At 38.8% G+C, this 144,179-nt stretch overlaps 2 protein-coding genes across 2 annotated transcripts in view; one reads left to right on the forward strand and one right to left on the reverse strand.

Moving 5' to 3' along the window:
- RGMB (repulsive guidance molecule BMP co-receptor b) overlaps positions 1-2,838 on the forward strand; it is a 14,671-nt gene extending 11,833 nt beyond the window's left edge. Inside the window, exon 3 of the mRNA XM_074166397.1 lies at positions 2,170-2,838. Within this exon, the coding sequence (XP_074022498.1) occupies positions 2,170-2,838 (669 nt within the window). The remainder of the gene's footprint in view (positions 1-2,169) is intronic.
- A 22,344-nt stretch (positions 2,839-25,182) lies between these two features.
- Positions 25,183-79,981, reverse strand: CHD1 (chromodomain helicase DNA binding protein 1). Its single transcript, XM_074166142.1, has 37 exons — positions 79,821-79,981; positions 77,693-77,898; positions 61,538-61,742; positions 60,397-60,501; positions 59,029-59,096; positions 56,952-57,101; positions 56,374-56,657; positions 54,773-54,998; positions 53,861-53,961; positions 53,427-53,605; positions 52,253-52,380; positions 51,477-51,693; positions 50,796-50,885; positions 49,752-49,942; positions 48,189-48,377; positions 47,713-47,875; positions 45,287-45,439; positions 44,721-44,792; positions 43,151-43,300; positions 42,423-42,571; positions 42,096-42,192; positions 41,905-42,000; positions 40,765-40,941; positions 40,415-40,575; positions 39,084-39,125; positions 38,262-38,392; positions 37,707-37,845; positions 36,800-36,950; positions 35,681-35,803; positions 35,176-35,313; positions 32,756-33,019; positions 32,197-32,337; positions 29,708-29,886; positions 27,769-27,865; positions 27,496-27,553; positions 26,369-26,579; positions 25,183-25,698 (listed from the first exon to the last, which is right to left on the reverse strand). Exons 2-37 carry the CDS (start codon positions 77,743-77,745, stop codon positions 25,335-25,337), a joined length of 5,442 nt encoding a protein of 1,813 aa, XP_074022243.1. The 5' UTR covers positions 77,746-77,898; positions 79,821-79,981; the 3' UTR covers positions 25,183-25,334.
- Between the last annotated feature and the right edge of the window lie 64,198 nt (positions 79,982-144,179).

The raw sequence follows: 144,179 nt of genomic DNA on the forward strand, positions 1-144,179 counted from the left end.
TGCAATGGTAACAGGCTTGGGGAACAGTGGCTGGAGAGCTGCCCGGCAGAAAAGGCACTTCAAGAAAGATATTGAGGTGCTGGAGCGTGTCCAAAGAAGATCACTGAAGCTGGTGAAGCTGGTCTAGAGCAGTTATGGGAACTGAGGTGTTTAGCCTGGAAAAAGGAGACTCAGGCGAGACCTTCCCACCTTCTACAACTTTTCCCAAGTAATAAATGATAGGACAAGAGGAATCAGCCTCAAGTTGCACCAGGAGAGGTTTAGATTAGATATTGGGAAAAATTTCTTCAACTTTCATGGCTGTCAGTCATTGGAACAGACTGCTCAGGGAAGCAAAGTGTTGCTTTTGTTTAAGCCACACACAGCAGGCACCTTAAATACATGAAGGTCTTCCAGAAACTTCACTTTGGCAGGTTAGTAGCACCATCTTTGAAAGGATTTGCATATGCAGTGGGATTTAAGCCATCTTTGTGATCAGTACACTCAGTGAGACTGTTGTTACTGGCATTAGTAGGAGTGGAACGATGAAGTCCAAAATAAAATATTTCAAGTGCACATTGAATGTGTCTGGTTTTTTGCTTGTTTTTAGTACTCTCAGTGTAGCTGATGTTTGTATATTGTATTTTCAGACAAGGCCCTGGAACAACCTTATTTTCATCTTTTAAGGTTCCTTACTGCAGTAGCTTAAGAGCTCTGTATGTGCCCAGAGAACAGGGCTCAAATACCGATACTTCCAAAAAAACTTTCTTAGTCTGAAGATTCTGCCATTTGGATTTTTCTGTCCTAGGTATAGAAAGGGTAGCTTGTTTCTAGTGCATAAATAGTGATGCGTGAGCAGCTTTGTGAGGATGTTCCTAGAACCCAGCTAGAGTGTAGAAAATATTGCAAGTACATGTGCACAAATAATGTGTTAAATTTGTTTGAAATAACCTTTTTCACTATTTAATGTTTTCTACTACCCTGAGAACTTAAACAGAGAAAGCTTTGCAGTGAAATTTGCTTCATCTCCCTTTGCAATAAGCTCCTGAGTATCTCTCAGTACTAGGACATGAGATTGAGGTAGGAGTGGGTAATAAGGGAAGGACCTTACAGAACTCTGCTTTTACTGATTTGGCCTATGGGTTAGAGAGATGTCACATGGCAGAAAACACAATATCCAAACCTAATCTTTTAAGCTGCAGTGTTTAAATACGAGTATGTTCTTGGAAAGTCTTAATGGTATCTGTTGATTCTCTTTTGGAGCCTCCTTGCATGGTATGTGGAGGCCTTCATTGACTTAATAGTTGTTCAGCCCTCATTCAGCATGCAGTGTTACTGTTAATCTTGCCTTAGGGTGAAGGCTTCTGCTCTCCCTCTCTGTCTCTGAAATGGCATGCATTTCATTCTTGCAGAGGAGGGAGCTTTGGAGAGAACAATTTGGTGGCTGTTTCGTGATAAATTTTGCCAGGTGCCTTGCTTAACTGTTTCATCACACAGTTCTGTGTCTCATTAAAACCATTAACTCTTTGACTCTAGACTTGTTCAGGTGCTGAGCACACTTAAAGCATTACTTCTGTTGAAATGTAAATCATTCTTTCCTTGCGGAACAGTGCAAATGTGCTGGAGGAAATAGGAATGCTGCTTTGAGCAGACCGAGATAGAAGTCTGTTTCATCAAAACTGTGTTACATAAAATGTAAGACCTGATTTAGTGCATGAAGCTCTGGATTATATGCAGAAATACTGATCACTTGAGAGATCTTGGGTTTCTCTTCTCTGAGTTGCTGAGCTTACTTCACTAAGCATAAAGTTTTGAGGTGGACTTTACAGCAACAAGGGCACTTGTGGATTTTGGACACAGGCATTCAAGCTTTGAATGTCTGTGGTCCACAGACATCATTTTACCAAATTGCTTGACTACAGATGGTCTCAGGGTGGCTGTATAACTGATAAACACAAAGAAAAGTCATTGGAAATTTCCCGTCAGACAGCATCAGTGGGAATGTATGAAATCAAAATAGCAAGTATTGTCTGTTTCTGTGAGACAGGAAGACTGAGAGAGTGTTAACCAACTGGGACAAGCCAAACACTGGAAACTCATGTAATACTGTTTAGGGTATGTGTGCATACTCCAAAGGAGATTTTTTACACTAACTTTGCTTATTTTTTTTTTCCTCCTCCCCACCACCAGATAACTATTATCTTTAAATCATACCAAGACTGTACAGATCAGAAAGTATATCAAGCAGTGACTGATGACTTGCCTGCAGCTTTTGTTGATGGTACAACAAGTGGAGGTGATGGGAACACCAAGAGCTTGCGAATTGTGGAGAAAGTCAGTGGTAAATACGTCGAAATGCATGCCAGGTACATTGGGACTACAGTGTATATACGTCAGCTTGGGCACTACTTAACATTGGCCATTCGCATGCCTCAAGAGTTGGTCATGGCCTATGAGGAGAGCCAGGATCTGCAGCTGTGTGTGAACGGTTGCCCTTCAAGTGAACGTATTGATGATAGTGGCCACTTACCATTGCCTGTGATGGGACAGTTGGTCCCTCAGAGTGGTGCTGCTCATCCCCGGTCAGTGTACACACTGGAAACTGCCACCACCAAGTGCCATGAGAAGATGCTGGTGAAGGACATCTATTTTTACTCATGTGTATTTGACCTACTCACCACTGGTGATGCTAACTTCACGGCTGCTGCTCACAGTGCCTTGCAGGATGTGGAGGCACTGCACCCCAGAAAAGAGCACTGGCATATCTTTCCCAGCGGTGAAGGTGGTGGTGTGGGAAGGGGTAGCAAATTCTCTGTCTCTCTTGGACTTGTGTGCTTGATCCTTGTTGTGTTTTTGTAGAGTTTTTTTGTCTATAACAAAGTTTTGAAATATATATTGTCATAATATATTGAGTAAAGATGAGTATATATGTATATACCATGTATATGAGGGGATGCTTTGTCTTGGGACACCCACCAGACTGTACATACTGTGTTCATGTTTTCATGTATGTTTGATGTAGTATTCTTTGTATCTTATTTGTTTTGCAGTTTGTGAAATATTTTATAATGTCCCTGCATTGGGACCTGATAGAAAGCACTTTATTTTTTATATATTAAATATTTATGTGTGTATTTGAGTAACTATGTATTATACATAAAACATGTGCATACAATACACAGTGCTCCCTCTAGGTACTGCTCGGTTTAAAACACTTTTTTTAACTGCCTTAATTTGTGGGTTTTTTTCTATCTTACACTTACTCTAGGGACAGCATGTCTCTTGTCCTGTAGTGACATCGGTGATTTCATCAGTTCACTAGTTAAAATTACAGAATCACAGAATGATGTGGGGTTGGAAAGGACCTCTGGAGATCATCTAGTCCAACCCCCCTGCCAAAGCAGGTCCAGCTAGAGCAGGTTGCACAGGAACATGTCCAGGCGGGTTTTGAACGTCTCCAGAGACAGAGACTCCACCACATCTCTTGGCAGCCTGTTCCAGTGTTCTGCCACCCTCAAAGTAAAGAAGTTCCAGTTCAGATGGAACTTCTTATGTTCAAGTTTGTCCCCATTACCTCTTGTCCTGTCACGGGGCACCACTGAAAAAAAGATGCCCCATCCTCTTCGCACCCGCCCTTTAAGTATTTATAGGCCTTGATCAGATTCCCCCTCAGTCTTCTCTTCCCCAGACTAAAAAGACCAAAGTCCCTCAGCCTTTCCTCATAAGAGAGATGTTCTAGGCCCTTCATCATCTTTGTAGCCCTTTGTTGTACCCTCTCCAGCAGTTGCCTGTCTTTCTGGAGCTGGGGAGCTCAGAACTGGACACAGTACTCCAGATGCAGCCTCACCAGGGCAGAGTAGAGGGGCAGGATGCACCCCAGGATGCCATTGGCCTTCTTGGCCATAAGGGCACATTGCTGGCTTATGGTCAACTTATTGTCCACCAGGACTCCCACGTCTTTTTCCACAGAGCTGCTCTCTAGCAGGTCAGCCCCCAACCTGTACAGGTGCATGGGATTATTCCTCCCCAGGTGCAGCACCCTACACTTGCACTTGTTGAATTTCATCAGGTTCCTCTCTGCCCAACTCTCCAGCTGTAAGGTGGGCTTATTTCACTCTTAAAACTGTTCATCTGAAACTGGACAGGAATGTTGGAAGTACTCTCTGAATAACATGGAAATAGCACTTGCCTTTGTTAAGCAAACTTGAGCTAGTGATTGCCGTGATGAAGAGAGATGTTTATTCATAGAGTGAAAGCTCCTAGTTCTTACGAAGACTCTTTTGGCTTGGTTTGGGGACTATTGACTGATAAGGACAGCATTAGTCTTCTCAAATAAACTAGTTAATTCCCTGTGTGGATGGGTAACTGCATACAGGTGTTACTCTAGGAATACTTGAGATGAAAGTCATCAGAACTGACATAAGGCTGAAGGTAAAACTATTTTAGGTTAGGCTATTGACAGCTTGTTCTGTCTGTGCTGTCTGATGGTGCTGTTTCAGATGAGTTAGATTTATGGATTTATATGTCTGATAATGTGGCTCCTGTGGTTTCACCTGATGGTGATGGGCTTCTCCCTATTTCGTGTGGCTGTCCTTCCTCATCAGTGCTCTGAATTTGAAGTACTCATGGCTGAAAGCTGACGGATGAACCTAGCGTTGCTTGCAGCGGTGCACATACTTATTCAGCAGGCACCATATACTAGTTAATTTCATCTATCCTGGATTCCGTATGTATATACATATATATGCTATATATATATGTATACTAGCATTGAGTTGTGAGCCTCTCAGATAAATAGTATTTCATAATATTCCTAAATAATATTCTGAAAGAGTACCTGAAGAATTTTGCATTTCCTTGTTCCTGCTGTGGGATTTCTTGAGAAAATGTTATTTGCACATGTTCATTCTTGAAGTCTGCCATCACCAAGAGAGCTTTAGATTAATGCCAGACGTGGATATTTTGAAGCTAGTGAATAGTCTCTGGAGACAACTTAAGCTTAGAGGGAATGCTTTTTTTCACAGGCCCTCCAAATGGCTGTCTCTTAGAAGGCTACAGATTATTTTTTTTCATGCTTGGAAACCCCACAATGTGTTAGTCTTTGCAAAACATTTTAGATGTGGTTCATGAATATACCAGTAAGTATATGTTTGTGTAAAAGAGTGGCTGTGCAGTGTGTAAATAAATTATGATAAAAGAATAAAGTTGCCTACCCTGCTGAGGAATGTCTGTAATGTGTTAGGGACCCCTGGTGGGGTGCAGAGAAACTGGGGATATGGGCCACGTACTGGGCAGGCAATCCAAATAAAGGCCCAATTTGTCTCCTAGCCATCGCTTGTTGGATAGGAATGTGCTGAGTACAGTCGTCATACTTCCTTGCAGATGCTTGTTTCCCCTCAGCTAAATAAGCTGTGTAGTGAAATTTATGACCAGCAGCTGCAAACCAGGCCAGTTTGTTGAAGAGACAGCGTGTGGGAAACCAACGGCAGGAACCATCCCCTCAGGATCCCGCTTGCACGGTTCCCTCACAGTGTTTGCTGAGATACTTAGCGGAGCTTTAATACAGTGATCCGATACTGCTGCGTTTGAGAGGCGCTACGAAAATCCTTTTTTAAAGTTACCGGAGAATTCTCAGACCGGAAGAACCTTGGAAGAGAAAATTACTTGCTGTAAAACAAGAAGAGATGAGACACTGAAAGAATAAATGGTATAGAGTAGTCCATAAGATTACAGAACTTTGTGTATCAAGATGGTCTGCTAAGTTATACGTGAGAGCTGTAATATTTCAGCTGCAGGGCTAATCACTCAGTATGAAGGTAAACTGAAAGTGCCAAAACTGAAAGGAATTTTTGTCAGATACATACCGGGAAAGGTAGACCTAATAAACACAACTTTGAATGTTGTTTTGCTGAGCTTGTCTTACAGCTGGAATTTGAGGTGTGTGTGAGGGGAACAATCTTACGTGGTAGATAACATCATTGAAATGCTTTGTGGAAACGACTGTAGGAAACAAAAGGAGCTTTAAATATATATATATATATGTTTAGCATACACAGAAGGCGGCCATTGTGTCTGTTAGAGCTTACTTTCAAAGGTGTTGATCTACCACCACAAGCTTTGCAGAAGGCATGATCATCAGTATTTTAATGCAACATCTAGTGAGCTATTACTGACGCTGTCTGTTGTTGGCCTTTGTCTGAAAAAAGTTAGCTGGTGCCTTGGATATTAGTTGCTTATTCAAAAGGTTATTTTAAGTATCTTCTAGAGCGTTTCTAACTGGAGTATTTCCTAATCCTATGCTAACAGAGCTCTTAAAAGCAGTTCAGGATAGTTCTCTGTAGATGTGGAGTCTTAACTTCCCTAGGAAGCATGTCGCAGAACTGAGCAGAGAACGACATGCTTAAGCCTTCTTTTTGTTCGTATGTATGGCTCCTAAACAAGGATATTATAAAAGGAAATAGTGTGCCTAACTGACTGTCAAACCAAAAATTCTTTTTTCTCTCTTCCTGGAAAACCTGGCTGGAAGAGTAATCTGCATAGAGCGCCTGTTAAGTGGAATGCAACTTGAGAGAATGCGGGGTCTGAGAACAACCTGGCTTTTGTTCTTACGGCCCTTCGGTACTGTATTTCCTTTCAAACTGCTGCTGTACTGCCAGAAAATAGATCACTGACTATTTACGTTCTCTTACCTTAGCATTATCAATACCATGCATTTGTTTTATGGGTTTTGAGGACGTGCAAGTGGCTATTTACTTGCACCCCAAAGTGAAGCCAAGCAATGTTGCAAACTTTGCACTGCCTAATGAGAGACTCATTAGTGGACACCTTTCGAAAAAAAGCCCAAGTGATTTGCAGCTTTCTTTTCCTTTGACAGACTCATAGTACAGTTTCAAATCTTGCATTCATTTTCTTCACGTAAGTACAGCTGCGGTGTTTTACACTGACATTTTCATGCTCTGGGTTATTTTAATTCCCATCTGTGTCTTGACTGATACAAACTGTATTCCTTTCTGTTTTTCCCTGTTCCAGCTATTAAAGACTGCTATCTGTACCGTACCTAGACACGAGTAGTAATGACTCCCTTTTTTTTTAGAAAGTATTCTTTGTTGTTTACAAGGTAAATGTTCTCTGTGTTGTGCTGCTGGTTGTCTCCATCTATATTGAAAACAAACAGGGGTTGTGTGGGTCAGTGTTGTTTGTTTATGAGATTTTATCGTTCTTATTAATTGGCTTGGCTTGGAGAGCAACATAGCCACAGATCAAGTACAAGTATGCAGGTAAATTCATTGTGATGTTGATGTAAAACAATTGCATCTGATCTGATTCCGAATTCATTTAATCTGACTATGTAAATTTCACTGCATTGAAATTAAAAGCTGCTAATAGTAAATCAACTGTGAGCAGTAAGATTGATTACAGACTTTGGATACATGCAGGAGTATGTCACAGAACTGGTAACTAAATATAAGAAGGACTTAATGTGTCATGTGTGGAGTGCCAATAACTTATTTATAGGAATTATTTTCATGATTACTGCAGTTTTAAAGCTTAATTTCCACTTTTTTTCTACATGGTAACAGTAGAAGAATAATCCATTATATACACAAAGCATGTATGCGTCAATGATTTCAGTATGTGCTGAGGGCTGACTGTACAAAAGGTTTTATATGTCTAGTTGGTGTCCAAAATTGAGATACACAGTAAAACCGTCTCAGCTTGAACCCAGGTGTTTCTTTGGGATCTCTACTCCTCTCTTCTTTACCCATTAAAGTCCCTCAAGGAACCTATTTTTGCTGCTGAGCAGAGAAAATACACAGTCCTGCAGGTTGCTCCTGCACCCTAACCAGATTGACATGGTGTTCGTCTGTCTGATTTACTTGTAGGGCTTTTTTTGGTAGATACCCGACCCTGCTCACTCGAGTTTGGCAGATGGTGGTAAGAGTTGTTTACAGTGTAGTGGTGGTAAGTATTCTGCCGGAGTTTGGGAGACAAGTTAAAATTCCTCCTCTGCCTTGATCCTTTGAGGGAGTGCCAGCGCCCTAGCACTGGGAGCCATTGCCATATAAAAGCCCTGATGGGTACATTTTTGAAATTCCAGCCTAGGTTCCTACTCAGGGACTACCTATGTGTGCTAGAGACAAGCCGGCTGACCCAGCATTTCCTGCACAGCACCACGTCTGTCTCCCAGGCCTGACTGATGGATACACCTTGGCTTCTGAAAGCCCCACACCTGACCTTGATGCAGTGCCAGTGGTTTGGCATGACCTGCCTTCATCTAGTCCTTGCTTCTTCAGGTGCTGCCAGTCGTCTCTCCCCAGCTTGCCTAAAACACAATGAACTAATTCTCTGTAAAATAAGTAAGTTGATACTAATCTATGAAAGACAGGTGGTACCAGAATAGACTTTTTGAAAAAAAAAAAATTGGGGTTTTTTTTCATTTATTAATTTTACAATACTTAGGCAACTAGAAATCCTGTAAAAAGGCCTTAATAATTAAACTGTGGCTGTCACAAGTAGTGTTTGTGATTCTTCAGAATGCTACCATTTCAGAATATATTATTTTTTTCAATGCATATAAAAAAGTCACAAGTCTCACCTCATCTTGCAAACGAGATGGCCTTTATGTATGCCAAAGAGATCAATAAATAGTCCCATTTGGAAGTCAGATATAGATATTCCTCTATAATAAGAATAATGGATGAAAAGCAATTTCAGATGTACCGATGTCAATGGCAATCACAGTCTTCTGCCCTCTCCCCACAATTAGTTAAGTCTTTTCAGTCAAAAAATATCAAGTCCTTCAGGGATGACCCTCTGTGTTTGAGTCCTTGAAAGTTTTCTGCAAGTAGACATGAGTATTCCTTGACACAAATGCTAAGACTTTCTTCTTTGTCAGCAGAGCTTGCAGCTAACCCTTGTAAGATTGTGGATTGCTTTTCAGCTTTCTCTAGGTGCATTATTTTTTATTGTTGACCTGTTCACAAAACCTGGAAATCCTGATGTGGCTGTTCCACTGACTGAAATAGAGGACCTTGAGAAATGTAAACACTTTCTACTTCTGGGTTTAGGCTCTGGTAAAAAGCCTAACTTCACAGTTCGGAAAAAAAAGCCAAATAGAACTTTGTTCAAAAAAGTGTTAGAATATTTCTCCTATATTGTTTAATGGGAGCAGAAGTATATAGTGAAATCTCTAGTTCTGCACGTTTCAGAGGATTTTGCTTTGGCTTAGTTCTACACTGGCTCAAACAGAGCAAACAGCTGTTAGCAGCTGGAGCTCATTACATGATCTGGAACACTTCTTCCCATTTCCCAGGAAAGATCAATTTCATCCTGTCAGAGATGTGAACCAAAGCATGGTAAGAGGGAGGAGGAAATAAGGAGGTCTACTTTAAAAATGAAAATCTTACCGGGTCTTCCAATGTTAAGGAAAGGTCACTTGCCTGATAGAGCTAACAGTTATAATGGAAATCATTAAAATCAACATGCTATGTAAGATCTCTCTGGATAAAAAACAACACCCAAAACTTGCAACCCTGCTATCTAAAGCAGTTCATTTATAAGTGAACAAGTCTAATGGCAAGAAGCAAAAAACCTCCAGATTTCAGCTTTGCTCAGACAATATTTTTACTGGACGTTTAAACTGCCAGTAGTTAAGTGGCAGTGTATTAGCCTCTGGTGGAGTACTTGCCTTAAACATAGAGCTACTAACTGCATTTTAATCGTGGACAATAAAGGTTATCTGGCAGTCATTAATGAAACTTCCCCAGATAACAATTTAAGTGGGTTTTTTTCCCCGTAATTTCCCCTCAGTGGGGTTCTTGGAGATTGTGTGTGTATGGATCATACACAGAGAGTCTGCTTGGTTTTCGCTCTCAGGATATAATTTTCTAATGTGCCGAAGTGACTTTATTTGGTGATTTAGACCCGCTAAGACAATTAGGCATTTCTCCATCTTGAATAAAGAGCATATCCACTGCCATCCCTTTTCACCTCTGCTCCTTATCCACACAGTAAGCATTCAGCCTGTCCTGCTCGTCAAGGGGGAATACAATTCTTCCTTTCTTTATTTATTTCACCCTTACACATACTTTGAATATAGGGATTAGAGCATCATGTATCAGCTCTGGTTGGATCACTGCATCCCTGAATCTCGCGGAAGCTCTTTCCCCTACTTGTGCTCCCCAAAGCTTTGTTACAAGCTCATAGCACTCACTAGCAACTGCTTTTTTCTAAAAAGCATCAAAACACTTCTCGTAACTTCCTCACACTGAGTGCCTTATGCTATCAAGGAAGCAGTGGAGCTGAAGTTACCATTTCATATCTAGGTTTTCAGCAATGCCACCCCACTCCGACACCCAAAAATCTAATTCAAGCAAGCAGATACGCAGCCCAGAAGAAAAATGTCATTTCATTGTGAAGTTAACTGAGCTTTGTGTTCTCACTCTCTTATACTTCGACACTTTCTACCTAGACCAAAGAAACCACAACTATGTGAAAGGAGGGTGTAGAGAGGCAGGGGTTGGTCTCTTCTCCCAAGTCACGGGCGACAGGACTAGAGGAAACGGCCTCAAGTTGCGCCAGGGGAGGTTCTGGCTGGATATTAGGAAAAATTTTTTCACTGAAAGGGTTATCAGACATTGGAATGGGCTGCCCAGGGAGGTGGTTGAGGCACCATCTCTGGAAGTGTTCAAAAGACAGGTTGACGTGGTGCTGGGAGACATGGTTTAGTGATGATGTTGCATTTTGTTGTTTTGTGGGTGTTTATTTTTGTCAGTTAGGTTGATGGTTGGACAAGATGATCTTGAAGGTCCCTTCCAACCTAGAAGATTCTGTGATTCTGTGAAATTCACAACACAGCTTTCTACACATGGATAATACCTATCCCATTTCTGGGATTGTGTCAAGAAAAGTCTTGCCAAAGCCACAAGGGAAAACAAAAACATCAGCCTTGAGACCTGGCAATCCAGAGGCAAATGAAAATGCCTACTGGATTGAACTCTGAAGGACGACAAGTATAGAAACATGTCCTCTTGGATGCAGGCAGGAGATAGCACTGAGCTGCTCAGACCTTTGAAGCCAGGGGGTAGTGTTGGCGTGTGATCAGAAGCACAAAATTTAGAAAGGCAGTAAATTTTAATGTAGGAAATTGAGACCCTTCAGCTACTACCCGATTATGCAACAGCTGTGGGCAGGCTCTCATGACTGCAGTATTGAGTCTAGGTGTCTAAATTCTTCAGAGATTAAAGGCTGTAATCCCTGTAAATTAACAAACTCCTGTTTTTGCAGGTGAGCCTGGATTTTGACCATCCACAAATCCATGGGACCTGACGAGATGCATCCCAAATTCCTGAAGGATATGGCAGCCATAGTGACTAAGCCGCTCTCTGTTGTATTTGAAAAGTCATGGCGGTCAGGTGAAGTCCCTCATGACTACATGCTACGTGCATGTAGAGAGGCACCCAGTCATGATGATTTTCCAGAAAGAGCGTAAGCATTTTCCCCATCACTGAATTTCACTGAACTTTTTAGAGTTGGAAGGGACCATAAAGATCATCTAGTCCAATTCCCCTGCCGAAGCAGGATTGCCCAGAGCATGTCAGAGCATGTTACTCAGGACTGCATCCAGGTGGGTCTTGAAAATCTCCAAAGAAGGGGACTCCACAACCTCCCTGGGCAGCCTGTTCCAGGGCTCTGTCACCCTCACCGTAAAGAAGTTTCTTCTCATATTTGAGTGGAACCTCCTATGTTCCAGCTTGTGCCCGTTGCCCCTCATCCTCTCACTGGCAACCACTGAAAAGAGTCTGGCTCCCTCCTCCTTCAACCCACCCTTTAGATACTTATAAGCATTGATAAGGTCTCCCCTCAGCCTTCTCTTCTCCAGGCTAAAGAGTCCCAGCTCTCTCAGCCTTTCTTCATAAGGGAGACGCTCCAATCCTTGAATCATCCTCGTTACCCTCATCATGCAGTCCTCTCTGCACATCCTTATTAGTGTGCCTACACTTGGGGTGGCCCCACTTCCGCCAAATATGACTGGCTTCAAGGTCTCCCCTGTCCACGTTACCGTGTGCCCTTTGCCTGTCAATCTCTTGATTGTGCATCATCCTCTCCCTCCCTTGCTGTTTCTAATTTAAAGCTCTTCTCACCAGGTTGGCCAGACTTGAAAAACCTGACAAGATGTTTTGCCACACTCAGTCAGGTGAGACCAATTAAGAGTCCTTGATCCTCAAAATGCCCTGGTAGTCATAAAAGCTGAAACCCTATAATTGATACCAGCTGCAAAAGTGGTTTTTGACCCCCAGGTTCTATCCGCTCCTCCTCGAGCTCCTCCTTTCATTGGCATGTGACACCACGGGGCCCTGGTGCCCTTCGCCCTTGCCTCCAGAGCCTCATAGCCGTTCTTGCTCTGCTCCAGGTCTGCCCTGGCTTCGTTGCTGGTGCTCATGGGGAGGAGCACGGGGGGAATAAAGAGGGGAAGGGAGGAGAAGAGCCCTACAGCAGGCAGTTTTGCACCGCTGCCACTTCCCCTGGCTGCTGTGGGGCTCAGCTGCAGCCAGCTGGGGCACTTCACCAGATGCAGCTCCCAGTCCCTCATCTGCTATCAGAGCGCTGTAGCTCTTCTCTAGGTGCAGACTTGCAGGTGCGGCAGAATGCTGTCCCAGGACTGAAAGCCACCAGTTTCCAGCCTTTGCCCTCCTGGGAGTCTTCATTTCCCACACCTGTACTCACAGACTCTGCCTGCTTCCTCAAGTGCAGCAAGGCTTCAGGCTTTTGAAGCCACAAGCGTCTCAGAGAAGCTGACATATCCCTTACTGCTATCAGGAGACATGATTAAGTGAGGTCAGGCATAGGTTAACAAGGCTGCAATGCACTGCCCTCGACTTTAAGAACAGTGGGTTGCTGGAAAAACTCTCCTTTGCCCTTTGTCTGCTTGCTTTGTGGTTTTTTTTTTCCATGAACCCTAAGGGTTGCACAATGCTGTCATGATATCATCCTAAGCCATGATGAAAGTTTCACTTTCTTTATCCACCAGCTGAGACGTTGAATTTAAAGGTCTTCTCTGAGATTCTGTGATGCTTTGCTCCCCTGTTCTCATTGTTCTCTCTGCTGCTATTTCTGACATTCATTTCAAACAATAAATTGCATCAGGCTGGAACATGATGCCCAGGGCAGTGGTTGAGTCACCATCCCTAGAGGTATTTAAAAGACGGGTAGACGTAGTGCTTAGCGACATGGTTTAGTGATGTCTTTTTGTCAGTGTTAGGTTGATGCTTGGACTAGGTGATCTGAAAGGTTCCTTCCAACCCAGGCAATACTATGATTCTGTGATCAGAAAGAGCCACGATGACCTGATATTTGTGCCATGTGGTCATTTTAGAATCTGATGGTTCTTTCAGTGGGAAAATAAAACAGGGCTCACTTCACAGTCTAGAAAGATCTGAAACTAATTGTACCAGCCATCTAGTTCTCAAATTTTCTGTTTTGGAATTCATTGCAAGAAGATTGCTCCATTCTGGAACTCAAAAAGTACAGCTAACTTGTTTTACATAAGAATTAGGTTTGAGAGAAATACACAGACCATAAGAAGTGTGAAAATCTCACCTGTCAAATTGAACTACTCACAAAGCTGAAAATAAATACAAAGAATCTTATGGTTAATCATCAAATATTTAACATCTAATTAACATTCGAGCATTCCCAATGCTTCAGGAAAAAATCATCCATATTACAAGCATTCGAGGTACTGTATTCTTTGAAATTACTAAATCCTGTTACAAAGAGTACATCATTTAAAGTGAATTTACAAAACAAAATGAATCTCAGTTTAGTAAATAAACATCTTGCACTTCAGGCAGTACTTTCCGATTAGCAAATAGTGCAATGCTTTCTGCTCACTCATAAAAACCCCTCTCCGTATGTTCACTTTCTAAAATCATGTTAAAACGCAAAACCAAGAGCAGTTAGTATCTAAAAAAATGTGCATAGAAATGATAAAGCACTTGAGAGATTTGAAATGTATGAGCACGCATTTACAGTAGCTGCCAGAGGGCTGTTTCTTGATGATACATATGAAAGGAAAAAATAAGCATAATCCATCAGAACTTGTCTTTTTCAGGCACGTTCCACTATGTCAATCAACTGGACTCAGTAAGTACAGCAAGTTGATCTGTCTAATCATTTTTACTAAAGTAACAGAACAAAGCCATTATTTTTAATATAATACAAATTGTTTGGTGCAAGTGGAGAGTACCTCACTATCTCATTGAAATTCTTAATTGATAAGCTAAAAGCTAACAATGCCTAAAACAGCTGGAACTGTGGCAGACCGCTGCTAATTTGTACCCCTGCGTGGGAGACCTGGAGTAACCATGAAAGCAACAGACTTGGCACGAAAACAGGACAGACGTGACGTCCCTGCATCTGCTGGGAAGCACCAATCTGACGGGACCTACCCAGGGTGGGATGTGTTCAGTTTTTCTGCTCTCTTTCACTGCTTTCCTTAGGGGGAAGGAAAGCTACGTCTACATTAGCAAGTTACAGTTGGAGTGGGTTTGCAGAGGAACTAAAACTGCATCCACACCCTGGCTTCACCTGAAATTAACCAGCCCAGTGCAGAGGGAGATTGCTCTACAGTGCCAATCAAAGTGCAGAGGGTGGAAGGGATCAGGAAATGCACTTCTAAAATCCACTCCTCACTCTGTCTAAAATCCCATTGTAGATGCATGGAGTGTTTTCCATGTAGTTCACGTTGTCTGGAAGCTTCTGTACATCCCCAATGTACACCCATCAGGCACCTGACTCAAAAGAGTCCGAGAACAGTGAGGATATCAAACCTTTTAAGCCAATGTTATAAAAGTTCTGAGTTACTGAAAGTAATAAGCCAGAAATGCCAACAGATATTTTGGGACAAGAGGATCTGAAAAAAAACAAAACCCACCACCACCAAAAAAATAAAACATCAAGGCATTTCTTCCTTACCAGGCTTCCTAAAAGAATATTTCCACTAATACTACAGGATTTTCTTTTACGTATGACTAAATGGATATCCTGTTATCCAAAACCTCAGATGCTGTAGAATCTGAGAAGTGTCCAAATCTAGGTGGTCGAATGGTTATTAAATAAACATTATAATTACTGACTTGTGAATGCGATAGCTATTTATTCCCCTCCTCCCCCCATAGTAATTATGATTCTTAAAGAAGTTACAGTTGAAGAATCACAGTTATGACAGAGTGAATAACTTCCTGTAGCATCCACTGCTATTTGGGTGGCAAAGTGAGGGCATTGGCAGAGGATGGTTTGTGTTTATTTTAAATAGCTGCAACCACTCAACTCTGTCTAAATTCACTGTTTCTGGGAAACACCTGGCCGTGAGACCCTGGTGGTGCTGTTGACTGCCACAGGGCACACATGTGCTCTTTCATCTGCAGCTGTGAGCTAGCATTCCCGTGGATGACTACAGAGCAGCTTCTTTTGCAGTGGGCTGAAATTCAGATTTTTTTCACTGTCTCTGTGGAACAGTTGTTTCAGGGCCAGTCTTCCAAACCTGGTATCTGCTTTGCAGCTAGGTTCAGTGTTCGGCAAAGATCAAAAGATTTGATGCTTTACAGATTTACTTTGCTGTCACACTCCTAAAGCAGATGGACAATATGTTGGAGCAGTCAACCGCGACATTTGGTGAGACAATTTTGAGACAATGCTTTCCACAGATGATGCGAACTACATAGGCCAAAGGTTCTTATTCTCTCATTCTGTGTAATTTTGGCATCTGGGTGTTTATATATGGGACACCAACAAGGCCAATAACATTAATGTGTTTAGTTTTAAGATTGCATTCAACCACTCAACATCTTTACAACAGATGAGAAGAGAGAACCAAGGGAAGGTTGTAGCTGTCCCACATTTGCCCCCTCACAGGGGTGCCGGCAGGAGTCTGAGTCTCATGCATGACCCTGACTGGTGCTTCTGTGCAAAAAAATTCCAGAAGGAGCAATTTTGTCAGAAAAACTCTGGTCTCTGGTGCGCTGGAACTCTGAAACTGAACTTTAAAATTTTCATTCAACTTAGCACTCAGGTTTTGAAGTGTGAAAAAGAGAGGAAGAGAATTATGTATGAGTTCCTACCATAGAGAAACAAGACCTCATCTGCACTCAGTTCATTTCCAACATTTGTGAAGTGATGAATAATTTGGAACAAGTTTCCCTCACTATGCCTGTTTTCAGCTTCCTTGTTTTGTTTCCCACATCTGCCGAGTATTTTAAAGTCAAGAGCCAATGAAAAGACTTGGTTTAGTAATCAGAATTCCCACATGCTGTATTTCAGACGAGTCTCATCTCCCAGCTTGCCCCAGCAGGAACAGCTGGCACTGGCCATGCTTGCCTTCCTGCTGCAATCAGAGATCCTTCCTGGAGGGTGCAGGAACAAGCTAGGAGAAAAAATCCTAGGCCGAGAGAGCTGAGTCAATCCTGATGGCTGAAAGAAGATATGAAGGGGTAAAGAAATATTGAATAAATTGTAGTATTTGGAAGCACTGGGTGATGATAAAATAAAATACTCACACTACAGTATTTTGGTGTTCAAAAGACATTGCTACTAACTGACGTGTGTCTCATGTCCCCCTTGTTAAGCTGCAATAACACCAATTCATCTCACAAAACATGTTTTAAAGCATTTGCAGTACTAAACTGAGTGCATCGCTACACCTGAGAAGAAATTATTAGTTTTCTGTTCCGTTATCATACACTGAATAGTGACAAAACAAAAGAAATACAGGCTTTAATTCATGTACCCTATAGTGTACTCTCATCATCTACTCTCTGCAGTGGATGAAGCGGGCTTGCTAGAAAAAGTACCTGGGGGCTCTCTCATTAAAGTTGCATCATATGAATTGAATAGAGGGGTCTGAATTAAGATTCTGCAAGCAAGCTTAGTTCTGGAATCTCCTAACTTTTAAGTGATTTGTTTTGCAATTATGTAAAAGTCAAGTCACTCTTACATTTATGGAAAAAAAATCAAAAATACCGTCAAGTAAAAATATTCTTACCTCAGTTTTGAATGTTTACAATGTATTTATTGAAAACATTTATTTTGTAAAGAAACAGTAGGTTGTCAGTCCATCTGTTTATTCTGTGTGTTATTATACTACAAACCCATATAGTAAGCCTGTAAGTTATGAATGGAAAAATATCTTGACTCACAGTTAATGTAAGCAAATTTCAAATTAATAATGACAATGTCTTTTTTGTAATTATGGAAACAGAGGTTGTGGTTCTAATAATAAGGTCTAGTTTGAGTTTTATGCTTAAATAACATTGTGTTCTCCCTGTTAAGAATAATTTTTGACCAAATCACAAGAGTGACCCTTAAGTACAGATGGAATAGTCAAAAATTTAAAAACAAATTGGATAATTTACAAGTAAATTGATGATATAAGATACATCACACTTCCATGTTCTCAGTACTGTAATTGAAATAATACAAACTTTTCAAACTTCACTCATTTTCCCACTGTGTCCCTATCACAGAGCAAGCAGGGTTGGGTTTTCTCCCACTTGCAGTCATGGTTGTGCAGTTGCTCTAGAATTTTGAAACTGCAGAAGGGCAGTCATCTATGATTGTCAGAAGCTATGTCCTTGAACTTCACAAAGGTAACTATTTCAAGTGATAAAGATACTTGCAGATGGTAATAATTGGGCATACCTCAGCTTTCAGATAGTTTCATATTCATTTGTTTTAGTATTCTGGCTGTATTCTTGTGTTTTCTTACAATGAATTCACTTATTTAAAACAGAGTGGGGAAGGCTGCACTATCAAAGGTCATATACGAGATAGAATGGGAGTTTATACTTTAAAAACTTCACCAGAATGTGCTGGAATATGGAGGACCTACGGAGTGATCCGTCTTGTCAGCTCATGGACATATACTCCAAACATCTCTCCAGAGACTGTCCCAGTACCATATATTTGAAGGAAAGAAGATAGTTTTAAAGCACCAAATGAGAGAATGCAGTGTTTTGTGTGCATTTTCTTTTTCGTTAAAGCTCATGGAGTATCTCTTTCCTGCGCGTTTCCATCCAGCGCTGTGTTTAATGAAAATCTGGATCCTGACTCTTCAGGTGTATTTATTTGGAATTTGACGTGATTTAAGAGGGTCATTGACATGAACCCTTAAGATCTTGGGAAGGTAAGGGTAATTTTCCAGCCCAGTTTACTTTCATGCCAGGAAAAAGACCAGATTAGACCTTACCCTTCTAGATTTGATAGTTTTGACAGACTTCAGTGAGGTAGAATTAAAATTTTCTGTCCAAGATCTTTTAAAACTGATCTCCTGCCTGTTCTGTTCTGGATAGAGACTCCATCTGCAGATTTCATTACAGGAAGAAAATCATCAGCTCCCCCCATATCTAATTTAATTTAAAAAAAAATAAAACCAGAAACCTCTCTCTCATATTATCAACTCCTTTGAAAACAGGACCAAAAAGAGATGGAGCAGCTGGTTCCAGACAAAAGAACTGAAAGGCCTTTAAGGCTGTGGACTTCCGACAGATTTATTGTGGAAGTTCAGTGCCATCGTTGTGCGTGTTACTCAGTCGTCGACTACATTTCACAATTTCAAGATTCACAAGACATAGCACTTAATTATGATACTGATAGGCATAGATAGTTTCACAGAATATATTCTTAAGTATCTCAGAAACTCGTAACAAGATTAAATTGAGCTTCACTTAAAGGAATGATGATTTGGTATGCTCACAAAAATCAGAGTTCTGAAGTTCTTTTTGCTCCTATGTGATTAAGAAAAAATTAAAGAAACATTTGTTAATTTCAGTTTGTCTGTACACTACAGGGAGTGTCCTGGTTTGAGGACAGGTAGTTACTTAACAATGCTAAGATTACTGCAAACCACAGTAGTTGATTTTAACCGATGATTGAGAATATTATTTTCAAAATGCTCCAGTTACTTCTGCAAAGACTAACTCTATTGCGGTTAAAACTCAGTTGGGGGGCTCAAAGTAATAAAAGGTCTCAGATTAATTTCTCATGTGTGATCAGTGGTACGTGATTTTCTGACATGATTTCTGGATGTTTATTTTTGAGAAAACAGGCTTAAAACTGAGCTTGCTGAAAACCTGTGACAAATAATATATTTACTTTTAGCAAATTAATAATAATAATGTCCAAGTATGTTCTTTGGGATTCAGCCTTAGTGCATGAATTCAATCTAGATTTAAATTTAAGCCTTCTAACAGAACCAAAAGTTTATATTTTAAAACCTCTCAAAGTCTTGCATCAGTGATTTTTGTGTCTTCAAAAATTATGTATTTTTCAGCTCACTTCCAATAAAGCTCATGAAATGTACTTTGACAGTAGCTGCTCTTCGGATGACAACTTTTTGATTGTAGTATTTCATCTGCCATTAAACTACTCTGATGGTCTGCAGAACTGTCAAGAACAGGGCTATTGCAACGTTAAGCACCACCTGTATTGAACCTCTGTGCTCTGGAGCACTCTGGTTTTACCCGTTCTAGCAGCTTTGCCAGCTCCTTGTTAACAGCTTAAGAACCCACTTGCACCATATCTCACCTTCGCTTTCTCACCTTCATTCCTCTACATGATTTTTAGCCCAGCAGTTATCACACTAAGCGCCCATCTTCGCTGTATGAACTCAAGTCAGATAAGAACTCTTCATTAAGCATTTCCCAAGATCATAACGTACTTCACCGAATCCTAGATATATCACACGAGTAACTTCCACCTTGGGAGGTGTGTGTGTGTGTCTTCCTTTTCTAGTCTCTGAAAACACCCTTGGCTGATTTAAGGGAAGAGCAATCTGCCTGGGTTTCCAAAATCCTTACCAAAATGAGAATTCAAGCTTCGGTTTTACAGGAATGTACAAGCTTCGCTAACTGCAACAGCCAGCGGAGAGCAGTAGCTAGCAACAGAAACAGCACACCTCTAAACAGATTCAGCTGCTGAGGGGCTGGAGGCTGCCTGCATGAGTGCACTGAGCTGGAGGCCCTGGAGAAAACAAATTGATTGGAGGGTGCAGTTAAGGGCATTGGTAGAAAGTCGTCGGAGTAGGCTTGGGAAGATGGAAGCTTGGGAAGCTGAGCAATGGTGAGAGGGAGAGGAAGGCTGAAAGAAAGGGTTTCCTGGCTCGCTGCTGGGGTAGGTTAGCAAAAAAGCACACTGAGGAACACTGAGGGTGAAGCCGTGGGGAGGGAGTTTGGGCTGGGAAAATCAGGGGCATTCAGTAGCAAGCTGGGCTGAGATACTTCAGGTTTGAATAGCAGGGGTCAGAGGGACTGGCAGTACCCTGGGGCACCATCTTCCCAGTGACCACTTGGCTGGCACCCAAGAAATACACACTCACCTGATTCCTCTTTCCCACCCCCTAGACAGCTGTAAGACTGCCATCCTTCCAGCAATGCCCTCCTGTTGTCGGTGCAAACATGACACCTCTTAAACTATACAGGATCAACTGCGGTAATGCCCAGCCCCCCCAAATAGTTCCACCAATTTGCTCAAGTTTAGGATTAATATTTTTGGCAGGAAATCCTAAACAGGAAAATATTTCATATGGCTTTAGTGAGTAGTGTGTATTTTCACTGGCTTTCATTTACAACCTTCACACAAAAAAAGGCACTATGTTGTATTAAAAGTTTGCAAATCAGTTCCCCAAAAGAGCTGGTGCAGCCGGATTCATTTTTTCAGTGAGAAACTGGACTGCAGAGAAAAATGAAAAGGATAAGAAACAAATCCCATGAATATCCTCTTCTTTCTGCTCCGTGCCCATGCTGCGGTTTGCCAACAAGCTCTGGCCCATGGCACTTCCTTACCAGAGGCCCTTCAAATGCTGCCCGAGATGGACCCGTCCAATGTACGAATCGTTCTGGCAGTCTGTGTTCTGCTGCCCTTTTCTCAAGGTGCTGCAGGGTCCTTGGTGGCCATGCGGTGGGAGGCAGATTGATCAGTATCATCTTTATATTCAGTCATGTAAGAGAAAGCATATGCTGCCAAGGAAACACTTCAGGAGGGCAAGGGGAAATGGAGCACTGCTGCCTGAATATTGATACATCCATGATACACGCGAGAGATGTCTTCCATGTGAGTTCTATAATGGAAGAGAGGTCCAGGCATGCAGGAACTTCCATAAGAGGCCACGGTAGTTGCTGTGGCCAAAGGCTGTGGGTCACTTGTTACAGAAAGGAAAAGCAGTTCGCCAAGGTTCAGAGGGCAGCTACCTCACCTATAATTCATATATGTTACTGCAGACCATTACAGGACTACATTCTTCCTTATAGCTAGAATAAAAGAAGTATTGTAATGAATCAAGCTTGGACTAAATAGTTTGGGGGTTACAGCCAGATCCCAGGCGTTGACTAAACACAGAACTGTAATTAATCGCTTTTAAGTTTCTTCAAAAAAATGCAGTTAGCACTTATGTATCTCAAAGGACTATTGCTCAGTTTACTTCCTGTATATGATTAAGATTCATGAGGATAAGTCATATTATACAATGGTAGAAAACAAATTTGAAATACAGTCCTGATCACCCACAATAAATGCACACAAATTTTCTATATTTATCAGAATGTTTATGTAAATAATGAAGTTTTGGAGTAAACTGGAAATTACGCACTTGACCAAGACTTGCCACTTTTCTGTAAAACAACATCCCCTCTCACTTTTTTTTCTATAATATATATCATACAAAATATCAACAAATATCTAAGATATAAAAAAAATATTTAACTGGGAATTATATTGATATAATATAAATTAAAAGCCTAATGCTGAGTTTTAAAGTGTAAAACAAAGTAAGCAGCTGCCACAATAGGTTTATTAAGAAGCTACAAATAATTAAAAAAAGTACAATTATTTTCTTTGTTATGTTAGGTCTAGAAATAGTTATTTTCAACATGACAACGGCAATTCTTACTTCTTTATGCAAATTAACCATCATGATTAAATGTCATTATTTATCCCAAAGGAATTTTTCATTTGTTAAAGAGTTTTGCAAATAAAACCCAAAAAGATAATTACCAATAAAATGGCAGGGCTAAGAGGTTGGAAAATACATTATAGAAACATTCTTTCTTTTCGTACTGGCCGTATCTAAAGAGAGATCCTTCACACTGTATGCAGTGTGAGAATATAAGGATGGGTGGACCAGAACGTGCTCCCCATTACTCAGTTGTTCTCAACTTTTGTCTTAAGAATAATAATTGGAGTACAAAGAAAAATGAAAAGGATAAAAAACAAATAACAAATTCCATGAAAAGTCCTCCTTTCTGCTCCTAGCAGCGTCTCATACAATTGTATTTCTCAGCTACTGCTTCTGGAACATTTCACAAATAAAAGCTTCAGCATAAAGTTTTAAGAACAAAGCTTAGATTTCAGGTTTAACCATACTGGCTTGTTGGAAGAATGAAGAGATACAAGTGACAGCACTACGTATGTGTCCCAACGTACTTCAGTAAAACAAACCTTCATCAGTACAAGTGGATGACTGTTACCTATTTTAATAGTCTTTACTCCTCCCTCACAGAAGCAAGAGATTGTCTATATTTATTTCTGTAAAGGTAAAAATGAGACAACCTCATTTCAGCCATAGTACACACAAAGAAGCTAGGATTTAATTAGTTTGCTGTTCAAATAAAACTTGATCACAGGGAAACTTCCACTAAAAGGTTTAATCAGGAAGAAAAGCTGTGTCAGGATGATCTCCTTTAGTGTGCCTTCAGTCTTGCCCGTCTTCTTAAGTAATGGTGAGGTAACTTCCTACCAAAAAAAGCTGTTGTTGCTGAACACAACACTAAGTGTAACACTGGGGATCGAAACAGCTCCTGACCAACAATCTACTCTTTTCAGGCAGTACTAGGAATGGTAGACTAGAAATACCTCACAGGATTAAGATGGAAATCTTAGACCTCCATGCATGGTAGATGAAACACCTGAATCTTTATCAACAGCCATATGAGGAGTTCTCTTGCAGTCACCAGAATTTTTACTTTCCCAAATCTCTTATAGATAGGCCACATTAGTATCTGATGGATGCTTTGGAACTGGACACACTCCTTGAAGACTTTTCATTACAAATGAACAAAAGAAGGATCAAATCTGCGTGCATGGAAAACGAATTATAAATAGCTTATTTGCAGAGGACATGGGATTCTCCTAAATAGTAAAACACACTGTTAGCCTCCATTGCTTATGGTGCTGACTGTTATCTCCACCATCACACGTTATACTTAAGAAATAGTTGAAACCAGAGAGGAAAAATTTAAACAGTTGCAAATGTGATTTGTAAATCTGTGAATATGATTGAATAAAAGTTAACACAGCAGCCTAAGCAGACCAACTGCCAAAGATCCTAATCATCAACGCCACCAAGTATTTTGTCTTATTTCAGAGACACCTGAGATGCCTGTAACAAAAATGGATGCAGACTAGCCATGTTGTATTTGACATGCTCAGCCACCATGCCGTAATACAGCAACACTGAGGGTGAACCAGGCACCATGGGACTGCTTTATCTATGCTCTATTAATGGATTTATGCAATACCTAAGCAGTAATGATCAGTGAATGTCTGGAGATGCTCCAACCTCTTGGTTGTCACCACTGGAAGGACAAGACACATGGCACATGTGCGCAACCTTATCAGACACCGCTCCACTGCCTAAACACTGCTTCAGCAATTAAACTCAAAAGCAGAACAACTCAAAACCCTCCAGATTCTGGGAAGATGAAGAGTTAAGAAATAAAGCAGCATTAATTAACTGAGTCCCAGCCTACATTAAACAAGCTTAAAACTTAACGTGCAGCAACTGTGCTTATAGTAAGATCCTAACAGATGCTCTGTGGATAGATTTTGGTGCTATAGAAATGCTTTCATATAAAGCTGTTTAATTGGAAAAAATGCTCAACATTGCAAGAGCAGAGAAAAATTGGAGCAACAGATGCAGCTCCAACCACATGATGCCAGGTTAGATCTCCCCTAATTATCAGATTAAGTATTAAAATTTAGTACTTAAGAGTTTAATGCTTTTAAGGGTAAACTTCAGAATAAATAATGCTGTAGAGAAAAACACAGCAGAAAACTACAAGAGCCCATATGTCCTTTTAGTTTAAATTTAATTTGTCAGATAGAAGTTATCTATGTACAATCAGTGTGCATTGTAACAATTCTGTCAATAAAGTCATTCAAATCTTCTAAAATATTAACTGGCTGCATAGCACGTTTGACATTATTGCCCATGTTGAAGAGGGAACACAAATGGATTTACAATAAATTTTGGCTGATTTGGATTCTGAAGTGTTCAGATACTTAACACTCCCTCTTAAAACCAATGCACCTGAAAAGCTTTCCAGAGCACAGTTTAGTTGGATATTTCTTACCATTTCATTACAAACAATCACAACACTGACAGTCTAATAAGAAAAAAAAAAAAAAACCAAACAAAAAAAATAAAAAAGCCGAAACATGTATCTAAAGTATCCATAAAAAAGGAGCACTAAATGGAATTAAATGTTCCCTTTCCCCATTTTTACATTCTGAACAGTGATTCCATCAAGATATTTTATTAAAACATGTAAGTACATTGATTCTGTTTCATACTTGTGACAAGAAGGCCTGAGTTGGTGGGGAAAGGAACAGTCAAAAAAAGCCTGAGAGGGGAAAAAAGCTCATTTAATTAATTTACAATAATTTACAGCCATTCGTTTGTGGGTTTTTTTTATTATTATTATTATTTTTTGTTTGTTTTGTAAAAAGGCATTATAACTGATCACAAACAGGAAAAATCCTGGCTATTTTACAGTTATAGGTACAGAATTTAAATATTCAAGCTTGTGATGAAAAGCGGCAAGGTGGTCGCAGTGTACAATGTAAACAAGTAGCTTTGGAAAGTGAACAAAGTCCTTGAGAGTTCTTTACTAAGAAACAAAAGAAAATAAACTCCTCATTCCTTCCTGAAATATGAGCACAGGTCAGTGTTTAAAAGTTCATTTACAAACATAATTTAAAACGTGTTCAGCCTAAAACCACTTTGACATGAAGAGCTTTATAGTAAGATCCAGTCTGAAAGGGGCAGTGTTGAGGTCCCTGTAAAAGTAAACATCTTACATTTCTTAAAAAAAGAGTGCCACAGCATTTGCAGCACAGTGCAGCATAAACTTTAAATACAAAAATATTTTTCTTCTGTTGGGATAATAGACCTTGCATCCTGGAAAGAAGTAACAATACTGCTACTGATAGAATATCCAGTCTGTATCTTTCAAGTCATGTAAGGCAATTACTGTGTTAGTTTACTGTATATGGCTAAAAGAAGGTCCAGAAAATGTCAGTCTTTGTTATGTTTTCCGGCTACTCCATGTATGTTCAGGTGTACTTTTGTGATCTGATGAGTGTTCAAATGGAGATCTGTGTCCTAGGGGAGATCTTGAACCATAAGGAGACCTCTGATCTAATGGTGACCTTGGGCCACTACCCGAAGCTCTGTGGTCCATTTGCCAGTCTGAGTGGTACCTATAATCCCTAGAAGATTTATGATGGCTGTACTCTGAAGTGGAACGATGATCTGAATGTATCCTGTGGTCTGAATGGGAACGGTGATCTGAATGAGCCCGGCTGTCTTTTAAGCTTCCTTCCAGGTTTGACCTGTGGTCTCTGCTCCTGTAGTCATCTAACTTCCTATGTTTACTGTCACTGTAGTATCTAAAAAACAGATATTATTTGTATTAGTGTTAGTGAACACACATTAAGAGCCGCAATTATGTCAAAAGCAGGTCCAGAGGAAGGCTACGAAGACATTCAGATGGCTGGAGCACCTCTCCTACGAAGACAGGCTGAGAGAGTTGGGGATATTCAGCCTGGAGAACAGAAGGCTCTGGGGAGACCTTATAGCAGCTTTCTAGTATGTCAAGGGGTCCTACAAGAAACCTGGAAGGGGACTTTTTACAAGGACATGTAGTGATAGGAGGAGGGGTAATGGCTTCAAACTGGAAGAGGGTAGATTTAGGTTAGATATCAGGAATAGTTATTTGCTGTGAGGGTGGTGAGGCACTGGAACAGGTTGCCCAGGGAAGCTGTGAATGCCCCATCCCTGGAAGTGTTCAAGGCCAGGCTGGATGGGGCTTTGAGCAACCTGCTCTAGTGGGAGGTGTCCCTGCCCATGGCAGGGAGTTGGAACTAGGTGATTTTTAAGGTTCTTTCCAACCTAAACCATTCTATGGTTCTATAAAAACAACAGAACTGTATTAGAAAAATACAGTAGTTGCAATTTTGCATTACTGAGAAAAGGTATTTCGGTGGTTGCTACAAGCATACTACAGAAAAACAGAAGGGAAATTCTGAACGGATTTTTAAAATTACTGAAGAAACTCACCTGCTGTCTTGTTTGTAGTGATCCCAGTCTCTGTGATCTTTTCCATTGCTGAAGGCCGAATAGGGCCTTTTCCTAGAGTCACTTTTCTTGTAAGCATCTCCCTGATGCCTGTCTTTATGATGATCATGGTATTGTGACAAATGTCTATCAGAGGAATAACTGTCCCTGCTACTGTCATCATGGTTTGTATTCTCCTTCAGCCTTTCCACATCTATTTAATAAAACAAAGGTTAAAAGGAAGTCTCATAAAGTCTTTTCTTCACCCAAACAGCACTTCTACCTGTCAGACATAAAGCTGTACGAAAGCAACTTATAATTTCACAGAAAAAAAGACCTGAACAGTTGAAAGACAAATGCACCAACACGAGTGAAGTGAAAGAAACCTCAGAAGTAAGAGGGAATCAAGCTAGAATGTAGACTTAGAAACTGAACTTTTTGACTTTTCCATTCAGTCTATGAACTAAGTGTGGTCCAAATGATAAGTAAGCAGATGTGCCTTTAGTACAGCAATCTCAGGCAGAATGGTAGCAACTTCCTCTCTAAGAAGGGATGGCCTTAGCATGAGTAAGTTTTCAAGGTACACCTTGTTAATAGAAGACTTCCAGTGGTATTCCTAAAATACATTATGCTGACTTTAAGTCCAAGAAAATACACTCTAAGTGTTACATAACACAGTATAAAAGCAAGTATTACAAGAAGCAGGTGTGGCAGCATAGAAAAATCGGTGTTATTGTCAACAATAAAAGGCAGCCCATGTAACTGATTATAAACTATGACTTGAAGGAGTAACTTGCTTTCTTAATGGTAGTGACATTAAAATAGCTATAAGCAAGCACAGAATTTTCAATCATTTTACAGGTTTTGTGTAGACCTCTCTTCGTCCCCAAAATTAAATACAAAAAATGTTTCCAGATTTTTTTTAAAGGATGGTGAAATAACTTGCTACTAAAACCAGTAAGTACCACCCTCTGTCTGCACTCAGCTGGATTTCATTAGCAAACCAGAACTTTTGCTAATCAGCCCATCTCTGTGGTACATAGCAGCGTGGGAGACAGATGTAGGAGACGTGAAATGAAATAAACACAAAACCTAAGATATCTAACAGGAATATACTTAAGGTTGCTTACCTGGATTTCTAATTACATGTGTATTCACATTGCTGCTAATATTCTGGTCATTTTGTTGCTAAAAGAGACAAGTACAAAAACTCATTGCTGAATTCATCTGAATTAATTAGAAAAATATCCTAACAAAAGAGACTACTACAAACAGAAATGCTACTTGAAGTGTATTTCTGTGTTCTTTATAATCCTTTAAAACTAATAAAAGAGTTACAATACTTAAAACATTACTTAAACATACACGTGTGTGTATGTTTAGAAAGGATCTGAAAATACTACCTGAGATTCTTGGCGTTTTTTGATTGCATGTTTATATAGTTTGTGCAGCTTTCTGGCATCAAATTCTGTAAACTTAGAGACAAAAATCCACAAGTTTCTGAGGAAGAAGGAAAGAGAAGTTATAGTTCTTCTATACATTTTTTTTCCTTGTGTTATGCAACAGGATATGGATTTAACTGAAATTATTTTAATAGTACTTCAGTAAACCAGAAACACTATAAGAATTACACAGTATTGCCTAGCTGCACAGCAAACGTTACCCAGCTGTATTTCAAACACTGGAAAGATTAATTCTTTCAACAATTTGTCACTTTGTAATACTTATAAGTACTTCCACGTTCAAAGTGCATGTAAAGTAGTACTAATAACAATTGTGTTAACAGAACGATTTGTGAAACTGCCTAAGAACGTACTATCAGTTTATGTATGTCTTCTGAAAGTTTGCTGAATTTTGAGTATTTACCACTCAGCCAATAAAAATTTAAGTAAGTAAAGTAAGTAAAAATTCTTCCAAACTTGAAATCTCTTACAGCGTAAGACATTTGACCTACAAGCCTTACTTCATGAAAATATCAGTGAGACAATTTTTCCAGAGAATTCCAAAGCCTGGTAAAAGATTTTGAAATCAAATGAGAACTGTGTAAGAGGATGGAAGTGACATGGCAATAAATTTCTACCTAATCTGTACTCAAAGGAATGAAGGAACAAATCAAGTCTTTTGTCATCAAGATGCCAAAACCCTGAAGAAAGAATTTGCTTCTATTATCACAGGTAACAGATCAGAGGTCTGGAATTCTTTTTGTCAAATTTACAGGTGGAATGCTTAAAAGAGATTACAGAATACTAGTGTTCAGAAGTATCTGAAGCGTGTAGGCTCAGAAAGCACCAGTCTCCTTCTTCACTGTGATTATTTAAACATTGTAATTTTGGTCTAGAAGTTTGCAAAAGTAGACAATCAGTCAATGGTGTCCCTAATGACACCTCTATAACTTTATATAAACTAAGTCACTTAATTACACTTCTTATCAAAGATAGCTGAAATATGTATTTTATTAATCTACATATAATACTGTAGATTATGAACAATAGCTCTATTACAAGTTTGCACTTAAAGAAATACAACTTTTACCAAAATGTAAGACACGGATCTTGGCTTTGTATCTCAGATCACCTCAATATTCTGAAGTAAAGCAAGTAAAAACATCAGAAGCATTCTACACTAACAGATATCTACAAGAAAATGAAGAACGTCTGTATATGGAATTTCAGGATGTATTTTCAACCATAAAAGATTAAAATGCACATTCCGATAAAAGTAACTCAAACTGCATTAAGACCTTAACAATGAAATCTAAGAAGTTAACAAACCAACATATTTTATTTTTTTAAATTGTGACCACATAAGGATGCACTCTTCTTTCATTTTTGAAATATATCTGAGTACATTATGATAAATACATTTATCAAGTCATAGTTAATATGTAATTTAATTTTAGAGTATATTTTAAAAAGAATAAAGAACTCTGCAACTCAAAATCATACAAAATTCATCACAAATTTAGAATTGCCTATTTTTAGCATGAAATAAAAAAAAAAAACTCCAACACCTCAAAGTTGAGAAAAACAGATCCTTAAAGGCAAGAATGCTTTTCCACTAAACACAGTCTAAGTAACAAGTTATCTAGTGTTTGCTTTCTGTTGTAAGAAGTGAGATGACTCCACCTACTGGACAAAATGCATTGCTATGCAGTATGAAAAAATGACTCTATTGAAAGTCAGAATAATCTACAATCATCTTTTTATAGATTCCTATTTGAAACTGCAGAAAGATACAAGAAAGGGAGAGTAAGAAACAAGGGAAATAATTAAAAACTATTCTGCTTAATAGAAGCAATTATAGATTTTCGTTTTTCAAGAGAAAACACAGATAATAACTTACTTTCTCCACTGTTTAATTTGTTCTGGATTTGTGTACTCCTTTAGACATTCAGTAATGTGATCCCCAATTTTGATTAGACACTGTCTAGTGTGTTCCAGCTGCTCTCTTTCAGAAAGGCCCTTCTCTGGTCGGTCCAGCTGTTTCAATGCTGCTTTGACAGGCCTCATTCTTTCTTTGCACTATAAAATGGAAAAAAAAAAAGAAGGTATTAATTCAAATTTAAAAAAAAAAAAGAAGTATCCTAAGACGTCCTTTATTGTTTTTTATATATATATATAGGCAAAGACCGTATTGTTACAAGCCAAATGAAACACAAGAGTTTCTCATAGTTTTTAAAAATGTTTAAAAATGTTTTACATGTTTCCTTTGGAAAGAGAGTTGTATTTTCAACTCAGTTGGAAATTTACTCCTTTATGAAAGCATTAGATTGTATAAAATACTGATATCAAGGATTTAAGAAAGCACTAGCTTAATAGAAGGGATTTTCTGAGGAAAAGGACTCATTACAACTCGGGTTTACGATTTATGACTTTCAGCACAAGTTTAGGGGACAAGACATACTTTTTAGCACCTTGAAAGCTATACAAACTCAATGCCAAAATTAAATATGAGAGTGTTCAGTACATTTCATAGAATCATAGAATGGTTAGAGTTGGAAGGGACCTTAAAGATCATCGAGTTCCAACCCCCCTGCCATGGGCAGGGACACCTTCCACTAGAGCAGGTTGCTCAAAGCCCCATCTAGCCTGGCCTTAAACACTTCCAGGGATGGGGCATCCACAGCTTCCCTGGGCAACCTGTTCCAGTGCTTCAGTACCCTCACAGTACAGATACGCATACAGATTCAAACATACTTTCTGCAACAGTTAAACATGGCATTCAGCAGAAGATTAACACTGGTTCTCTGAGGAGTTTTTAAACTTCAGTCCTTGCAGATAGTAGCAGAACTTGTGGTATCTAGACTAAAGCTAGTTTGGGTATGCCTAGATTAGGAACAACAGCAATAGCAACACAAACATATGTCATATATGCATTCTTGACTTTTCACACTTTGAGTCAAATGTTTTAGTAATAAATCCAGATAAAGCCAGTTAGCACGATTGAAATTACAGACACTTGCTTGGGAATACCATTTAACTACAATGGCATAGTAAACAGATTAAATACATACTTTCCTTGTCACAAAGAGCCAAATTAGTTAAGCCTGAACAACCCAGAGTAGTAGTTTCCATTTGCAAGTGTAGTTACATATGCTAATTAGACTGCATCTAACCATGGCATAAGATAAACATACATTCCAGAACAAAAAACCCAGACAAAAAAAATTCTATACACAAACACAACCTAGAATTATTCCCAGTAAGAATCAAAGGAGGTAAATGTTTGGAATGGAATGAAATGGAATATTGCTATTACCATGTCAGCATCTAGGGACAACTCAAAAATCAGGGAAGCTGTTCCATTGCCAGCTCATTCCACTAAGTAATTAAGCAGCTATATTACACATTAAACTAGCCACAGCTCAAGGTAGCCTTTAAAAAACAGCTTAGAAAGTGCACTACTTAACTGTAGAAGTGATCAGAAAAATAAAACTGTAAATGAAGTCAAGTGATTTTCTGTCACTTAGCCACACAAACATATCCATCTGAATCACTTGAAGCTCATCCTGGAAATCACAGGTATGTGATTGTTTAAAATAAAACCATACATAGACCAGTCACTGCCATACTCAAGAGAATCTTACTTGCATGTTGCAGCCAGCACCCACAACAGCCCCAACAAACCTGGCTGGCAGAAACAAACAACTGTTGAAATCTGAATGATGAAACATTCACAGGAGAGTACTTGAGTAATTTCCTTGATTCCTTTCCAAAGGCCCCAGCCAACCTATAGAACTTAATATCACTTGTGTGTATGTACCTTTTTTCCTCTATTATTGATTCTGTTCTTAGAAGTAGTGATTAAACAAAATTCTTCTGGTGTCAAAAGGCAGTACTCCAGCAAGGTATTTCTAAGGGCTTTAGCATTTGTTCCGTCCCTAGTCTACTAATTTAAGTCTGCAATACTTCAGGAGGGAAGTGCTGAAACTTGATTTATCTTACAGAAAAGTAAGGCATATATGATAAAATAAAGCCACAGACTCCAGCAATTGCACTGAAGTTCATTCATGTCTGCTCTTTAAGAAGCAAGATACACGAGTTATTCTTGAGGATATATCTTTACAGTCTATATACTAAATCTATTCAGCACACAGACCACTGCATAAGTTTTCCTGCAATCCTGCATAAATACAGTAAAAAACAAAATAAAACTTCTGAAATTAAGACAAAAATTACCTTAGTACAGTGTTAATAACATTCATTGATCTGAAGCTTTACTAGCAGAAGATCACCAGTGTTACTGTGCCCAATAACAGAATTAAGAACATCAGAAATTGTCCTCATTTAGACTATCAAGTACAAACACTAACTTATCAAAAAGGGACTTACCACACTAAAAGTTTTCTGATCCAGTTCTTCAGATTCTTCCAATATAGGAACAGGTTCACTAGTTGCAGTAATATGAACTGGAGTATCCAACAATGGAGTTTTTTTAGTTTTTTCTTTATTTTCAGATTTTATTTCATTTACCTAAGAACAAGGTATAAAATTTTTAAGTAAATTTATTTTGGCTCTGGAATTGTCCTATAATATATGACAGTCCCCATAACTACTGCATTCTCTTCAGTAATAATAAAAAATATGCTGATATTCAATGACAGTATATTTTACTTTCTCTGTGGGATGGAAAAGAAGAATGGAAAAGGAATAAAAGAATTTTAAACTTGTACTCTCATTCCAACTAAGATACATATAATTGAAGATGTAATTTCCCATTGCAACTGCTTGACCTCATGGTTTCGGGTAGTAAAAATAAAACTCCAAATGATGTAAAAGACTTCAATGAAATGACAACTGATTAGATCCAAAATACCTTTTAATCTCAAAATCATTCATGTAAACCTAGTAGCCTTTTCTAGTGCTATGTAAGATAAGTAAACCTAGTTACCTTCTCTTCCTTTACTTCTTTTTCTTTCTGTGTGGATTCTTTTACTTTGTTTTCTCTCTTTTCTTTAATATCTTTTTCTTTTAATTCTTTCTTATCCTCTTTTTCTTTTTTCTCCCTTTTCAAATCCCTCTTATTTTCCTTTTCTTTTGTCTCTCTTTTTTCTTCAGCTTCCTTCTTTATACCAATATCTGGCTCAGGCTTTTCTTCATTTTCTTTTTCTGCTTTAATTTTTTTATGTGGTTGTTTCACTGAAACAATCTCATCCTGCAATACGCAAGCATATACGTCACATCAGACTGAGTTCCTATCTATGCAAGTTTCGTAACTACAGATTAAAACATACTTTTTATCTGTGCATTTTTTTCTTTTTGGACATAGATTTAACAGCTATCAAGTAGAACTGAATGCAGTTGTAAAGAAAGATGAGAACTACTCACTTCCTTGATGTGACAAAACAAGGACTGATCTGGCAGTGGTAGTTGGGGGGTAAGAAATTATGTCCATTTAACTTAGAATTAACATAGAATTCTGTTCCTCTAAAAGGTAGTTAGGCTCTGAAAAGCCAAAAACTTTAAAGAAATAGTCAAGCAAAACTGAACTGATTGGTCAGGACACTCAAATGAAGGAGTTATGAACGAACACTCGAATGTTAGAAGACCTCTTTCTAGTTAGCTTTGTCCAAGTAACTTTTTACCAATCCCATTTTAAACATTCACAGGAGAAGGTAACAGAGTCCCAACTTTCTCTTTTCCAGAGGTGTTCTTTTTTACTAGGCTTAAAAAAGTCTTGATTACAGCTGTCTGATAGGCACCCATTTAATTATTTGAAGGTGAAAAAAATACCACTCTCCACTGCTCTTTACAATGTTCACTTATAAAACTTGAGATGGAAACTCAAATTCTTTCAGACACAGAAAAATACCACAATATGTAACAAAAGTATTACGTACAGGTGCAAGAATTATTGTAATCTTTGAATCCATCTGAATATACCCAAGGAAGGCATATATAGAATCAGAAAAACAGATGAAAGAATGCATAATACATGAATCTGAACAAGTTACTTAGATAAGGTATCAAGTCATCAGTCCAACCAGGACTTCAGTATTTAGGTATCATGGAAACTTCCTAGCAAAAATCCAATGACTTCAAGAGCTTCCTGAATGTTTTAACAGTTAAACAGGTAAGTTTTAAATATTGTACACAGTATGGCAGCTAAGTAGCTAAAGCCAACCATTCAGGTGGTTAAAGCCCATCCTTGTGTATGGTCCAGTTTTCAGAAGTGTAATTGTCAGTCTGTGTCCAAAAGTATTGAAGTGATGAATAACTGTTATTACATATACAAAAAGTGACAGCATTCTAGGCTCTTTCCCAAAACATAACAAGCCAATCAACTGACAGCGTCTTCTGTTTTGTATCTATAAACATAAGCCAGTCTACATTCAAATTTTTAATTTTTTTTTCTGGCTTTACGTTTTATTCCTCATAGTACAATATAAATACATATAGGAATGCTTAGTTAAAAATGATTACTTTTTATAGATGTATCATGGTTCTTCTAAGTCTGACTCAGTTTTAACCGTGTATAGTGAAAAATCCTCTAGAGTGAGTTGACAATTACAATGGTTTTTACTAGTTTAAAATGGTTATGCAAGACACTTCAATTTAGTTTATTTTAAACCAAGTAGAAAGTATTTTAATAATACATATAGATTTGTACTGATTTATTTAAACTACTTTCAATGTCATAAAATTAACTGTGATATGACCCTAAACTTCACCTAAATTTTTACCTCTAGTGGTTTCTGCTGTGTAAATGTTAGAAATAAAAAGACTCAACAAAAGCAGAGGCCTGAATGAACACATCAGAAGTAACAGAACACAACAAGGTTAAATAGCTGGTTAGTTTTGGATTATAAAAGCCATGACTTATACATGAGACTTCCCATGCAAGTCTTGAAATATCATTTATTCATGATGCTCATTCTAATTGACCTTGATTTTTTTTCCTGAATAAAAAAAAACTTTAACTGAATAATGTCTGTCAGTAGTTATAACGCATTAGCCAGAAACATTAGTTTTATAATTGTGTGTTACATTAGGTTTGCATTTCTAGCAGACACAATGCTGAAGTCTTTAAAGTGCTAAAACTGAGCAATGCCACTTGTAATTAGACCACAACATTTTTTTGTAATATAATTTGGAAAACTACTCATAATTCCTCAGCTACTGGCTTATCATTAAATTAAAACAGATACAGTCTTCCATGTACTTGTACTGATGCAACATCAACTGTAGTGGCCACAGGAAAGGATGACATTCAGGTGCTTCAATTTTACTAAGCCAAGCAGAAGATAAAATAGAAATTGATACTATTAGAAAGAACTGAATAGCCATCTTTATCATATGAAAGATACTTACCTTATTATCCTCATCATCATCTTCATCAGATTTTTCTGAGGGTTGTGGTGAAGAATCACTTTTTATTTCTTCTTTTATTTTTGCAGCCTTTATCACCTTATTCTTCTTAGTTCTTGTTTTCCTCCTCTTTGAATTGCCCTGAATGCAAATTGGTCTCTTTAGTATGTCAACTGACAAGCATCTTTGCACAACAGTTGCAAAAAAAAGATTTGTTTTCACATCAAATAAAGGGTTCATTTTATTTTATTTATTACCATTAATGACCACCGCTTTTCTCAGGGCTGGAGACATAGCATGGTGCAACAGTAGAGAATACATACAAATAATGAGAAAATAATACAATATGAAACTCGCATGGAGTGAGTCTTATGTAATACGATTAGCAACACAGAGCAATACTACACCAAGAAAAAGAGTAGAACTGAGTAAGAACAAGAAAAGGATCAGCTACCATGCCGGTAAGTGTATTGTTTTATCTCGCTAATGAATGCCAAATTTTACTTACTGCACCAGCAAGCCTTTGTGCTTCCTTCCTTGCAAGGTCTTTATTCAGTAATTTAATGAGGTAGTCTGCACGAGTCTGTAACTGCTTCGCCTGGGGTTTCTTATCTGGATCATCAGGCAAAATCTGAGGAGAACAACGGTAGTATCACAGCTATGAGTACATACTATCAAGTTTGGAAGATGCTAGCCTGGAGCACACAGAACAGAAAAAGCTGAGTAAAAGAAGATGGAAAACAATCAATTTCAACTATACCTAGCAGGTATGCCAGCATGCTTGAAGCAATGGAGAATTTCTTAAATGTTTTCACTTCTCTCCAATCTTACAGCCAATGGAAATTGCCCCACAGTTTAAAACAAACTCAAGAAATAAGCCTCAGATTTCTGTTTCCACTCTGATATTAAGATATTCCACTCTGAATTTAAGAAATTCTGGAACACAACTGCTGGCTCTGTCTCATTCATCTTCTAAATGCAGAACTCTCTACAGGGTATTGTAAAAGCAAAGAAGTATAAATGGGCGGTTCCAAAAAACAGGCAAATTAATGGAAGGCAGGAGTAGAAATCATTATTAAATGAACTGGACACAACCCTTTGCTCCTCAAATGCCAAAGCTGTTAAGTTGTTGGCACCGCCACAAAGTTTACTTCATCCCAGTGTTTCCCTTAATACCTGTTGCTCATTAATGCTAAGAAGCTACTGCACTAATTCTAGTACAGCTATTCTCATGTTCCGAGTGAAAGACAGCTTCAAGTGAAGAACCTGGGGATTAGTAAGGATGGGGAAACCTAATCAAATGTCTAGAAAAATCTCCCTTCCAAAAGTTCAAGAACACAAAAAAAACAAAACTAGAAAATCTCAAATTGAGAAGCAAAATACTGAAAAGAAAATATTCAAATCACAGATGTCCAACTACATGGAAATACAGCAACATAATTGACTGCAAGAAGGCATACTTCAACTGAATACGCAAGACCTTAAAATCTAATAATATAGCATAAGAAGGATACTAATGTCTCTGCAAATTCCAGTTTTCATAAAATAAGCTCTTTCAGTACCTGTTCTTAGTAGCATTATCACCTAAACAAAGAGAGTCCTTCATGAAATGCTGTAGATGACATACCTTCTGTGTCAAACTGAGATCAGGATCCATTTTTATCATTTCCCAGCTGCCATAACCATATTCATAGATGCCTATTAACAGATTGGAATCATCTTCCTTACCCCAATCTATATCAAAATGAGCAGCCTTGGTGTGGCATGGGATAACATATCTAGCAGAAATAAATTAGAAAGACAAGTAAGGGATTTTTACTTCTGAAGCTTAGCAAGGCAGACGGAGCATATTAAAAGCGATGTAACTAGATTTATTTTCTCTGCTAAGATGCTGGTAACCTTAAGAAATTAATTCAAGTATTTATTATGTTTCCTTAACATTTCTATAAAATATTTATTGAAAGCTGCACTGAAAGGTATTTTAAAGCTGATTAAGACTGAAATATGAAGAACAGACATCTGTCTATGGCCATAAGCTCCAGAGAGCTGGCTAACCATGAATGAAAGCATAAATCATCATCCAAATGTAACGGCTAACTAAGTGGATAATTTAGGGATTGTGATAGACAAGGTGGCAAGGGAAGAAGTTCAGATGGTAGAAATAACTGCTGCTGCACTTTGACAGATAGTGCTTTCCCCTCAGGCAGAGATGACACATAAAGCAGCTCCTCAGCAACAACGAATTCTAGCCCTGAGTATTATTAGTAACTGAAGAGAGTCCTCAGTGAATACAACTGAGAAGCCAAAACTAGTACTGGCTTCTACTACATGGGAAGAAAGAATGAAAAACAGATGTAGAGCAGGTTATTGCTGCCAGTCCTTACAGGGAATTGAGGGACAATGCTGTCACAGTGTGCTTCGAGTCAATATTGTCTGAAAAAAAGCCAATAAAACTTGAAAATTTTTCTAAGTTACTACTTCCTTTTTTTAAAAAAAAAAAAACAAAAAAACCCCAAAAAACCAAAAATCAATACCTTTTTCTTTCTTCTGGATCTGAAGGAATGGATTTGTGCAATGGTTCCAACTCTTCTTCATGAGAGATAACTAGCTTTGCATTCACCTGCACTCCTGAGATCCGGAATGTTGGGCCTTTAACTTTCCCAAGTCTACCTCCTTAAAATAAATGACAAAGCTATTAAAATATCTACCTTTATGCATATCATGCAGAAAAAAGTAAAGAAAACAAATAAGACTGATGCTATAGCAGCAAACTTTCAATTATACCAAACAACATTTTCTTAACCAAATGTTTGAATTAAGCTCCAGAATCAAGAGGTCTTCCAAATAATAACAGGAAATAAGACAACAATAAAACAAAACCATACTGCATTCTCCAGTGAGAATTCACACACAGAAAGGGGAAAAACCAGTAATCTTCCTATAACCGTTTTTAAAAATCACCCAGCATGTCAACATTTTTGTTTATATTTTCCCCAACAGAACTGTTTTCTGTTATGATCAGAATGCAAGAATAATTCAGACTTCTTGACATTTTTTTATTGCCCCTAAGTCCCTTGAACACATTTTACCTGCTCTTTCTTGTCCAGATGAATTGTCCTTTAAAGCTTTAATGCATCCGTTATGTACAAGCTCTCCCAAACGTCTCAGATCTGTCTCTGATTTATCAACTAGCTCAGCATCTCTAGCTACAGCATCTAACCTGTAATAAAAAAATACACGTTTTTATAGCTCTGAAACTTTAGTAGTTGTGAATGACTCCTTCAGACTTTGAAACTAGAGAAATGATCATGTAAGATATCAGTCATCTGCACTTGCTATACTGTGAACAATTTTGATCCAAGAAAGAAAAATAAGTCACTCAGGTATCAGAGGACAATATACCAAAAACTGTAAAGGACCCTAACCCTACAGTGTTAGTTAAATTACTGCACATTTCTTCAAAAAAAGAAAAGGAATCATCATGTATCATATGTTCATTGGACTACAAATATTTATAAGGAAAATAAGGATGGCAAGTTTTTCTTAAAATATGGAATAATAAAAAAAGCTTAATAGTAAGAAATGACAATAAGGAAAATGCAAAACTAACTTTGACAGTCACAGTGGATAAACTGATAGGCTTTCGACAGGCTGTCAAACAAGACAACTGAATGATTATCACCAACGAACGATCAGACAAGACAAAGAGTAAGTCCTGCAAATTGAAAGGTTTGTTGTGTGGCTGTTTGCACACATACCATATGAAGAAAGGGAAGACCATTAAGCTAGTCATGTTATATTGGAGGCAAATGTGTTTTCTCTTTAGACTAACGTTTCTTGGTGTATTGTTCTTAATTTTTATGAAAACAAGGTTCCGAGTTGCTACACAAATAATAATCAAACAACTTTACCTTTCAAGAGGGCCACCAAATTTCTTGTAACTCTTGATAAACCTAGTAACAGAAAAAAAATTCCCATTTAAATATATGCTTAACTAACTTCATTGGTTTTAAAATTGTATTAATACAACTATTAATCTTTGTATAATGACATATGGACAATGGAAGAAAAACCAAAAAGTAGAGTGAGTAGGGCAGCTTAGCACACCCAGATAACTCAAACTAAGTCAGAGTTTTATTGGCTTAAAAAACTGATGTAAATAAAACAATAGAAAGTAGAATTTATTTCAGAAAATGCTTTATTAATTTCACAAGACAGAAGATTCAGCAGCTGGATGTGCCTAATCATAAAAATTTAATGCAGATTTACAGTAAATAGAGATTTCAGACATTATGCCTAATATAGTAAAAGGAGCGATCAGCAAAAGGTGATTTGAAGAATTGGATAATATGACATGAAAGATATTCTCTGTAGGAATGTGTAAGTGTTTGAAAGAAACAAGATGCCTGGGATAGAAAGGAAATGAAATAAAAATAAAATAAAAAAAAAAATTTAAAAAAGAAAGTTTCTTCAACAATCAAGGTCTCAAATTGCTAGTGCAAGCACAAGAACAGCCTTGAAAAAAATACCAATTCACTGCGTTGTTAGGTGAAATGGAAAGGCAAAAAATTCTTTGAAGTCACTTCTCTGACCAAAAATATTTTGAAAGCTTTACAGCATTTAGACAAACATGCATACTTGAATTTCAGAAGCAAAGTAGCATTTCACAAAACCAAAAGTTCCTTCTCCCTCTACCAAAAAACTATTTTAGCACTGAATCTTGAAGGCTCCTGCTGTACAATATTCAAATAGTATTTTATATTTTTTTTTAATTTAAAAAAGCATCATATTAACATTAATTCAATAACCGTGTCAAGAAGTTTAAAAAGAAAACAAAATCCAGTCAAATTTCTGTAGTTGTCACCAAAAAATTTTTACATATTCTTTCAGTGCTGCAGTTTTTAGATAAAATGATGGGAAGCACATTATTTCGCTTGCATATCGAAAGAAAAGCTCATTGTAACATCTGGTTTTTGAAATCACTGTCTTCATGTTAATTCATGCAGGAATTAACAAATTTAAAACACTCTAGAATACTTTTGAAACTTAATTTTAGCCCTCATTAAAATGTATTCAAATTCTTGCCATAACAGTTCACTACGTTAGAACCACAAGGTACAACATTAAATGCCTATAATAAAAAAAAAATAAATCAAAAAATTCAGGAAAAACATACTGAATTCTGTACTGTCAATGAAAATTGTCTTGTCCTTTTAAATGTGCATGTCCCCCCATATCTTACCGCCTGATCTCTGCATCACTGAATCCTTTAATATTTTCTCGAGGAATAGTTCGTGGCCTTCCACGTTTTTTCGGCCGTTTTCTTTCTGAGATGGAGTCACTATCAGATCCAGAGTATCTTCTGCTCCTACTGCGCCTCCCTTCGCTTCCATTAAAGCTGATCTGGAATTTCAGAATAAATAGTTCAAAGCTATGTGATTAATGAGCACAAGTAAAGTTTTACCTAGCCTGTCAAAAATATGTGTTCAGAAAAGGAAAAAAACAACCCCAAAACCAAACCCTAACAACAACTCCCAACAAAGTAAACCAACAGCAACATAAAGGTACAAGTCAATCAGAATCAAGAGACACCTGTTTTGCACAGTTTCTCATCCTTGGAAGCATATATATTTCTTCAAGTTCTTTTTGTCTTTCCTCCTCTTCTATTCTTCGTCGCTGGACTTCCGGAATGATTTCTTCCCAATTTCTTGAATTTCTTTCTGGTTCCAACTCAATATCATCTTCATCCATATTGGAAAAGTTGGCCACCTTGTTTATCAGAATATAAGTATTTTCATCAACTCAATACATGACTTTATTTGAAAAAAAAAAAAATGAGCAACTAATATATTTTAGGAAAACAAATTTCTTGATGGCATATTTTATGCATTTATATATTTTCTGTATTTTACATGTTATTGTTTTATAATATATATATAAAGTTTATACATGCAAAATGCTTCTTGAAAAACTGTTCCTAATAAAAGTATTTTTATTCATTTACGAAACAGACAGACTCCATACAACATGGGCTAAGATGAGAAAAGATGAGAATGTTTTTTTTCTTTTAAAAGTTGACTAATACAGATGCAAAATGAAACATCTCCCCAATAGCTGTATAATTGTTGTTTGACTTCCTTCAAAAAAGGGCTAACAACATTTGAATGCCCCAGTTAATGTGAAGCTATAATAAAACTAACTAAAAAGCATTAATACACTGTAGAAAACAAAATATGTTGCAAATGAACAATCAGTAGGAAAGCTATTTAAGAATCTGCTGGTCTAAACAAATACATCATGTTCTGCATTTTTTTTTGCACCCAAATTGTAATATGTGTAACTGATAACGCTTTGCATTCAAATTTACGTTAAGACTATTTCTAGAAGTCATTGACTAAGAAATGCAAACTTTCTATTTTGCGTTCAACAATACTGCAGCTGTTTATCAAAGGCAGTAAATAAAAAACAAAACTACCTAGAATTCTAATCATTAATACATTCATAAATATCTCTTATTTTATTAGCAAAATACATCATGTATTTTCCAATGTTTATACTGATGGTAGGTATTTTGCATAGGTGAAAATGCGTTTTAGTAAAAAGAGATATGGAGTTGACTTACTATGACATCTATTTCTTAAGAATGAAGAGACTGATAGGTACACAAAAGAAAATAGTGCCATTTATAAAGGAAAGTGTAATTATGGCATGAGGGAGGGAACAGAGCAATACCTTGAACTGTGAAAGCAACTCATCTCCTACAGTTAATGGACCTGGCTCATTCTCCCGAGTTTCTGCCCTCTTCAAGATTTCATCTATATCCATTTCCTAAAAAAAAAAAGTAGTTCCTTTTTACAAAAAAAAAAAATCATTCAAACATACTTTTGGTTGTTTTATTTATCTAGATGAGAAATACTTCTTACCTGAGGCTCCTGTTCTTCCCCTTCAGGTTCTTTAAAAAGTTCCTCAGCACCAAACTTCAAAATTGCTGATAACTCCTCCTTATTAAAAGGTGTTGAGCTGAAATAAAGGATGTTTCAGGAAAAACATTTTATCTTAGTAACATGAAAAAGTTCTCTCTAATCATGAGCCCATTAAGCTTTATTACTTAAAATCTACAAAGACAATATACTTTGTATCTTTATTTATTTAATCTTATTTTTCATTAACCAAGGGAAATAACTTAAGTATATTTGATAAGTAAGTGAAAACGTAAGGGAAAATTAGTATGGAAATAAATTCAAATATACCTTGAAGGAGTAGAGCCTGTATGTAGTACGGTTTTCCCTGTAGTGTCCATTCTCTGAATTACTAAGTGATCTAACACCATCTTTTTCTTGGCTCTTTCAAGAATATCTTCTTCTACTGATCCTTTCGTGACTAGTCGATAAATATTAACCTATGAATATTTTTTAAAAAGTAAACAACAAGGAGAAATCTCAGTCTTCACTACGTATCTTCTGAATTTATTGACTGTGTTCCAATATGAAATACTAGTTCAATCATGCTACCACAGTCTTTACTTAAGCATTTAAAAAAAAAACCTCAGAGAAATAAACTCTTAGACTTGTCTTTTTTAAAACTCAGTGATTTGGCACAAGCATTGGCACAGGCAAAACTTCCGTATTTCCTATTATTACTGTATGTCTTCTACTAGAAAGTAAGTTGAAGAATTAAGAAATATTTAAGCAAGACGGATGTGCCTGGTGTAGCAGTTACTTTCTGGAATGACATGATGCCAATAAATGTGGGAAAGACAAGCCCGTAACTCTTCTTCTCCCATCCACATACCACAGCTTCATATAGGGAGATTTAAAAAAAACAGAGAAGGTTAAATGAGCTTTACTAACGTTTTGGGGCATAGGCAGCAAGTATTAGCTATTCCCAAAAACACATGAAGACTGAATGGTGCAGACAGTGGACAGCTATTGTATGGAACCTCTCCTCAGGTTTGGAGCTTAAAGCTGAATGCACATACCTGTTTCTTCTGTCCAATCCTATGCGCTCTAGCCTGTGCTTGCAGATCATTCTGTGGATTCCAGTCAGAGTCAAATATAACTACAGTGTCAGCAGATGCCAAGTTGATACCTAACCCTCCAGCTCTGGTAGACAGTAAAAAGCAGAAGTCCTGAAATCATAAAATAAGAAAACACATGACACTTATTTATGCAGTCTGTGGTGCAGACTACAAAATCATATACTACCAATTCTGTAACTGTTCTACAGTTAAAGCTTCTTTAAGCATAAGGCAAACATTGATACCAGTTTCTTTCAGAAATAGTTACTGACTTCTCAACAGTTTTATGGAAGCAGCATCCTAGAAGATGGCCACTAACTAAAAAATCCCAACCAAAGACTGGCCAAAAAAGTACAAAACCTGGACTGTTAAAGCCTCATATGCTACAAAGTCCCTCTCCCACGCCTCCTGCCCCAAGCCCTGGAAGACTAAGCAGCCATGCCAGAGGGGAAGATGCTTGAGCCTACAGGCAATGCTCAGTAATGGCCAAAATCCATGCAGAATGTTCTGAATTTTTAAGAAACATAAAAAATAAAACTGAGAACATTTTTTTTGCTGCAGAAATGCATACTTTGCCTCCATTTTTGAAATGCATGAAGTTTAAATACCTCTCCAACTCAAAAAATGTACAGTGTTACCCCAAAGACTTCAGAAAAAGGCAACAATGTCCGTGCTAGAAATTTGAAACACAATTAAGTTTTGTATTTAACAAATATCTGAAGTTTACATTATGGAGTTAAGTCCTTCTCCCTCCATCATCGAAGAAACAAGCTCAGCAGCAACTGACAAACGCTATCCTTCAATTACTGACATTTTAAAAAAAACAAAACAATCCAACAAAAACAACTCCTTCTCTCCTAAACCTGCCAGTGTGGGACAAAAGATTTAAGCTTATCAAGGGTATGGAATGGCTTGCATATTACGAATGCTAAATAAACTACAAATCTTCCAACTCCGAAAAGAAATAATCTGTAAGAGACACCTATATATTCACGGGTTGCTCACAAGAATGGCTAGAAATCAGTTCTTCACCATTTCTTCCAGGGCAAGTAAGTAGGTGTAACAAATGAAGATAACAGAGAACAGATTTGAAACAATTAAAGACAGTTGTTCATGCAAGGCTATACACATTAGTTCTGCTCATTGCCAGAGGATGTTTTTGATGCTAACTGCTTGTGTAAATTCAATGTTCTTGTAAACATTGCTGGATTAAGTTCTACACAGCAACAAAACTGAACACTTATATAGTAATTAAAATTACTTTGATAAAGAGCTTTAGAAAAAAAAAAATGATAGCTACATAACTGATTAAATACCATATTCATAAGGTATGTGTTTTCTACTTAATTGATTCTTAGAGAAAAAACCCCAAACCAGATGTAAACCTTGTAGTATAGGCAATAGCAATGAATTTTCAGCCTTACTGATAGATTCCTCACTTTTCTCAGCCTTCGCTTTTATGCAGTGGTTTTTTTTTTTTTATTTCTTGGGAAAAAAATAAATCAGATTCCTTAGGAAAAAAATAGCATACCTCTGATCCTTCTGCATTAAAATGATCCAGTGCTTGTTTCCTCAACTCCCCTTTTATTGATCCATCAAGTCTCTAAAGAGATTGAGTATTATAGTTAAAGAGTAACTCTTATACTATATTCAAAATGAAAGCAACTTGAATTCTCTGCCAAAACTGTTACGGGAAGTAAAACAATAAAAGTGATGCAACACCTCACATTATTTTTTAATTCATCTGTTTCTTTCGGAATACTATTTAGCATATGGCAATTGCCAGTCTTTCTAGAAAAAGATGACATTTTCTTATATCTTTTCTTAAGCAAAGTGGTGAAGATCTCATAATGACAAAACAGTTGAGGTTGGAAGGGACCTTTGGAGCTCACCTTGTCTAACTCCTCTACTCAGGCAGGGACAGCTAAAGCAGGTTGCCCGAGGTCAGGTGCAGGTGGCTTTTGAATGTCACAGAGGATGGAGATTCCAAAACCTCTGGACAACTTGTTCAAGTGCTCTCTCACTTGCAAAGCAAAGCAAAGATTTTTCTTGTACTGAGGATCAAAGCTTCTTGGCTACTACCACAAAGATTCTTACCTGAAAGGGAAACTGACGATACTTCAGATATTCTGCTAGGATGTCCAGCATCCTCACCATCTGTGAGAAAATCAGAACTCTGTTGCCACGTTCTCGCAGACGAATCAGTAGCTTGTCAAGAAGGATTAGTTTCCCGCTGCTACGTATTAAATGCTACAAAAACCAAGAAATACATATTAAAAAATAAGCTCAACACTATAAACACTGCAGTTGGTTAAACATTCATTTGAGGTTTGCTCTTCTTTCTATTGATGTCGGAAAGGAAAAAGAAAAGGCAAATTCTGACATTCCTTCAGAATTTTATAGTTTAAAACATGCATACAATATATAGTCTCCTAGAATTAAATAAACAAACCACCAAATTCATGTGACAACACTGCTATGTAAGTTTACTAGTATGCAGCATTAACTGAACATGAAAGCTTACTCTGATTTTAGTTTAGTTGATTCTAACTGAAATCAACAGGATTACCAACTCATATATTTTTAAAGGAAATGCATTGTTCAGTTCCCTCTTTTACAGTCACATCTTAACATCTCATCAAAACATCAAGTAAATACATCGGCTCAAAAATTCAAGAAGTTATAATGTAGGCCCAAGTTCTTTTCTCCCAAGTAAAAAATAAAAATAAGTAACCAATAAAATAGAAAATTGAGAAAAAATTACTTTAGTACTACTTTCTCTTCCCATCTTTTAAAAAGGAACAGGTATTGCTGCTTCACCCTCTTAAGTATTTTTAAACAAAGCCTATCAATCAAGTTTCTCAGGAAAGATAAAGTGAGAGGAATACTGTTTGTGGTGCTTAACACTGTAACCCACTCTCATTTGGAGAAGAGGAGACTGAGAGGGGACCTCATTGCCCTCTATAACTATCTGAAAGGAGGGTGTAGAGAGGTGGGTGTTGGCCTCTTCTCCCAAGTGAATAATGACAGGCCCAGAGGAAATGGTGTAAAGTTGCGGCAGGGGAGGTTTAGATTAGATATTAGGAAGAATTACTTTACTGAGAGAGTGGTCAGGCACTGGAACAGCCTGCCCAGGGAGGCGGTGGAGTCGCCATCCCTGGAGGTATTTAAGAAACGTGTAGACATGGCACTTCAGGGCATGCCCTAGTGCCTGAGATTGTTGGTTTGTGTCTGTTTGTGGGTAGGTGTGGTATGTGGTTGTGGGTGGTTTTTTTGTGTGGTTTTGTTTTTTGTTTTGTTTTTGGTGTTTGGTTTTGTTTTCGTTTGGGTTTTTTTTTTTTGGTTGTTGTTATTGGTTTTTGGGTTTTTTTTGTGGTTGGACTTGATGATCTCAAAGGTCCCTTCCAACCAAGAAGATTCTGTTATTCTGTGATTCTGTAAAAGCCTGTTAATCTTTCTCAGCTCCATTGGGAATAACTAGAAGAGAAACTTGAGCGAATGTGAAATCTAATGTTGAAAACATTAGGCCTCTTTAGGTGAAGAGGCTTGGGACAGAATTTGGGGAATGCTAATTTTTGAGCTAGGTGCTTTTATTCTTTATGCCAGAAAGGAGGAAGATACTTGTCACAGTACAAACTAGTAGCTTTGGGAAGGTATTTAAATCATCTACTTGAAAGCTTACAGAAAAGAAAAATCAACTTTTGAAACATTTATTTCGGTATAAACTGCATCAACAAAACCAGTGTTCTTATCTGTTGCTGGGCTTCTCAACAGTTTTGGTAGAAATATTTGTTAAACTTAATAAAAAATAAAGGAACACCACACCATCTTTGGTAGTGGTGATAATTGTTTTCATCTGTTACAATAATGATAGCAAAATCAGATTGAGCTTTGGATGCTTGTTACTTTCACTTTCTTTCACTTTGGTTGTGTGCAGGCCCACAAAGAACAGTATTTGATTATAGGAAAAAAAAAAGCTTAAAAGGATTCTGCACATCACTTTCTGCTATCACATAGATTGCTCTTATCACTGCCAGTCACATGCATTTCCACTCACATTACATTTAGCCTGCCTAGCTGCTTTATTTTACTTAGGTTTAAAATAGGTCTCAAGTTTATTGTGCATGAAAATACACAGCCTGTTTCAAACTATTTATTTTTTTTTACTTTGATTGTAAGTAAAATCAAGGATATTTTATTTAATCAGTCAGAGAATCACAGAATCATAGAATGGTTTGGGGTGGAAGGGGCCATAAAGATCATCTAGTTCCAACCCCTTGCCATGGGCAGGAACACCTCTCACTAGCTCAGGTCTCTCAAAGCTCCATTATTCAGTTCCAATTTAGAAACAAAAATCAATTCACTTACCTGTAAAACCCAGGATGCCCATTTTCCAGAGAACCTGTTTTTTCTTAATGTACTTCAATAAGAATTAATAAACTGCCAGAGCACTATAAAATTGTGTGAATATCACAGATGTAAAACAGAACTCTTTTTTTTTTTTTATTAAAAAGTGACATTACCTGTAAGGCCTCCTGTTTATTATAGAATTCATTATCATCTGGTGGTTTAATGAGGTAGCAATGGTTACAACACTTCTTGAGTTCCATCATGATGTTCAAAAAGCCTGAGGTACTGCCTTTTGAACCTTTACTGAGGGCTTTGTAATTCCTGGTTAAAATCCACCTATGATATAAGATGTACAATATAAGTAATTTCTAACCATATGTGGAAGCAAGATAGATGTAAGCTCTCAAAATATAAACAAGCTGAAGAAACAAAGCACCTCCCAAAAGAATGTACAAGCATGCCTAACAAAAGAAATTACATGAATAGACAAGATCAGTGTAGTTCTTGATCCCTTGCTTCACAGAACTGTAGTGTTGTGAAGCCCTAGAAGCCTCAAGTTCAAATTGCATTATAAAAACTATCATACTCCAGTAAATTGCATATAGACATATCACTAAACCAGCACAATTTACAAAGAGTTGTTACTTACTTATAATATTGCTTTTGCAACGCACTCATTTCCATCCTCAGAATTTGCTCAACTTTAGCAGGTAAAGACTTTTCTACATCTTTTTTAACTCTTCTCAACAGAAATGGTTCAAGTTCTTTGTGAAGACTTGCATAACCATACTCTCTCCCTTTGCCATGCTCCTCTTCAAAATCTTCCCAGGAGGAAAACCTTCAACATAATAAAGAATGAGTGCAAAATAGTGACATAGTGTGAATGACCTGAAGAAGCAAAATTCAAGAAGAAAGATAACACAAACACAGAAAATGTATGAATTGTAGAATGGTTTAGGTTCTAAAGGACCTTAAAGATCATCAAGTTCCAACCCCCCGGCCATAGACAGGGACACCTCCCACTAGAGCAGGTTGCTCAAAGCCCCATCCAGCCTGGCCTTGAACACTTCCAGGGATGGGGCATCCATGACTGATCTGGGCAACCTGTTCCAGTGCCTCACCACCCTCACAGTAAAGAATTTCTTTCTGGTATCTAAGCTAAATCTCCCCTCTTCCAATTTAAAACCGTTACCCCTTGGTCCTGTCCATATATACATCCCTCTGTCCTGTCATATATACCACAAGGGTGCACACACACATTTGGATTTCTTCCCCATTCCCTTCTGTTTAATTTATACAACTTCTGAATTTTCATCTCACAAGAAATTCCAAATACTTTGCCTGTAAATAGAAGAATGGAATTTTCCAAAAACACTTAACAGAATGAAAACTACTGAATTTTAACTTCCCTGGTGGAAATTCAACATTTTTCTTTTTCTGCAAGGATACTCACCTAGATGGTTGCAGAAATTCCATTATTACATTTATCAAGAACAGCATGAAAAGCCATGCTTAATGTATGCTTTGCAGCTTGTGTGGTCTAGCTGAAGCCTAAGTGTCCTCTGCAAACAGTCTACGAGAATAGACGTGATGATCAAATGAAGAATGGGTACTAGACCATAGCGACTATGCTTGTAAGGTTCTGAGGAAGTCAGTACAATCCATAGCTCAAATTAAATGGAGCTATGGTGCTTGGCATTTACAAGGTGTCTGACAGGAACACGTGCTCTCACACATGAGCTCTCATTTATCTTAGGTATAAACAGAGGTCAGTACAAAATAAGGTCAATACAGTAAGCTTACTGGATGCGAACTGTAAGGGAAAACCAGCCATCTGACTGAACTACAGGATATTGGGCATCTTGGTACAAGTTAGTTTTCATTAGTAGTACTAACACAGAAAAGATTCCATTCTATTTCTCCAGAGCAAATCCATATGGTTTTCCTCCTACGCTAAGATGCAGGCTTTTTTCCAGGTTCTGACCTATCCATCAATCCATCATCTTTTTGGACTGCTAAAATGGAAAAAGGTGACAACTGCTACCAGTGCTACCTACCAGGAGCAGCATGAAAAGAATACATGCATAGAATATTTAAATAATCTTTCAGTATGATTCTCTACCTCTAGTGATTCTCAAATCACTTTACTACTTCACAATAACAAACTTGACAAAAAAAATGTTAGAAAGAAACATGTAAAACTCTTCCTTACTTTTCTGGCATGATGAAGTGCAACAAAGACCAAAGCTCTTTGAGGGAGTTTTGCAGAGGCGTTCCAGTAATAAGAAGACGATGGTTAGACTTAAAGTCAATTAAAGTCTTGTACAGAAGAGAGTCATCATTTTTTAAACGATGAGCTTCATCAACTCCTATGAACGCCCAATTCAGACCACCAAGGAATGACTTAAAGAAATGGATGAGAGGGAGAACATTACACAAATAAACGTATGTGATTTCCCACATTTTATAATCAAGCTATAAACACAATCACTTTTTGGTTTATTTTTAATAAAATATGGACAGCTATGTTTTTAGTACTAATTATAGCTTTTATGTTTGCCAGATTCAATGAAAGGCTGTGCAAGCATTCCACAAAAAGTATAAATTAATTTCAAATGGAAAAAAACGGCCGGAAGTCTGAGTCACATTAATTTTTACGACAGAAAAAAAAAAAAAAAAAAATCACTATTGACCTCTTCTTCCCAGCATGTACAAGTAAGTGAAGTAAAAATGTTCAGTTTCTTGACTAGCTATAAAAATTTCCATATACTGTTAGAAGGATTAACAATAACTCTGTAAGCAACAATTATGGAGACAGTATTAATACATGTACACATATTACTGTATGCTCAACAACAAAGAAAAACTATATGGGATTTCAGAGTTCTGTATCACGTTTTAGGCTAAAGGATAGGTTCTTTTTCAGTTCCTCGATGATGGTCTGCAAAGACATAGAGCTACTGAAGATGGGAGCAGATTATCACAGCAATGAGAATCCCAATCAAACTGGAGAAAAAGAAGTGCCATCCACTTAATGAAATGGAAAAAGGCTGAAAGCCTCACCACACATACAGGAAACCTAGACGTCCTTAAAAAAACAAAAACCCACAAAAAAAAAAAGCAGAAACCCAAAGCACGCACTGTCATACTTCCAAAAGCAAAAGCTATGACACTCTCCATAAATTTAATGGCCCACAAACCAAATACATGCAAGTGGAAATAGAGTTCTAGTTTTATCTCCCTGAAGTGTGATTACCTTATCCTTCAGCAAAATTTCATATGTTGTTAGAAGTATGTTAAACTTTAATCGTTTGGTCTGTGGATGCATCCATTCATGAGTTCTTATCTAGAAAAAGAATCAAGTGAACTATAAGCTAAAGAAAAAAGGTCTTGCTTACTGGGATGAATTTAAGTACTGCAGTAATGTAAATGTTTAATGACATATAGTAATATGATCCCAAAACAGAAGCAAAACATATTAATACACACAAGACTGAACTTCCAATCTGCCTACGGACTCCAAAAATATTTTGTTTAAACTTCTGAAGAAATAGCAAAGAATTTCTACAAAACAAGTTTCACTTTAATGGGTAAGACATTTAGAAAACACATTAAGTAAACAAACCAACAACCTTTAAGGAAATAAATTAAGAAAATGACTGGCTTTCTTATATATTTATTTTTACCTAAATAATCAAATGGCAGAAGAATTATGTTTTCAAATGCAAGACTAGATTTTTAATGCAGTTCACTATTACGCAGGAAGGAAATCTTTCACACACATTTGTATCAGATTAAAAGCAAACTTTCAATTACCACCTTAAAACACATAGTTTTTCAGTATTTGCTCAGTCCTAACCAAAATATTGGAGATTAGCAGAGGACAGAAACATGAAGTGAGACTTATCTACAACCCTTACCAATGATAAATACTCACCATATTTCTGCTAGTTATATCTCCTAAGTAAACTACAGCATTCATCTGAGGAGCCCAAGTTTGAATCTCTCTTTGCCAAGATGTCAAGGTAGAAAGTGGCACGACCAGCAAGAAAGGCCCATACAATTGATGTTCATGAAACAGGTAGTTCAAAAAAGAAATTGTTTGTATTGTTTTACCCAGACCCATTTCATCTGCAAGAATACAGCTATTCCCTCTAAAAAAAAAAAAAAAAAAAGGAAGAATTTAGAGATGGGCAGGATTTGGGCAAGAATAAATTGTCTTTTGAGCATAAAACCCACCCATACAATTTTTCAAGATTTTGCAACTATACATCTTGAAGAAGTTTATTTCCATGGTTTTTCCATAAAAACAATTTCCACACACCCCTCTTAATACTTGAATTTCATTAACAAAAACGTTACAAGTATTCCTCATCAGTCTGATTTAAAAGTATAACACTAATGTTGACATTTCAGAAGTGTTTGCTCTTGGTTTTCTGGTTTTACTGTTGTAGCTCGTTTGTTTTTTAAAAATACGACTTACCCCCATATGAAATTAAAAGAAAAGCAACAACACAGCTTAGCTGTTTTTTTGAGAACAGCCATGGAATGATAAGCTTTGGTACTACTTAAGAGCAAAACCACTCCCCTCAGACCTCTAATTTGAGGTTACTGTACGAAACCCTCCAACTTCAAAAAAAAAATACAGAAAAATCAAAGTTTTATAAATGCTTACTATTTACAAACAGAAAACTGATTTCAGACTACACTTACTTGCACCAGGAGTGAGCAAGCCAATTCAATCCATTTAGCTGATAATCTCTTAACTCTAAACTTTCGTGTCCTCCAATGTATGATGGTTGTTTCTTTAGTGCAACAAACCTTGGCCTCTGCTTTAGAACCTATCAAAAGCAAATTGATCATCAGTCATCACTACTGACTGAAGTTACCAAAATATCTTCCCATAGGAAAATAGCAATAGGGATCTACTGGGTCACCAAGTCTAGTCTTTATCCATTGATGAAAACTAGGCCATATAAAAATACCAAGCAATTTGCAAGCTGAAATTACTTTGATTGCTAATCTAAATTTCACAATGGGAGTCACATCAACTCAAAGTTTATTTTTAAAATGAACTACAATACTAAACAAGCCCATCTTTGAATGTCAGTAAAAACACTTTTTATCTACAAAAAGCTGCTCTTAGTAGTGATATTTTCCATATATATGACTATATACATATCATTATTACTATTCTGAGCAACCTTCAAACAATATTTCAAATATGTATCTTATCTCCGGATTCTTAGAACATTTTCACATTTTTTTTTATCACAGCTGATGCGGTGGCTTGAACCTAGCCAGCAGCTAAGCCACCACCCAGTTGCTTGCTCACTCCCACCCCAGTGGAACAAGGGAGAGAATTGAAAGGGCGGAAGTGAGAAAAACTTGCAGGTCAACCTAAAGAGTTTACTGGGTGAAGGAAAAACACCCAAAAAGAAAAATACACAACGAAAAAAAAAAAAACCAACACCAAAACAACCCGCAAGTGACAGAAAGACAGAAAGGGAGTCACACATTAACTCACCAGGAGACTGATGACCAGCAATCTCCAAGCAACAGCCACTTTCGAACCCCCTTCATAACCCACCCAGTTTTACAGTTAAGCATGCCATTAAACGGCATGGAGTATCTCTTTGGTTGGTTAGGGTCAGCTGCAATGACTGTGTTCTCTCCCAGCCCACTCATGGTGGGGAGGGCACAGCAAGAAACAGAGAAGGCCTTGATGCTGTGCAAACGCTTTTCAGCAACCACCAAAACAGTAATATTTAACAACACCGTTTAGGTAACAAATTTAAAACATGGGGCATACAGACTGCTACAAAGAAAATTAACTCCATCCCAGCCAGACCCAGTACAACTTATCCATTGCAAATTACGTACTCACCTTGCAGTCCTTAAAGGGAGTGGTCTTGGACTGATTTCTACTAAAGTACTCATCAATGCGTGCCTGAAATTTCTTGGCAATGAGCGCACCATCTTCCCAGCTACATTCTGAATAAGGCAGACCCTGCCATTTACAATAGTAGTCTGGATAACCAGCCGCTGATTTCTGATTTGAGTGAGCTGCAGAAATGCACCACAGATATCCGATCAGCATTTTATTTCTGTATCTAATGAAAATACTCATTTTAGGTAATAAGACAAAACAAGCTAGCTTCATGACACAGACACCATGACAACTTTTCACTCAAAGTTTAGTTTTCAATTAAAAAGTTAGTGATATTCATATTCTAAATTTCTTAACTACAAAAGCAACATATAAACAGTGAACATAGATTATTCTCAACACTGCTTTCTGTCTGCAAGCTTGCAACATACCAATTATTCTTTCCACTATCTGATATTGCTTATGCAGATCATCTGTAAGCTCCTGCTGGCAGTTGTAATATTCCACATCTTCTGGAGAAGCATTTTTCAGCCTGTAATGGGAATTAATTTACAACACTTATTACACTGTATAGTTCTAAAACTAAGAAAATTTGGCAACTCTAAAGCTATGAATGTAAGCATGACAGGAATGTTGCTTAGAGAACTTCTTTGAAGGGACAACTTAAAAATTCCTACTACAGAACTGTTGAATCTGGCCTTGGTGCCTCATTATTAATGACTGAGAATGCTTATCAAGAGACACAGTACTGGTGGTATTAGTCATGCAGCTAATTCAGAGTACCTATTCTCAACAGTAAGTAGTGTACTTTACTGGAACAGTATTCAGTGGCTCACTCTATACAAATTCATCTTGTGATTAAGTTACTAAAAATCCCACCAGTATTCATTGAGTATATTAAACAGACTAATAAAACTGAAACCAAAAAAGTTACTTTAGAATGTATGGATTTCTTCAGGTTTTTGTTCTCAGGCTTGAACCTCTGTTTTGAGCCAAGAAAACTGAATTCTTTAAAGTAATATTTTCTTGGACCATTAGCCATTTCTGCAGTGACTCCTGAAGAACTATGACCAAAGTATAACAAGAAAATCAGTAAAAAGCACAATTTATTATTTACTTTTAAACATTACCCATGTTGTTAAAACTCCATTTACAACACACACACACACTAAAACCAGATTCAGGTTATGTTAAAGGAACATGTTAAGGAGGCTTCAACTATTAAAGTCTGTCTTCGTGTTGCATAGACAGGATGCCCTGGATATAATAAGGCTCAGAAACACAACAGAACATGTACATTGTTACAAAACAAATATTATGGAAGTCTACATGAAAATATTCACCATCGTTTTGTTTCCTGATCCTTTTTCTTATAGTTGTCCAGTTTCTTCATTCCTTTAACATTTTGTTGCTTCAGTGTTTCCTCAGTTTCCCAAGTGTTATGGATGTGTGACCAACCTTTCCATTTAATAAGATACTGTATTTCTCCTGGCTCCTTTGACTTTTCAAACCCAGCATTTGGGTCACCATCTGCCTCAACTGCATAGATGGTGGTTGCAGCACCTGTGGCTGAGGAAGAAACCACATCATAAGCGCTAATTAAGTGTGCATTGTCATAAGTTAACCAGTAAGAAATGTAGTGCAGAACGTAATTAGTGATACTTTTAGATGAGCTTATACTTGACTACTATCTATAGCTCTCATGTCATTAATCTTATTTGGATTATTATGACGTAGATATGTTAACACATGCTCAAGTAGTAAAAAGAGAATCAAAAAAGCAACTCTAACTTCTGCACTTGACTTACAATATCTTTCCTCATGAGAATTTTCTTTGTATTCCTAGTTTTTAAAGTGATCACCAGTGAACACTCTACTAACGCTGCCTGACATCTTTTCTATTACATTACTCTCATCTCCTAGCATACAAAAGACATCTGACATTATGCCTGATCAGCCTTGAGACATCAATAACCTACTACTAAGGGATACTATAAATCTATTTCTTCCTAAACATGTTTTGCTATTTGTTCTGCCTTTTTTATCTTACCTGGGAAAATTTTTAATTAAGTACAGTCTGTATCACAGCTGAAGTATACTAGCAGCAGGAAACAAGCTCATTTGTGAGGACAACCAGGTAAGGAAATGAGCCCAGCAAGCTGCAGGGGCCAGATAAAGCCACAGAGTGTGGCAACAGCAACGCAACGCAAACAGCAACATCACCCAGGCAGGAAGAATATAAGAAGGCTAGTTCCAAAGGCTTTGACTACAGCAGTTACTCTATGCATTGGAACAGGATATGCTAGCATTTGGGACAAGAAATTTGAAAGGAAGAAGAGTGCAAGTTCTGAGATGTGTCACAAACTTTAAAGATTGGATATAACTAATGGAGAAAAGTAGCTCTGAAGTGCAAGGGGCCTAAGGTTGTGGGGATTTTTTGTGTGTTTGTTTTTATAATTAGAATCCTAATTTTCAGACTCAAACACAAAAGCAGAACTGCTAGACACTGCATCCCATTACCACTAGAAATACGACCTGCCTACCACTATTCACAAAATACTTTTAAGAGTAACCCTTTCAGGGTTCAGGTTAACAGTCAGCTCTCCTATCTAGTCCACTTTCTCCACTCCACTGTATATGATATATACTGAGCAAGTATCACTAAATGGTACAAACATTGGTGTAACAATATGGTATGCACTTATGCAATACAGAGCTATTTTCCACTTTATTTTCTACTTAGATGTGCAATTCTTCTACATCTTACTTTGCAACGCTTGGACTTTAAAAAGGAACATGGTTACAAATACAAAAGACAAAACAAGGTGACATTTTATTGATGTTTATATACCCCAGAGGTGATCTACAACTGAGAACATTTGCTGAAGTTGCACCACAATGCACTCTAGAATCTTAAGAATACCCACAAAAAAAATAAAAATACCTCCTTTTCGGCCAACTCGACTATCCATGAACTTCTCTATAGTTTCAAATTCATCTTCTTCAGTTTGTGGGACATCTTCTCCACAAACTTCCAGCAAATCATCAGAATCTGTCTTGGTTTCTTCAGCTTCTTTGTAACTAATGTTAACTGTTGCCTGGCGGCGAGATCCTCTCTTATCATAATCATCATCATCATCCTCCTCCTCCTCCTCTTCCTCATCCTCCGACGAATCAAGTTGCCTCTTTTTCAGTACTGCACTTTTTTTCCCACTTTTTGGCTTAATTCTTGAAGACAATAAGGTATACACAATAAAGATGTTTAAACAGGAACATCTATAAATCTTCTATTGCTCTCTGAACACATGTATTTCATGAATGCTCCGCTACTCCAATTTCAGTTGCAGCAGACAGGAAGAGGTATTCACTAGAAAGCATTAGTATATCAACACCTTATATAGCTTTAAAAAAAAACTCTTTTTTTTTTTAATAAGCATTAATGTTTTCATTTGCAAGTATACTGGTAGTAAATACTCACTTATTAGAAATAGTACCACAGTATCCAAATGCATAACTTCTTACCTGGTTGGAGGCTTACGGCTTTTAACCTTGTTTTTTGGCTCATAGTCAGATTCGCTCTCTTCACAACTGCTTTTCTCCCCATCTTCCTCCGATTCAGACTCGGAACCAGTTCCTGATACTGACCCTGATCCCGACATTTGCCAGTCTTCACTGTACATATTGGAAGACAAAAGAGTAACTTACATTGGTTTTTTTTAATTTTTTAAATTAATTTTATTTTAAATCATGTATTCATCCACAGGGTTATCTGCTGTAATTTCAACAAACTCTTTACAGATATAAAAATCTTTTAACAGTTACTTCAGCTGATGAGACAGAAAATTGTCACCAACGAATAACAGGTAAGTAAAAATGCCTAGTAGCTTCAATGGACTAAGTTTTCTGTTATCAAGAAGTAGATGTAAAGTCCAAACAAAACAAAAATCTGGATTTCTATATAAATTTTACCATGAAGAAATGAGTTAACATGACATTAAGAAAACAAAGCACTTAACAAGTCTAACTGGAAAGATACATATTTATCAGAACTTACATATGCTCAGATCATAAAGGACTGTCATGTTTTATTCTGGAGTTCCATATTGTCTAATGCCTATGGTCCCTGTGGCCCACGTAAAGAATCAGCAACTTTTGCACAAGAATCAAAAAATAATAGAAGCAGATTTGAGAAACACCCAGAAAAATTTGAATTGCAGCAACCTGTTGAGTGGTACTAGTGCCCAAAAGCTCCCAATGAGTTCCCCAATCAGTGCTTCACAACCAGTTGCAAGATCATTATACTAGCATCAGTTTTAGGTCTACTTGACCAGAGTGCTACAGCAGTAATAATATTCAAAGCTGGAATATTACTAAAAAAATCTCTTCCTTAGATTTCCAATCAGGAAGCCTATGAATCACTCCTTTGATCCCTCTCTTCTTCTCTCTTTCCTGTCTTCCAGGACATTGAGTCCTGGCAGAAATCACATTACCATTGTTCCACTCATTCAAGACAAACACATATATATGTCTATTGTGCAGACGGCACATGGCCAACGGTACAGAATGTCTTATTAGAATACTTTTTCTGCAAACAGTAAGTTAAAATAACACTAACACAAATCCATGACCTGCATTTATTTGGAAATTTAAAAAAACAGATATAAAGCACCATCCTTTATGGTTAGATCATGTACTAAGTTAAATATTGAGAAATGTCCAGTTTGCATGTCAGATAACAACTGCAGACTGTTCAGTAGAGCCATAGGACAAAAACTCAAGCATTAGATATACAAAATGATTTGCTTATGGGTTTCTAAACTTTAATATCCTTCCTTTAACAGAGTATGCTATCAGATGCAATCAAACTCTTAACTAACAGAAGACTGTGAATGACAGCTCATGGCTAGGGAAGTACCATTTTGCATAGTTAGTACAGGATTTTTTTGTGCCCCTCCCCCTTTCTTTCCCCCCACCCCCCAACTACCATTTCTTTAAGATATTATACTGGCAATCTCGAACACTGAAGTGATTTATGAATTGGCATCTCACTGCCACAATAACAATGTATAATCCTTTTCACAACTTTTTGATCTATCATTTAGAAGGAGCTTATTTGCAGTCAAAATTCTTTGCAAGCCAGTAAAGTTAATTATAGTCAGAACTATAGCAACTTTTAGGCACGTCCGGGGGAAGGTAAGTAGGGGGACACCAAAAGAATTTGGCATTAACTATGGGATTCTAACTTAAGTTTGTTGTGAGACAATCTGCTTAAGCAGTTTCTCATTTCCACAAGAATTTTTAAGGACAGCCTTCAGCTCAAAAATAAACTGCAACAAAGTATTTTGAAAATAAAAGCACTGATGAATGTTTTTGAACAATATTGCAGAGTCGTTTGCTGAGAAATTAATACAATGTAGATGTTCCTTTCAGAGTTTATTTTAAATATTCCAAAATGTTTATCAAAAATTGGAAATGCAAAATCAAGATGAATTAAAAAGGGAACTTAAGCATTTCAAGTGTGGAGAAATGAAGCATGAATTATAAGCATATGTCACTATGACAAAAAAATTACGTGTTATTACTTATAAAAATATCTTACTCTTTATGTTTTTTCTTCTTGGTTTCACTGGATGAGTCATCTGCAGAATCTTCACTACTTGATGAGTCCTGCAAGTGAAGAAAAAAAACCACCACATCATTACCTCAAAAAGAATGAAGTACTTCTAACATCAAACAGATAAATCAGCTCCCACTTTCAAACTGGAGGCATATTATTCATGTTTTACCCTCTTCATCGCCCCCAGTGTAGCTGTTAATGCAAAATGAGATAAAGACCACTACTGTTCTTGTATTTATCCATCCATACCTTGTGTCAGCATAGCTCTAACGAACATCACAAAAAAACCCCATCTTAAAAAGTAAACATCGTGCCCATGTAAAAACAGTGATGGTTTAAGCTGCCCTAAATTCTAAGATGATGGTTCTATCACAATCCTAATAAAATCTCCTACCCTCAGGAACTTTCTGACCTTCAACATTCTTTCATATTTAAACACCTGTTTAGGAAGATTTTGAAGATAGCATGTTTCTTCTTTCTCTATGCTCAAAGGAAAAACAAAAACCCTCTTAAAATTAGATTTTCCTAAAACCAATATCAGGATTAAGTTTAAATTCAGATTAAGATTTATCCTGAAAAACATCCTTCTGAAAGAGAGTACTTAAAAACAGCTGTAAATTAACCTTTTAATGATACGTGATTAAGTTCTATGTTTAAGTCTTAATGATGAGCTGCTAAACCAGACAAAATCAGAAATCCAACCAAATGAGTGTGACTAGACTGCAGTTTTCATAGTGAAGGAGAAAAAGGCTGCTTTAAAAATAAATTCCATTTCATAGCTACTACTGTCCTGAAGATGTTACTCTGCACAAAGTCAACATCTCTTTAGCATATGATTTAGGTTTTAAAATATCTAGAATACAGGTGCTGTTCTAAAAGTACAAGAATTCTTTTATAGTAAAAGTTTAAAAAATTGCAAAAAAAGGAGTTTTCTACTCCATACAGAATTTTTGAAAATTATAGCAGCTACCTTTATACAGAAACAAGCTGAAAAAAATCTTTCAGCATTTTTAACTGTCTTTACAAAACTCAAGAAGCCAAAAATACAATGCAAGTCAGTACTGTGTGGCTTGAAAATTTTGCCCATACATCACAGAATATCTACCTAAAAATACCACATAATAGAGGCTGCTATATTTTTGGCACAACTCACTTGAAAATGAGTAACTAGAGGTATTTTTACTTTTCTTTATAAAAATGTCAGTTATTTGAATGTTACTTTTGTAGGCTAAAACCAGATTTCTAAGCACACTTAGAGAATATAACTTGGCTCTCTGCAATTTTATTCTAACATATGAGATAATGAGACAGGCATGTTTACATTTTAAAAATCTAAATTACATTATTCACCTCTTCTGAACCACTGTCTGAGGAGGCTGCCTTTTGTTGTTGCTGTTGCTTCTTGAGCACTGCTGATCTTTGCACAGCAAGTATGCTTGGACTAGACTTCCAAAACTGAACAGGAATAGAGATGCAAGAGTCAGTTAAACATACTGAAAATCTCCAGTTTACCACATATTTACTTCTTCTAAATAGCACAGCTATTAAGACTGATCTTAATTTTATCAATTAAAAAAATTCACTACAGAATACTGCATGCACTAGTAATAATAGATAGCATTTTAAAGTAGTAACATTTCCACAGAACAGAATGTTATATAGTAATTGCCAGGACAATTTCTACAGCACAATAGTTGTGTAGGTTTAAGGTAAAACATTTATAAAGTCTATAAATTATTATCTATAAATTACGTATTTTAAGGTAAAACATTTATAAAGTAAATTTTTAAACTGATTCAGATAAATCCTTTCAGACCACTTAGATGATGATGTGTTGTTTTTTTTTTATACTGTAATAATGAAGTACATGAACAAAAATATAATAGAGACTCCTTAACAATCTTCAATTCTGGTAGTAACTAATATATGACTACCTTGCATAAATATGGTCTACCACCCCAATTAGGTTCATATAACACAGGAGAGTGCAGGTAATTTTCGCCCATAGGATTTAAGAGGTTTCTGAACACCACTTTTTCCTGAATTTAGCTAACTTACTGATAAAGAAAGCCAACTGTATGTAAGCTTGAAATTTTTACACAATCATTTACTGATACAAGGGAACTAGGGATTAGAGAAATAATGTAAAAATAGGATTTCAGAAATAACAACATTATGTGTGCCTTTGTCTTCCTTAAGTTCCAGCAAATTAGTGCATGCTTCTGTATGATGAAATTTAGGTAAGCACTTAACTCAAACTTGAGAATTTTAAAAGCATCAATTCAAGTACTTATCCTTGAGAAACTTAGCCCATTTTTTAAGACAGATAAACACACTCATTTACTAAGCCAACCAAGTTAAAACCTAATTAAAAACACTTCATCATTTCTTTTTATTTTTTTAAAATGAAAACTGCTCTTGAGACTAGCCACACAGAAAGATTTTTAAAATATTTTTTCCCTTACAACAGGTTCATTTATATTTTGTTTACCTCAGATCCATCAACTTTTGGTGGTTTCGCTTGAATATGTTTCTTCTCTCTAGACGTGTCAGACTCTGACTCTGACTGAGTGCCTGACTCTGAACCAGAGTCAGAGTCACTGCTGCCTGACTGGCTGCTGCTTCCATCACTACTGCTTCCAGAGCTTGAACCAGATCCAGAACCTGATGCTGACCCGGAATCATCGTCTGACTGGCTGCAATGAGAAGTTAGTACGCTATTACACAATTGCCAAGGTAACAGGGTTAAAAGAAAAAAAAAATGCCTTAGCTTCACCTATAAATCAATTAAGTTAGACCAGATAAATGAGTAGCACACAAATGGATGCAGTCTATTAAATAAGTTGAGACGAATAAAGTTAAAAATGAACAAGAAATGAGAATTCAGAGTATAATCACATACTCTTTGTGAAGCCTAAAAGAAATCAAGAACATTCAAATTAGTATCGAGAAGTAAAGTAAGGGAAAAAAAGCAGCAGAAATGTTTCTTACCGACGCAAACCTTCCACCCCCACACGCTCCAAAATCCTTGTTTAGCTCCATCAAACCCCATAGATACATACACACCTCTTAACAGTTAAGTCTACTCCACAAAGACCTGTCCTACTAAAATGTAAAAGATTGTTTTCAATATTTATAGATCAGCAGTACTCCTTAAAAAAAAAAAAAAATTTAGAAGTATCTCTCACTTAAAAAAAAAAAAAGCTGTGCAGATCGTGTTTATTGCTACAGTAACATCAGCAAAATTCCCCATGCAGACAACTCTGAATGTGTCACCGGCTGTGGCGTTTTCCTTGGCATACACTTGAGCTGCCACATTATCCACCTGTATATTAATTTTGCAACAGATTTAACATACTTAGAAAGCACAATAATTAAAGATAAATACTTATTTTATGACAATTCAAAAACTTAGAAAAATTTAGTTTTCTACAACAACTTCACAAAGTAGCTGAGTTAAAACTTTAATAAGACTCCTCATTAGGTTAATACTACCATATTTCAAAGATATTATTAAAAAAACCCACCAGATTCATACCACCATAGAGCAAAATAATTTCAAATTATGTACACATGGGCTGCAAACACTTAAAAAAAAGAGTAAGCATGAGGCCAGAATGGAAAATTATAGAACCAAAACCTGGTATCAAAACTTAGACGATCTTTGCTAGCACAACTCATCTGGCTGACACGTCAGCTGTGGGGGGGAAAGGGCAGATTGCTAATCCTCTGCCCTAGAACATACTTAATTGGCACCTTTCTAAAACCACAAAACAAACCAAAAAATCAGTCCTGTTTCTGCTTTTGCTAACGCCAACAAAACTCTACCAGTAAAGAAGAAATGAAGCTATTCCTAAACAGAGCCCTGTAGAATGTACCTCAGTCAGCCATCTGCAACTGTCAACTTTGAGAGAAAGAGAAACAACCCGACCATGGTGAAGCTTCCTTGTTTTGAAGGGGGAGATGTGGAGACTGCTGCTGGGTCTCCTCGCACCTGCGGAGAGGAAAACTGGGAAGCAACAAGTCTGCTCCCAAACTTCCTATTTCTGTCATCAAAGGTTTACTTCAGGTATGGTGCTACAACACTACCCTCTCTCCCCAAATAAAGCTGGGCACCCGTTACAGAATAGAACTGAAGTTTAAACAATTTACCAGAAATTAACGGCACTCCATGACGATTTTAATTGTGATAGTGTTCTTGTACATAAATATTACCTTACATTTAATGCTGGGTAAATCAGACCACTATAAAAAAACAGCATTTCTCAGCGTAGCAAAGTGCCGTAAGTAAATGTCACGGGAAGCGCTGTGGAAGTCAGCGCTAACTATAAATGAAGAGCAATAAAAGAAAACTCAGCATAGAGAAATCTTGAGACACAAGTAAATACCAGCCAGCCAAGTCGCATTGCCACAAAGCCACCAAAAAATGTGTAAATCCAGCATAACCTTGGAGGGGGGAAGGGAATCAAATACTTCCACGCAGGACAAGGCTTGCTCAAAGGCAGCAGTAATAATGTGGATTACCAAATCTAAAAAAGATGCAAAACACTAAGCCATAAGGATGATAATTAAGTTAGCTTTCCATACAGCAGTAAAACATTTCATACACACCAATAGAGCGCTAACCATAGGTTCAATGGCACATGCAGCCAGAGGCAACCAAAACAAAGTACCTTTTTTCTAAGGTAACATGGGCGAACTGACACTGAAATAAGCCATCTTGGTCAAACAACTTGCCAACATTAAAAACATGTAAACCAGTAACAGGAGAGAATGGTGGAGAGATTACAGGGAAAAAAAATAATACTTTTTACTTAGTTAAGTAAGCAAAAGTCAAATCAGCTAGGTTCATAGTTGGTGGGAAATATTAAGTGGTTCTTGAACATAGAAATTAAGTGGCAAGTTCAAAAACAAAGGGACTGGGATAGGAGGAAAAAAAAAAGTCTAATAGATAATGCTAATAGTTCTGGAGCTGGATGCAAAAAACCCAACTAATTCAAAATCTTTTTCTTTATGAAAAGATCAGCTAGCTTATCATGTAAGGCCTCTGTTAAGTACTAACAACGTCTCAACAGATGTGGATCACAGAATACTCACTATTCAGACAAAACATGTAACTCCTTACCTTGCCTATGAGATCTCAACAAAGCTGGGAGTCTGGGAACAAATTCTCACTAGGCTTATGAGCAGGACGAGCAAAGTAAGAGCTATTTCATAAACCCTGCTTCTCACAATGAATCGGCCTGATAAGGGCAAGAGCAGACTAATAGAACCAAATGCATATCAACTAACAGTAACACCTGACAAGAGTGAAAATCTTTAAGTCAATACTCAACCACCTTACTAATAAATGCAAGACTACAAACCAAACCTGCAGGTAGAAGTACAAGGGATGAGGAGAGAAAGAAAGGGATTTACAAGACACAAGAAGAAAGAACAAATAATGTTCACCACAACTGACTTCGGGTTGCCATGTACGAAGGACAATGCAGGATCACCACTGTAGACTAACAGCTAATTGGTACATAGAACAAAGGAAAACAGAGAAACAAAATCTAAAGGCCATAGCATCAATAAAGTCTTACTAAGCTTTCTTATCCCAGAGTGTTAAATCAGCACAAGGACATGTGAAAAGACAAACTGAGTAGCAGCAAGCAGTTTTGAAACTAGAGAAGCATTTATCAACTCTTTAGATGGTATGGCAGTATTCATACATGCTTAAAAACAGTTTGATATTAACTCATAAAAAGCACTATAGGAGTTCAAGCAAGACTAGCCTATGCTGGCAGAGCTTACTTCAAGTCTAATCATCCAAATTAATACAGAAGTGTGAAACTACACTAGAGTTTCTGCCTGTACACTTCCTTATGTGCACCACATACTCCCACAGGTCTTGATGCAACTACAGCACATACAAAAAAACAGGTAAGATTAACAGGTGTGACTTTATTTCTACTGAATTGTGAAGAACTTTACTGTTCACTGGCCATGGGACAAGTAACTGATAGGCTCTGAGGACTATCAACGAATGGTTATTTCATCATGTCCTTTCATATGATTTCAATCTGAGCTTCAGCAGACTGTTGACTTGGAGGCACAACCTCTACTAAGACAGTACTAAAGCCCAGAAACCTGAAGCTGCTATTTGCAAAGGAGGTAGTAGATGGGGCAATAAATGAGTAAGTTCTGCATAAACATATGCAGTAAAGATACATTGCAGATTGTTGAGACAGTACTGAGAAGCACAGCTTGACATGTAACACCTATAAATCCCCAATAGCTTCAACTGTCCACACAACAAAGGACTTTCCTCTGAGAAATTTAAAAGTTTTATATCAACAGTAACAATGACAGGAAACCTGAGGCAAAACACACACCATACAGTAAGAGCTACAGGTTAAGTGCTCAGTTTTCAGCATAGAAAATATTTTCAATGTTAAAAAGAAAAATAGCAATTTTCTCCCTATCACTTCAGTTACTGCAGTCAAAGATCCAAACAAGAACATGTTTATGCCAATATTAAAACACCACACACTTCTGGGTGCAGACTGTGTCCTTGCTTTTTCTATACTAAAAAAACCCAAGAAGTTTGATTTAGCCCTTTTGACGATAATCTTCTTTCACAATGTGCAAAATAATATATCATAATTTCAAACTATGACACTGATTTTTTTTTTTTTTTAAAGAAAACCTTACTACTACTCAATTCCAAGTGATTTTACACTAACACAGGTGTTATCATGAGAAGGCTGAAGAACAGAGAACTTAGTTCAGCTATTCCCTCTACCAAGTCAGTGCTTCTGCTCTCAGAATTTTTTTCTTAAACTAGGGGAAAAAAATAAACTTGGAAAACTCATTCCCTAATCACACCATCTGGAAACGTCAGCAGTTAAAAGAAAACCTTTCTGTATCAACACCACAAAACCTCTCTACAGCCTATCAGGACCAGCTACCTATTCAAACAGAAATTGAATGGAAATTTTCAGCTTAAGACTTATTTCTTAATTATCTCTAAAGTACCTACAAGACAGAGAGAAAGAAAGAAAACTGGGTTTTTTCTTGGTTTTATTTATCTCTCATGGGAAGCAGTTTTAGACCAGCATCAGACCAAACTACCGACTTGTCAGACTACCCATCAACTTCTGATATAAAGGAGCATCTTATTTGTTTTTTTAAATAATACTTGTAAGAAAGCAGCAGCAGTAAAAACATAGACTTAGCTAACTTTTTCTAAAAATCAAGAAAGCCACCAAAATATGTAAAGACTCACTGGGGACAAAGGAAGAAGTGTTACGTAAAGAGAAGAATAAAGAACTGCCTTTCCTCTCATAACAAATGGAAAAGTAAAACGTTTCTGTGGCATTTTCTAGCCATGTTTCTTAAGTATAATGAAAAAACAACATATTGAAAATGAAGTCTTACTGGAAAACTACTGTAGCTGTAGTTTTTAATTTCAACTTCTATTCAGCATGAATGATACAGCACACTGCTGGTATATCAGTTCAGCATTCAGAGACCAACCTTTTCTAGCACTTTGCCTCTGCAGATGTACAATCACTGGGACATTATCTGTACTTGGCTTTTTATTCTTGTGTTTTACATGTAGCGCTGATCAATATAAAATTTAACAATGAGTCACTGCTTCTCATTTTCGCATGAGCAGGACCCAGAGTCACCCTGCCTCAGGACTTCACTGAGAAACATATCTCTAAAAGCTAGCCTCCCTGCTGAGAAAGACTATCCATCCTTCTGCTAACTGATGTGAGGAATGCCAGAATTTAACTAAAGGCTTTACCATCCTCTAAGGAGCCATCTTTTAGCTGCAGTATTAGCCCAAAGGTGTTCATGAAAGAAACAGCTCCCCCCTCTCTCAGCCCCAACACACTTCATTGTCATTCACCAAACTACTGGCACAGGAAGGCAGTGGTCTCCAAAGATGGGTGCACACACCCAGGAGGTGCACAAGACAACCCATGGGGGTATCTGAAGAAAATACTGGAACTTCTATTTAGATTTATTCTTAATCTAAAAAACCCACAAGAAACCAATCAAACCCAAAAAAAACCAAAAAACCAGCAACCCAGGGAAAAAAAAAGAAACAAATCAAACCACAAATTCAGCTTTGCCAGTGTCAATCCATGTATTAAATTTTTGTAATCTCACTCAGTCTGTATGTCTGAGGGTCCTGTGTCACACGTGGCAGGTGAAGCACCCTGGAGGACACTGCGCTCCACAACACAGAGGGGCAACAGCAGCACCATCAGGCCTTCATTCCCTTTCTGTGCAATGCGACATACTGCTGTTTGCCTCTGCCTGGTTAGGTGGATTTATGGATTATATTACCTAGTTTTAACCAAACTAACCCTCACAAAATGGTAAAGTGTTTTTAAAAGATTCCCGTGAAGAAATGGTGGACTGAAGATAACACTAATACTGCAAGCAAACACCAAAAAAACGGTAGAGCTGACTCTTCTACTCCTGGACAAGCTCTTCATCATCCACATGCAAGACAAAAAACAATTACAATCTAATTACATCTGACAAGAAGTTGGACCAAAAATACCTGGATTATCAAGACTATATGAAATATGCTATTTCCATCCACTATTGTTAACAATTAACTTCGCCTTAAGCATACACTGTGCATCGAGACACTAGGTAATGATAGTATGAAGCCATCACAATCAGCAAAACATTTGAAAACAAACCATCCAGAACACAAAGACAAACCTCTGTTTCTCCCAGCGATGTTTCAAGTCATGTGATACTCAATCCTGCACTTCACAAAATTTCACTATATTTACTGATAAATGTCTAGAAGCCTCTTTTGAGGTTCTTTTACCTGAGAGACAAAAATGCCCCATACTGTTGGAGAATCTACTTCTTGCTCCTGTAAAAATGGCTAAAACAGTGCATGGAAAACAATAGTGGCAAACTAAAGTGCATTTCTTGGTCAGCAAACACTGTCGAAAGACACATAGAAAACACTGGTGAAGATTTGAAGAAACAAGTACTAGAACAAATCATGTGCTGTAGGAGGTTTGCTCTATGGTTGGATGAAAGTACAGATGCTTCTAACATATCCCAACTTATGCTACTTGCTACATTCTGTTTCAGTGATGAAATGCACAAAAAACTACTTTTTTGTGAGCCGCTAAAGGAAAGAGGTATCAGAAAAGATACGTTCTCAACAGTAAACATTTTTTTTTTTCCTAATGTAAAAAAAAGTTTTATGAAAGAATTGTGCAAGTGTAACCATTGATGGAGTAGGTGGAATGGCTGTTTTGACTGGAATAAAAACCAGGTTCTAGTAACGGTGGTAGAGACAGCACCACACATGAAATTCATCCACTGCATCGAGAATATGGAAGCTATTGCAGCAAAGAATCTGGAGCCAGAAGAGTAAAAAGTGTGAAAAGGTGTCATTGATGTGGTTAATTTTATGAAAAGAACATTGTTAGATGGTAAATTTTTTACAATACTTTGTAATGAGATGGGAAGTGACTACAAAAATTTTTTTACCAAAGGAGGTTCACTGCTTAAAACCATTGTTGACCTTGAAGATTAGTTTTTGGTGGGGTCTGGGTTTGGTTTGTGGGGGTTTTTTTGGAGGAAAAAAAAAAAAAAAAACACACCACACACCACACAAAAGAGGCAAGTGTTCCAAGTTTGCTGACCTTTTCTGTGAAAACAAATGGTCATCAGTAGTATGCTACCTAGCACATTTTTGAAAAAATAAACAGACTTAGTGTACCCCTTCCAGGTGAAGGTGACATTTTAACAATAAGAAAGCAACTGCTCTTTCTGAAAGAAAGAAACTCATGCTATGGACGAGAGCATTTTGAAAACACATGTTGAGAAAGGCTTCCATGATGATGGGATTTTATTGCCAAAAACGATGTTTAAAAATGTTCCAAAGAGTTTCAGTGAGTTTCAAACCCATTTGTTAAAAACATAAAACTGCATAAATCCTTCCGATTAATTTGCAAGAACTGACTGACACTAGGCCAGACGGAAATTTATTAGACAAATTTTAAGAAAAACCTTTGCATAACTAGTTGATGGGATTGAAAAAACCAGTATCATGATTTAGTAAGCACAGCTAACGATGCATTTCTTCCATTTGGATCCGTGTGTCTTTTTCAGCTATACTAGCCATTAAAAAAGTATCAAAATAAACTGAACTTAGACCTGTATCTTCAAACCACTGTATCACAAAGTGTTAAACCAAGATTTTAATAAGAATACCCAATAATTTTTTCCGTAAGAACAAAAAGGGGGTTTGCCATTAATAAAGTATTTTCAAATATTAATCTTTATCTCATCCTTTTAAAATTTCTATTTCTTGTGAATGTTTTGTAATGTAAGTATTAGTACAGCAGTACATGTGTGTAATTTATAAATTAACTATACATCCATCAGAGGTGCATGCTCAAGTATTTTTTATTGACAAGAGTATAGAAACAGAAATTCTGGAGACTACTGCACTAAGGGATAAAAAAAAATAAATGTAATGGAGAGAAGTCTTCCTTTCTCCCTAACCCAGACACATTAAGCAAGCCTTGGTTATTAAAAATGAACTTAAATCTCTAATCCCTTTCAAAGGATTACCTATGACCCTCTTCTACATGAGAAGTAATTCAGATTAAATCCTAATATGCTAGATGCTAACCCTAAGAGTAAAGGTAGAATTATTTAAGAAAAGGTACACCCATTTGCACACACAAGCATTCAAGAAGAAACTCACATTTGTCCCCCCCTCACAGTTAAGGGGGAACTAAGAAACAAGGAATTTAAAAGTTTCCCTTTAACTGCTCCTACCTTTGCTCTGAGTTTCAGCAATTTTCACACGAGTGGAACAATGGTACAAGCAGTAGCACGAGCTACTACACTTTCAAAACAGTCCCAGTCCTAGCCAATATGTTCACCTGTTGGTGAGAGTTCTACAAGAATAACTTCTGCTGACATTGTCATTGCTGCCCTCTCCAATCCCCGCTATGGTTGTCAGCACCATCCATACAGAGGGAATAGATTCAGCTTTTCAAGAAAAACAGCTTGTTTTCATAAACATGCTAAAGGGTGGATGAAATGGAACAAGCCAGCAGGAGTGAACAGGCAGTATTTCTTAAGAGTGTCCTGAAACATAAGTGTAAAACAATGCAAATCAATACAGAATTTAGAACAAAAAACCTAAATAGATTTCAGATGAAAAAGGTTTTTATGGTAGTCTTCAGTTTTAGTACACGCACATTCCACACTGCATCATGACATACCACAAGCCAATTTTCCTAGTGTTCAATCTGCTACATGGTGTAATGCCTTCTCCAAAAAAGCCTGATTAAAACTGGAAAGTAAGAGAAAATCTCCCCTATTTTCAAGCAACCAGCATAAATTAGGATGTTCCTGTCTTTCCCTCACTCTTTTCGAACACAGTCTCTGCCAGACAATTCAGAGCTGGAGCCTAATAGAGATCTTCATTCAACTCTTCTGGTAGAAAAGTCACACATACTTCAAAGATAATCAGAGAAACAGTCAGCATACAAGATTTCACTCTCACCTGATATTCACCTCTGTTTGTTAAATTTACCTGTTCCACCACGACACATTATGTCTTCCCTTTGCTCTGGTTTTGCACTGCTGACCTCTTCTAACCAACTCTACTTTGTGGTCTAACTTGCTTTTTTCCTTACCTTCTTCACTGATGAGTGGACTTTAAAGAAACTAAATGCCAACAGAAATTATAAACACTATCAAGACTAGAATAGGAAATGCAGATGGAAAAAAAAAACAGGGCAAAGCAAGTTAAGCTACAGAACAGAGGAGCTGTTAATATAATGTATACAGAAATACAATATTTGCTAACTTTAACTGTTGAAGTCCATTTGTGCTCTTTTAGGCATTTAACTTTATTACTCAAAATGGAATTCCTGCTTTTGGAAGTCCCACTTCTAAAAATGTATCACATAAACATTATTCCCTCCTCCAGCTCCAAACAAATTACATACATTACTTATTGAAAAAAAAAAAAAAGTCAATAAAATGAAAACAGCATTATGCATTTAAAGGTGTTCTTGAATAAGAAACCTTATATTACATTCACTGTACTTCGACCAATTAGAAAAAAACAAACAAAACCCAAACAAAAAAAACAGTAATCCCAAACTAAACAAAGACAGCAATACACAAGATTGTACAAAACAGTGGAGCATCATAAAGGTAAGGAAATAGAAACAAACATGATTGATAAAAGAATAGTGGTGATCTCTTCGGTACTGTTGGACTATTTCTCTACCATGCAAACAAACCACAGCAATGATGACAAAGTTAGCTGTCAATAATAACCTGCAGGAGCAGGCATGCAATAGTATAAACTAAAAACGAATAGCATGTCCTCAGGATGGAATTTCTACATGAAAAAGTATAGTTTCATGTACAATGACAGAGTTGTGAAGTCTATAAAGAGGACCTTCCAGGATATGTAGTCGAGAAACCTTGCTCACCCCTAGCCCTTGAGTCAAGTAGTTCCATTTGTACAACAGCACATTTCAAATCTGATTTGGTATGAAAGTTTGACATGCAGAAGTAATTTTTTCTTTTTTTATAAACTGCTCCATACACTCCTTACATATTCAAGATGAATTTATGCCTGAATGCAGTATTTATTTACAAACTACTTTGCAGGAAATGCAACACAGATTAATTAAAGATAATTTTTCACATTTGTTTTTACTTGTTGGGTTTTTTTTTTTTCAGTCCCCCCAATAAATACCCATGAAATGAAACTGGAAAATGCTCTGAGGAGATGACAGGCTTAAAGAGATATCACTGAAACAGATTAAAGTATCCTGTCATAGAGTCATTAGTTCTTGCAATAGTCTCAAGTTTAGCTTCACTATCTTACCCCTTAAAACAAGGTGCCCCAAGAGGATCACACAATGAGGAACTAAGTCTGCTAATTTACACGAGGCACTACGAAGAGAAATCCTTATGATGAAAAGCTACACAGGCCACATTGTGAAAGAACTCATTGAGCATTTAGATTCCTGTGTAAGGTCTAGGTTAATAATGGATCCAAGAGCAAATAATTTATCACCAGTGATTTCAAGTGCATTCATTAGGTTAAGCTATCTTAAGAATCTTCTGTTTTAAGAACAGCAGGAAATAGAGTACTGATTTGAGCAAAATAAATTTCAACACACTTAAAAAATAAAATTACTTTTCTACAGGGTCTTTGAAAAACAGCTGAGATGACAGTGGACTATTTGCTTGAGTGAGGTTTTTTTTTATTTTTAAAATAAAACAGAAGTTGAAGGAAGGCAAGCATTAGAATGTGAAGGGCCCATTCAAAATGTGCTGAAGTAACAGACACTAAATGCCAAACTCTTAAAATTGCAAGTTCACAAGTAAGTTTCTTTAGGCAAATGCTATCTAAGAGTCTTATTTTTAAAGAAATCTTAACTATTTAATTTTATCTAGATGCAGAAGGAAGATGTATCTTACTTACCACCACCAGTAAAAAGAGAGGGAACAAAGAGTATAAAGGTCAGGGTACCAAGTCTTATTTCCTGTCATTAGGTATCACAAAGCATGAACTCGACCGAATTTTCCTGATACGGGCTAACAACTCGAAGAGATGTATTATATTTCAAGTTCTGCAGACTAGTATCTGCTGCCACTACTATAAACTTTCCCCAAAGCAAAGGCTTCGAAACTACACTGATCATCTACCAACTTTCATGACCTTATGAACCCCATTGCAAGTCTTTATTTGAGAGCCACAAGCCACACAGCTTAAGAGCGCACAGGAGTTCCAGAAATCCTTCCCAGGCAGGAGGTATCAGTGGTTCCCCAGGGGTCTACTACTCTCTTGTGCAATATGACCATCCTTTGACAGGCAGCTGCTTCCTGGGGCAACACAATGATGTCTTTACCAGAAGTTCCTTGTAGATCAGCAAAAAATTATTAAATAGAATTTAATCAAAAAAAACCCAACCACTTGAGAGGCCACATCTGGACAGATCTGGTGTATGCACTGCCTGTATCACTGTCTTGAGCAATATGAAAAGCTCACATCAGCTAAAATTTTGAAACTCTCAGAATGACGGAGTTGAACCTCAAATATGTGGAACAAGTATTTGCCAGCCAATTAGGCTAGACTGCATAAACTCAGCAGGAGTCCCAAAGCCAAACTAGAGACCATATGCACAACGAAAGCCATACCATGAATTTGTAATTTCTTCTTTTAGCTGTAAAAGTTCCTAGACAAAAAACACTTGGATTTTAATGCATATGCTACGTGAACTCTTCCAAACAGAAGTGAAAAGATACTTTTAACTTGGATCAGGACACCTTGTCATGCTTTAGTATGATTAATTCTGTAAGAGACCATTCCTGATAAAACAGCTACTTACTAACCAAAGAGACCATCACTGCTAACAGAAGTGAAGAGCTTGCTTCATCCACCAGCCATTCACAGCAAGTTCTACCAGCAGTTTCTTTTACCATTCAAGTACTTTTGTTGATCTGAGAATTCCTCTGCATTAACATGTATGTATCTGTATATGCTCTCTCTTGCTATATACACACATTTTATATTATCTATTAAACTTCTTCCAAAACGAAGCCAATACATGGGAATAATTCTGCAAATATGCTTGGCGAATCTCTATTTTAACTCCCACTTAGATTTCTTGAAAGCAAGAAACTAAAGTCGTGGCTTTCAATTCATCTTTTTTACCTCCTACAAGAGGTGTGAGTTTATATAGTACATTGAAGCCTTCTGACAAAGTCTTTAGTCGTCCACAGACTATTGAATCCACAAAGCAAATTAAACCCACTGAAATTACTATGTCCCATTAACATCAGCTTTCAAGCATGTAAAGAATGGTTCAAGTCTTTGGTGTAAGCGGCTATTTACTGCAAAAATTGGAATACAATACATTCCAGCCAGCTACTTTCTAGTTAAGCTGCACTTAGCACAATCCTTTTTACCTACGGAGAAGGAAGGTTTGCTCAAGTCCTCTATACCTTGTCCTGCAGGAAACATAGGAAGAGGAAAGAGATGGGAAATCAGATTGTTATTCAATTAGCACCAATGTTTCACTTCTGTAGTCCCTGTTCTACCTGGAGTTTGTCTTGCAGTTCAGGTATAACTGCTCTTCCTTGCTGATTAAGCTTTCTTATTACTATCTAACTAGAATGTGTTTACTCAGATTCAAGTTTGCAACAGAATGCTTTCAAGAACACTACACAAAAATGCTTTGCTTGATTTAAGACTCAGCTTCTCAGAATATTGCTATAGAGTTTGTGTCTACAGCCACTTGCTGTCCAGACAAACAATATCTGTGATACTTACCTTGAGCTACTTAAAAATATTCCAGAGTAGTGATTTCAAGTAAACAAGAAGCTGGAGAGTAGACTCCACTGTAATTATTACACAGTAATCAGAACATCAAGCAACAAGATTAGGTAATAGTGTTTATGCTAGTCTACAATTTCCATCATGCTTGGTTCTAGTACTGATTTACAGCTTCAGATGATGCTGAAACAGGCAAGGAAAGGTCCAAACACTGCATCCAGTTATTCAACCATGAAAATATAAGAGATGCACTTTTCCACCTGTAGCAAAATAGAACTTCAGGCTCAACACCTGCAGCAAGAGAAAGTTTTCTGCTTATCTACCAGACAGATGAATAGATGTAATGCTGGCAAGGAGTGCAGGAGCATGGCAAATTGGTTATTCCTTTCACACACTTCAGAAATAATTCACCTTCAAAGCCAATCAGAGGGACTAAAGGACAGCTACAATTCCTTACCACAATACTGACCAGTACATAAAACCGCAGGTTTATGATCAGTCCCTTCTCCAGCCCCTCCTATTGCTGAGAACACTACAGGCTTTCCACAGCTTTTGCAAGTCATGGTGTTTCCATAAAACAATACAACATGGTATCCATAAGGTCTGTGTATTTTCGTAAATCCAGCCCTGATCCACTGTTTCTCTTACGTTCTAAAGTAATGATGGCTGCTGCTCTACATCAGGCTATATTTAATTGTTATCAGGACTGTTACTCCAGAAAAAACAGCCATGGAAGTTTTCACCAGTCATAAAAGGGAAATGAATGGCTGTACTGCATTTAAGTGTCAAATTTGTAAAGTGACACAAGTTTTTAAAGATTTCTTGTAGTTATCACCAATGCCGCTGTTTAGATTATCACTGTATTCACCTTCATCTGTTCTTCTTTTCTACCAATTATTAAGTCTGATCTTCTTTGCAATTTATTCCCAGCATCAATTCTCAAGTACTTTCTTCACTTGTTCCACTTCCCTCCCTAGCATTCTGAACAGAATGGGACCATGAGAAACTTAGTAAACATACTGTTACTGATCTCTACTTCCATCCTGTAGAATTCACATTTCCAGATTTGAATGAGCAGTTCCCAAGTTACAGTAGTTAGCTAGCTGTCTGCAGTTCCAGCTGCTAAAGCAACTCCCCTCCAAGTGAAAACCACCTAGAGTTCTGAAAACTTACAAAGAAGAAATTAAAAAAAAAAAAAAGGAAAGAAAAAAAGACTAAACAACAGGGGCAAGTCATATAAAGATATTCCGTGTGACACTCCTTTTGCAATACTTGTTTTAAATAATGGAACTAGGCTACACGAAAAAGAGTTCCGTGATTTAAAATGGAAAGCTTTCACCTTTCATTTACAAAGTTTCCTGATAATACCTGGCAAACATGAAAATAAGCTTTCCAAGACCTGCCTGTGGATTAGGCTATGGGGTTAATGACTGATACAAACATAGGAAAAGTTTTTAGCATTTTAAAACTTTTTAAAGTTTCAAGATGTGCTCAGCAGAACATAAGACAAAGAACAAGGTCCCAATTCACAGGCAAGTATCAAGTTTTGAGTATTACACAACCTCCTGATACTCACTTTTAATGAGGTTGCTGGGAACTTCATGATATTAAACTGGCTTAGTCTTACGAATTGCTACAGCTTTTAAATAACTTTGGTATTTATGGGCAGTTACAGTTTGATACAAAGTTGTTTTCCCACATATCTTTTTAGCAAGGTGGCTTGCTTCAAGTCGTAGGAAAATTCACACACGAAATCATCAGACTTGTCCCTGGTAAATTCATGTTTGCTAGAGGTCTCATAGTTCAGAAGGCTAGCCTTGCTCATACTACTATATTTGTTCAAGTTTCTTGTTCAAGTTTCTCTTCTCACCTGAAGAGGCTTTTTTTTTTTTTAAATAACCAGTAATATTTTTGCCCCTTAGTAGAAGAAACTCCAGATTTGTTTGCTAACTGGAACAGTATCAACTTTATTGGAAGCAGAAATCCTCAAAAATGATTATGTTTTAGAGCTTACAAATTATTCACAAGATTGAAAGTTTACTGTCTTTCTAGGACACTCCTCTATATAACAGGAAACCTGACATAAAAATACACAGAAGTTATTAAAGCTTCTTTAATTTTACTGTTCATAGATTTCCTTGTAATTTGCACCTAAAGTCGCTTAACCACTTCTCTCTTCCCCTTCTTCCCACTCCATCACATACTGTTACATGCAAGCTTAATGGCCAGCACGTGTTGACTGATCAGCTGGCAATTACGTTATTCTTCCATTTCTTCACTTGAGGCAATAATTTAAATCTCTCTCTACCCAACTGGAACTTTCAATAAAGTCGGCAGAACATAGTTTTCTTTATGAACCTCTGATTGGGCAGAATCAGCTAACTGGTTCAACAGGCTGTGATCAGAGAGGCAGAAAAACAAATGGGTAGACTAACAGCACGGTCACAACCACCTCTTAGAAGAAAGTCTAAAGCCGCTTTTTATTTGCAAGTTTACTTTAACTTCTTAAACTTTCAGCATTCATGATATTTCTGGTTTTAGAAATCTAAGCTTTCTAGTGCAGAAGGGACTGCTTAAACTTAGCACTGTTCTAGAAAAAGAACTTAATTCCAGTCCTACAAATTGGCTGTCATCCTGCATGGATGCAGAGAAGTTCTAATCTGGCTCTTCCAAACATGGGAACACTCTGCACATGCTAGAAGATTAGCATTCAGTGTTAGAGGACTGATTTTTTATTTTTTTTTAAATAAAATAGTAATAAAAAGACAGCTGGAACACTGTACTTTCACTTTAGAAAACAAAGTTAACACTTTCAGTTATACTGCTCTGACAGCTCTAAAGAAGGAAGAATCATTAAGTACTCTATATCCTGCTCCACCCTAGTTAGGGTTTTATACAACATATCTTATGCATGTGTGCCTTGCACTTTATAGACAGTAGCTTTGTTTTAACGTTCTAATCCAATATTTCAACTTCTGACACTTCAGACATATTTCCCCCCTACCCCCCAAAAGGACTAATACTATTCTGTTCAATGCTGATGCTGTTTTAATACTATTTGAGCTTTGTTATGTAAGGTGTATACAAGATCGTTACAATTCTTAGCTGAAGCGACGTGAATGAAACAAGCAGATTAAGCACCTGTATGTAAGCACGTCCAGTCCTCCTAACTATGGTCTGTTTGCTGACCAGGAAGCTTTGGCACCAAGTTCAAATATAAACTAGTTTTAGTAAATAAAATACAGGAGAATACATAGTCAAGAAAAACTGAAATGAGCAAGTGCTTACCTTGACTCTCCGCTACTGTTTCTTATGCTTTCTTCATCACTGTGCCCATTCATTGTAAATATTAAGAAGTTTAGAAGATAAATAAAAGTCCACTCAGGTTACAAGGTGGATAACAAGAATCCACTTCTTGGTACTCTATATCTTTTTCCAAGTGATGTGTTTGCTCTAGTGTTCTCTGCAGGTATTCAAGATTTCTCCCAAAATACCTAAAATAGTAAAGGAAAACATTAATACAATTTTAATGTAGGTTTGCAACTAAAAAGATATCAAGAATAACATGGTCTTTCACTAACACTGAAAGGGGGCATCATGTTTGATGTCACGTTTTCAACTGAAAAAAGCTTTTTGTGTGTTAGCTGTTCATGGGTGATCATTTTAATCACCATTTTCTTGTCTAAAAAAAAAAAAAAATCTGCCCTGATGTGTATAAAAACTCGAAAAAATTCTTCTGGAGACAAGAACAGATCTTTTTACTAGTTACACTTAAAAAAAATTGAAGAACTAATGAAATACACAAAATGCATGAAAGTAAAGATCTCTCTAGCTTTTTGTTCAACTGCATTTGGGTCCCAGCATACAGAATATTATGCTGCTTCATGCAACTTTTCATTGATGCTGCTATAAAGATGGAAAACTCTGCTGAACCACTAACTGCAGAATAGGTAATGTTACAGAAATTACATTCTATTTGACATTGCAGAGTGAGAAAAACAGTTTACTGCATGTCTGCACTATACCTTGTGGCTTAACTTTTGCCACAGTACTGACTTCAGGACAAAGTAGATGGAAATTTTGAAGAAGAACTGCCTACCTGAACACATAGGTAAAAACCAGATATTAACGTTCTGCTAAGTAAAGTGTATTTCATGCACAAAACATTGTGGAAGCACTTCCAGATACACACATAATGCTTACATCCAGTTGAGGGTAGAGGCAGGAAGATAAAACTGTCCCCATTAAAACAAGTGTCTCCACTAAATCAAACCAGCAAGATCCCACATACGGAATGACCATTATTTCACATCCAAATGCATCTTCAATCAGATCACTGCAGTATCTGACGCAGCTAGAGAAAGTTTAGGCTCATAGTAAATGGACTGCAAGTATAAACTCACTGATAATCAGATAAAGAGCAGCACCTCTCACAGATTTAGTGGTGTGAAAGCGATTAGGGGCTCGCCTGCCGCGAGGTGTTCTCCTCTGATATACAACAACCCAACCCAGAGCTAGAGCTCCTCGGGTGGTGGTGGTGGCGGCGGCGGAATAGCCTCGCTCAGGGTCGGGAATGCCCTGCACTCAGGCACCACTTCAGACACCCGGGCCACTCCGGCCAGCAAACAAAGGCGATGAGGGAGGGGAAAGTGATAGAAAAGAGCCCTGAAACCCCGCAGGGGCCGCCAAGCGAAGTCGGGGACCCGGAGGCGGCTCCCCGCGGCCCGACGCCGAGGCCGCGCTCCCCGTCGCCCGCCTGGGTGGACAAACACCCCCTCGCCTCCGGGGCCAGCACCCTCTGCACGCCGGCAAACACTCTGAACAGGGGCGAAACTTGCTCCCTGCCGCCCGCTTCCTGCTCGGCGGCGATTCGAGCCCCAACCGTCCGCACCGCGCTCCCACGGCCTCCCACGGCCGCTCTCCCTCTGCCCGCCCCCGGGGAGACCCCGCGGGAGCCCGGGCCAGGGCTGCCTCCCGCCCCCGGAGACGGCCCTCCGCTAGCGGCGCGGCCTGCACAGGCGCCGCTGCCGGCCAAGGCTCCCTGGCAGCGTCTCCAAGGCCGCCGCTGTCCTCCATGCTCGCTTCCCCCGGCGCCCCCCATGGCCAGAAGAGAGCCACGGCCCCTTCTCCTGCCTCCCGGGCGGCCCGACGCTGGCTCCCCCCGCAGGAGCCAGCGAGAGCGGCTCGACCACGGGCTGCCCGCCTCGGCCCTCGCAGCTCCCTCCCTCCGCGGAAAACGCCAAGCGGGCCCGAGAACCCAGCCCCGCGCCGAGCATCCAGCCCCCTCTTCCCCGCGGCCGACAGCGGGCCCCGGGCCCCATCTCCTCAGCACCGCCCGCCCCCTCCTTCCATCTTCGGAAGCCGCACAACTCCCGGCCGGCGAACGGGAGAGGAGCCATGGCGGGCCTCTGCCTACCTGCGTGCGCCCGGCCAGGCCTTCCCAGGGCCGCCCCGGCCCGCGACTGCGCTACGCGCCACGGGGAGCTCCGTGCCGCAGCCCAGGCTCGGGGGCTGCTCCCGCGGCCGCGGCGGGGCCTGGGCCGCCGTTCCTCCCGTCGGCCACCGGCTCCTCGCAGCCCCGCGCGGTAGGGTGGGCTCGGCTCGAACAATGAGGGCCCCGAACCGGGCAGGGAGGGGCGCAGGGAGAACCAGGCTGGGCGCCGCGCCGCTCCGCTCCGCCACCGCCGCTTAAGTCCTGCCGACCGCCGCCATCACGCTGCCGCTCCGCTCAACCTCCCCCTCCCTCCGTCGGATGGAAACCCCGGGCGTGATGTCAGCCCTGCGCCCTGGGACCGACCGGCAGGAGGAGGAGGAGCCACGGCCGGGGGCGACGGGCAGCGCCGCCGGGCCGCTGAGAGGAGAGGAGAGGAGAGGAGGGGGGGGAAGGCGGGGTGGGCCGGTCGCCGCGCCGGGGCTGTTGCTACCCGTCGCTCGCTCTGCCTCCCGGCCGCACGGAAGGGACCGGCGCGGCGGCTCCCGTCCCCGTGTGAAGGCGCAGGGCGCGGCCCGGCCCGGCGGGGCGCCATGACCCGAGCGGCGTGACGCGGGCCGCCCCGGTACCGGTCTGCGCAGCCTGAGGGATTTTGTGTCTGCTCTGGGGTGTTCGGTGCGAAGTCGCAGCCCGGCGACAAACACGACCGCCATTCTCAGTCTTAACTACGCGGTTACAAGTGGCACCGGGGCGTCTTCGGGAAGGCTGGGCGCGCTGCTGCGGGGAGGACCCTTGTCTCCGTCAGGACTGTCCCCTGGCTGGGAGATGGTCTTCTCCTTCCATTCCAGCCTACTGTTTTCAAAGTGATTAACGCCTCACCTTCGGTATTGCAAAAAAAAACAAAAACAAAAACAAAACCAAAAACAAACCAAAAACAAAACAAAAAACCAAAACAACCTCAAAACACACAAGGCAAAAGTCATGTCAGTTGTGCATCCAAATGTTCCCAGAGTGTCAAAGGAAAGTAGTAGTGGCCAAGTGAAAGTGTGCTGTAAACAATGCAACGCCAGCCCGACCACCACATTGGAAAGAGGAAACAGCTTTTGCCTCCGTTCTCCCATTTCGGAGGAATGCGAACACGGTTGAGCTCTGTCATGCAAAAGGAGGATTGTGGGGTCATTACTCACGGGCATCTGGCACCAGACCTTGGGACATTTATTTGTTTAGCGCCTTGCAAGAGTGAAAGAGGTCAAGATCAGCATGAAAACACAGTTTGCTCATCAACGGAGGGAAGCTTGAAGGAAGCGAGTCACCATGTGGGTATACTCGAGGAAGGTGGTTACCGTAGCTGTCAAATCAATTCAAGCTTGAAGGCTCGTGTTGGCCAGAAGCCAACGCTTGAGCCACAGTCAGTCATCTGGAGACCTCTGGGACCTGTAGCTTACCTAATGGTTGCTCTTCCCAGGTGAGCAAAGCTGGTGGCCTCAGTGTTTAGCGGAGGGTGGGCAGGCAATGCACCCACCACCATTCAGCTGGGATTCTGGGGTTTCCTAGGGCTGTGCCTTCTGCTCTCTGCGCAGGTTGTGAGGTTGGCTGCCACACATAGTGGCTTGCTGCCTGTGGAGCAGCAGAGCATAGATGAGGCATGTACACTAGCCCAGCTTTCAAGCACCATCTGTGGTTAATGGCAGAGAATAATTTTTCCCCCTAGAGTAAAAAAAAAAAATGCACCAATAATTGCTCAGACAAGAAAAGCTTCAAAGTTTACAAGAAGGCTATATTACACTATGTTCCTTATTGAAGCACTTAAGTTTGCCTAAGTCAGTTTAAGGAAAAATATTTTATTGTGATAGGCAAGAGCACTGCAAGAGCAACTGCCTGAAGTTTAAACACAGGACTGTCAAAATGAAAATAACTGTTTTAAATTAAGGTAATTATAACAAAACACACTACCAAGGATAGTTCAGACCCTAATGGAAGAATTTTTGTTACTGCTAGGGATGTGTTAATTTTAAGGAATGAAACAGTAGAAAGCCACTGCCTTGTTCAGCCAGAAGGGAGACGCCTTCTGCAGAAGTTGTGGACTAAAGCAGTTACCTGCAGCAAGCAAGAGATAAGACCAAGTTGATAAGAATTCTGACACATACTAGGTGTTAGGTGTACAAATGATGTGACTTACATAGATGAATAATTTGAGTTACACAGGTAAATAACAAAACAGTTTTCATTGGTTTTTAGAGCTGGTTGGAAAACTCACATAGGTCAATATAGGTATGTAAATACATAATTTACACCTTTCATATGAATATGATCCACAGAACCAGTAAAACCTTTAGTAATGCAACCCCACCTAAATACAAATAAGAGGAAATACATGAATTTAACATCCCTTTTGTCCTGGTTTGAGGTAAAACAGAACCAATTTTCTTTTCAGTAATTTTACTTTTCATTTAAGCCACTTCTAACTCTCTGAAATTAACAGCGTATTTTTCAGACAGTATCCGCTCCTAGCAGATAAGGTCTGATGTTTATGGTGAATACCAAGGAATGGTATGCAGAGACGCTCTTGCTTATACTGCTATATATATTGCTATAACAACCAAGGTCAGCTAACTTTGTTATTTGCCCTGCTGGAGGGTCAGAAGTAGAAAAGCATAGAGAGGTCGCACCTGCAGGGAGGAGCGGTCAGGACAGGTGACCCAAACCTGATCAACAGGATATTCCATCCCATCTGCATCATGCTCAATAAAAAAGCTGAGGGATCAAAGGGGTCAGCCCTCTCTTTTTCAATGGCCAGTGTCTGAGGAGGACTCTGTCTGTTTATCTGCCTTTGATCCTGATCCGTGTGTTCCTGAATCCAGTTCCGGAATCCAGTTCCCATCTCTGAGTCCAGTCTGGGACTTTCCCGGTGCCAGCCAGTGACATGATTGTCATCCTGGGTGTTCCATAATTTTCTTATTAATATCTTTCTTTTTATTATTTTATTATTAAAGTTTCATTAAAGTAGTTCATCCTTCTCTCTTCTTTGTTTCTCCTCCTTCCTACCCCTATGTAAGAAATCATGTATAGAAAATAGTTTTATTCTGCTAGAAAATATCTTTCCAGGCTGCTGCTTTGAGCCATGTGCATGATTTCATTTTGATGATACATGCTGATTTTTAATCTCTAGTAACATCAACAGTAGTAATCAACTTCTGTTAACAAATGAAAGTAAAGTAGTATTCCCATAAGTCGAATAAGTTGGTTTAGCCATTAGTACAGGAATTAACAAAAAATCCCTGTTCTTTCAGGGAAAGAATTGAGGGAGAAAGTCCAGGTTTTCCTTTCACATGGAAAGTACTACTTTGCCTTTTGCATGGTTAGAGTTATTGTTGTGACAGTTTCTACATTTAAATATTGATCACACTGCACATACACTGTTTCCTTTGCAGGTTAAGGCCCCAGATCTTTGGACATTTTAAATATGAGAACAATTTCCTGGCATTCCTCTGAGTGTTTAGGGCCTCTGCACCATTATGAAGATGGTCATATTCTGCAAGATTGTCTGCATGGTAGAAAGGTATGATTGTACTTATATTAAGTATATTTTTAATAGCTTATTTTAGCTACCAAGAGTAAATAACTGTGAGCATATGACAGAATGAACATTAGCATAAATTAATAATCAGACTCAGTGCTAGAGAATTTTACCAACAGTACTATCAAGATTATAAAATTGTTGTCATATATGGTTCCATTTGTGGATACACACAACACTTCTATCCTCTTCACAGTTACATGCAGCCCAGCATGTCAGATGTCCTTGGAGAGCTGCCTTGTGGTTGCTAGAAGGTTCTGGAGCAGGCAACACTGTTTCAGATTAATTAAGTGATATCCACATACTTGCACCTCCTATGAACATCCTTTTCCCAGAAAGGCATTTATGTACAGAGTTACCATAATCCATTACTATCGGGTAGTCTGCTATAAAGTCTTTTTTTTTTTTTTTCCCTCCAGGGCTTCAACACTAGTAGTTTTCATATCCAAATTAATAAGGTAAAACCTACCTCCTTTCCAGTGAGGATCAATCCTTAGCTTTTTTTACAGTTGCATGATATAGTTAGAGGCATGAAATGTCTTTCTGCTTCCTGTCTGTAGCAGATATGCTCGGCTCTGTACTCACTGATATGAATTGTTTCATGAACACAGTTAAAAATACTGGCCCAGACGCAGGGGATAACCTCCATTCCCTAAGTCTTCGAAATATGTCATAAGGTGCTGTTCCCCAGCACACACCCTTTCATTTGTGTTTGAGAAATGAAGGTGGCTCACATTCAGTAACCTTACTTGGAGTCACTGCAACATGAGGTGGGCTTGAGATTCAAGCAGAATAAGTTTCTGTTTCAGTACAATGTGAACTGATCTCCTAATTGCAAACTTGGAAGAAGTCTACATTTTTAGTTATATTTTACTTTGTAGCTTTCTTGGCTTCTTCAGTTTCCTTCATCTAGATTCTTTTGGTGGAGTTTCTCAGCTGCCTTGGAAATCCGCTTTGAAGGTATGGTTTCACAGTGGTTTAAAATAACAGGAGTTGGAGCTGCTGTGATCCTATCTTCTTTTCTGCCATATCAGCCAAAAACTAGCCCCACTCAAAAACCGTATCCTGGGCTGCATCAAAAGAAGCGTGACCAGCAGGTCGAGGGAGGTGATTCTGCCCTTCTACTCCATTCTCCTGAGACCCCACCTGGAGTACTGTGCCCAGCTTTGAAGTCCTCAACACAGGAAGGACATGGACCTGTAGAAACAGGTCCAGCGGAGGGCCACAAAGTTGATCAGAGGGCTGGAGAACCTCTTCTATGAAGACAGGCTGAGGGAGTTGGGTCGTTCAGCCTGGAGAAGAGAAAGTTCCAGGGAGACGTTATAGCAGCCTTCTACTATCTCAAGGATGCCTACAGGAAAGCTGGAGAGGGACTTTTTACAAGGGCACGTAGGGATAGGATAAGAGGTAATGCTTTAAAACTGGAAAAGGGGTAGATTTAGATTAGATCTTAGGAAGAAATTCTTTAGTGTGAGGGTGGTGAGACACTGGAACAGGTTACCCAGAAAAGTTGTGGATGCCCCATCCCTGGAAGTGTTCAAGACCAGGCTGGATAGGGCATTGAGCAACCTGCTCTAGTGGGAGGTGTCCCTGCCCATGGCAGGGCATTGGAACTCGATGATCTTTGAAGTCCCTTCCAACCTAAACCATTCAGTGTTCTGAACTAGGTCACCACACCACTGCACAGGCAGTGACCTTTGTGTGGTAAAATAGTTGCAGCAATTGTTACTTAGAGTTGTTAGAAATTGCTTCAACAATATCTGGAGATCTTTCTCCACATGCCTGCGAGAAAAGGATTTTTCTTTCACAGCAGAACTGGTTTGTATTACATCTTTAACCCGTTCCTTCTGGCATAGTAAAGTATGCATGACATTCCTATCTCAGCAACATTTCACACCATAAGTAATACTGACTTCTGTTACGTGTAGCTTTTAGTCTGTATCAAGCGACAAATATATGTGACACATGACATTTTAAGGACAGCAGGACAGCTTTTCTGTAATAACAGAGAAGCTACCACCCATGGGAATAAGCTGTCTTTTTCTGAAACTGTATTACAGTTTTCTGGCATCTCAGCACGCTTCCAGGTTATGGGTGAGAATATCTATTGTGCCTAAGGTGTCACTACCTTACCCTACCCCTAACCACCTCATTGTTCTTGAGTTGGATTTGTACTTGTAGACAAAACATAATCATTACATGATCCGAGTTATGCAGTTGCACTGTTACGCAATTAGCACAGTCTGTTTCAATGTCTATGTTTTCAGGTTATTTACCTTAATGTATCTTTTTAATAGTGGTAGTGATTCATTTTTGTCATAGTATCTTGCATTAAAGAAAAGGATTATTACTGTTCTTAACATTTAGAAGCTCTCCTAGTCAAAGAAGCATTTTCCTTTTTAAAGCAATGAAGCCTTAAATACTAGATCTAGCAGTCTTTAGCGAGGCAAGATAGGCAGAAGAAATATCCTTAATATTTAACTATGCACTAAGTTATTTTACTGGTTTCTTCCATTTTCTTATCTTCTTTCTAAACAACTCCCCCACCACACTTACTAGTTTAATTTTTCTCTTTCTACTCTTCAATTAATTCTAAAATATGTCCTGAAGAACTCAAAGACCACAATACTAGATATAATACAACAACAAAGATTTTCTTTCTCCTCAGTACGTTACATGCAGCAGGCATAGCCTAGTTTGCCCGCTTTTCATTCATTTTGTACCCTTACAGTTATTCCATTTCATTTTGCATTCTCCCTTCTACTAAGAAGCCATCAATAGTAATTTATGTAGGTAAACTAGTCATTATCCTGCCACTTAAATACTGCATCTTTCTTGCCGCCTTCTTCACTCCTCCTAGCTCTTTTATTTACCACACCCAGAAAGCCCTTCTCCTCCTCACTTGGGCCTCATCTACCAGCCAGCTGCACAATACTAAAGATTGGGGAGATGAAGATTTAGAAGATAACAAAGGTGATAAAAAAATCACTTCTTTCCTAGACATTGCTAAAAGATAAATAAAAGAAAAAGATGTGTGGAAACTGGAATTATGGAAGAAAAAAAAATCCTAGTGGCTAGTTAAATAAATTGACTAGATTTGACCAACTAAGCATAGGTTTTCTAATAATTTAGTTGTAAATTTCTTATATTATTTATGCAATCCCTTAAAAATATATAAGTACATCAGCAAGTAAATTATTTTCAGTTAAAACAAAATATAACAGCTTCAACTGGTACAAATGTATAGATAAATTTTCTTAATTATATGAGTTTAATTAATTTGAGCAACAAAATGATAATTGTCAAGTATGATTCAAGACATTACTTAAACCTCATAGTACAATTAAATAAACTTTTTACAAATTTGTGCCTTGTCTAGACAGAGTATCTGGACGTGATTTGAACATCTGAATAGAAACATTGCTGTATGTTTTGTTGAAAAGATCAAAGAAGTAATTGAAACAGTGGCATTTAAGTGGTTATAAGAAGGCTTTACAGTTAACATCTATCAGGACAGCTGAGAAAAGTTTACAATTTTCTCTAGACTACTGTATTGTTTGGTCTGTCTAAATTGCCATTGATTTGGTAGAGGCATTAATTTTCTCCAAAAGCAGCTGCAGGCCATAGACCTTGCCTGCCTTATAAGCATAGTGTTTGTTAATGTTATCTTCTCAATGTTTAGCTAGAGAAAGTGTAAACTGAGATTGAAGTAAATTTTTTCTTGTTTCTTGGGCAATAACCCTTGGTATTTTCAAGATAAAGACAAACTCCTGACTATTTCTTGCAGAGACAATAGTAGACTGCTTTAGACTATTTTCTGCAGTAGAAGAAAGAAATTAATTCCTGGAGATTTAATCACAGTAAGCACTTATGTGTTTCTGGATAAAAATAATAAATCTAGCATCCAGAGTTAAAGACGACACTTACAGTAATGATCTTTCAAGCCACAAAGAGTCTGACACAAATTGTCAGATGATAGTTTTAAACATGGCTATTTTCTTGTTATCATACCATTTTTATAGTCCTTTTTCTTTGAAGTCAGAATGATCGTATACACAGTCATTCTTTTAGAGTATTTTTTAAATAAATAAGGAACTTTTCTACTGAGAAGAAGAGGAGCTTTTCATGCAGTCAGTTCTAGATTTTTCATTTGTTTAGTCGAGCTTTGGAATCTGATTATGAAAGAAGTAGACTGTTTTCTCTAAATTGACTTTGATATCTTCATTCTGTGGTGATACTGCTAGTCTTTAATTCCCTATAGTTTTGCCGTGTCTGGAAAGGGAAGAACATTTTCTGATATGAATGGAATGTGGATGGCCTTTCTTTGGTATGAATTTATTTATCTTTGACCTATGGTTTCAGTTCTTCCCCTTCTGTTTTCAACACTCTCAGATTGTTCTCCTCATGAATGTGCAATTACAGCTGTTACTGTAATTATTTAATTTTGTAGCCTTAGCCCATGTCCATTTTAGAACCTGATAGTTTTAGGTCTGTGAGGTTTTGGGGGGTTTTGTTTTGTTTTGGGTTGTTTCTTTGGTTGTCTTCTGGTTTGGGTTTTGGTTTGGTGTGGGTTTTTTTTTTTTTTTGGGGGGGGGGGGGGTTGGGGGGTTGGTTTTTTTTTGCAGGGGCAGTTGGAGGGGATATGCTTAGTACATACAAAAGCTGAGAGACTAGAGCTACCAAAGACAGATTTCCTGCTATTTTAATTTGGGAATCTAGTAAAGCCTTCTTTGCTGCTGATGGTAGGAAGTGGTAACTGTTCTAACAATGACCTCTACTAAGTTCTGGTTTATAGCTGTCTATCATACATGTGTATTCAATTATTCTATGAGGTAACTTAAAGAAAACTTTTAAAAGGCGAATTATATACTGTAAATTCTCAGGTGAAATGAACAAGTGTCTGTAAAGATTTATGCCTGAAGTAGCCCATACTTCAACTAGCAGGCTTTTTGGTGCATTACTTGAGGCTGGAGCTAAATACAGTAAAGCCTGATTCTAGATAGGTAGGCAAGATTAATAAAGCTTTTATAAATAGACCAATATCTTTCTAGTATATTAACTCTCACATTGAGGCTATGGTACTATTTGTATTTAACTGGTCTCACTTTTTGAAGTGATTATATTCATAATTAACTGATTCGGTTAAGTGTTCTAAACTTACTTTCTAGTTCTAATTTTAGTTGAAAATTAGCTCATAAATTAAAAATTAACAAATAAATCAGTGGCATATCTAAGTTTTGGCCAAGATGAAAGCAATCAAGAGAAGCTGAAGAAAGGTGGGGAGCAACAGTCAGCTAAATAAAACTAATTTCAAAATATTGTAATCTCCAAGCCTTACTGAGGCTACTTCATTTGCACATGATAATAATCACTGTAAGCAGCCTACTAATACCTCGCCTGCAGTAGTGATTGTGTTTCCTGGTCCTGTACACCAGAGCAGTTCCAATGTGGGTGGCAAACCATTGCTGAGCAACAGCAGCATCTTCAAACTGTTTCCACTTGCCACCATTTTTCCTTTAGGGCAGGCTGTGCCATCCTGCAATGTTTCCTGAGTGCTTCAATTACCCAGAAAAGTATATGGGCTCAGTAGCAGCATCCAAGATGGGACACAGCTTATTTTGACTATCACCTATCACATTGAAAATCAGTATATTTTTTCAAAAGAGCACTTTGGTTATAAAATCATTCAGACTTCAAATGTAAAAAACAGAGCTGGCTATTTTCAGAAGAGACAACGTTATGACTTGAGCACACCAGCTAGCAGTATCATTTTTCTTGTTTATAGGGTGAGAATAGTTACCTTTGTTGCAGGTTCATGCTGTACCAGGCAGTCTCCAAGTAGTAGAAAGAAAAACAAGTGTTCTGGGAACAGCTAACTAAGATCTTTATTTCTGTGAACTTGTATCCTATATACCAACATCTCAATCTCTTTTATTTCCCTAGCCTTTCCCACTCTTCAATACCTCATGTTCCCTTTCACGTTCACTAACTGTGCTGTGCTGTGGGATGAGGGAGGGGTAAGGCAGGAGGAGGCTGATTTGTCTTTGTCGGATACCGGCTGCTAGCAAATATCGGGGCATTCATTTAGATCGCTGTTTATAACCACAGACTCTATATTTTCAGAGCCCCAGCACTTTTGATAGACATGGTTGAACTTGCCAGCTGATTTAAAAAGTTAATGCAGAAGAAAATAGGGAATGAAAAAGTAATTATAGTCAGTGTGACAGTCTGTTTTTTTTTCATTAGGAAGCCCTACTAGAAGAAGAGTGCCAGTAATGTGTGGGAAAGAAACTAGCCAGTCTTTCAAAGACTCTTTCTACTGTTTACTTGCAAAATACCCCCCAAAATCTAACTTTAAAGTTACTTAACTCTCCTCTTCTTAGCTTCTTTTAAAGTTACTTAACTTTGTTGAACAATCAAAAAAATGTCAGCTGCTACATGTAGGCTTAAAGCCATCATAAATTTGTTTAGGAGAGCTCTTACACTATTTCTAGGGTATATTGCCTCTTTCAGGTTTTATAACAGTAATGTCATATAAGTATTGTTCATTTGGCCCCTTTCTTGCTTCTCCTGTTTGCGTGCTGGTGTACCGTGAACTTCTAGTGGTCGTCTTCTTGATCAGTCCTCCCAGATTCAGCTGGCTGGCCAGCTGGCCTGATTGGTAGAGCATTGGGCAGGTACACATGGCAGGTGGAGTGTCACAGCAAAAGGCATGTTACTGGGCAGCCGTCAGGCAATATGCACTTTTGCTTAATGAACTCCAACCATAAGGCATTTCCTGTGCTGTAGACCCTCCTCTGTGACCATCTGTTACTGAGAACCTGCTTTTCATTCGATAAGCTTTATTGTTATGTGACCTTATACATAAAATGCCCATTCTGTGTAGCATGTCACTATGTAGATTTTATAATTCACTGGATGTTAGGAGGCCTAAAGTGATATAACTGTATGCCACTATATTTTGTTCTCACAGGTATTTCAGTCACAAGCCTCTCCTACTCATATCCCAACCTGACATAGTTTACACTACAAACATTTACAAATGCAGATGTTTGGAGCTTCCTCTCAGCGAAACGATGGCTACTCTTACCCATCTATTTTAACAAACCAATATATGTTACACTAGTATAACTATTATACTTGGCCAAAACCTTGAACATTGTGCCTCTTGTGTATTGGAGTAATGCAGTTTTCTCACTAGAGCAACTGAAATCATGTATCGCCTTAGACTTGGGCCAAGTTTTATAAGACAGTGGCCTATTTCTCCTCTCAGTTGTACGAGTATAATGGATAGGTCATGCTAGCAGTTCTACTAACGAGTAGTCTTTTGGTACTTTAGTGCTTTTATGTGTAAATAAGCTTATAAAAAGTAACAGAGTGTTTTCAGTGCTTGAGTCTTCAGTTTAGACTATCTCTGAGAAGAGTGGACAGTTGACTATAATTTGAGCATGCAGAAGATCAGTTCAAAGCTAAGGTTTGTTATTATCGCTACTGCTGATGGAAAAATAGATCAAAGAAATTGAAGGAATCATATGTAATCTCTTTCATTCGGTTACTAACGGGAGGGTAAACAGAAGCTCTGCCTGAAAGAGGAATCATCCTTCTGTACTTAACCATATAACATACAAAACATGCAGAGGCCTATTGAAAAGGCCTGCACTATATGCTGCATAAAACAGTAACAACTGTAGTTACACCTATAACTTGCTCTTTGACATAGAGAGTGGTGAAAAACAATGATTTTGAAGCTGAGAGGAGTTGCAACAAATGTAAAATATATTCATTCCTTCAAAGCATTTGTACTGTTATTAAGAATTTGATCCTCCAAGTTTTCCCATGAGGCAGCATTACCCCAAGTTACAGGTTATAGTAAGAAAATGAAGATTGAAAGTACTTACACAATAAATAAGAACTAAAATGATACAACAGCAGCAGAAGAAAAGAAGTCTACAAAATGTTAATCTGCAGAGACTTTACAGCAAGACACTAAAGGCATAACAATGTCTCAGACTGCATCTATTTTCTCAAGACACTAATTGTATAATTCATTTGCTGCTAATGTTAATAAAAAAAGGCCAGTGGGAACTTCTCACATTTTTGAGGCCTTGTCTGAGACAGTTCATTAACATACTGAAATGTAGATCTCTGTCTTAGGGTCTTTCTGAAGTTGTTGATACTGAGTTTTAATTCTTCTGACAAAAGATTATACAAGTTAATGACTGTAATGCTGAGAACTCACTTTAGCAGGAAGAAACACTTTAGAGACAGGAGTCTGTTAACTGAGGTAGAAGAGCGCTAAGTCAATCCTAAAACACAAAGAAAGGTGAAAAAAATAACTTTGCTGCCAGGCTATCATTTAAGACACTACTGTCCGGTCACAAGAGGCAAGGAAACAGGAAGAGATGGTTTACATCATGCGCTAGAAAATATCAAGCCATATGTGAGAGCAGGAGCAGAAAAGATAAAGTTATGTGAGTTCATGGCAGGTGTGAACTGTAGAGGCAAATTAGAAAGCTTCGTAGACTTACTTAGAAGGTAGCATGGCTAAGGAGAAATTGTAATGTGAATTTTCACATTTTCTTTTTTGTTTGTTTCTTCAATTTTAAGTAAGCAAGTTATTTTATCCTTGTAACTTGGCTGGTAATAAAACGGAATCCTTTTGTCTGACTCCTGTTTCTTCATGGTGACAAATTCTACTATCTGTGGTCAGTTGACCTTGACTGGCTGCCAGATGCCCAGAGCCACTCTCTTACTCCCCCTTGTCAGCAGGATGGGGACAAAATAAGATGAGAAGCTCATGGGTTGAGATAGAGACATCACTTCCTAATTACTGTCTCAGGGGAAATGGACTAGACTGGGGAGACATTAATTTAATTTATTGCCAATTAGAGGTGGAAGGTGAGAAACAAATACTAAATACCTAAACCACCTTCCCTTCACCCTCCCGCTGTTTTGCACTCCTCTATTCCCAACACGTCTACCTCCTCCCACTAAGCAGCGCAGGGGCATGAGGCATGGGAGCTGGGATCAGTCCATAACAGCTCCTCTGCCAGTCCTTCCTCCTCACACTCTTCCCTTGCTCCAGGGTGGGTCCTCCCCACAGGAAGCAGCCTGTCACAAACTGCTCTAACATGGGTTGTCCGTGGGCCACAGTTTCTTCAGGGTAAACCTGCTCCAGCATCGGCTGTCTGTGGGCTGCAGGGAAATAACACTTGCACTAAAGTTTCTCCCGCAGGCTGCAGGGGAATCTCTGCTCCCGCACCTGGAGCACCAGCTCTCCCCTTCACTGATGCTGGTGTCTGCAGGGCTCTTTCACATATTTCTCACTCCTGTTTCTCAGCTGTTGTGTAGCATTTTTTACCATTTCTTAAATATATTTTCCTAAAGGTGGCACCACCTTGGCCAAGGGGCTCAGCTGTGCTCTGCAATAGGTCTGTTGGAGCTGCCCTGCAGTCCACCTCAGCTACCAAAATGTTGCCTTGTAGACCTAATACATGAAGATACTGGGTCACTTTCACAGTGACCAGACCACCAGTATCTCCAAAAAGTTTCATGCTGTGCCCTTACTTGAGCAGCTCAGGCTGCTTGAGAGCTGGTACTCCAAAATTCTGAGTAAGAAGTTTTTTCTGGTGGCTGGCAGTAGCTGGAGATGTGTCCAGGTAACAACGACACTCCCAAGCCTCAAAGGTGGTTTGTGGTGTTTGTTCCAGGGCTGGATAGTCCTTCCAAGCACAGCTCGGGAGGCACAACTCAGTACTGATTTTTGTCCCATGGAGGGCCATGAATTGTGTGTGCACCAAGACGTGGGTTATGCAACAGAGATTTAGCAATTATCTCTTCCTTTTGATGGCTCTAACAAATTCGCTCCTCCATTTCCTGAGGAAGTCCTAGTAAATTGCTAGCTGTGTGGCAAGACTTCGAGTGGTCTGATAATTGGAAACAAGAACACTGTATTGTATTGCAGGAAGTTGCACTCTTATGTCCTTGCATTTACATGTGTAAAATGTAAACAGCTGTGTAGCAGCAGCAGAAAGCAGGAGGTGTGAAGCTGGGTCTGGGCACAAGCTATGCCCAGCCTGTCTTTCCATCAGAGGAGGATGGGAACCCCCTCCATGACTAACAGAACTTCCCGTCCATCTTTAAGGCATACAAGATCTGGAGGGAATTGGCAAGAGGTTTCATCCTCTTTCAAACCTGAATAAGCCTCAGTGTTTGAAATTTAAAACAGTTTTCCAAAAGGGGTGTCAGTAAGGAACCAGGAACATATACATATACATATATTTTATGTATATATTTGTAAGGTTGGACATGTGCTTGCTTTTTTTTTTTTTAGCATGATATTCAAGACAACAACATGAGTCAACTCATGTGTTGGGATGGTGGCAGATCCTGGATTTTTCAAATTAGGCATGCAACATTACTGGACATCTTGTCTAAGTTCCTGCAGTATGGCTCTCTAGGTGCAGAACAGAAGTAAAAGCATTGCTGCATATCAGAGAGATTTCATCAAGCTTAGTCAATTATTATGAAACAAGAAGATGCAATAATATTGTTTGTTAAAGAAAAGCCTCAGTGGAAATTAATACCTTTATACTCATGGCAGGAGCGCATTTGGCCATTCTGTGTTTTTAAATGGGGAACATTCAGAGATTAGGACACCACATATTCCTCTGCATACTGGGTAAAGCAGCAGTGTTGTGTCATTTCAATGTGTGACTGCCTCTAAGAGGCCTTTAATCATTTAAAGAAACTGACAACTTAAAATTTAGGAAGTATCAGATCAAGTATATGTGGACAGCTTTAATCCAATCTTTTAGTCGGGAAGTACATATACAACATATACAAATACAAGAACTAGAAATTCTACAGCAAAAATACCCCTACAGTTTTTGGCATATCCTTTTAAAAAAAGGAGAAAAACCTAGCCCCCAAAACTTTGCTATTGAAGTAACTGATTAAGTAACTGATTTTCTTTTTTTTTATTATTATTTTTTTTATATCCTCATTTTTTTCATTGAAGACGTGGGGAATACAATAACATGGCCAGATTAGTGAACCACACTAAGTGTCTTTATTTAAAATAAACCATTAGTGCTCAATTAATTAGTTCTCCGGATCTGCAGTATATGGTATTGTGATGTCCTGGTTTGAGGACGGCAGTTAATTTTAGTGTCATATGGTATACCAAGCAGTTTGATAACTCCTTAAAAATATATGCTGACATTAAGAAAGCATGTGCATATGTATTCAAAGGGAGAAAACTATCACTTATTCCATAGAGTATAGAATTTTATTCCTGAGCTCCAAAAATGAGATAAATGTTAAGACTAGTGAGGAAGACAGAGTGTCTCAAGATATAAAGAGAAGTATGTGCACTGCCTTGCTTTGGTACACTCTGTTGCTATGAAAAAATTCCAGAGTTGCATTTATGAAAGTGTGAAGATAAATAGTGATTATGAATTGCTTGAAATCATACAGATGTGTGAGGCAGATCTGGCAAGTAAGCAAAACTTTCTTGGATGCAGGAATAGAAATGGATTATGCTTAATGAGATATCCTATAGTAGACAGTAGAGATTTACTGTCAAAATTATGTAAGTGAGGATTTCTCATACTGGTTTTTAAAATAATATCTATTTTAAAACTGTTTTTTTACTCGGTATATCACAGTCATGTGAGATAAGTCAAACCTGAAAAAAGCTTCTTACGACTGATGATTCCAAAACATGAATTCTCCTGTTGGAAAATGAAGATACTGGTTTATAATAGGCAAACCAAGGAATTGAAACAGCTTGTCATAAATGGATATGGATAAATAAATATGTCTTAAAGTAATTTCTCTACTAGGTAAGAAATATTTGCTGTTGCAGTGCTGTGGTTTGGGATTTTTTGTTTGTTTATTTAAATTTTTTTGAATTGTTTTAACAATCAGCACTTCAAAAAAGGCTTAGGGGCCCATGCTTGTAAATGAAAGTGACAGTATGTATGTCTCTACCTTTGTTAGGGAAGCCTGGGTTATAATATGGATATGTGTTGCTTTCTTCAATACACACTAATTATTTCACACCTTTTAAGGACCTAGGATTCTGAAATAATTGTATTATGCTAAAGGGAGCATTTTGGAAAGCTTGCAGAATGATATTAATGCTGGTTCTCTTTTGTATTTCCAAGGCATATCTTCACCAAAAATGAACCAGAATATGATATAGTTTCTTCCCTTTGGAAGAATGCACCCTTGAGTGTCATTGGGGGAGGGGCAAAAAGTTCGAGTAAAGAAGGGAGAGCTAAGAGTAATCAGAAAAGGTAGTAAATCCATTGTTTGGATTTACTCAATTAATTACTCGATTGACATTTAAAATATCAGTTTAATTCTTTGGTCCCTTATTTAGAAATAAGATTTGCACATGCATTTTTCTTGTATGGGAACCTAGACATTAAACTGTTAGATCTAAGTTTCGATAAACTTTTCATATAAGATTTAACCTTTTCATTATGAACTCAGATTTTATCTTAATTTTGGGGTAAAGGAAATCCTAAAAGGTTATTTTTTTCCAAGAAAATTCTTTTCCAATGAGTCAGAATCAGCACATGGGAAGAAAATGAGACATGGACAATAATTAGTGAATACTGCAGACTGCCAAAAGTAGTTAGAGATTTGAGGAAGGATGATATAAAAGCAATCTGAAACTTGCGAGACTTCAACTGCCAGCTAGAATGAATTTTTGTATAAGAAACAGACATGATCACTTCCATGGCTTTGAGGATCATGTTAAAGAACTGAATAGTCATTCTCTGACATATTAAGAGAAGCAGTGCTATCATTTAAAATTTTAGGGAATTGTCTATTTCGTGCTTATATGGAAGCTCTAAGTAAGCATGTGATTGTGACTTCCCAAATTTTCACTTCCAATTTAAATTACTTCCAAGGTGGATTAGTCCCTGTATTGTGTCTTACTTTGTACTGCAAATTATACTGAATTCTGTGGTTTGTACTATCCTGCTGGTCATTCTTAAGAAGAAAACAGGATTATTATAGCGGCTAACTCTGCCCAACAAAAAAAAACCAAATCCATTGGGCAGCAGTTCCACTCTGGGAAGCTGTTGGTAAATTAAAAATAATACATTTTCACTTAGGGGTTCTTGATTATTGTGTAGCTGTTGTGCTAAAGTCTGTCTTCAGTGCATTCTAGTACTTCTCTGTGTGTGCAATCTGTGATGCAGTTGTTAATATATAAAATGTCAAAGTGTGAAGTCATTGCATTAGTAAAAATCAGTAATTAGTAATATTTGAAATGAAAACTCAAACTTCTTTAATACAGTAAATTCTTTAATTTAATTAATTTAATTTAATTAATAAATAAATTAATTAATTAAATTAATTAATTTTCTTCTTACTTCTTCAAGTAACCTGTTCTTCAGTGGAAATTCTACTTGGAAACCAATTCCATGTAGGCAGCTTCTCCGTGTTTTCAAACTCTTTTTCAAGTATGCAACTGATGAGTTTCAGTTTATGAAGTAGTATGAGGGTTTAGTTTTGTCTGACATAGTATTTGCTTTGGAAAACTAGTAAAATTCTGAGAAAAAGAGCACATAATTTACAAATGTTATAAAACAAACTCTAGAAAACCATAGGTGGAGCATTTGTCAAAACTATAACCATGGATGTTCTCCAGTGACAATGTAGTTTTTATTAACTATGAAATTGATACAGTTCTGTAAACTTGGAACAGTTTACACTAGCTCTGCACTACTTTATTTGATAGTAGCTAATTGTTGATAACTACACTACTGTGATCGTGGTCTTCTTTGGTATATATATAATGCCCTCTTTTTCTTTGAGCCTCACTTGTTAGTTGCATTCCTTCCTCTGAGCTATGCATTGTTCATATTGTATTGGAACAACTTAAAAATTTCATGCTAAGATTATGGTTTTGACCTGTTAAATGTGTGAGGTGGTTAACAGCATCCAACACACCAAATTATCACACATATTAAAATAAAACTAAATTTGTAATATTGTTGCAACAGGTAATGCTCAGTGACCAAATAACATTTTTCTGAACAGGGGAACTGAAAAGGGGCATGTTGTCATCAAACCAATTACTTTCACATAATGGGAATAGTTTTTGTAACAGTTTTTACATCTGCCATTTTCACCATTGATGTTATGATTTAAGATACTACTGGTATTCGAACTTTTATTCAAACTAAATGTAGTTATTGGAGAAAATCGTGTTATAAGATGTTCTTATGTTTGTATTCTGAAACTTGATTTTGTCCGATTTGTCAGTGTGCAGTAGATACAGCACAAGTGAGAATCCCACCCGGAACCAGTACAATTATTTAATTGAATCTTCAGTATTCTTTTAAAGTGTAAGTTAGTTTTCCATATCTTTACAGTCTTTAGTCTTTATAATCCTGAAGTAGTTATAATTGACTTGTAATAACAGACAGTTGCTGTTGTATAGAAGGTACTTATTTATATTAAACTAGTATATAGGTCCACTAATTATAAATCACTGCTGATGACTTGCCTTTTGGTGTTTTTTTTTCTCTTTTTCTTTTTTTTTCCCCCAAACAACAGGTCCATTTTCTTAAAATTTCTTTCTTGTAAGTCATCAGGAACTTCCCTATGTGCCTTTGTAAAGGCATTTTTGTTGAATAAGTAGCCCAATGTTTACATTGTGTGTAGCAGGTGCAAGTTGCAGGGCAGGCGTAAGTCCAGGTGAATGTTTTAGGGTCATTGCATATACTATTTCTGCCAAGGTAGAAATTTAACTATCTCCAGTAGGCTTGTGTGAACTGCATCAAGTAGGCGCATGAGGCCCTGTCTTATATGATCTCTGAGTAATTTCCTATATACAAAGTTATTTGGCAGAGTGCATGGTTCTTAGTTGTGAGTACTTACTGCAGGTTCAGGGAACAGAGATCTTCCCAGATGCAAGGTAAAAGACATGAACAAGTGCTTTACCTTTATTAAAATTGTTTATGGGCAAAGTTAACTGCTGAATGAAAGCACAGAGTTGCTAACGGGGTAAAGGACCTTTGTTTCCTTACTCCTTATTACTTCACAACATGCTTGCAAAGTCTTAGATTTTCTAAGATGCAATTCTAGATACAACTTTAAGAACTGTATAAGAAATTTAAACCTTTTTTTTTTTAACTTGAAGGCTTATGGAAAAGTTTGTACTTCTGTATACATGGGAATACATGCTGATCCTGGAGAAGAGAAGGCTCCAGGGAGACCTTATAGCAGCCTTCCAGTATCTGAAGGGAGCCTACAGGAAAGCTGGAGAGAAACTGTTTGTCAGGGGGTGTAGCAATAAAACGAGGGGTAATGTTTTTAAATTGGAAGAGGGGAGATTTAGATTAGATACTAGAAAGAAATTCTTTACTGTGAGGATGATGAGACACTGGAACAGGTTTCTCAGGGAAGTTGTGGGTGCCCCATCCCTGGAAGTGTCCAAGGCCAGGCTGGATGGGGCTTTGAGCAACCTGCTCTAGTGGGAGGTGTCCCTGCCCATGGCAGGGGGGTTGGAACAAGATAATCTTCCAATTCAAACCGTTCTATGATTCTATGAATGAGGTTAAAAATATGAATTTATCAAAATGTCCTGTTACTTTATACCGCTGTTGGAAATAACACAAGTGTAATATTTTTCAATGTTTGTAATATTTTATTATAATTTTATTTAAGTGACAGCTTTCTTTAAATATATGATCAAAACAATTTTTTTTTTTTTTTAAGGAGACACTTATGAATTGATTGAGAACCTGGAAGTCATCAGCTGTCATTAATTGTTTATTTATTAAAATAATTGTCCCATTGCAGGCTTTAAACAAAAGGAGCTACTTAGGACAATGTCTAAATTTTGAGGTACATTCTTCCTGAAGTTTTAATAAAGGCAATCAGTGACAGTTAAGTTGTTACGACAGCTCACAGAAGTTCACATGGAGTGTAGTTCCCTGTCTGAAAGGGAATAGGGAGTTGGTTTTGATGCATTCTTATGATGTGCCCAGGATAATGAAAAATCTTACTGTGCTAAAGTTATTTGCTCATATTCTTCTAAATGGCATGTATTGGTATTTTCAGAAACAAATACAATATTACAGTATAATGTTGATCTGTTAGAATAGGGAGAAAATAATTCAAAGTTTCAGGGAGATAATTTCTAATAAATAGTTCATAATATATATCCTTTTAAGCGGAAGAGTACTAAATATGACATTAATTGTGGTTTAGATAAGTTTTTTAGCTGTGACAGCATGTCTTGCAAAAAGACACTTTGAAGGTAGCCATTTTATTAGGTGGCCAATGGACAGAGTGTCAAAGGCAGAAGTGTGCCAGTGTTGACTAATTTCTTGCTAGTGTCAAACTGGGACTGAATTTCCTGAGTCAGTGGATTTATGGCCACCCTCTCATAGTGCAAGTGTGCCTAGTATCCTCTGCAACAGCCAGAAAGGTTTTTGGCAGACAGGAGAGCAGCATGCTCTTCAGCTGTCATCCAGGTGTGTGTTTTTTGGAGGTGAACCTTCCCTGCTTGTGTCCTAGCAAGAGAATGATACAACGTGAGGATTCAGAATTGTTGTGGTTTGGGCTTAACCAAAGAGACTTAACTGAGAAGTAAAATTACTGAAAAGAAAATTGGTTTTGTTCTACCTTAAAGCAGGACAGAAATGAAGTTACAATGACTGGAAGTTTGATAGATGTGTTTAGAAGGAATATTTAGGAATAGCCACCTGTATAATTTCTTTAAAAAAATGGTTAAGAAGCAAATAAATTATGGTCTATGTATACTCAAGGAAGGGATTTCTGAAAATAGCTACCTTCAGATTCAGCTGGAGGGAAAGCAGCATTTTGAAATCCATTTTTTGGGAGCTGAAATTAGATGTTCAGACTAAAAATGGGGTAGCCTTTTGAAAGCAACTGGAACATAGTTTAAAGGGTTCACATAAAGATTCAAGATGTAGAAGAGCCTATACGTGTGCAAGGTGCCTCACTTGCAAATGTCCCCATGCATTGGTGGGGGGGTTGGACTAGATGATCTCTGAAGGTCCCTTCCAATCCCTACAGTTCTGTGATTCTGAAGATCACATCATTAATTCTTCTGTTTTCTGCTCTATAGTGGTTTAGTGAAGCTGGAAATGTATACAGAAGCACTGGAGTCTGTTCCCACAGTTAGAGATGCTATCTGTGGTAATACAAATATAATACAAAAATCATCTTAAGGATTGCAAAAAGTACAGAAGGGATTTGTCAATAGAAAATACTCTGTGATTAGTGCCACTCTTTCTTTGTATGGCTGAAGACTACAAGTACAGAAGGCTGACTGATGAACTTTATACAGCTTTACTCAAAGCAGTTGTAAGCCAGGCTTAATCCAAGGTCTATGCAAAACATACTGGGCTATTTACATACATTTGCTAGAACAGTGCATGCTATTATTTTTATGAGAAGAGTTGCTTTAATGTCTACCAGTTGATTTAATGACGGCACAACAGAAGTTAAAAAGTGATGGCCTGGTTTCTGTTTTAGCAGGTGATCTTCGAGTGCATAATATTTAAAAGGACAGCTTTCCCATTGCCTGTGTTCACTGCTGAACATCTGTTCTTACCTTGGCATATACACAAATGTAGTAATTATTCCTGATATTACTAATTTTAAAGTATTTGGTACATCAAAACCACTAAGAAATGGAAACTGCAAAACGATCCATGGACTGAATAAACAAGCTGGTTAAAAGAGGTGTTTCTTGCTGTTTGGATTAACTTGCCGTCAATCATAGAACACAAAAGAGGTCACACACAAGTAGATAACAACTATACACTTTATATAAAGGTGTGTTGACACTGGCCAGCAACTGAGCACCCAGCCAGCCACTCACTCTCCTGCCTACCTCTCCCCTCCCACCGGTGGGATGGGGTACAGAATAGGGAAAGCAAAAACAAGAAAAAGGTATGGGTTGAGATAACAACAGTTTAGTAAGTGAAGAAAAGAAGGAAAAAAGAATGAGTGATGCAAAGGCCATTACTCGCCATCTCCAACAGCACATCAATGCCCTGCTTGTCTCTAAGCATTAGCTACTTTGGAAGAACTGCACACCCAGCTTTTACTGCTGAGCATGTCGTTATATGGCATGGAGTTCCCATCGGTCAGTTTGGGTCCTGGCTGTGCCTCTGTCCCAGGCTCTTGCTCACCCCTGCCCTACTCCCTGGGGACATGGAGTGAGAAACAGAGAGGGCCTTGACTCTGTGCAAAGGCAAAAAGACTGATATGTTCAGCAATAGCCAAAACACTGGTGTGTTTTTAGCACTGTTTTTGTCACAAATGCAGAGTACAGCACCATATGGGCTGCTATGAAGAAATTTAACACTATCCCAGCTAGAGCCAGTACGAGTTTACATTTACCCCAACACGATGTTTTCAGACTATCATGCATAACTCTATTATTATGCTGCAACATTAGAGAGCCTTAACATCTTTACTGCTCAGTTGCTACTTCCTATTTTCTGTACGCATAGAGCTTTATTAGATACCTAAAGTGCTTTCAAGCACAGTTCTGTTATGCAAAGTAAGTTACAGTTTCCGCACGGTTCACTGAGACAGCTTCCTTTGAAATTATCCCCAGCTGCATTGCGTTTATACTGAGACTTCTGCAGTGCAAAGGTGCTTTTGCTGTCGTGCCTTGGAGAGATATTCTAGACAAGGAAATTGTATAAACCGCAGAGACAGTTAGAAAGTGCTCTTAACTTTAATAGATTGGAAGGGCTAGAATGACTTTCACAAATTGTTAGTGTAGAGGAACTGAAGCTGGCATTAGTAGTTACTTAATATGCAGACATTGATTATGGATTCACAATCCAACGTTGTCCAGGTCTGAATATTGAAGGCATTGGAGATGCTAAAGCCAATACTATGTATTTATCTTTTGGGTTTGTTTGTGCTATGTTTAGAATTGGGTGACTTTTTAAAATACTTTAAACAAATGTTACCTGCCCTTAACTCCTGTCACCTGTGGGAAATTTGTGTTTTCACGTCCAAATTATTTAAGCATTTCTTGAAATCAGCTTAAAATCCTATCAAAACTTTACAAATATGTGTCTGTAAGTTCAAAGCACAAATGCAGTGCAATTTAGACATCAAAGTCTGCTTTCAGTTTTTGAGGAACTCTGTCTAACCATTTAAATTACCTTAGTTATGTCTATCTGCAACACTAGCAAGTTTATGAGAGTTACTTTCCACTGGTAAACAGTAATTACTTTCCCTATTCTCTTGCATTTTTCCCCTTCCTAGATAATGATATTGGATGAAATGAAAAACTCATTTAGGTAAAAAAAAAATAAATTAATTGACAAAAAAAAAAATATAAAACAACACTCCTGTAAGGAGCATCTAAGAGATATTTTGATGTGGGCAATTAACATTTCCCCTGGAACACAGCATGGTAATTTCCTTCTTTATTAGAAGCTAAGAAGGGCATGTTGCATTCAAGATTAACCAGTGCTCAGCTTCTGTCTCCTTTTTTCTTTTTTTCTGATGTCCCTTATGTCTCTTTCATATGGTAAATCATCTAAAGAAACAGCAATGCATGGTGCTGCGTACGTTAAGGTTGATTTGAGGTGTTTAGTCCTAGATAAATTACAGCTAATAGCCAAAGCCAAATAGGAAACAGAAAAACATAGCAATCTGTAATAAATAAAAACTCTCCTGTATCAAATATTTTAGAGGGATAAAGGGGAATATATAGCTAAAAAAAAGTAAATTTTATTTTCAGTAACTTAAAGGCCTTATTTAGGCCTTTAAGGAAGTTATTAAGAAAAAAACAAAAAAAAAACCAAAAAAGGAAAAACAAAACCCAAAAAAACACAACTGAAAAAAATCCTGAGATCTCAAGTCCCCAAATCAATTTCCTTCAGTATCTGTATGAAATCTTTTGTCAAACAGAAATTCAATTTAGTATTACAACATCACTGGAATCATCATATATCTATATGAAAAAAAATTTGTCCTTTTTCGCACTATCAAAATGATGGAGAAGATCAGTTATTAAGCCTAAAGGCACACTTGAGCATTCTCCTTGTTACACCTAAAATGAATACTATGTTCTATATCAGTAATCTTATGTACATTGTTAAGCCAGGTTTCATTCTGTAGTTTCCTGTATGTTTGCTTGGTAAATACTCCCTTTGTGTTACTACAAAATGTACACCTTGGCCCAGCTGCACTAATATTGCAGCATGGGTGATCCTGTTCTAAAATTCTCCATCTGCTCCAAGGTCCTTTACAAAACCTTTCTGTGAGAAGGAATGCAAATGTTGAATCAGGAAAGACTTACCCTAACTTTTAGTTTGTCGTACTGTTCCTCACACCTTTTTTCTGCCATATAATCACTATCTCTGCTTTGCCTTGGCTCCTCAGAGAGACTGAGTCTCAAATATGCATATCCAATAACAAGTATTAGCAATGTGTCATCAGGTTAGCGTGTGTTCTGGATTATCCTGTCCCTGAGAACAGTGACACTGAGACAGCTCTGTTCTGGGCATGAATTAGTACATGAGATGACTAGATGTAAAGTAACTTCCTTAGTAGTACTAAGACGCAAATGTATAACTTGTTGCAATATACCAAGACTTTACGTTGAGCTGCCTATATTCCTGTAAATTTGTCCATCCAGGACAAATTTACCAGGACTAAACCAGTATTTTTTTAATTTCCTCCTTTTAATCCTGCAATAATATATAACACATATAATATACACCAACAATAATATTCCTGAAGTAGCACATTTAGCTTTACCACAGTAGCTGCTAACAGGGCTGGCCTGAAAACTTCATAAATGTTGGTACTTAAAAACTACATATTTAGAGATTTTGGCTCCCTCTAGTGAAAAAAATGCATAAACATTCAAGTGATGCATTGCCTTGCCCATCCAGACATGAAATGGAAAATCATTCCAGGATGTTTGACTAACGCATTGTAGCAGCTTGATCTGCTACACAACACATCTCTTTCTAAATTTTCCATAAGAGTGGTTTTTTTTTTTTTTAAATTTCTGTACAATAGAATGAAAATCTACTTTTAAGCACTTGATTGAGAGTTTCTTATTTTCAAAGTTTTTAAACTTTGTATTAAAGTACTTGTGAATTCTCAAAATAATAAAAAGAATGATGAGAAGAGAATTAGCTGAACTGTGGAAAAGAAGGCAGAATTTTAAAAAAAGATAGATCCACTTCTGGATAGAAGAGGAGTCTGAGTACGTCTATTCTGTTTCTAGTTATCCTTAAATTAACTTTATTTTTCTATTCTTCTTCCTTTTTTCTATCTTTTTTTGTTTGTTTGTTTGTTTGTTTGTGTTTTTTTTTTTTTAAAGAGGAAAATAGGAAAACCAAGTGAGAGAAAAAAATCAAGGGATATAGCAAAAGAACATTTCTAAAGAGTGAACAACACCACTGAAAATGGAACAAGATAATGACTACTGTTGTCAAATGTTCCGCTGAAGAACAGCTTGTCAGATCTCCAGCTCTGTTTGTGTGCTTTAAATGACTTATTTCTCCTAGATGGAACAGCTTCGCTTAAAGTAATTATAACAACCTTTCAAAACTTCCTACTAACTAGTCAAAATGGCAGAGGCATAAGAAGGTAGAGTTCATGTTGTCTGAGCAAAATCAAAGCATGGAAAGTAGAACTTCACTTCCAATTTTCTGCAAAGATCAAGAGAAAACAGACTGTCAGGGTTTTTGTTCTTTTCACTCCAACCCATTCAGAACTTAACAAAAGAACACTTTGAGCAAATGTAATTTTTCCCAAATAAACTTTGTTTTAATACACGATTATTAGCCATCTTCAATATAGTTTTCATTGTATTATTAACAAACATGAGTTCAGGAAGGGGGACTAAATTAATTACTTGTCTGAACATTCCTTTTTATTTTCCTCTAGATGCATGTCTAGTAAACTCGGTCTCTGTAATTTACTGTAATTTGTCACAAAGACATATATCTATTCTAACCGATGATTGCTTGAAAGGTGGAAGGCTATGGTTATTTTCTGGGTAGGTGCTCAGGTTTTTCTTAAATTGTGAAGTTACTGGAATTTGTGTGCATTATTCAGATAAATTGCTCTTTAATTTGGATTCCTTTGTACCATACCTATATTAGAGTGCAGTAACCTAGCTTGAGTTTGAACACTTAAGTGTTCAGAGGACACAAGGGGGAAAGTAGAGGGAAGTAAATGCTGGAATAAAATGTGTGCTATTGCTTGGCACCAGCTTTTCCAAGACAAAGAAAAAGAGAAAAGCAAAGAACGATGACAGTCTCTTGTTTCTCTCAAGAAAGGTGGGGATAAGGTTTCTCAGTGCTCCGTTGCTTTGTCAGCTTCTTTCTGGTAGACAACTGCAAGTAACAGAAAGGCTTAAGACCACTATTTATTCCTTCATAAGCATAACGAAGCCTTTTGCTTCATACTGTCTTTTCAACATTGGAGAGTAGCTGTGCACCAGTGAAAGTGAGCTGAAAGAATGGAAATGCAGTTAATTCATTTCCTTATAAATGATTACACTCTGTTTTACTCTTCTCCAAGGTCAAGGGAAAGAACCCCAACAACCCTTTTTATACGTTAGTGGTGTTACTGCTGTGTCACTGAGGGAAGGAAGAATGTGAGTTTGCTAATTAAAAATTAAAAAAAAAAAACCCACAACAGAGTGACAGTTGGATAATTAAGCTGTGTGTCCCACAAGTCCATAAAAATGTGTATCAAGGAGAAAAGCTGAGAACAGCTTAATGTGATAACTTACCTATATGTGTTTGCAGAACACATGGAACTGCTTCCAGGAAAGTTATTATCTTCACTCTTACACCTGTTTGGTGCAGGAGAAAACAAAAACAAATAGCTAGGTGGTATTTTTTTCGAGTGAGAGAAAAGTTTAAATCTGGGCTTATCAGAAAACTGGTTACTTTGTCTCAGGAAACTTACTACCCACAAATGAAGGTGTCTGTAAGAAAGAGTTCATGTTGCAGTTTACCTGTGGTTGGAGCTGCATTTTTTGAAAAAGAGGAGAATTTGATTGTTACTCTCACTAGGAACTTGGAAAGGGCGTATAAGATTGTTGCAATTTGAGCTCAGATGGCGAGCTGTTAATGATAATAAAAAGCTGGCCCTTTTAGATAAAGGTGCAAGAGCAGACTTGGGAACTTGGGACATGTTTTCTTCAGAGACACAATGACAGTGCTCGGTTTTCCTGCTGTATGAGTAGGAATGAATGCAATACAAGGAAATGAATTTTGTAAGAAATAAAAGGTAGCCTGATTGAAAACTTTGCCTGAAAAGAGTATCAATTTATACTTCCTGCTCAGCAATCTATAGTAGTTCTTGACAGTAGTATGCAACAGAAGAAAGTTGAAAACTAAAATCGTGTTTGAGTTTGATTTAATTGTAATAAATAATGCAAATAATTTTATTGTAATAAATAAACATGCAACAAAAAAAGCTTGGTCTATGAGATTTTTCACAATTAATAGAGATCAGGGAAGGTGATTAAATCTTTGTGTATCATACCAAAGCTAGATTGCAAACCATTCAGTAAATGTTATACTGTATTTCAAACTAATTAAGCCTGTTCTGATGTGCTTTATATTGAGTAGTATTGTAATAATTTTAATAACATTTAGAAGTTTAATAAAGCAACTTGTCCAAGATCCTTAATTGCCTGCTAAACATTACAGAAATTTTCTTTGAAAATGAAATTTTCTCTGATGTTTCTAAGCTTCAGTGGCACACCTGGATTATTAACTTTCTCCATAATCAAGTGACCAAAATAACCTCAAGGAAACGAAAAGTGGAGTTTGTGAGAGAAACACCAAAGGCAGTACAGCTCAGAATAAAAAAAAACCCCAAACATTGGCAATGCTGAGTAACCAAAAATACAGAACTTTTGCACAGTGTAATAATCCAGGGTCTGGCTGGAATATTATCAGTAGTTAACCTTACATATAAATTCTCCATTCATTCAGAAAATAAGCCCCAGATTATATTAACAACTGCTGTTTCCAAGAATTAGAGAATCACATCACAAACATTACTGGTGTTTATATTGCCCCCAATTAAATAGTAATTGGACAAAGCTAACAGCTATGAATTGTTGTTGACTTGAGCCACATGGGTAGTATCCTTCCTGTAACTAACCAGAGTAAATGAAAATACAGATACTCTGATTATAAATTTTAGTAAATTCTGAGCTATTTTTTTTTTCCTATGACTTTAAACTAATGGAATATTTCTAATTTGTGTCCCAATGTCAGCTACTAGACAGGGAATGTGCAGAAAGTCTTGATATTACCTGTCAGCTGATGTGGTGGTGGTGAAATAATAGTGCCTGAGGAATAAACAAAATAAAGATTGGAGGAGACATAAAGCTGAATGACGCAGGGGTATTTAAAACCCTGACACTTCACAGAAGCCACATATGGTTAAACCTAACATATAATTTAATGGAAGCAGGAAAAGGCATCTAGTTGAAGTGAAGGGCAAGTGTTTTTTGTTTTAAGGAGTGTTATGAATCAAAGATGTTGTAAGTATTAGGTTTTTACATGATTGACATGTGTAGGGAGGTAAATCAATAACTTAATCTAAGTGCCACAGGAAATTTACAAATCATCCAGTGAATAAACATCATTGGCCTTTTCACTGAAGCTTGTTGCCAAATTTAGTGCTCTTGCAGTTAGAGCAAACTGCACTTCTGACCCCACCAGATATGCCTGGAATACTCTTTTCGTTTTGGTGCTGGCTTTATGCCGTCTCCCCTCTCTGGGGTGGAATTATGTAATTAACCTACTAATCGGCCAGGTCCTGAGCTCCAGTAATCAATTAAGACTACCTCACCAGGGCTGATTTGCTTTCCTCTAATCCTTTCCTCTAGGAGCAGTGACAGCAGCAACCAGTGATTAGACAGCCTACTCCAGTTCTGAAAGCAGGTAAGAGAGACCTCATCTCAAATCATATGCTATATGAAAGAATGCCTTACCTTAACCCTTTCCTTGAGTCTGGAAAAAGCCAATGTTCCTCCATTTTCCCACTCAGACCCTGTCTTAACTCTAGGTTGCCTCTCTGGACAATCTCCAGCCATGGACTTTCCTGTGTGGTTTTCTGTATACACATTTTCTCGTGAGCTCTTTGTATTCACAGAACAGGTCTGGACATATATCTGGAAGTATGGTGCTGTAATGAATTTAATCCCTGCACCATTTCATAGGAAGACTTTTTTTCTTCTCTTTTCTTTTTTGTTATGAGCAATACAAGTAGACTGATAGATTCATACAGGAAAAATCTTCGAATCCAGTGCAATTTAAGTACATCTCCATTCGCTGTCATAAGAATAATTCATACAGTTTGGGAGTTGAACAGAATGGATAATGTTTAATTGAGGAATATCTATATCACCATATTCTTTTTCTAATTTGAGTGTTGCTTTTGCAACAAGGGAACTTAAAGCCACATTGTGATTTCTATGTGATTTCTGTTGCATGCTAAAATAACTTCTACAGCTGCAGGAAACAGTATATTAAAATTCCTGTAATTTGCATTTTTATGTAAAGTTATTTTTGTTTGCAGATGTGTTGACACTCTTTTTTCAGTAAATTTATCCAATGCAACGTTCTAATATAATTTATTATTAAATAAACACTTCAAGACAACTAAACTTTCTGAAACAGTCTCCCCAAAACAGAAACTCCACTTTTCCCCTCAACTTGGACTGAAGTGCCCCCTCTTCTTAAGAAATACGAAAACATTAATTTTTAAAACCCTGAAATGATGCATTTTACCTGTTTTCTGTCTCTCTTTCCAGTGTATCATGCTATTGTCTTATAATTTAGAAGACGAAGAAACTGGCCTGCAAGGAGAGACTGAAAGAGCTGGTAGAATAGCTCACGTGGAATATAAGACTAGGGAAAAGTCTTACAAAATTATGAACGTAGTGAATAAGGCAAATACATAAGTACTGTTTTTGTAAAGTTCTACAAGACTAGAATTAGAGACACTCACTGAACTAGTAGGGAACAGCTAGTAAGAAAATGATTTAAAACTTACAAAACAAAGCAGTTTTTTCTACAAAACTGGCAGCGAACCTTTGCTGTAGTAGACTATAGAAACACAGTGTCAACAGGTTCAAAAGGGATTTAAAAAAATCACTGACAATGGTCTGTAAATGAATATGAAGAGGGAAAGGTAAGGATATACTCTAAATAACAGCTGTTTTTTTCTGCTGTCAGTGAGAGCTGGACAAGATGTGCCACTATGCACATTCTTAATAAACCCCATGCTTTCCTAGGGACTCATTTGTTCTTGCACGTGACTTCAATGTACTTGTTTTCCATTGATTCTTTCTGTTCTCTTCAGACTAACACTTTGCCAGGGACGCTGCTCCTTTCGCATACTTACTTGGTATTTGGCTTGTGTCATCTGCTCAGAAGTAACATGGGTGATTAAGGAAAACCTTGGGGAGGTGCCTAACCCACTTGATACATTCTTCTGCTACAACAGGAAACAGAATTGGCAGTAGGTGGACCTGGGACACGTGTTAGGGGAAGTGCATGAAAATGTAGGTTTGTTTTCTACTGATCTCTGCTATTTATTTTCTATCATCTACAGTCCATTCCTCCTATTTATAAGCAGGACATTCCCTGCTGCACCCTTTTTTTTTTTTTTTTTTTTTTTTTTCTCCTGTCACATGAAGCTAGATTGGGTTCTTCTTGGTGCTCATAGACATTGTGGAATAACTGACACGGAGATTTGAAGAAAAGCGCTGTCAAAGCTGGGAACACCCTGAGTAGAGTAGAACACAGTTCATATAAATGAGAGACCACTTGATTTACAGCCAGCTGATCTTCAAGATTTATATAACCAGTGTTCCCTGGCATGTGTGAGCATGCATCCGTTGGAGGGCAGCATTGGCAGGTTTTAGTGACATTTCTGGCTGTGAATTAGGATGGTTGAAGTGCAGGCAGACATTTGTACTTTTTGTTTTACAGAAGTATAAGGCCTGGCAGACAGCTAGTATGAACAGCTCAGGATTATGTGTTAAACCGCTGAAGCAAGATTTGCATTTGCAAAATGCTAACAAGAGCCTGTAAAAAGACGTTTATGAAAACTGGTCTGTATAAATTATGTAAGGTGCGTCTGTAATCTGAGTGGAGAAACTGTGAGTGAATCTCTACAGGGCTGTCATTTATAGACTTTCCATAGTTTATTTTCACGGTACTTAAAAATGAGAGCTCAGTACAATTAGTTATTATATCTTCAAAACTGTCATTACGACTGTGATATAGGTTTGTTTCCTGCTCTCCTTCACACCCCACTCCCTACCCCCTTGCTGACAGCTGCTGTTTTAAATATGGTGTTTGTTTGATGTTGACTGAAAATAAAATCTGGTACTTCTCACTTTGGGCAATAGCGTCTGAAGAATTTGTGAATTTTCTTTTGAGATACTCTGCGTGATACAATAGGACAATGATGCCCTTCATACAAACAAAAACCTTCTTGTCACTTTGGTCATTAAGTGACATTTGACTTCATTTATAGAGCTCAGAGCTTCGGGAAACTATTTTCAAATCTATTCCCATTGCACCCTGTAAGTCTGTTAATATAATTTTTATAACAGCAGTACCATTGATGTGAATTTATTAAGTAAATCTAATAGGGTTACAGGGAACATCAATTTACAGTTTTCACATGTAGCTCATATTTCTGAAGACTAATAATCTCTTTGGAGTCAGGTATTATACATGAATCGATTTTGTAATTTTAATCTTAACTTTCTTAGAACTACAAAATGTAAAATGCAAAGGTGTACACTAATTCTTAATATACATTTACCAGACTGTATAAAAATTGGTTATTAATCAAAATTGGTATTTAAAATGGAATTGTATATTCACTTGAATTGCTTTTAGTAGTATGCAAACATTTGCTCTTAAGCTTTAAAAATTAATAAATTTATGAATGAGAAGTTGCAAGATCGTTCCAGGTAGTTCAGTTTGGAAATTACATTCTAAAGCACTGAAATGGAGATTCAAAATGAATTCTAGTCTGTGCCCAAAAGAAATGCATTAAGATAGGTGCATGGTTCCTATGGGATTACGGGTTGATTATTGGTGTGCTAGATAACTAGCTAACTAAATCCCCCTCCAGTCTTCTGCATCCTTCTGCTTGATTTATGTCAACCTTCCTATACACCTACTTATTTTGAATTTGAAATGACAGGTGAATCTCTATTTGTCTTTGCAGGTAGCACCTGCATAGATGAACAAACTAGGTGGTACACTTGCTAAATAGCTGGAAGGAAACATAGTTCTGTCTCTTTCTGTACTCACACCTTTTTTTTTTTTTGACAGAAGGACCTTAAAGCAGTATACTAAAATTATTTGACCTGCTTGTCAAGACCTACATTGGTGTGTATCAAAGGGAAAACTGACATTGAAACATATAGATAAAATGACTCTCAAAAGGAATAGAGTCAATAATGGAAACAAGTTTAGAACTCTGAATTTTATAAGTATTACTTTTTTGTGTTTTTAATAATAATGGTATCTCTCTTGAAACATGATTTAAGGTTAGGGTTAACCACTTCTCAGTTACAACACCTCTCCCTCTACTTCTAGCTTTATCTCCATTCATGGAACTATCAAAGTGCAAGGTTGACCACCTGGTCATATCTAAACACAAACACATTTAGTTTTATAACCTATATAATCTCTGTATTGATGCGATTAATTTCCTATTTGACTGCCTAACCTGTGCAGATGCTTAGAAGTATTCACTGTTCAGCCTGGAACTTTGTTTCATTGAGTTTTGTGTTGCTGATTTGTTTTGATCCTAACCATTTGTTGCTGGTGTCCCACTGCAGTTTTGAACATCCCTGGATTTTGATGATAAGTACTGTTCTGGGCCATTGCTGGGGATATATTTTGTCTCAGAGTGAAATAAATGTGACAAAATTTTGCCGTTTTCCAGGTCAAGCTTTCAAAGTTGTGTTGCTCTGCTGATAACAGAATGTTGCATCTGCTTCTACAGATGTTTTTGGACTGATAGATCTTTAGAGCTACTTTCTCTTCTGCTGGTCATTGAGCCACTCCTGCTGCCAGCTCTGTCCCCTGCCCACTCAGAACTCTGTAAATCTTTGGCTAATGTGAGCTTTATTATAATTGCTTAGTTTTTAGTGTCTACTCAAAGTTGTTATAATTGTCAGTAGTGCTGTCTCAAATGAAATGTAGTCATACATAATTACATTTTCTTCCCTATCCATCATAGCATGCATTTTCTTTAGCATTTTATCAAAATCAGGTATGCTGCTTTATGTACAAATGACTAGGAATTGGTTTTTTTCCCCTCAATTATGACTGATTTGTGCTTGAGGCTTTGTGTAACTGACATGTTGCAAAATCGGAACCGTAAAGCAGAACAGAGCAATAGTGATTGTGTTTGCACTGCAACTATTCTCTGTTCAAAAAAAGTCCAAACCTTCGGACACGTAGTTCGCCCCTTAGTTTAGACTTCCATCTGCTTTTTCAAGGCGAAGGTAAGAAAAAAAGAAACTCCAAACTCTAGCCAAATCACTGAGAAAAAGGGAAATTATAATTTTGTACTCAGAGGTGGATTCGGAGAGCCTAAACCCACGAAGAGAAGTGCGGGAAGGTGTCGCATCACCAAGCTGATGACGTAAACCGCCCCTCTGCTTTCGCTGGCCGCCAGAAGCGCGATTGCGCCCGGCGGGCACCAGGTGTCGCCCACGGCACGCGCTGGTCCCCGCGGGGAGGCCGTCCCGTCCCACCCCCCCCACCCCCCCCGGCGAGGGGCGTTTCGCGCTTCTGGAAAGAAATACAAGGTGATGGCCACGAACAACACGCGCGGGCGCGCCGCTGTGGGAAACCACGATAAGACACAATGGTCACCTTGGGGTTTGCTTTTTGATAATTTTTTTTTTTTTTCCCCGTCTTTTTTCATTCTGAAAAGAGAGTGAGTGAAGTGAGTATAGGGGAGGGAACAGGAAATTCTTAAATAAATAAACTAGCAAAAGACCACCTAGATTTTATTGGAACAAAAGTCCAAGCACCGTAATTTCTCCATATTCCTCTAGTGCACGTGTGGATGCAAAACATACACCTGAAGAATGTACATAGCAGTAGGTTTAACAATAGTTAGCATACTGCAAGATTTACTTCTCACCAGTGTCTGTTTAACTGTGAAAAAAAAAATCTTGGGTAAAGTATGCTTTTATGTAATTTTAAAGTGTTTCAGTTCTTAAACATCAATCCAGAGCAAGTGTAACAGACCCACCCACCCCCTCGATAATCCTTCTGGTTTTATTGGCTTTACATGCTCGAAAAATTGAGTGAAAGTAGCGAGGTATAGCTACTTCAGTGCAAGACATAACACAGATATTCGTTTGACTGCTATTTTTGAAAGAAGTTAATTTAGTGTCTCCTATGTTTTATTCATCTAAGCCTGCATTTTTTCTTCACACTAAATTCTGGATCAAAGAACAAACTGTGCTTAATTAGAGTCCTTTAAAAATGGTGGTATAACAGGCTCTCCTGGTTTAAGCTGGGGTAGAGGGTTTTTTTTGTTTGCTTGTTTGGTTGTTTTTTTTTTTTCCTAGTAGCTGCTGTGTTTGGATTGAGTATGAGAATAATGTAGAGAACACGTATTGTTTTAGTTGTTGCTAAGTGATCTTTACATTAGTCAAGGACTTTTCAGCTTCCCATAGAAGCTGAGAGGGAGCATAACAGGGCAAGTTGGCCAAAGACATCATGCTCAGTATAAAAATGCGTTTTGGCCAGGGGGCAGAAATTCACAGTCATGGCTTGGGACAGGCTGGACAACTGATCATTGGGTGGTGAAAGTAACTTGAGTAGTATCACTTTATTTTGTACATTCTTTTACTATTACTACTACTATTATTATTATTATTGTTATTATTTCCCCTCTTTCATTACTGTTCTATTAAACTGTCTTTATCTCAGCCCATGAAGGTTTTTCCCCCCCCTTCCTTTTCTCCCAAATCTCCCTACCCTACAGGGCGGAGGTTGCAGGGAAGAGTGAGCGAGCAGCAGCGTGGACCTAGTTGCCATCTGGGGTTAAAGCATGACACAAGCTCTATCAATTGTAATGCAGAATTTAAACAAACAAACAAACAACGAAAAACCTAACCCCCCAGAAAAACAAACAAAAACCCCCAAACCTTTTTATTAGATGCTGAAAAAACCCGAGGTTTTGGTAGAATTTCTGACTTCTGTAACACTCCACAATTCCAAGCTCTGAAAACATGTATGTTTCTTCGTCAATCTGTGAGGTTCTTTAATAATTGTAACTACTATGAGACATGGAGCGGAGGGGAGATAACATCACATATTTTTTCCATTCTTTTATGTGCTTCATTGTTCAAAAGTGAATGTTGTCTGTAATAGGCCAGGCACAAGGGAAAAAAATTAATGATTCAGATGAAGACTGACAGCTAAAGAAGCTATGCATGTTCAGTTAATTACGTTCACTAAATAATGATGTGATATTATTAGCAATACAGGTGCACCCACTGTGCGGCTTAAAATAATGGGAAGTTGCTTGTGAAGACTGAGTGTCAACCAGAAAAAAAACCCGTAAGCTCCTTCTAAGAGCAAGCCCCTGTTCTATTTCTCTTCAGAAAATTATTACTTCACCCTTTATTATCTTAGGTAAAGATATAATTTTTTCTTGTCAATAAAGGCTTTATAAATTGAATACTGAAAAATAATTGAAAATGGCCTTCTAATTCTGCTCTTATTGCATTCGGTTAGGGCTGAAAGCTTTGAAAAAAAATCCAGACCTAAAAATAATTATTCTTAGAAGGCAGTGGAGGGAAATTGTAGGAATGGTGGATTCAAGTTTTGACAGATGCAAACTGAATCGAGTATTGTTCAAGACCTATTCAGGAATGATGAGTATCTTGAATCTAAATGTTATTAGTAGCTGATAAACAGAACTGAAGGTAGGTAGTTGAATGAATCTGTGGCCAGCTAAGACAAAGATTTTAAAACATCACCAGAACTTTGGTTGCAATATTCAGGTGCTTCTGTTACAGAAAGATTTGCTATTCATTATCTGAGCTGGAGACTTCTGTTTAACCATTATTTGAAGAGGACTTCAAATGCATGGATGAGTAGTTAGCAACTTAAGTACTTTAGTAGATTGCAGAAATACTCATGAACACTAAATGATTCCTTATAGATGCATTTTTAATCTAGAACCTGTCTGTTTAAAAAATAACATTGAAGTTATGGTTAAAGGAAGATTGGAGGAAGAAAAGTTGTTTCTCTCCTTAACAAGAAGAGGCAGGATAAAAGCAACAAAGGTTTGTGTGTTATGTGCGTGTCTTCTGCCTAAAGTTACTTTGTGTATTTGCTTAAAGGTGTGTTGACTTATTTTTTCCTCTATGATCTATTGCACAATGGTGGCTTGTGGAAGTGCTTAGGGAAGGATGTTCTCTGTGCAGTCCCCAGAGTTTACTAGCTCTCCGTCCAGTATCAATTAGATTTAATGAGCTTTCCAGAATATTGCAAAGGTTTCTTGTTTCATAGAGTTTGTGGGGAAGGGTGAGGATATGCCGTTGATACAATTGGGAGGTAAACATTTTTTCTTCAGTTACCTTTTGCCTGAACTTAACTGCTCTCTTCATTTGAATACTTAAAGCTTCCCCTTAAAGATGTCTACCTTTATTAGGCTTGCTGAACGTATCTGAAGGTACTGATAACATGTTTTACTGATGCTCTTGGTTCTAGTTATGCTCTGATAGTCCAGTTACTGTAACAGCCATATCGTTGCAGACCTTGATCAAATATTTGGATTTTTGACTGGCAAATATCAGGAGTCAAGCTTTTATTTGTATGACTAGTTTTCTGAAGGAGAGGAAAGACGTGATATTTTTCGAGGGACAGATGTTACTGTTTGCCACTGAATTACAGCTCAATGCAGTGGGAATCTTTTTAGTACTAGCCTAGTTGGCATCATGAGAAGTGCTTTTAGTAAAGAATCTGGCAGTACTTGTATGTAAGATCAACTGAATTTCCAGTAGTATTGGAAAGCCCAAGAAAATGTGTGTGGTTTTTTGTATTTATGTAGGTGGACTTATCTAGCCAGAAGTTTTTGGCTAGTAAAGGCACAAAATGATAGGCGGCAGTGTCAAATTCACAGAGACCAAACTGAAAGAAAATATATTCTGCAATGTCTTCAGTGCGTTAGATTTTTTTGAAATCAGTAATGCTGTTGATTCTCTGCACTATCAACACCACTCTTATCCTGAATCAAAAACATAGCCCCACACCAGCTGCTAGCAAGAAAGTTAACTCCATCCCAGCTGAAACCATGACACTCCTGAAAATGGAGTTAGGATTTTGTTGTCATGGCAACAGATTTCAGTACTTGTTTCCCACAACTTACATTTTCTATGTTGCCACAGTCTTAGGGCATATCAGTGTTTTATCCATTGAGTTTTATCCATTGATATTTCTCAGAGGAGGAAGGCAGATTTCCTCTTTGTGTTTATTAAGACTTTGAATCTTTACTTCTGACACATAACTATCTAGTTAAAAAGACATAAACATGTTTAACAAGAGTCAACTTTCATATTATGGCCTGAGTTAATTAATTAAATAAAAAACCATATATACTAAAACACAAACATATGCTGTGATTTTCCTTTGTGATCAAAACCAAGTAGAGTTTAACCACAGAGTTTAGATGAAATAATAAATGTGTTACTTAAATGGAAGATAATATGGAGAATGGGACGGGATCATACTGCATACAAATACTTGAAGTCTGAATGTCATGTTTCCAACTCATAATATTCAGGAAATTCAAACAGCTTGTTAATTTTCTGAAACCAGTGAAATTTTAAATTCTTTCCTGAATAGGAGGCAAAGGCTAACTAAATCAACAGGTAAGGTGCAAGGGGATATTATTGTGCATAAAAGCAAAAGGAATAAGGAGGAACAAGATAATAAGGTACGGAAGAAACGGCAAATATCTCAAACTTGAAAGTACTAGCTACTAAAAAGCATTTTTCAGCCTAGAGGAAACCCTGACTAGGAGTAATCTATGCACTGCTCCCACAGTTGTCTTAAGAGCAAGCTCTGCAGTGAAGCCCCAATGTGACGGTGTAGAGCTGTAAGACTGTGCGAATGTCTTACACAGTGAGTCTGCACCATATTTACAAAACATTACATGCTGCAGCTTGCTCAGAGCTGCTCTAATGAGTAAATTGTTACCTAAATAGATAGATAAATGATGGAGTAATGGGCAATAGGCCTTTGCTACAAACAGCATCACTGGAGGATGGCTCTAATACTAGTTATGGAGAGATGCCTTGCAAACATACCTCTTGGCTGTGATTAAGTTAGAAAGAACTGTACGTTTAGTTAGGTATTAAATTTTCCAGCCAATTAGTTTCTTTCTGATGAATAAAGTATTTGACTGTATTTCTTTTTCTGTACTCTGAAATTAGTGCTGCCTATTGAAACACTAGCTTTGTTCTGGTATTTAAGAAAACATATTACTTGCGTAACATCCAGCAAATAAACGCACACATTACAGGCTGTCTCTTTTAGGATTATTTTGCTTCAGAGAGAATTTTCTCCTTTTTCTAGCTCTCAACCCTTCTAAAACACCATCTGTTATCAGACTTTTACAGACCAAAAAGTAATGTTTCCCAATTCTACACGCTGAATACTTCCATACTGTGCAGAGATTTTTCTGAATTACCCATGCATGACATGAATAGAAAAAGCTCACACTTTTAATTACAGTGGTGTAATGACTTAAATTAACTTTAGGTTTCATCTGTTTGTTTTTGTCTTTATTTTGTTCTGCATCCAACCACATTTTAACTTTAAAATCTTATCTATGGTATTGAGCTTTCCATGCCTGATCAGATTTTTGTTGTTGTTGTTGTAGCATGCGGAATTTGAATCAATTAGTGGAGGTAAGTGCCAGGGTGCTGGGAAAAGATATCATATAAATGCTGAAATGATAATTAAAAGCTTTTTTCCCCAGCAGTTTTCAATTTAAGGGACTCTAAAATGCCTTTATGTTTGATTACATTTTCTGTATCTATAGATCTTCTAACAAAATTATCTCCGTGCCATTCAGCATATATGGAAACTGCTGTCTCTCTTCTGGTAAATCTTTCTAATAGCACCACAGGTGTTTCAGTCATCTACAATTTTGGGCTATTTTGTTATTTCAGAGAAGCAGCACGCGAAATGCTACTTTCTTTGTTAGGCTGATTGAATGCTGCTCCCCCTTCAAATGGGCATAGCGGTATTCTTAATTACCATTTTTCCTTCCCTTTTTTCAGACTTCCAGGAGAAGAATAAAATAGGGATCCAACCTCATTGACAAGGATTTTTATGCTCTGTAAAGTTTAATTTGGAGGAATAAATGAATTCCTTCCACCACATTAGTAGGGGATGTCCACATTAAACTTACATTAACTGTATGTGCAAACCCACAGTCAGAAGGCCATTATGTCACGGACAGGGCCAGCCGTGTTCCCCTCTTTGCATCAGCTTTAGTGAGTATGTGGACACATTGTGCCTGGAGAGTTGTCAGTTGGCTGAGAATGAACTGAGCAAAAAGAAAAGTACACTGATTTGACTTGCTGCATGGCTACTTATTCACTATTACTGATGCCAAGTAGGAGTGACGACAGGATAATATCCAGCTCAGCTGAACTGGAAAGATAGATATAACATTTTTAGAGATTGAAGTTAGGACAGAGATTCTGTCCCAGCTGAGCAGGAAGCTGTAGTTAGTACGTGTATGAACAGATCATCCTGAGTGCCATTATGCAACACATGAAGGATGCCCAGGTGATCAGGCCCAGCCAGCATGGGTTCACAAGGGGCAGGTCCTGCTTGACAAACCTGATCTCCTTCTATGACAAAGTGACTCGCTTGGTGGATGAAGGAAAGGCTGTGGATGTTATCTACCTAGACTTTAGCAAGGCCTTTGATACAGTGTCCCACAGTATCCTGCTGGAGAAACTGGATGCTCATGGCTTAGATGGGTATACTCTCCGCTGGGTTAAAAACTGGCTGGAGGGCCGGGCCCAGAGAGTGGTGGTGAATGGAATGAAGTCCAGTTGGCGACCGGTCACGAGTGGTGTCCCACAGGGCTCGGTACTGGGGCCGGTTCTCTTCAACATCTTTATCAATGATCTGGACGAGGGGATCGAAAGCACCCTCAGCAAATTTGCAGACGACACCAAGCTGGGTGGCAGTGTTGATCTGCTGGAGGGTAGAGAGGCTTTGCAGAGGGATCTAGACAGGCTGGATCAATGGGCTGAGACCAACGGGATGAGGTTCAATAAGGCCAAGTGCCGGGTCCTGCACTTGGGTCACAGCAACCCCAGGCAGCGCTACAGGCTTGGGGAAGAATGGCTGGAGAGCTGCCTGGCAGAAAAGGACCTGGGGGTGTTGGTCGACAGCAGGCTGAACATGAGCCAGCAGTGTGCCCAGGTGGCCAAAAAGGCCAACAGCATCCTGGCCTGTATCAAGAACAGTGTAGTGAGTAGGACCCGAGAGGTGATCGTCCCCCTGTACTCGGCACTGGTGAGACCCCACCTCGAGTACTGCGTCCAGCTTTGGGCCCCCTACCACAGGAAAGACATTGAGGTGCTGGAGCGGGTCCAGAGAAGGGCAACGAAGCTGGTGAGGGGTCTGGAGCACAAGTCTTACGAAGAGAGGCTGAGGGAGCTGGGGTTGTTCAGTCTGGGGAAGAGGAGACTGAGGGGAGACCTTATTGCTCTCTACAAGTACCTGAAAGGAGGCTGTAGAGAGGCGGGGGTCGGTCTCTTCTCCCAAGTTACAGATGATAGGACAAGAGGCAATGGCCTCAAGTTGCGCCAGGGGAAGTTCAGGTTAGATATTAGGAAATATTTCTTTACTGAAAGGGTTGTCAGGCATTGGAATGGGCTGCCCAGGGAGGTGGTTGAGGCACCATCCCTGGAGGTATTCAAGAGAGGAGTTGACATAGTGCTTGGGAATATGGATTAGTGTTGGGTGGTGTGGTGGTGTGTGTGTGGGTTGCGTGTGTGGTGGTTTTTGTTTTTCGTTTTTTTTTTTTTTCTTTTTTTTTTTTTTTTTTTTCATTGGTTGGACTAGATGATCTTAAAAGGTCCCTTCCAACCTCTGTGATTCTGTGATTCTGAGCTAATTTTAATCTTACAAGTACTACTGTCTGGGTAGACCAAGTAACCTACATTTTAACACATGCTGACCTTCTGAGCATTTATTCAGGGGAACCGTTGTACAAGTCTTGGCTTGTTTTATATTCGGTGTAGCACTAGACCTTAAGCTCACTGATGATAGTTTCATGCTAATATGCAATGGGTCAGGATTGAAAGTTGCTGTTTTTAAGTGCCCAAAATACTACATTTCGTATTTCTAAGTGGGCTACCAGACTGGGCATCAGAAATGTATTGAAATGTTTAGACAAAATTGCTCAAGGCAAGGCACTGGATGACAATTTAGCCCACTCTGGGAAAATCTAAGAGAGGGTGTATGAATTCAGACCAATTTATCTTCCTCAGAATCCTTTTCCAGCAGGGGTAATTGGAAACCACTCATAAAAGAGCAACAAGAAAGAAAGCATATGTGATGCTTCTTCTGAGTAATCTTCAGCCTCTGACCATTTCCAGCTCTATGGGCAATCTACTTAATAACCCTAAATAGTTATTCAATCCCCCTTTGAACCCATAAAAACTTCTTGTATCCACAGCACTCCCTATGCTTTTCTGCACTCTAGATCCCTTTCCTTTAATTTCCTTTGAATCTGGGCCTCGGTTGTTTTGCTTGAAGTTCCCTGGAACCCCTACAGAAAGACACTGATTTTTTTGTCTCATAATATCGTTGCTTGTTTTATACACTTCCATCATTTTATCCCTAAGTTATCTCTTTTCCAGAGAGTCCACTAGTCTTAGCCTAGTCAAGCAGATCTCATATATAGCCTATCTCTACATATTGTTACCCTCTTCTGAACTTTTACTTGTTTCAATATACCCTTTTTTAGTTGAGGGAAGGTATTCATATAAGATTTGAAGTTCGGAAAAAACATTATTTTATACTGTGGTATGACAGGCTTGTCTGTTTTGTTGTCTGTTCCTTTCCTAATATCATAGTCATGATATTGTGCCCTAAGGGAGCTGTAGCTTTTTTTTTCGATTCCCCTGGAATTAGGAGGTAACTTTGCTGCTAATGAATCAGAGAAATTTTATTTATTCATTAATGAATATAGAGCCATTAAAAGTTACCAAAGTTCTTAATGAGAATAAGAGTGTTAGCAAAAATTTTATTAAATTTATGTGAGAAAAGTCTGAAGAGACCCTTGTGGCTTTTTTCTTTTTCTACTAGAAAGATTTAATGCAATGTGAGGTGTATGAAGCTACAGCAGAAAAGTTATTTAATGAGCAATATAATTTACTGAAAAATTCCTGTTTCCATGCCTGCTTCATATACTGCAGTGAGCTCTTGGTTAATTTCCCTGTAGAATATCGTCTTGTCTTGGCTAGTACTTGTGGTTTTACTGTTTGGACTTCTAAAACGATTTTGAACTAAATGCTGCTTTTTAGGTCTCTAGGTAAAAGAAGTCAGGTACTAGTTGTTAACAAGGCTTACTTTCACTGCTGAATCAGAGCACGGGAGGGAAAGACATGCATACAGGCCAAATTTAATTATTGCTATCCAAAAGAATGAAAGTAAAAACAATTGCACAACTTCTTGTATTGTGCTTGATCTTAAAGGTCATACTTCCTGTTCCTTGAGTTTCAACATCTTGTGCCTAAAATCTAGACATCATTACAAGAGTGTGAAATTCTTTGGAGATCACTATGTTCATCCCAGAAGGGGAAGCTGCCATTTTTAGCTTCCATCTCTATCACTTTCCCTGACATTTGCTTCAGACACCTAGTATTCCTCCAGATTCTTTCAGAACTCATAAAATCAGAGAAAAATTATCTTGGAGGGATCCTCTGTGTTAGGGGTTGCTGAATCCAGTAGCATGCAGCTGCTGCATACCCTAGGCCCAACCACTAGCAACGCTGTGCAGGTATTCCCAACAGGTACACACAAATACACGTATATGATCCACATACACGCAGGAGGCCACACAGATCACAGACAGAAAAGACAGCACTTTTGAAATGCAAAAAACCACAGCAATGACCTCATCCTGTTCTCTTATCTGGTGGATAAACCTCTGCAAGTGTGAAATACACGTGCACAAGCCTGGATTCCCCAAGAAATTACTCAAGTGTGCAGTATGCCCAGTAGCGTATCCTGGATCTCAGATCTCTCCAGCTGCTGGGACGTGGGCACATGAGCCTCCAGGTTGCAGGCCCACTGCAGATGCTGGCGCAGACTCCCCTTACACACAGAAACACAAACAGATGCACAAATTATGTGCTTCCCCTGCATCCTATAATATGTCCCAAACAGCTAGGGAATTACCCCTCACAGTCTCTCAGGTGTGTTCCACAGTGTTCCCTTGAGCACATGCAGATGAGCCTTTTCTCATGTAACCTAACATGTTGGAGTCCTGTAACACCCATGTGTTCAAAGCCAATCTAACTTCAAAGTTTGATCATGCTGCTCAGGGCCGTGCTCAATCAAGTGTCGAAAATGCCCAGAGCTGGAGTCCACAACCTCTCGGAGTACCTGTTATAGCATCTGACAGTCTTAATGGGGAAGAATTTCTTTACCGATGGCAAATAATCATTTTCTTACAATTCCCTTTCACGTTCTAAGGATCCTTACTTTGAAGAAGGAGCACAGACTTACAAATAAGGTAATATGGGAAATAAAAGAAACAAAGATCAGTGCTGGTCTTCATCTTTGATGAGTATGACTTTACTGCTACGCCATAAATCCTCAAATATTTGTTTCCAAAAACTAGCAGTATTACACTGTTTTGTTGCCCTGATAGAGAGGCAACTTCCTTTGTGCTCATAATAAATCATGACACTTCTTATATGATTCAACAGACCTTTGGTATTTATAGGAATTGCTGTCGACTGACAACACTGAACTGCACACTGTGAACTCTTGGTCTCTAGTGGAAGGTTTTCCAGTTGGCTTCTTGAAACTTATGCAAATGTTCACAATTAAAAACATGATGTAGATACTGGCATGAGGACTGGAATGCTCTGTTTATAGCAGTATGCTTTTTGCTGTTCTTAATATGATTCTTCTTGAGACTTTTCATGTCAAAAGATAAATGAAAGGTTAAATATAAAGTGGCTAACATTTCCTGGGTTTCAAACACCCCAATTTGATGATTGAAAGCTCTCTGTGGCCAAAAGGCCACTAGAGAGAAGCAGCCCTATTATGCCATTGCAGCAGTGTTTATAGCTTCAATTTAATTACATTGTTGCCAGTCAATCCAAGCTATTACAGCATACAAAAAAAGATGAAGCTCCAAAAGACTATTGTCTGGTTCTGGTGGCACTAGCAATGAAATACTGTAGACTTACCATTCTAGTGGAAATCCTTCCTTTATTAATGGAAATCTCTATTTTCACCACAACAATAACCTTAAAATGCTGATGATTAACTCTTATTTTATGTACAACACAAATTGGAAAAAATAACAGATTCCTGTATTTTAATAATATCAGTCTAAGACTTTCATTCTCAGGCTTGTACAGTGAAATGATTATGACTGGTACATGGAAATGCCTCCTTTATAGCTTAAGTGCTGTGGAAGATGGATAAATAATGTGAAACTTAAAGTTTGATGAGGTTTATGGCTGAAACTGAGAAATTCCTGTTAGCTTTTGCTTTCTTGACTCTTGTCAAGAGCTATGTCAAAGCACTTAATGGTTTTGAAATTAGTTGCATTTTTTCTTTCTTTTTCGCTCGGTTAGCTAAAAGCTAACAGATCAACACATATTTAGAATTCCATGTATCTACATTTAACCAGAATTTTCAACCATTAAAAAAACCCAACCAAACACAACAGATTTTTAGTGAAGTATTTTGGTGAGCAGGAAGGCCTGGATCAAGTTACTTCTATCAACATCTCTAATCGCTAATCAAAACTTGCCGTGCATTCTGTGAGTAGTGTTATTGAGAAGGACCACCTGTCAATGGCACTCCAGTGATAATCAGTTGGTTTTGATAAGGCCCGTTATCACATGCTTTTCTCTTGTGGATAGATAGATCTGCTTTACTCATTCTATTTTGTTTGCTTGGATTATCTTAAATTCAGTGATCTTATGCAACAGAGGAGTTATAAGCCTCTTCCTCCTCCTCCTATTTGTTCCATTTTGGAATGTCTCTATATTGTTTTTTGTATCAATACACTTAGTGGCTAAGAATCCATTTTCCTGGGTCAACCTCTTCAGTTAACTAGGAAAACAAAGTGTATTTCTTTTTCCAGAGATCTTAGTCTCAGCTCATTTCTCAAATCTTTTGGAGGTAAAGAAAGGTTGGCAGTAAAGCAATGCTAATTCTTCCAACAGGGAACTGAAGGACAGAGAAATTACATGGCTTATTAAAAATAGCTGAGGGAGAGAATGAAACTCTGTCTTTCTAATCTCCATTTTAGTACATCCTTTCTCTTGTTATGTGGTCTCATATCAGCAAAGTCTAATTAATAGTTTTCTCATTTAATCTCTTTCTCCAAATGTTAGTAAGTACAAGAGTGTAAGGTAGTTTATGTCTTAAATTTAGGCTATGAATAATTTGAAAGACAGAATCTTTTAATTTGAAAACTTTTTCTATGATGGAGTTGGAAAGCCTAATCACCACCTTAACATAATTGTTAATTGAGTGGCAGTTCAGATTAATTAGACTAAAATGGACAGTAAACAGCACTTGTTAACTTCTATGTTATTGTTGTCTTGATTGCGGACTGGAAAGAAAAATTTTGAAATATCATAGCAGAAGATATTTTAAAAACATATTTGATTCAATTGAAAGTAAAAATCAATGTGACACTTGCAAAAGCTCTTTTGAGGATTTTGGCTTGTTTTTCACATCAAAAAAATGCAGTATTTCAGTGGAGCTTTGAATGGTCATCCAAATGGATTTTTAAAAAATCATTGGACAGTTGCTTATTGCTGCTACTGCCTCAGTCAGGAATATATCTGTTTTTAAAAGCATCGTGTTTACATTTTGCAAAACCCTTCAGGCAGCACTTACTTTCTATCATCCACTGTTGAACTGAAAAGTGTATTTTGAGACATAGCTGAATGTAGTTATGCTTTTAACAGAACTGGCAAGAATAAAAGTTATTAATTTTATCTTCAACAATATAGAGTTCTCTACACAGCTGTGCTAGAGTCCTATTATTTAGCTTTGTATACAGCACGGACTTTCTGCACAGGCATACTTCGTTGAAGTTTTGATTCAGCACTTAACACATCGTTAAAAACTGTTGAATCAGAACCTAAAACTTTATTCTGATGGCATAATTTTCTGTTTTGGGAATGTTATGAATCCATGGCTGTAGAACAGTATCTACCAAGAATTTTTAGTTCATTGAGACTTTTAAAATGCACTTTTTCAGCAGTGGACAAATACAGATTCGTAAGTTTTCAGAACTTTTATCTCTTGCATACAGTTTGCTTTGTTAAACTGATACCATAATGCTTTTATTAATGAATATATTGGTTGCTTTTAGTTTGCCCATGTGACTAGTCCAGTAACTTTTTTCTTTTTATACTTGCTGGCTAATGAGTTTTAAAAATATAATCAATTGACTGTGTAGTTCTAAAGTAGAAAAGACTCCTCAGATTTAAATCTGTAATCCCTAAATTTACTGTAATCCCTCAGAACACTTCACAATTTCCATTTTCCACTCAACAGTGATTTCCCCAATGACTTTTTACCTTTAATTTATACTAGATACTGATAAGATATGAGACACCAATCTGCAACTGACTGTGCCTTTGGGTGGATTTCTTTGCTGCAGAGATTTCTACCAAAATTCTGCCTCTGTGTCTTGTGGAAACAGCCGAAAGACTTTGGCATAAAATCTTAAAGCTACAGGGCAAAAACTAATCCTATCAAATCACTTTGATGCTTAAGAATGACATGAGATATTTGAAGTCTCTATGCAAGTAAGAGGCTCTAAATGGGGGAAAATCATCAAGGCTAGAAAAGCCAACTATTTGTGCATGAATGCAACTAGATTTTCAAAGTCTTTAAGAGTGAAAATTTAGTACTAACTTACAGGAGCACAAAGATGTTTCCACTCATACTTTGCTTTTATTTACATTCTAACATTTCAGCAATCAAGACTGTGCTAGAAATGTTCCATATATTTGAAAAGAAAAATCAATCAATAGCTCAGTATCTTGTCCCTCTTCTATATAACAAGGAAACAAAACGGCTCACCAGCCTTAAAACTACCATATAGAAAAGGCTAAAAATACTTCACAGGTGACAAGCTTGCTGTTCTGGGGCAACACAGAGTATAGGTCACAGTCTTTTAAAGGCATAGGCCATAGAGTACTTACAGAATTTATCATAGAGTTGCCTAGGTTGGAAGGGCCCTTTCAGATTGTGTAGTCCAATAGTCAATCTAACATTGACAAAAACATCACTAAACCATATCTCTAAGCACTACGTCTACCTGTATTTTAAATACCACCAGGAATGGTGACTCTACCACTTCCCTGAGCAGCCTGTTCCAATGCTTGATAACTCTTTCAGTGTAAAAATTTTTCCTAATATCCAATCTAAACCTCCTCTGGTGCAGCTTGAGGCCATTTCCTTTTGTCCTCTTGTCTTGCCTGTCACTTGGGAGAAGAGACCAACCCCCACCTCTCTACAACCTCCTTTAAGGTAGTTGTAGACATCAATAAGATCTCCCCTCAGCCTCCTTTTCTCTAGGCTGAACAACCCCAGCTCCCTCAGCCGATCCTCATAAGACTTGTTCCCAGACCCCTCACCAGCTTTGCTGCCCTTCTCTGGACCAGCTCCAGCACCTCAATGTCTTTCTTGTAGTGAGGGGCCCAAAACTGGACACAGTACTTGAGGTGGGGTCTCACCAGTGCGGAGTACAGGGGAACGATCACCTCTCGAGTCCTACTCACCACACCGTTCATGATACAGGTCAGGATGCTGTTGGCCTTCTTGGCCACCTGGGCACACTGCTGGCTCACATTCAGCCAGCTGTCCACCAACACCCCCAGGTCCTTTACTGCCAAGCAGCTCTCCAGACACTCTTCCCCAAGCTTGTATCGCTGCATAGGGTTGTTCTGACCCAAGTGCAGGACCTGGCACTTGACCTTGTTGAATTTCATCCCATTGGTCTCAGCCCATCGATCCAGCCTGTCCAGGTCCCTATGTCTTCCCTCAAGCAGATCAACACTCCCACCCAATGTGTCATCTGCAAACTTACTGCAGGTGCACTCAATCCCGTTGTCCAGATCATTGATAAAGATACTAAAGAGAACTGGCCCCAGTCCCAAGCCCTGGGGAACCCCACTTGTGACCGGCCACCAACTGGGTTTAATTCCATTCACCACCACTCTGGGCCCAGTCCTCCAGCCAGTTTTTTACCCAGCGAAGAGTACTCCTGGCCAAGCCACAGGCAGCCAGTTTCTCCAGCAGAATGCTGTGGGAAACAGTGTCAAAGGCTTTACGAAAATCCAGGTGAAAAATATCCACAGCCTTTCCCTCATCCACCAAGCAGGTCATTTTGTCATAGAAGGAGATCAGGTTAGTCAAGCAGGACCCGCCTTTTATGAACCCATGCTGACTGGGCCTGATTGCCGGGTTGTCCTTCATGTGCCACATAATGGCACTCAGGATGATCTGTTCCATGATCTTTCCAAGCACCGAGGTCAGACTGACAGGCCTGTAGTTCCCCAGATCCTCCTTCTGGCCCTTCTTGTGGGTCACATTTGCCAGATGCCACTCAACTGGGACCTCCCCGGTTTTCCACCACTGCTGGTAAATGATGGAAAGTGGCTCTGTGAGCACTTCCACCAGCTCCCTCTGTACCCTGATCAGTGGATCTCATCCGACCCCATAGACTTGTGTATGTCCAGGTGTTGGAGCAAGTCCCTCACCATCTCGCTTTGGATTACAGGGGTTTCATTCTGCTCCCTGCCCCTATCTGCTAGCTCAGGGGTCTGGGTACTCAGGGAACAACCAACTAAAGACTGAGGCAAAGGCGGCATTAAGTACCTCAGCCTTCTTCTCATCCTTTGCCACTATGTTGCCACCTTATCTGTTAAAGGATGGAGATTCTCCAGCCCTCCTTTTGTTACTAATATATTTACAGAAACTCTTTTTATTGTTCTTAACATCCAAGGTCAGGTAAAGTTCTAGTTGGGCCTTGATCCTTCTAATTTTCTTCCTACGTAGCCTTACAACATCTCTGTATCTTTCCTGAGTGACTTGCTCTCTCTACCAAAAACCATAAACTCTCCTTTTTTCCCTAAGTTGTAACTGTATCTCCTTGTTCAGCCAGGCTGGCCTTTTCCCCTGATGACTCATTTTTCAGCACCTGGGGACAGCCTGCTCCTGTGCCTTTAAAACCTCCTTCTCTAAAATCTTCCAGCCTTCCTGGACAACTTTGCCCTTCAGGACTGCCTCCCAAGGGACTATCTCAAGCAGGCTCCTGAAAAGACCAAAGTCTGCCCTCCGGAAGTCCAAGGTGGCAGTTCTGCTGACCCCCCTTCTTGCTTCTCTGAGAATTGAAAACTCTATCATTTCATGATCACTATGCCCAAGATGGCCTCCTACCATCACATCTCTCACAAGTCCTTCTCTGTTTACAAACAGCAAGTCCAGTGGGGCGCCTTCCCTAGTTGGCTCCCTCACCATCTGTGTCAGGAAGTCCTCCCCAACACACTCCAGGAACCTCCTAGACTGTTTCCTCTCAGCTGTATTGTGTTCCTAGCTGGTATCTGGTAGGTTGAAGTCTCCTGCAAGGACAAGGGCTAGTGACTTTGAGATTTCTCCCAGGTGCTTGTAGAACACTTCATCTATCTCTACATCCTGTTTATAGGTCTATAACAGACTCCTACCATGATATCGGCCTCCCCCTAATTTTTATCCATAAAGACTCAACCTTGTTGTCCCCGTCATCAAATTCTTGATGTTCATACAACTCCCTAACATACAGAGGCAGCCCACCTCCTCTCCTTCCTTGCCTGTCCCTTCTGAAGAGTTTGTAGCCACCTAATGCAGCACTCCAGTTATGTGAGTCATCCCACCACGTTTCTGTGATGGTGATTACAGCATAGTTTTCCTGCTGCACAATAGCTTCCATCTCCTCCTGTTTGTTGCCCATGCTGCATGCTTTAGTGTAGAAGCACTTCATCTGGGCTGCTGGTCCTGCTGCTTTTTTGTTGGAAGAAGCCTTAACCATTCCCAGGTGTATCTGTAGTTTCCAGCCCACCCACGACCCTCGTGTCTCTGCTGCTGGTTACATTCCCTTCCCCCTTCAAATCTAGTTTAAAGCACTTTTAATAAGCCTCGCCAACTCCTGTGCAAAGATCCTGTTCCCCCTTTTCCTGTCTGTCTCCAGCAGACTGGTATCATTTAAACCATCCTGTGATCAAAAAACCAAAGTACTGCCTCTGACACCAGCCTTGGAGCCAGGTATTGATCTGCTGGCTCTTCTTATTGATCCCCTCATTCTTCCCTGTGACTGGAATGACAGACGAGAACACTAGTTGTGCTCCTGACCCCTTCACCAGTTGTCCCAAGGCCCGGAAGTCTCTTGATTGCCCTTGGATTTCTTGTTAACAGTTCTGTCTCTGCCTGTCTGAAAAATTCGTAGTGGGTAGTAGTCTGAAGCACTTACCAGGGAGGGAAGTTTTCTTTTATATCTTTAACCCCAGCCCCAGGGAGGCAGCAGACTTCCCTGAGTAGTGGGTCTGGTCTGCATATTGGGCCCTTCAGGATGGAATCACATATGACAGTATCTTTTTTTCTTAACTGAAGATGTTTTGATGTGGGGTGCAGTTTGACTTAACCTTGGTGACACCTCCCTGGACATTGAATCATCTTTCTTGTCATGATTAGGTTCCCTTTGTAGAGCCTCATACCTATTTTTAAGGGTACCTGGGAGTTACTGGGGAGACATGCCTGCTTTGCCAGGCAGGAACACGTTCTCATAGGCCCCTATCCTTGAAGGTACCTTGTTCGGCTAGGCTAGGAGCTCCTTGACAGAGCTCCGTCAGTAGATGGAGGAGTTGCTCTACCTGTGCGCACCTCCCACAGACATGCTTACTGCTGCCACCTGATACTGGCATAAGGGTAGGGCCCACCCTGACACCTGAGTGGCAGTGTGCTCCCAGGAGAGCTCCGTCTGGGAAGCTGCCTCAAGTTGTAGAGCTTGGGGAGGCCAATGCTTTCTGATGGGTAGTTATTGTGGCTCCCTGGTCAAGCTGGTACAGCCCTTCGGTGCCTTTCTGCGCAAACTGGGATGCCACTCTGGCTGACGTGCCACTCTGTGGTCACTGAACTCCCTGGGGCCACCTGTTGTGGAAATGGGGGGACCCCTGTTACCGCTGGTCCTGTGCCCATCTCATCAGCAACCCTGGCACAAGCTGCTGGCTCTCGCAGGCTGGCTGTGCTCTCCTGGCCTTTTCCTGGCTCCAGAAAGCTCAGGAAAAGCCCCCTTTTTTGCTGTGAACCCCCACTCCCTTGTGGAGGTACCTGCACTGTAGCTGTCCCTCGGTGAGTGACCGTTGGCGATAGGGAGAAAGGTATGTGGCACAGGGAGCAAGATACTTGAACCTCATCTCTCAAATAGGATAGTAACTGTGTTCCTCATTTGCTGGGACACCCACGATTTCTCTTGGATAAATATTGAGTATTCAGCTGCTGCTGAGGTCAATAGGAGATATACTTTGATTAGGAAGACACAAAGTGACTTGCAATGTTCAGTACTCTGACACAGAAACTCCCAAGCCTCTTAGATCCGGGACTCCATGTTAAACTCTGAACTTCATTTTTAATTTGTCTTGGTTTATCATCATAAAATTGCAACAGTAAACCCTATTTTAACACTGAGAGGTAATGAAACTTCATTTGGATTACATTTGGATGTAGAAGCAACAATTCTGTGGTTTTCCTTGAGGGTCTCTCTTTTGAGCTTCTGTAAAGCATGGGCTGGGGCATAGCTGGTGAAATAGCTCATAAAAGATAGTCACATAAATGGAAACTCTTATGAGAAATATCAGGCTGGAAATGACAGCCCAAGAGAGTTGAGGCTGCCTCAGCTCTGTGCCTACTGGTCCAACCAGTAGCAAGACTGAAAATCTATTGCAAGTGTGCACATGCATACACAAAGCACACATATACAGCTGTATTTGGTTTACTTGCCAAGGTTTTGATGGTAAGGGGCCTACTGATGTGGTTTTTGTGAGAAGATGCTAGAAGCTTCTCCCATGTCTGATAAAGCCAGTTCCAGCTGGCTCAAAGGCAGACCTACTTCTGTCCAAAGCTAAGCCAGTCAATGATGGTGGTAGCACCTCTGTGAAAACTTATTTAAGATAGGCAAGAAAAAGCTACACCGCAGAAGCTGGGAGAGGAGTGAGGGACAAACAAGTCTGCAGACACAGAGGCCGGTAATGAAGAAGGCGGAGGAGGTGCTCCACATGCCAGGAGATTTCCTCGCAGCCTGCGGTGAAGATCTTGGTGATGCAGGTTGTTTTCCTGCAGCCCATGGAGGTCCGTGGTAGAGGAGATATCTGCCACACATCTTGTGAAGGAACCCACACCAGAAGGTGGAGATGCTCCAAATGAGGCTGTGACCCCATGGAGAGCCTGCACTGGAGCAGGTCTTCTGGCAGGACCTCTGGCCCTTCAGGGGACACATGCTGGAGTAGTCCATTCCTGAAGGACTGCACTCCGTGGAAAGAACCCACGCTGGCACAGTTCATGAAGGACTGCCTCCCGTGGGTGGCACGCCATGCTGGAGCAGAGGAAGAACATCAAAAGGGAGGAGAGGCAGAGACAATGTCTGATGAACTGACTCCAACCCCCATTCCCTGTCCCCCTGTGCTGCTTGGTAGGATGAGGTAGAGAAGTGCAGGGTAAAGTTGAGCCCGGGAAGAAGGGATGGGTGCGGGGAAGGTGTTCCAGATATCTGTCTTATTTTTTTTCAAGCCACATCATATACTGCCAACGAACAATCCTGCTATGCATACACATTCCATGATTCTATGGTACAGACTGCCCAGCACTCCACTGTATGGTATGCAGGGATTCCTTTAAAAGCATTTCAGGATTTCTTTAATTTTTTTCTCAAATATGTTTACTCTTTGAGCTTCTCTGTAATTTCCTATTGATTCTTCCTTTATCACTAGCTTGGCATTGTACTCTTCTATTGCAATTCTCCTCTACCATTAATCTTTGGAAAGTTAAATAAAAATCCTCTTCAAATCTTTCAAGCCTTTTCTGTATAATGGAAAAAAAATAATAAGGGCACTACAAAATCCTTGGCAACTAACCTTTAGAGAAAAGTGATTTTGAAAAGATTTCTTTCAGTCTGGCCTGACCTCACTTCGGTTTTGTGACAGATGGAAATGAGATTGTGGTAGAATAATACAAGAAAGTACATTCTTCTGCTCAGGATAAATATTAAGAGTATACTGCAGTCAAAGAAGAAATGGTGAATGGGGATGAGCAACTTTATAATTGATGAGTGAAACTTCTGAAGCTGCTGTTTCTCAAATTTGTAGGATCACAGAGTAATTCAGGCTTGAAGGGATCTCAGGAGGTCTCTAGTTCAACCGCTTCTCACAGCAATGTGAACTCCATTATGAGCTCAGGACTTTGTTCAGTCAGGTCTTGAGAACCTCCAAGAAACTAGAAAGGCAGCACCACCTCCACGGATACCACTGCTAGACTGTCTGATAAAAAAAAAAAACCACGTCTTCTGTTCATTTGGAATCACTCTAGATTCAGTTTATATTTATTGTCCCTCATCATCCTGCCATGCACTGCTGTGAAAAACCTGGCTGTCTTTTCAGTAACTAGCTCATGGATACTGACATTCCCAAAGCTCTCTGTTCTCCTGGCTAAATAAAGCTAGCTGTCTGTCTTAACTCATGGGAAAGTGCTCCAGCCCCAAACCGTCTCAGTGGCCCTCCACTGGACTTCCTCCAGTTTATCAGGAGTGGATTGTTTTAAGGTACCTCCATGTATTCTTTGTCCTTTGGGCTCAGTCTGGTTCACACAAAATTTGGAAAAGTGTCTGCACTTTGTTGTCTAGAATTCATTGCATCTGTTCTAATAATTAGACAAGAGGGACTATGGACATCTGCTTTGCTGATTACCTGTTGCACTGCAGGCTGGGAGAAAGGCACTCAACCCTAGCAGGGAATTCCCTCTGTTGTGGAAGATGAGGGAAGCGTGAACCGCATGGCGGTGTGCAACTTTGCAACACAAACTGTAATGTTCCAACCATTGGGCTCTCTTCACAATGCTATTTAGGAAGAGAAAGAAACAGGTATTTTTTTCTTCTCCTGTTCTCACAAAACTGGTCATCATAGCCACATAGAGGGCAGACCTTTTCACCGTGAGGCAGAAAAGATCATTCTGTGCCTTTTTGATCTTTTACCTTTTTGCAAAATCTTATTTTTCCTCCTCTTCCAGAAGTCTCAACTATGATTGTGTATTTCAGTGGTGGTGTTCTCAGTGTTGAGGTACATCGTTTCTGTTCTTCAGAGGAGTGAGCTTGTCAACTCTTTGTATAGACCACTGACTATTTGGCAACATGGCTTTCAGCCTGCCCTGAACATATAAACTTTTTAGTCTCATTAGCATTTCTTACAAAATATATAGTAGAATTTCACCTTTTCAGCATTTTTTATGTCTGTTAGCTCTTTTGGGAGCAAATTTGCATTTAATAGGCTTTTCTAGGCCTGTTTATCATTTGCAGGTGTTCAAGCTGAACTGAAAGTTAAGAAGTGTGGCTGCTAAGGGCAATAGCTGGAGATACATGTTAGAAACACTCACGAAAAATCTGAATCAAATGATTTCAGGTTTCATTGAAAATTCAGGAAGCATTGCAGGCTCACAGAAAGACAATGAAGTTTCAGCTGCACCTAATTGTGTGTGTACCACAGGCAATTTCTTAGAAAACAGATAAAAGTTTTTGACTAAGTTGCATTATATATTGAAGCTTACTCAAACTTGAAAGTCAAAGCAAATCATAGAGGACAAGTGCACGAGAAAAAAGTTTACAGGCATCCTGCCAGAATGGTTTCACAAAAATGCTGAAGTTACCAGTCATCTGTAAACTGTTACAATTGTCTGTTCCTTTGCATACCTAGCCGTGGAAACCATTTACGTATTAGAACTTTGTGATTAAAAAGTGGATTTAGTAAGAGAGTGTAAAAATATATCAGTTAATTTAAATATTACTGAAGATTCTTTTCCTGGCTTTTGGACCACACTGACATATCAAAACAAGCCAGCAATAAATGCTTTTAGAATCAACTGGGATGAAGTAAGTAATTTTGGAAGACAATGGCCTTTAATGTTTGGATCACACATGGATGAAAAGTGTGACAAGTCTTGAATGGAGGTACTGGAAGTGAAGGTTTATTGCAAATAAAAGTATAGGAAAACATAATAGGGAAGGATTAGACCAGGAGAAGAAACAGAGGCAGAGAGAGATGTCTGTACTGAACTACTGCATACTGTAATGACGAAGCCAGAAATAAAATGCAGCTCAAAAAAAAAAAAAAAAAAAATCTGCTCCAAAGTTAATTCATCAAACTAACAATCTGACACTGTCATACAAAGGGCTGCGATGCTTAGTATTATGCCCTTAATCTATTTATTAACCAGAGGAAAGAGTGACAGAATGCTTAGATTCAATCATTCAATAGGTTTACTATTGTTGCTGTTGTTTTCTGTCCTGTCAAGATTTTATAAGATGTATTTGTCATCTTACACACTCTTTCTCCTTGAAGGAAAAACTACTACTTTCTGCTTGCAACTTTTCATCTTCAGCTAGTTAACTCTATTTGATCAAATAATAATATTTCTAAGACTGCTAATGGTCATCTTCATGGTTATTCGAGATGGGTAAACAGGGACTTGTGGGGTCCATTGCTGTCACTGTTTACATGTTTTCTTATACGGTCACTTGAACTGCAGTCATAAGCCTTTATTTTAACATTTTGCCTTAACTAGAAAAGTCCTTTTGTTCCCTCTCTGACATGGGCCTTTAGTAATGCTTCAAAATAGCTTGTGAATGAGGTTTCGGTTTTTTTTCAAAAAAACCCCCCAAAACCAACCACAAACCCCCTCCATGTTTAATACTACCCAAAAGGTCAAGCTGTATTTCAGGTTTTCTTGGAATTGCTTGATGTATATAGATAACTTGGTGTGCTTCAGTTTTTTTTCTTTTGTCTGTTTCATTGAACTGGACCATTACAGCAAGAAGGTTTGCTGAAATCATTGCTCACTGTCAAACCTTTTTGTTGCCATTAGATGCCAGTCATTCTGAGGAAAACAGGCATGAATGGTTTGGTTTGGCTGCAACCTTTGGTTTGGTTATTAAAGGTATCTTTTTTCTTTCACTTCTCAGTGAACAGCCCAAGCTCACCAAAAAACCACAAACACACAAACAAAACTCGAACCAGGCACTTGAAGATGAAATCAGCAGTAGCGTGTGGTAGATGAGAACACTGTGAGACTTGGCCCTTTCTGTTGCTGCTGAAAAGTTTCACGGCTGCTGGAATATTAAGTAACTTGAATGGCACTGGAAGCTGCCTCATTTTGGACAGTACTGATTATTAGCTCTTCACTCTGCAATTGCAAGACTGAATAAAATATCCCAGTGTGATCTTGTGGGGGACTGCGGCGGGTCTGTGGAACCCTTGATTGTGGGAATGGAGTCAGGAGTTGACCTTGCAGAGATTAAAGTATATCCTTGAGAAAGAAGGGAGTAGAAAACATCCTGAGAAGTAAAACAACTTTTAGGTACCAGCTGGGGACTGACAAGATAAGGAGTAGTTTTGATGTTTTGCAAGAGACAACCAATGATATATTGTTATAACAATATGTAACCAATAGTAAAAGAACACATGTGTTAAGAAAGAATATATAAGAATATACGTGTGCTAATAAAGGGGGACTGTTACTGCTTGAACTGCTGAAGATTGCTGTCCGTGTCGTTTGTCCGTCTCAACAACAACGACAACTGGTGACCCCGACGTGATTCTGCATAGGAAAAAAGACGGCTGGAGATAGCCGTGGAGACGGAGCCCAGTATAGCTGAGAGCGGCGGGGAGAGCTGCTGATTGATCCGTATCGTGAATAAGACACCTGGAGAGGTGAGCTACTGGGAACATGGGAGGGAACTTGTCCAAAGAAGAGGGTATCATACTCTCTATGTGGCAGTTGCTTTTGAAACGGCGAGGCGTGGACCTCCCCGAGTTGACTTTACGGAAAATGCTGCTCTGGGGCAAAAGACAAGGCATTGAAGTTACCACTGTCACAGCGTTTAGTGTATCACAGTGGAAAGACTTGGGTGATAAATTGTTCGATGGTGCTACGAGAGGCTCCAAAGAAGCGACTGAACTACTAACAACGTGGCGTTTGCTACTAGAGACTTTGAAAGGGTTTAAAGAGCAGAGGGAACAAGCGGAGACTGCGGGAAAAAATGAGTCGCCTGATCCTTTCAGGCCGGACTTAAAAGGAGGGGCGGAGCCATCTGCGGTCCCAAAACCCCCGGTCCTAAAACCCCCTGTTACCAAGAAAGAAGACGGGGGGGGGTACTGATGGGGGGGGGGGGCTGCGGCTTTCCGAAGGAAAAAAGTATAAGTATGTGCTGCCCCGAGAACAGATAGAAGCAGCAAGAGACTCGCATAAACAAGCGGCAGATTCGGGATATGTGTGGCCGCAGGAGGGACTCCCTGTATTTAAGTCAGGAGAGTGTGTGCAACCCTCTGCTCCGCCAGTGCCGATTGCGGAAGAGCAAAAAGCGCGGCCGTCGCTTAACCCCTTTTTGTATCCACCTCTGCCAGAGGATTCGGACGTTAATGTTGATCAGGATGATCCTATGACAGGGCAAAATGAGCTTGAGGAGGTAGTCCCTGAGAATCCGGGTCCCCCTTTGCACACCCCTGCGCCAGTAAAACCTTCCGAGCAAGGGGGGGCAGAGTGTAGACCAAAATACCCTCGTACTTGGGATTTACCTCCAGCCTCGATTACGGTTAGACCACGAAATCCTGTGCGATTCTGGAAAAAGGTCAAAGCTAAAGCTATGGAGTTGGGCGACTGGGATTTATCAGAGAATATATCTGTTCCCCTCACCACTGATGAACCTTTGAATGTTGAGACTGATGGGCCTGCAGCATTTCCCGTGGTGTATCATGACCCAGCTGCAGGGGAGCCTCATGAGCATGCTACTTATTCCTGGAAGGTGATTCAGGATTTACAAAAGGCCACTGCCCAGTATGGCCCCAACTCCCCTGCAGTAATGCAACTGATACGATTATTGTCAATGGAAGCTATGACCCCTTATGATATTACTCATATTGCTCAGATCATTTTTCAACCTGTGCAGCTTGCAGTGTTTCGAAATATTTGGCAGCAAAGGGCTGAGGCTCAGGCCGTAGCAAATCTGCAGTTTCCACAGGGTGATCCTCGCTATGGCAATGGTGCTGATGTTTTAATGGGTGCTGGGCAATTCAATAACCCACAGCATCAAGCGCAGTGGCCCCCCTTGGTGCTTGAACAAGTAAAAAGTATAGGCATCGAGGCAATAATTCGCACTGCAGAATTGGCAGAACCAAAACAAAAATATACCACCATTAAACAAGGCACTCGAGAACCATTTCTCTCCTTTGTTGAAAAGTTACAAGCTGCTGTTGAACGTCAAGTGTTTGATGCGCGCCCCGTGAAATGTTAGTGAAACAATTGGCTCGCGACAATGCTAATGCGGACTGTCAAAAAATAATTGAGGCATTACCAGGAGACCCAACCTTAGAGGCAATGATTACTGCTTGTGCCAAGGTTGGATCTGTGGAGCATAAAATGACTGCACTCGCTGCCGCAATGGCAGCCATGCGAGTACAGGGCCAAAAATGCTATGGCTGTGGTCAAACAGGTCATGTAAAAGCTGAATGCCCCAAGAAAAAAATGGGAGGAACTGGCTCGGGAAAAGTCAATACGGCAGGGGACACAGCAGAAATGAATTGCTATAGGTGTGGAAGGGTTGGACATGTTGCTAAGCAATGTCACTCTAAATATCACCTTAATGGCCAACCATTACAGCCGGGAAACGGCAAGAAGAGCGCGAAGGGGCGCGTGCAGACACAAATGCCCCGTACGCAAATGCCCTACAATCCTGGCAACCCATTTCTAGGGTCAGTGCAGACGCAACCCTCTGTGACAAGCTATCAGGGAAAACCAGTGGATCAGCCGGGATGGATGTATCCACCGCCCACACAGTGACTATAACAACTCAAGGGGTGCACAAAGTGCCTTTAGATGCCTGGGGACCAATTGGTAGGGGACTGAGTGCTTTGCTAATAGGAAGATCAAGTACCACCCTACAAGGACTCATGGTGCATGTTGGAGTTATTGACGCCGATTTTACAGGACAAATTTGTGCTATGGTATCTACAGCAACCCCACCGGTAACAATAGAAAAAGGAACACGTTTAGCTCAACTTGTGCCATTTATGAGTTGTGTCCCCAGGACTGAACAGGTTGTTCGTGGTGATGGCGGATTTGGATCAACAGGAAAACCACTTGTTTTCTGGACTCAGACAGTGTCGGAGAAACGGCCGCAAATGATCTGTACACTCATGATGAACAGTGTTACCCCCGATCAGGTGAAACTGACTGGGTTACTCGATACAGGGGCGGATGTGACTATCATCTCACTGCGCGAATGGCCGAATACTTGGCCTTTGGCCTCAAACACCTTGGGGGTGGCAGGACTTGGAGGAGTTGCAAATAGCTTAATATCAGCCAAACCGATTATGATTGTTAATTCTGAAGGTCAAAGGGCTACGGTGAGACCTTATGTGACCTCGGCCCCATTAAATTTGTGGGGAAGGGATTGTTTAGGACAATGGGGAGTACGGATAACAACGGATTTTCAGTAGGGGTCACTGTATTGCAGGGCATTTCTCGACCCACTCTGGCATTAAGATGGTTAACTGAAAGACCAGTGTGGGTCGATCAGTGGCCCCTCAGTCAAGAAAAACTCACTGCCCTGCAGTCTCTCGTAGCAGAACAACTAGCTGCAGGACACATAGAGGTCTCACACAGCCCTTGGAATACCCCTGTGTTTGTTATAAAGAAAAAATCTGGAAAATGGAGATTGTTACATGATCTGAGGAAGATTAATGAGGTTATAGCAACCATGGGAGCTTTACAACCTGGACTACCCTCTCCCACCATGATTCCGATGCAATGGGAAATTGTTGTAATGGACTTGAAAGATTGTTTCTTTACAATTCCTTTAGCAGATCAAGATATGGAGAAATTTGCCTTTACTGTACCATCCATAAACAATATGGAACCTGCAAAAAGATATCATTGGAAGGTGTTACCGCAAGGTATGAAAAACTCACCCACAATTTGCCAGTGGTTCGTGGCAAAGGCATTGAGTCCAGTACGTGCTTTGTTCCCATCAGGTTATTGCTATCATTATATGGATGACATTCTGTTAGCTGCAGCAACTCCACAAGAGTTAATTGAGATGGAGAACAAAACACGGGAATCTCTGTGCCGATATGGACTAATTGTTGCGCCTGAAAAGGTGCAACGGCAGCAACCATGGCTCTATTTAGGTATGAAAATCTTAACTCAAATGGTGATGCCACAACCCATACAATTGCAAGTGGAAGTGAAAACATTAAATGACGTGCAAAAATTAGCAGGGATGATTAATTGGATTCGACCCTACGTGGGGATTCCTTCTTCTAAATTGCAACCGTTATTTGAACTACTGCAAGGAGACACAGATATTTCTGCCCCACGCACCTTGACGGTAGGTGCACAAAAAACAATTGCAGACATTGAGCGAGCAATTAGTAGCAAACACGTATGGAGAATTGAATTGACAGTGCCTGTCCAGGCAATCATTTTGATTGATCAGTTGGTACCCTTTGCCATGATTGCACAATGGCATGAGAAGTGGGATGATTCTCTACATGTTTTGGAATGGGTTTTCTTGCCAAATAAAACAAAAAAGACAGCCCCTGGCCTTTTTGAGCTGGTGGCTCAAGTAATTATAAAAATCAGGACACGCTGTATGGAATTAATGGCGAGAGACCCGGAAAAAATTGTACTCCCAGTGCAGAGTGATTATTTTGAATGGTGCATGGCCAACAGCTCTGCTTTACAAGCAGCCATGATGAACTATACAGGGCAAATAAGTTATCATTTGCCCTCACATCCATTGGTCAAACTAGGAAGTCAGGTGAGATTTGGTGAGAAACAATTGAGTCAATTGGATCCAGTAGAGGGACCCACGGTGTTTACGGATGGATCAGGGAAAACCGGAAAAGCAGCCATCGTTTGGAAAGATGGACCACAATGGCAGCATAAAATCGAACATCAAGAAGGCTCACCACAAGTGGTTGAACTTAGGGCGATGACCATGGTGTTTCAAAACTTCCCTGGCCCAGTAAACATCATAACGGATTCTGCTTATGTGGCTGGACTGGTACAACGATTGGCTAAAGCTGTGTTAGGACATGTGTCTAATGAAACGCTGTTTGGGGTTCTGAAGCTATTATGGTTAGAAATTCAGAAACGTCACTATGAATATTATGTCATGCATATTAAAAGTCACACTACGTTACCGGGTTTTATAGTGGGAGGAAATGCAAAAGCAGATGCTTTGGTGTCCGCAGTGGCATTAGGACCTGTTCCCGACATTAAACAACAGGCAATAGCTTCACATCGCTTTTACCATCAGGGCTATCGGGCCCTGAAACGTCAATTTCATATTTCCAATTCTGAGGCACGTGCCATTGTTGCTGCATGCCCTGATTGTCAGGGCCATCATGTCCCTATTTACTATGGCACCAACCCTCGTGGCCTCCGTGCCTTGCAGATCTGGCAGACTGATGTTACGCACGTACCCGAATTTGGGCGTCTGAAATACGTGCATGTCTCTATAGATACTTTTTCATCAGCTCTTGTTGCCACTGCTCATACTGGGGAATCTGCACGTGATGTCATCCGCCATTGGCAACGTGCATTTTCCATTTTAGGTGTTCCCCAACAAGTTAAGACAGACAATGGCCCGGCTTACGTGTCTCAGAAAGTTGCATTATTTTTGCAGCTTTGGGGGATATCCCATGTTACTGGAATTCCCCATTCTCCCACAGGACAAAGCATTGTAGAATGAGCCCACGGTACACTCAAGCGCTTCCTCCAAAAACAAAAAGGGGGAATGCTGGGTGAACCACCTGATGCACGATTGGCTAAAGCTACATATGTTTTAAATTTTTTACAGGTTTCTGATGATTCTCTGACCCCAACACCGCCCATCCTTCGCCATTTCAATTCCCTGGTAACTCAGGAGGGGGTGGGGCCAGGGGCAAAGGTGTTAGTGCGGGATCTACATACGGGTCAATGGATGGGTCTGTATGATCTATTAACCTGGGGAAGAGGTTATGCTTGTGTTTCCACAGATCACGGGCCGCAATGGATGCCGGCACGGAATGTGAAGCCTGTGTTATCTTCCTCATGATGTGTGCTGTGGTCAACGCATTTTGGATGCCAACGCAGACAAGGACCAATGTATGGATCACTCTAGCCAACATGACTGGCCAAGATTCCATATGTCTGGCCACTACATCACCAGAGAATCCATTTGTTACGTGTCTCGTTGGTGTTCCAGTGGACAAGTGGCCGGTACCGCATGAAGCACGGGCAACTTTTCAGAACGAGTCGTTGGTTAATACATGGGACGCATGGGTGCCTTATTTGCCTAAAGTGCCTTTGGAACCTCAAGAGCTTGAACTTTTGGGATCTATAAAAATGGACTATTGTCTGTATTTCAATTATACAGGAAAGAATCAATCCCTGGCATGGGTGGTAAATTCAAGTATGACAATTTACAGAAATTCAAGTGTATGGTGTAACTTTACCTCCCCAAATATTTCTTGATCCTCAAATGTCCTTTTGGCGCTACCCCCGGGGATATTCCTGATATGTGGAGATCGAGCCTGGGGAGCCATACCTTCTCACATAACAGGAGGACCATGCAGTTTGGGACGCTTAACATTGTTAACTCCTAATACGTCCATGATTTATCAACATCGCTATTATAAAAAAAAAAAAAAAGCTAAGAGGAGCCTCCATGCTTACAATGAAGACTGTGATGACCAAGTCACTTTTTGGAATAAGGGTGAAATATGGGCAGCCTCCATGTTTGTACCAGGAGCAGCTGCTGCCAAAGCATTAAGTACCTTGAATAAGTTAGGATGCTGGCTAGCAAAGCAAATGAATGCAACCTCTGCGGCATTAAGCAATTTACTATTAGATGTAGACTCAGTTAGGCATGCTATGTTATAAAATAGAGCGGCAATAGATTTTTTGTTATTAGCTCAAGGACATGGATGTGAGGATATTGATGGAATGTATTGCATGAACTTGTCAGATCACTCTGAATCAATTCATAAAAGCATACAGTTGTTAAAGGAAGGAGTACAAAAGCTGCAAGTTGACAATGGATGGGATTGGTTGAACAGATTGTTTAGTGAATGGGGACTGTCGGGATGGTTGTTGTCAGTAGTAAGAACGGGATTAGTTATTTTACTGATTGTTGTGATTGTGCTATTAATGTTGCCATGTGTCATCTCCTTGCTGCAAAGGGCCCTGCAGCGGACGATGAGGGCGATATTTTTGGCACAAATACAAAAAGGGGGAATTGTGGGGGACTGCGGCGGGTCCGTGGAACCCTTGATTGTGGGAATGGAGTCAGGAGTTGACCTTGCAGAGATTAAAGTATATCCTTGAGAAAGAAGGGAGTAGAAAACATCCTGAGAAGTAAAACAACTTTTAGGTACCAGCTGGGGACTGACAAGATAAGGAGTAGTTTTGATGTTTTGCAAGAGACAACCAATGATATATTGTTATAACAATATGTAACCAATAGTAAAAGAACACATGTGTTAAGAAAGAATATATAAGAATATACGTGTGCTAATAAAGGGGGACTGTTACTGCTTGAACTGCTGAAGATTGCTGTCCGTGTCGTTTGTCCGTCTCAACAACAACGACATGATCTAGCTACCACAGTTCATGCTTATTCGCAATACCAATGGATGCGTCTGTCTTATTTTACTTCTGATATGAGTAGTACCTTTTTTGTTTTAGTGGCATTGAAAATCGGTTTTGTGTTGTTTGAATATGAGTATTGGTGTTTTGTTTGACTTTACATAGGCAGACCTGTACTTGCTATGTCTGTTTTCCATGCTAGCAAGCAAGTTCCTGTATGGACGTAGCACCGGCTTTGTTGAGCTAGTGCTGAATGCCTTGTGGACAGCACGGTGCTGTGCTAGCAGAGGTATGTGTCTCTTGGGTCATGCTTCTTTTCAATTGGCTTAGAGTACAAGTAGAGTAAGAGTAGGCCTGGCTGAATGTGTTTTTGTAGGTGTGTTGGCTTTCTGCAGTAAGAGAGAGAAAAACTTACATGCTAGACAGCAATAAGGCCTAAGTATAGTCTTGGAGCTGGTAAACTTTTCCATAATAACTTTTTGTTTTTATAACTTTTAAGAGATT

Source organism: Numenius arquata, chromosome Z (assembly GCF_964106895.1).
Source record: "Numenius arquata chromosome Z, bNumArq3.hap1.1, whole genome shotgun sequence".
Lineage (NCBI taxonomy): Eukaryota > Metazoa > Chordata > Aves > Charadriiformes > Scolopacidae > Numenius > Numenius arquata.

What these genes read in the sequence shown, in the direction of transcription:
- CHD1 (XM_074166142.1), bottom strand. Translation starts at nt 77,745, where the DNA reads ATGAATGGGCACAGTGATGAAGAAAGCATAAGAAACAGTAGCGGAGAG. An exon ending in TTGCAAAAGCAATATTATAA is followed by an intron (nt 47,876 to 48,188) that starts GTAAGTAACAAC and finishes CTTATATCATAG; the next exon opens with GTGGATTTTAACCAGGAATT. An exon ending in ACAGGCTCTACTCCTTCAAG is followed by an intron (nt 42,193 to 42,422) that starts GTATATTTGAAT and finishes CCTTTATTTCAG; the next exon opens with CTCAACACCTTTTAATAAGG.